This window comes from Sturnira hondurensis, unplaced genomic scaffold (genome assembly GCF_014824575.4).
Source record: "Sturnira hondurensis isolate 20B ecotype Veracruz unplaced genomic scaffold, ASM1482457v3 Scaffold0013994, whole genome shotgun sequence".
In the NCBI taxonomy this organism is placed as follows: Eukaryota; Metazoa; Chordata; class Mammalia; order Chiroptera; family Phyllostomidae; genus Sturnira; species Sturnira hondurensis.
The window spans coordinates 674,684-817,096 of NW_028086625.1; the positions used below are offsets into that span (position 1 = coordinate 674,684).

Consider the following 142,413-nt stretch of genomic DNA (forward strand, 5'->3'; position numbering starts at 1 on the left):
AAGAAAACTTCCTGGAATAATAAAAATTTTGAAACAATATACTGAGAGAGCACACCAGATTTCCTTCTGTTTCTGGCTAAGTTGGAGTAGCAGGACCAGATTTATCCTTCTACCTGAAACAACTAATATAATGATAAAATATATGAAACAATGGTTCAAAACATTGGACATCAAGCAATGAGTAACAGTGATCCTTGAGAACAGGGAAACAAATGAAGTAAGCCCTTCAAATGCTTCAGCCTGGATAGTTTCCAGTCACATTGCTGACAGAAGGAATCCAGGCAGAGCCCAGTGCTCTTCCTGGATTAAGGAGATGGACCTGAGAGTCCAAGGAGACCATGGCAGCTAGGGCACTAGAAAGGAGAGAGCTCCATAGAGGTGGAAAGACCTCCAGAGATCTACAGAAGGTACCTCTTGAATCTTTAGCTGAGTACTCCTCAGCTCATGCATGTGAGGAAACTATGCAAGGCTAAGGAAAGAACCACCAGAAAGGACTATAGGAAATAATCCCTGAAGTTCACAGAGGGCTGGGAATAGTTTCCAATCTTACTAGATGCAGTGGAAAACCTCATAATACACAGGGAATTGAGTAGAAGGCCAGTAGGGGGGTAAAATTATTCCTAGACTAAATGCTGCTCTGGTCCTGCCTAATAAAGCTTAAAAGCAGGACCTAAAAAAATCAAATTGTTCCCAGATAAATTAGCTGTGTCCCAGAATAAAGCTTTTGTATTCCTTGTCATAAAGATTTTTCTTCTGGCTGGTGAGTGGCGGGGGTGGGGGGGTTGCCTCCTGGATGCATGTTCCAAGGCAGTGAGGGAATAAGAAAGGCTGGTAAAAAAGTGCAACAAGTTTGTCAATACAAATCCCTGTCCTCTACAAACTGTGCCTCTGAGCAATCTGTGAATGAAGTCACCCTTATACTTGTCTAAAAGTAAAATATCCAGACCTAAGCAAAGTAAAATTCACAATGTCTGTCAACCAGTAAAAAATAACCAGGCATGCAATGAGCCAGGAAAATATAACATATAATTTGGAGAAATATAAATTAATTCAAATTGACCCAAAAATGACACAGATTATGAATAAATAGTGAAGAACATTAAACCAGTCATTATAACTCTATTCCAAATGTTCAAAAGCCTAAATTAAGCATATTAAATAGAGACATGGAAGATTCTTTAAAGCCCAAATAGAACTTTAAAGATGAAAACTATCTAAAATTTAAAAAATGCATGAGTGTAATTAATAGCAGATTAAACATTGAAGAAAAAAGGTTAGTGAATTTGCAGGCATAGTAGAAAATATCCAAACTAAAATGTAGACAAAAATACTTTAGGAATGAACAAGAGTACTAGCTCTGGGATAAATTCAAGAAGCCTAATATACATGTAGTCAGTGTCTCTAGGGGGCTGGGGTGGGGTGGGGTGGGAGAGATAAAGGAGATATTTGAAAGAGTGCATTGTGTACCTGATAATATCTGCCCAGAATGACCAGCACCGAATCATGTTCTCATAAAGTATTGGATGTTAAAGTTGAAGAAAAAATTTTGAGCATCTAGAAAATAATAGCAAGTGACCTATAAAGGTAAGAAAATCAGATCATCATCAGACTTTGATAGCAACCCTTTATGCCAGACTAAAGTAACATTTAAGATACACAGGAAAGAAAATGTTAGCCAAGAAATTAATACCAGGAAAAATTCTTTCAACTCTAAAGGACATAGACAAACAGTTATCACCATGCAAGAACTGAAAGAATATTGTCCTCATAAGTCCTTCCTCATGAATCTATTAAAGAGCAAGCTTCAGAAAACCAAAATGACTACAGAGTTTTTGACCTAAGGACTGGTAATAAGCAATAAACCAAGAATTAAGACTAATAACAGTTCAAAGAGAGAATTTAGTATGCAAGGACTCAGGTAATATAGATATAGTACAGTCATGAAAAAATTAGGAGAGAATAAGGGAAATATATTTCCGTTTAAAAACTATTCTTAATAAGTTTATCAGTAGTATTGGTATTAGCATTGCTATTCTCAGACTGAATAATATGGATTTCCAGAAAGGGGTTAACACAGCAGTTCTGAGACTGCTGTCCTTTGAAAGGCCTGCTCACAAGGTTTGCCATTGGCTGCAGTCTGAGAAGTTGATTTCAGGAGGGTTCCCACCATTCTCTATCTGATAGCAGGGCTCACTGTGTGAGCAGTGTGTTTTATGCTGAAAATCTCTTTCCTTCTGGGAATCTGAAGTATTAGTACATGCCCAGCAGAAGGTGCCTAGTGACTAAGTCCCAGTAAAAACTTTGGGCATTGAGTCTCTACTAAGCTATCTCACCTGGGTGTATAGTAAAAATTGATGTTAATTTTTATACGCGTCATTTCATCAGTCCTAGACAGAGATGATCCTGCTACAGAAAGCTGCAAAGGAAAAAGAAAAGTGTATGTGGATCGAAGCTCCCTTGTTTTTTGCTGCTGGTGGGTTGCCATTTCCACTCTGAGTCCTGAGACAAGAACAAGACCCCCATAACAAATGTTGGGTTTGTTTTTTGTTTTTGTTTTTTGTTTGGGGGTTGTTGGTTTTTTTTGCAAATTGGAGCCTCTGGAAAAAGGGGGACAACATATAAAGAGAGGCAATCTTCGGATAAAAATGGTACTTTTGTAGATCCAAAACCCAATGTGCTAATGTGCTATTGTTGAAACAAAGTGCTTGGCAGTAGAAGCTGCTGATTTTCCAGTCATATACTCATATTTTTGAGTGAGTCTGTTTGGATGCTAAAACTGATGAGATAAGGGCTTTTAGGAAAGCCTTGCCTTTCACTTGAGAACACGGTTGTCTGGCTCTTCCTTGTCTTAACTTTGCTGCTACTGGAAAAAAAAAAGCCACTGGCTTTAAAAAATTTTTGTTTTTCAATTACAGTGTACATTCAATATTATTTTGTATAGGTTTCAGGTGTACAGCATAGTGGTTAGACAATCACATACTTTACAAACTGGTGCCACCTGATATTTCAAGTACCCACCTGGCACTGAACATAGTTACTACAATATTACTGTCTTTTAAAAAGGATCTTGGATTCACACTAATTACCCCGGCCTGACTCTACGCTGAAACCTAAAACTGTGTTCTGCAGCTGTTTCAGCCTCACTGTGAGCTGTATTCCATTGAAAGCACATGTATCTCACAGAATAGGACTCAGATTCTGGAACAGTTGCCTACTTAAGAAATCTTCCTCAGGGCCATGAACTATGAAAATATAACAGATGATGAGTGCATAAGGTATTTGAACATCACACAAGTGCTAGCGAGAAAGGGCTTGTATACTTACTTGAGCTGCTGATCTGCTTCATATTTCTGATAGAGACTAATTGTGTGGCTAACTTGTGGTTCCTGTTGAGCTCTGCAAAGTGGGAAGGACATCACTGGGTGTATGACCCCTTCACCTACTCCCCACAGATCAGGCTCCTCACCCCTTATTATTGCAGAAGGCTCACTGTCGTTGACTTGATGTGTTTAACTTTCCAGATTACTTGTAGTTTCTACCAATGAACTGATAGCCTAACTCTACTTCCCTCAACACTATTACTAGACACGCTTTTGCAAGGCATCAGAATATTAAATGCAGCTGTCCCCTGCAAAGGATTGATTTTTGTTTAGGCTGATCACTGGGGAAATGATCAGGACCAAAAGAGTAGGAAGTTATATAAATCCATTTTGGGAAAAAAAAAGGCAAGTTCAGGATTCTTCCTGACGAGTTCCTGCACATGGCATGCCTGTCTCTCTGGTTACATTGTATGAAAATATTTTCCTGGACCCTGGCTGGTGTGAGTAAGTAGTTGAGTGCCAGCCTGCGCATCAAAGGGTCGCCAGTTTCATTCCAAGTCAGGGCACATGCCTGGGTTGTGGGCCAGGTCCCCAGTGAGGGGCACCCAACAGGCAACCACACATTGATGTTTTTCTCCATCTCTTTCTCCCTTCCTTCCCCTCTCTAAAAAAATAAGTAAAATCTTAAAAATATATTTTCCTGGGAAAATACTTCTTTTCTTCTTGCATACAACCCTTCCCAAAAAAGGTCTGGAGGTGAATAAAATGATTGGGAAATGTGAGGTTTGATGGAGTGAGACACACTGGTATTGTAATCATGGAGCAAATTTTTTTAAATATTTCATTTTATTTTTTATTGTTGTTCAAATACAGTTGTCTCCATTTCCCCCCACCACTTTCCCCTGCACCACTCATCCCCTTCTCCCACCCTATATCCTACCCCACTTTGGCTTTGTCCACAGGTCCTTTATACATGTTCTTTGACAACCCTTCCCCTTCTTTCCCCTGTTATCTCCCTCCTCCTCTCCCCTCTGGTTACTGTAGTTTGTTCTTTATTTCCATGTCTCTGGTTGTATTTTGCTTGATTGTTTGTTTGTTGATTACGTTCCTCTAATTGGTGAGGTCATATGGTATTTGTCTTTCACCGTCTGGCTTATTTCACTTAGTATAATGCTCTCTAGTTCCATCCATGATGTTGTGAAGAGTAGGAGCTCCCTCTTGTTTCTGCTACATAGTATTCCATGGTATAAATGTACCATAGTTTTTTAAATATGTTTTATTGATTATGCCATTACAGTTGTCCCATTTCCCCCTTCATTCCCCTCCACTCTGCACACCCTCTCCCACCCACATTCCCACCTTTAGTTCATGTTCATGTGTCTTAAGTTCTTTAGCTTTTACATTTCCCATACTATTCTTGCCCTCCCCGTCTATTTTCTACCTACCATCTATGCTACTTATTCTCTGTACCTTTTCCTCCTCTCTCCTCCCACTCTTCTGTTGATAACCCTCCATGAAATTTCCATTTCTGTGGTTCTGTTCCTGTTCTAGTTGTTTGTTTTTGTTTTTGTTTTTGTTTTAGATGTGGTTGTTAATAAGTGTCAGTTTGCTGTCCTTTCACTGTTCATATTTTTTATCTTCTTTTTCTTAGATAAGTCCCTTTAACATTTCATATAATAAGGGCTTGGTGATGATGAACTCCTTGAACTTGACCTTATCTGAGAAGCACTTTATCTGCCCTTCCATTCTAAATGAAAGCTTTGCTGGATAAAGCAATCTTGGATGTAGGTCCTTGCATTTCATGACTTGGAATACTTCTTTCCAGCCCCTTCTTGCCTGTAAGGTGTCTTTTGAGGAATCAGCTGATAGTCTGATGGGGGGTCCTTTGTAGGGGACTGTCCCCTTATCTCTTGCTGCTTCTAGGATTCTCTCCTTCATTTTAATCTTGGCTAATGTAATTATGATGTGCCTTGGTGTGTTCCTCCTTGAGTCTACCTTCTTTGGGACTCTCTGAGCTTCCTGGACTTCCTGGAAGTCTATTTCCTTTGCCAGATTGGGGAAGTTCTCCTTTATTATTTGTTCAAATAAGTTTTCCACTTGTTGCTCTTCCTCTTTCCCTTCTGGTACCCCTATAATTCAAATATTGGAATGTTTAAAGATGTCCTGAATGTTCCTAAGCCTTTCCTCATTCTTTTGAATTCTTGTTTCTTCATTCTTTCTGTTTGGTCATTTTTTTCTTCCTTCTGGTCCACTCCCTTGATTTGAGTCCCAGTTTCCTTTCTATCACTATTGGTTTCCTGTGCATTTCCCTTTATTTCAGCCTTCATTTGTACCTGTTAGTTTAGCCTTCATTTGTACCTCTAACTTGTGACCAAATTCAACCAATTCTGTGTTCATCCTGATTACCAGTGCTTTGAACTGTGCATCTGATAGGTTGGCTATCTATAGGGTCACTTAGTTGTATTATTTCTGGAGCTTTGATCTTTTCTTCTGTTTTGGCCATTTTTTTGTCTTGTTGCGCCTGTTACATAGTAAGGGGTAGAGTTTTAGGTGTTCACCAGGGCAGGGCAACCCACGTAGCTGGGTTGTGAAGCTGTATGTGGGGGTAGGGTCCGAGAGGGAAAAATGGTGCTTCCTCTGTTCTCTGTCGAACCTCAGTCCCTTCTGCCACTTCCCTCAGGCAAACTGGGCCTTTCTGGTGCTGATTGCCATGTGGGTGGGCTTGTATGCATTTTAGGACCCTGTGGGTCTTTCCCACAAACTCTCCTGTGAGGCTGGGAGTCTCTCCCTGCCCCTCAACCCCCACAGGTTTTCAATTGGTGTTTTGATGCTTTATTTCCTGATGCTGGGACCCTGGGTTTCTCACCTGGGTTTCTCGGTCTGTCTTGCTCCCCAGCTATCTGCGTGTGAATGTGGGACTGCTGCCAGGTCAGCCAGCCACCTAGCATGTGGTGCCCTGCTTCACAGTCGCCACCTCTCAGGGTCTGCCTGTTTCCACCCTGTGCCCGGGGTCTGCCAGCCACCGCCTGCCCACCCAGCTTTCTCCTGCTGCGTCTTGCCCACACGCCCTGTGTCACCATTTCCTGTGCTGTGACCCCTCTCTGCATGGCTGCCCAACTCTGCCCTGCCTACCAGTCTGGATGAATGTGTCTATTTCAGCTCCTTGGCTGTCCGAATTCCATACAGTTCAATTTTCTGTCAGTTCTGGTTGTTATTTTGCTTTTAAATTTTTGTTGTCATTTTGGTTGTGCGAGGAGACACAGTGTGTCTACCTATGCCTCCATCTTGGCCAGAAGTGTACCACAGTTTTTTGATCCATTAATTTACTGGTGGGCACTTAGGTTGCTTCCAGCACTTGGCTATTGCAAACTGTGCTGCTAAGAACATTGGGGTGCACAGGTTCTTTTGGATTGGTGTTTCAGGATTCTTAGGAATCCTGGCAGTGGAATTTCTGGGTCAAAAGGCAGCTCCATCTTCAGATATTTGAAGAAATTCTATATTGTTTTCCACAGTGGTTGCGCCAGTCTGTATTCCCACCAACAATCTACTAGGATTCCCTCTCTCCACAATCTTGCCAGAACTTAGTGTTTGTTTATTTGTTTTTGATGGGCATTCTGACTGTTATGAAGTGATGTCTCATTGTGACTTTAATTTGCATCTCTCTGATGGCTAGTGATGCTGAGCATCCTTTCATATGTCTGTGGGTTCTCCATATGTTCTGCTTGGAGAAGTGTCTGTTCAGGTCCTTTGCCCATTTTTTAATTGGATTGTTTGTCTTCCTGGAGTGTAGTTGTGTGAATTCTTCATATATTTTGAAGACCAAACCCTTGTCTGAAGTATCATTGGGAAATATATTTTTCTATATGGTTGGCTCCTTTTCATTTTGCTGTTTTCTTTAGCCATGCAGAAGCTTTTTTATTTTGATGATGTCTCATCTCTTTATTCTTTCCTTTATGTCCCTTGCTCTAGGGTACATTTCGGTGAAAATATTGCTACCTGAAATATCTGAGATTTTCCTGCCTATATTCTGCTCTAGGACTTTTATGGTGTTGCAACTTATGTTTAAGTCTTTTATCCATCTTGAGTTGATTTTGGTGTATGGTGTAAGTTGGCAGTCGAGTTTCATATTTTGCAAGTAGCTGTCCAGATCTCCCAACACCATTTATTGGTGGATAAATAAATGGCTTCTACCCACTTTGTTGAATGTTAATTGACCATAAAGACATAGGTTTATTTCTGGGTTCTCTATTCTGTGCTATTTATCTATGTCTCTGATCTTATGCTAGTACCAAACAGTTTGGATTACAGTGGCCTTATAATATAGTTTGATGTCAAGAGTTGTGATTCTTCTTACATTGTTTTTCTTTCTCAGAATTGCTTCAGCTATTTGGGATCATTTATGATTCCATATAAATTTTTCAAATGTTTGTTCTATGTCTGTGAAGTATGTCATTGGTATTTTAATAGGGATTGCATTGAATCCATAAATTGCTTTGGGTAGTATGGACATTTTGATGATGTCAATTCTTCCAATCCATGAACATAATATATGCTTCCATTTACTTGTGTCTTCCTCAATTTCTTTCTTCAGAGTTGTGTAGTTATCTGAGTACAGGTCTTTTACCTTCTTGGTTAGGTTTACTCCTAGGTACTTTATTTTTCTTGTTGCTATAGCAAATTGGATTTTTCTTCTGATTTCTGTTTTTGATATTTCATTGTTGGTATACAAAAATGCCTTCAATTTCTGAATATTGACTTTGTATCCTGCTGCTTTGACAAATTCACTTATTAGATTGAATAGCTTTTTGATGGAGTCTGTAGGATTTTCTATGTGCACTGTCATGTCATCTGCAAACAATGACAGTTTTACTTCCTCATTTTCAATTTGGACACCTTTTATTTCTTTTTCTCGTCTGATTGCTGTGGCTAGGACTTCCAATACTATGTTGAATAGAAGTGTTGAAAGCAGACATCTTTATCTTCTTCCTGATCTTAATTGGAAAGCTTTTAGTTTTTACTCATTAAATATGATATTGGCTGTAGGTTTTTCATATATAGCCTTTATTACAATGAAGTGTGCTCCCTCTACTCCCACTTTGCTGAGTGCTTTTATCATAAATGGGAACTGTAGCTTATCAAATGTTTTTCTACATCTGTTGATATTATCATGTGATTTTTGTCTTTTGTTTCATTTATGTGAGGTATTATGTTTATTGATTTGCAAACACGTACCATCCTTGGATCCCACCAGGTGAATCCCACTTGGTCATGGTGTATGATCTTTTTAATGTATTGCTGGGTGCAGTTTGCCAATATTTTGTTGAGGATTTTAGTGTCTATGTTCATCAGTGATATTGGCCTGAAGTTTTCTTTCTTTGTTGTGTCTTTATCTGAATTTGAGATTATGATGATGCTGGGCTCACAAATAGAGTTTGGGGGTCTTCCTTCTACTTGTATTTTTTGGAATAGTCTGAGAAGGATAAGGGTTAGCTCTTCCTTAAATGTTTGGCAAAATTCTCCTGTGAAACTGTCTAGTCCAGGGCTTTTGTGTACCAGGAGTTTTTTTATTGCTGCTTCAATTTCACCAGCTGTTATAGGTCTGTTCATAGAACAGAATCAGGAAGGTTTTCTGCTTCTTCTTGATTCAGTTTTGGAAGAATATATGTTTCTAGAAATTTGTCCATTTTACCCAGGTTTTCAAATTTATTGGCATATAGTTCTTCATAGTAATTTCTTACAATTCTTTGTATTTCTGTGGTATCAGTTGTAATTTCTTCTATTTCATTTCTGATTTTATTTATTTGGGTCCTCTCCCTTTTTTTCTTGATGAGTCTAGTTAAAGGCTTGTTGATTTTGTTTATCTTTTCAAAGAACCAACTCCTAGATGAGAAAAAAAAATTAAAAGCCTGTGGAGATGCCAGGGAGTACAGAGGGTATTAATGATCTTTGTTTTTCTGAACTGTTCCTAGACACTTTGCCCTCTTCCTGGAGAAAAATGACCCATGGTGTTTTATTTTGAAGTTGCTGTAAGCACATTGAATTCAAACTGACTGTAGATCACACCTGACAGAGCTTGACAATGAGGCAGCAGGGGTGGCACCAGCCCCACCTCTTTTCGCACAGAGCACTTCTGTATGTTGTCTACACTCATGAGGGTGATGATGGAAGCCATATTGAAGAAAACTGACTGCTTTCAGGTAGTCTCTCTGAAACCAAAGACTAAACAATTATTTGGTTGGATTGGGTGGGAGGGTGCATAGTGAGAGGTGTCACTGGGGGCTCTGTTAACCTGTGCAGCCTAATATTTGTCCTGCTCTGGTTATCCTCACAATTATTAATTGACCTCTGTTTCCAGGGTTGCCACCTGTGCCCTCTGGGACTTCACTTGCTGTGTGTGCATTCCCTGACTATGCCAACACTGCCTCAGCCTAGAAGGCTTTCTGATCAATTTCCACTTACTGACCAGAGTATACTGTGCCTCAATGGATGCTGTGAGCCAGGTAAAAGGGGTTAACATAGAAATTTGAGGATGAACCTATCTGGCTTTCTAAGATAGATCTTTGTAGTTAATGAAATTTGTTTCAACTGGTGAAATCTAAGGCCCCTGTAGGGTATAACTGAGGTCAATACTGTAGATGGGGCCCCTGAAAAGGTGGTCCAGTGGGTTGGATGTCATCCTGCAAAGTGAAATGTCACTGGTTTGATTTCCCATCAGGGCACGTGCCTAGATTATGAGTTCAGTCCCTGGTTGGGGTGCAAAGAAGAGGCAATCAGTCAATGTTTCTCTCTCACATTGGTGTTTCTCTCCCTCTCTTCCTCCTTTCCCCTCTACCTAAAAAATACTACAGATAAGTCTCACCTGATGCAGGAGGCCTACTGTGAATTTTGCTGTAGAGTTGCCTTAGTCAAGGCCCAAGGGGTCAACTATCAAGAAAGGGGTTAAACGAGCCAAACTGAGACTGCTGTCCTTTGAAAGTCTTGCCTGCAAGGTTGGCCCTTGGATGGGAACTTGAATATGAGGAGTGTTTCCACTATTCCTTAACTGATGACAATGGCTCATTGTGCCCAGACTTTGTGCGAACAGTGTATTTTATGCTGATTATCTGCTTTCATTCTAAGAGTCTGGAATTTTGGTATATGCTAGGCAGAGAGTGTCTAGTGACCATCCCCATCAAAAACCTTGGGCCCTGAGTCTCTAATGGCTTCATTGGGTAGCAATATCACATTATCTGTTGCTACATTTTTGTTGCTAGGAAACAGCCAGCTCTGCCTGACTTACTGTGGGAGGGAAACAACATAAAGAAGCCTGTGTGTGGCTTCCTTCAGACTCTGCATGTGTCTTTTTCCCTTGATGGTTTCATTGCATATCCATGTGCTGTTATAACCTTAACTGTGAGTACAAATATATGCTCAATCACTCCTTCTAGTGAGTCACTGAATGTGAGGTGGTCTTGGGCACCCCTAACATAGTGGTATTCTAATTCTATCATCTCCTATTGTCTTTAACAACCTGTATTTTTAATGTGGAATAAAGGAGATACAGATAGAAAAAACCTATACTCCTGAATTTGAATTGGAAGTAGTGCAATCTCATAAGGTAGCTTATTTTAAAAAAAGAATGTATGTGTGTACATGTGCACTTTCTAGCTCTGTCTGCTGAAGAAGCCTAGAAACAGTGACCAATTTAGTAGTAATGAGCAACACAGGGATCCAGATTGTAAAAAATAAAGACCTAGTATTTTTTTGTGAAAAATTGCTGATTCCAGGCCTGGGACTGGAAATGTAAAGATTATCCTGGAATCTTGTCATCATAACAGATGATAAGAAAGCTGTGAAGGCCTAGTAGGGTCATGGCTAAAGGATCTGGGAGCCAGCTTCAGCAGTGTCCCACTGGTCACAAGTGAGACAAGACAACCTGAGCTCTAAGAAGATAATTGCAATTTCATTGAAACCCATCTAAGATGTTTAAATCAATGAATTCACAATGATCTGGTGACTTTTTGAGGATTATAGGAAACCAAGTCAGTTTCCTGAAAACTGGTACTTAAAGGGAAACCAATAAAACATTTATCCTGCTTATATGAACTGAGGCATTGGTAACAAAATAACAGATGAGTGAAAGCATCTCTATAAAAGTATTTCAATTAATAAACAAAAAGAATTGTTAGAATTTGAATATCACTATTTTGCAACCACCAATGAATGGATCTAGGCATTGAACATCTAAGCTGCTAACATTACAAAAAGAATGACAAGACATTATGTGCCCCCTAATGAGAAGACATGCTACTACCTTCAGTTTGGCTAAAGAGATCAAACTGGAACCTGATATGGCCTCTGCATCCAGCTGTCAATTTGCAGGAAACAGTACAGAGAAATATGTTCAACTGCTTGTGAAAAAACATATATATCTGGTTCCTGGCAGAAAGCTCTTAAAATCCTTGTAATTTCCTAAGTAATAAGAGCACTAGCAGCGTCTTTTGTTCTAGTATTTGGTCCTTGACCCCAGTTCCTGACACAGAGTTCTTAAATCCTTTGGAATTTCCTGGGTAACAGAAGTGTCTTTTGTTCTAATAAGATGACTCTGGGTGGTCTCATGAATGGGGCTGGTAAGAAGAGAGACCAAGCCATGATTAGAAGCTTGGAATTTTTAGCTTCACGCCCCATTCTCCTGTGAAGGGTGGAAATGAAGTTAATGATCTATTACACCTACTTGACAAAGCCTCCATGAAATCCCAAAGCATGGGGTTTGGAGAGCTTCCAGGTTGGTGAACATGTGGGGGTGCTGGGAGAGAGGCAAGGTGTATTTAGAGAAGCACATACCTTGCCCTACATATCTCTTCCATCTGGCTCTTCACTTGTATCTTTTTTAAAAGATTTTATTTATTTATAGAGAGGGGAAGGGAGGGAGAAAGAGAGGGAGAGAAACATCAATGTGTGGTTGCCTCTCATGTGTCCTGTGCCCCCTACTAGGGACCTGGCGTGCAACCCAGGCATGTGCCCTAGACTAGGAATCGAACCGGTGACCCTTTGTTCAATCCACTCAATCCACTGAGCCACCCTAGCCCAGGCTGTATTTTATTTTTTAATAAAAATATTCAAGTTCTGGGCCATTTTTCCTTATTATAGAGAATGTTTCTCTTAAATGCCCAGTCATTATCTATTTAGATTTCATTTTATGCATATATTGCAAGAGTCATTGCTGATACTCTTCTCTTATTTTGAGATTTCTGTTCTAAGGTTAAAGAATTTTGTGGTATGTTTTTCTCAAGCCCAGATCATTGACAGTAAATTCTCTACAGTCGTTGTCTAAAAATATCTTTGCATTGACTTATAGGAATTTTCATATTCATCTTTAAGATAAAGTGAAAATGAAATAACTTGTTTCTATTCTCACACCTAAAAAGAGGAAGAACTAGAATTAAAACTTGTTAATTTTATACAGAATTTCATGGTATTTCCAACATTTCATCATTACTGAAATATAGGGTCAATTTTTACTGAACTTTGTATACTGTATCTAGCACTGTGGCCTATATCAAGTGTCCACATGATATATTTGCCAAGTAAATTTAAATTTTTTAAATGTAAAAATTGTTATAAAATACACTTAACATTAAATGTACCATCTTAACCATTTTTGAGTGTACACTTCAGTAGTGTTAAGTATTTTCATATTGTTGTGCAACTGATCTCCAGAACTTTTTTGTCTTGCAAATCTGAAACTCTGTCCCCTTTAATCACTAAACTTTCCATTTTCCTCCTCCTCCATTTCCTAGAAACCACCATTCTACTTTCTATTCATAGTAATTTGACTACTCTAGGTACCTCATATACCTGGAACCATTATAGTATTTGTCCTTTTGTGACTGGCTTATTCCACTTAGCACAGTGTACCCAATTTGCACAGTGTACCCAATTTGCCCACCCAGTAAAAATTTTTTTAAATCTTTGTAATTTGGAAAATTTCAAACATACATAAAATAAAAGAATGGCATAATGAGCTCCTAAGAACTGTTACCCTGCTCTAACAATTATCATCAATTTGCTGTTTTTATTTTATATATTTTGTGAGTTGTTTATATTAGAGTTTTCCCCAACATTTTATTATGCAAATTTTCAAACATTGAGGAAAGTAGAAAGAATTGTGCAATGAATACCCATGTATCTATCATCTAGATTACAAAATAGGATTTTGTATCCTGTCTGGTGTGACTCATTGGAGCATCATCCCATACACCAAAAGGTTGCAGGTTTCATTCCAGGTTGGGGCACGTGTGGAAGGCAACCAATTGATGCTTCTCTCCTATCATTGTCTCTCTCTCTCTCTCTCTCTCCCTCTCTCCTTCCACTGTCTCTAAAATCAATAAACACTAAAAAAAGAAACCAGAAGTATCTTTGAAAAAAGATTTCATTATATTTACTTTATAAATAGTTTGCTTTAGCTCAAACTATTTACTTTATAAATAGTTTGCTTTAGCTCTATAACATTTTGTTATATTTGCTATATCTCTATCTCTCATCCCTCTAGCCACCAATCCATCTTAATGGATGTGAACTTAATACTTGTAAATGTCAGTTGTAAATGACCCCATGTCATTGGGAATGGGAAGAGACTCAGATCAGATGTCTCAGTAGACATCAGCAGTGGCAAATGCATGCTAATGGCATGACTGGGAATGCCAGGTTCTATGGGAAGTGGTTCATACACATGCCTTCAGGGCAGGCCTAAGAGGTAGGTGTCTTATGTTGTCTTACACATAGGGAAATAGACCTAGAGAGGTCAGCACAGCGAGGAACTCACATAGTGGTCAAGAGCTAGGATTCAAATCCAGGCCCTGCTGTGTGTACTGATCCTCTGGGTCCAACTCTGTTCTGCTCACAGGGAGACCCACACTTGCTGCCCCGGTATGAGTACCAGAAGTACTGGGAGACCCTGGTAACAGTCTTTGCTCACTGTCCAGGATGGAGGTACCCAAGCAGAAACTCATTCATCCCTAGCACAAGGCAGGACAATGGGAAAGCAATAGAAAGAGCAGGAAGGAACTGAGAATGGAGCCTCTGAGTGACAAGCCCTGAGTTTTGTGTTCCCATGCCCAGGTGTGGCCTTCATCATCATCAGATATCCCCAGATAGTGGGTTTTGATAGTGGCATGGGAGAGTGCCTGTCCACACCCAGGCACAGCCTGACTAAGCCTGCCAATGGTGAGGTGAGGTTGCTCCTGGCAAGCCTTCCACTAGGTAACTGGGGGGAAAGGCTTGTCTTGAAGATACCAGCTCCCTGCTCCCTCTCCTCTAGCAGCCCTCCCATATCTCAGGGAAGGCTAGCACAGATGCTCTCATCACAGCACTGTCCTGTCACATCGACCGTCTTTCTCATTAATCCATGAGCTTTTCAAGAGGTGAGGACACACTTCATTCCCCCTTACAGTCCTAGGGCCCTCTATGGTTATGGCCCAAAATGGCTCCCTTAATCAAAGCAAAACCTGAAAGTCCTGTGCTCCAGCCCCAGAATCAGAGGAACCAGTAAGTGGCAAGTGCAGAGGGGTGGTGCTGGTGTCCAATGCATGCTCTGGTTGTCCTTGCTGGCACCACATCTACCTGCCACAAGTGGACCTGGACTCTGCCAATGGCCCTGCTCAGTCAGGGAAATAGCAGGGTGAGTGAGGTACCATCACTCACAAACTGGGACAAGGGAGGGATAAAGTGGATTTCATCAGCTCTAAAGCTACACCTGCAGAGTTATGCAGCAGCCCTCACAGAAGGGTTTCATCTGCTTTCCCTACTTCAATTTCAACTGAGGATACCAAGGAGACCAAGAAGAAATGACAGGCTGAAGGCCTCATCCAGGAAAGGGAAGAGTTACTTCCCTTGGTTACTGCTGAGTTACCTACCCCAGCTGCCTTCTTTTTGGAGCAGTAGGTGGACTCTGGATTCTACCAGTGGTTACACTGGCCTTCACCACTAGTTAGGGGGCCCAGATCTAACACTACCTTTTTTTTAGAAACATATTTTTAAAGATTTTATTTACTTATCTTTAGAGGGGAAGGGAAGGAGAGAGGGAGAGAAATATCAGTGTATGGTTGCCTCTCGTGTGTCCCCTGCTTGGAACTGGCCTGCAACCCAGGCATGTGCCCTGACTGGGAATCGAACCATGATCATGTGGTTCGCAGGCCCAAGCTCAGTCCACTAAGCTACACCAGCCAGAGCTCTAACATTACCTTTTTATACCCACAAGGAAAACTATGGGAGAGTGAGGATGGACCCCCTCCCACCCACCACCACTTCTACCACCTGAGAAGCCTGCTCTTGGCATTTGTGCATTTAGTTTCACAAATTTGATGAAGGCTAAGTAGGGCATACATTTGGGAAGATGCCCCAAACTTTACTCTCAAGGTTCCCCCTGAGGGGAGGTTAGTTCTCAGCTGCCTGCTCCTCTGGGTTCCACTCCCCAGGCCAGAGAGCAGTGCTGGCATCCCAACCTTGGTGCGTGCTGGGTTACGGGGACAGCCAAGCTAATACAGGGCAGGTCCTTGCAGCCCGTGGTGGGGCATGGCCTGGTTATGGGGCTCACTCCTCATTGTGATGGGCTTTGCCAGACAGTTGGAAGCACTGGGTCTCATTAGTCCTCAGGGTTTTCTTGATAGAGTCCTGGACTCATTGGGGATGTTTTTGCAACTATGCATGCTGTGAAGTTTCATTCTGGGAGACAAGAGATCCTCCACTCTCCCAGCACCTCCATGTGTTCAGCAACCTGAAAGCTCTCCAAACCCCATACTGTTAGGATTTCATGGAAGCTTCCTTACACAGGCAAGATCAATCATTAACTCCATTTTCAGCCTCTCTCCCCTCTATGAAGAATGAGGAACAGGGCTGAAAATTCCAATTTTCCAATTATGACATGGTTTTTTGGTGATAAGCCCCCATCTAAGAGCCATCCAGGAGCCCACCCAGAGTCACCTCATTAGAACAATAGACAGTCCTGTCACCCAGGAAATTACAAGGGTTTCAAGAGCTTTGTGTCAGGAACTGGTATCAAAGATCAAATGTTAGAACAAAAGATGCTTTTAATGCTCTTATCACTTAAGAAATTACAAGTTTTCAGAGCTTTGTTCCAGGAACCAGGGGCAGAGACCAAAATATATTTTCTATTACCTCACATCATTGCAAATCACATGTTAGCAAGTGCTAACACTGAGATTCAAATCCAGATACTCTGGCTAGAATCCATTCTTTCAAATAATAAAAATGTGTTTATTCACTCTTTTGTCTTGAAGAAATCTCTCCTGCAGCTTTCTGACAATTAGGACTGATGATCTTGCACTTCACCATCCACTTGGATCCTAGAGTACATGCCAGAGGTCACAGCTGTGTGTCAGTTTACTGGATATTCTTCCAGACCACTTTCTATGCATTTATATATATATAGTACATAGAAAAATATATAATTTATTTTTGGTTTTTCCTTTTATAGGGATATTCTTTATTAGGGTAACATTGGTTAATAACATAATATAAATTTCAGGCATATATCTCTGTACTTATAAGAATATTCTTGCCCTGCCTGGTGTAGCTCAGTGGATTGAGTGCCGGCCTGTGAACCATAGGGTTACCAGTTCACTTCCTAGTAAGGGCACATGCTTGGGTTGTAGGCCAGGTCCTCAGTTGGGGGGCATGTTTGGGGCAACCACACATTGATGTTTCTCTCCCTCTCTTTCTCCTTCCCTTCTCCCTCTATCTAAAACTAAATAAATGAAATATTTTTATTTTTCTAATGTTTCAAAAAATTAAATATTTTTAAAAGAATATTCTTATTTTTCTACAAATTGCATTTCTAATTAAAAATAAAGCTTGAAATAAATATGGGCTACAGGGATTTCCATACTGACACATGTAAACCTGCTTGTGTTACTCAGAATAATGATGCCCTCAAAGATATCTACATTCTAATTTCTGAAACCTAGGAATATGTGACCTTATGTGGCGAAAAGGACTTTGCAGATATGACTAAGTTAATTATCTTTTTTTAAAGATTTTATTTATTTATCTTTAGAGGGGAAGGAGAGAGGGAGAGAAATATCAGTGTATGGTTGCCTCTTGTGTGTCCCCTGCTGGGAACTGGCCTGAAACCCAGGCATGTGTCCTGACTGGGAATCAAACCATTATCCTTTGGTTTGCAGGACTGAGCTCAATCCACTGAGCTATACCAGCTAGGACCATAATTATCTTTTTTAAAGGTTTTATTTATTTATTTTTTAGAGAGGGGAAGAGAGGGAGAAAAAGAGGAAGAGAAACGTCAGTGTGTGGTTGCCTCTCAAGTAGCCCCCACTGGGGACCTGACCCACAACTCAGGCATGTGCCCTGACTGGGAATTGAACTGACAACCTTTTGGTTCACAGTCCAGCACTCAATCCACTGAGCCACACCAGCCAAGACTAAGTGAATTGTCTTAAAATAGGGAAATTATCCTGACTTACCTGGGTGGGTACAATGTAATCACAAGGGTACTTAGAAGAGGAAAGGAGAAGGGTCAGAGGAGAGAGAGAGACAGACAGACAGACAGAAAGAGATTGTAATGCTGCCATCTTTGAAGATGGAAGATGGGGGCCATAAGCTAAGTAATGCAGATGACCTCTAAAGGGTAAAAAAGGCAAGGAGAAGAATTCTTCCCAAGAGGCTCTAGAAGGAATGTAGCCCTGCATATACCTTGATTTTAGCCCAGTGGACCAAGTAGAATCTGTGACCTTCAAAACTGTAAGATAATAACTATGTACTGTTTTTTTATTAGTGGAAAGTTGTATTTCTTTCTTTTAAAAAATTTATACCCTCTTCTACCTCCCCCCACCTCCCTTCCCCTCAGGTAATCACCATGCTGTTGTCTATGTATACGAATTTTTTGTGTTTGGGTTTTTTTGGGGGGGGGCCAATCAGTAGATGACTGAATTTTTAAAAACTGTGGAACATTTACATAGTGGAATACTACTCAGTTGTGAAAAAGGAAATTTTACCCTTTACAACAACCTGAATGGATCTAGAGAACATTATGCTAAGTGAAATGATCCAGTCAGAGAAAGACAAGTATCATATGATTTCAGTCATATATGGAATCTTTTTTTTCCAATTTTTTATTTAATTATTTTTCAAGTACAGTTTTCTGTCTATTACTCCCCATATATAGAATCTAATGAACAATATATACTAACAAACATAATAGAAACAGACTCATAGAGAAAAGACTGAGAGCTGTCAGAGGAGACGAGGGTTACCGGACTGGGTGAAAAAGGTGAAAGAATTAAATTTTGTACTGTTTCAAGCCACAAACTTTGCAGTAATTTATTACAGTTTATTAATTGTAGTAAATTTATTACAGTTGTACAGTTGTTTATTACAGTTGTAATAAATTTATTACAATTTATTAATTTATTAGCAACAAGAATATCTTACCTTATCATTTTTAACTGCTACATTCTCAGGACTCCCTGGATCTGTTCTCTGTCCCTATATTTTGTTTAGTTTTGTTTTTTGTTTGTTTGTTTTTCACCAGAATGTCATATAAATGGAGTCATAAGGAAAATTTGCTCTGAATCTGGCTTCTTTCACTCAGCATAATACTTTGAGATTCATCTATGTCGATGCATGTATCAATGGTTCATTTCTCTGCATTGCTAAGTAGTATTCTGTTACATGAATATATCACAATTTGTTTATACATTTACTCTTTGAAGGACATTTGGGTTGTTTTCAGTTTGAGGCAGTTACGAATAGAACTACTATAAGCATTCAAGTACAGGTTTTGATGTGCATGTAAGTTTTCATTCCTCTGTGGCAGAGGCCAGGAAACTATAGCCCATGAGCCCAAACCAACCTCCTGCCTGTTTTAAGTTTTGTTGGAAGCAGCTACACTCATTTGTGCATGTATCGGTTGCTTTCCTGCTATATAACAGCAGAATTGGGTAGTTGTGACAGAGACTGTATGGTATACAAAGTCTAAAATATTTACTGCCTGGCCATTTACAGTAAAATTTTACCGACTGCTCAAGTTTATAAGCCATTTTATGGAGTGATTTTTACCAAGTTCTTCCCTCTGGGGAAAAAGGTAGGTCCTTCCTACTGGGACCACAGCTCCACCTACTGGAGAGGAAGATTATCCTTCCTCAGGGCTTTGGCTCCTTCAAGGTCTCCTTTGACCACTGCCATGCCACCCTGAGATTGTTTTAAGAGTCTGGGCACAGATTAGAGAAAATAAAAGTAAAATAGCGAGAGATTTCTGTCCCAGCTGGTGTGGTTAAGTGGATTGAGTGCTGGCCTATGAACCAAAGGGTCACTGGTTCAATTGCCAGTCAGGGCACATGCCTGGGCTGAAGGCTATTTCCCCAGTGGGGGACACACAAGAGGCACCCACACATCGATGTTTCTCTCCTCTTTCTCCTCCTCTTTCCCTCTCTCTAAAAATAAATAAAATCTTTTAAAAATAGTGAGAGATTTCCATATTCTCTGAGCATTAGGTGTTTTGTTTTCTCTCTTTCTTTTAAGCAGACATTCTAAGTATTACAGTTGTTAATTCAATGAAATTGTTTCCCAAGAGAATATTGACAGACCTATTAACTGGAGCTATTTACAAAGCCCCAATTAAACAACAAGATTAACAGGAGTCATTGTCACTTTTGAAGTTCTTTTTAAAGATTTTATTTATTGACTTCTGGCCAAGATGGAGGTGTAGGTAGATACACTGTGCCTCCTCACACATCCATAAGAAGGACAACAACAAATTTAAAAACAAAACAACAATAACTGACAGAAAATCGAACTGTATGGAAGTCCAACAACTAAGAGTTAAGGAAGAAACATTCATCCAGACTGGTAGGGGGGATGGAAACAGGCAGAGAGGACATGTGGCAAGGCAGAGGCTGGAGGACTGGGGTGGGCAAGATGGCAGGTGGCAGAGCTGTGGTCCCACATTCATGCATGGGTAAACTGGGAGGAACAACTTGGGAGCAAGACAGACTGTGCAGCCCAAGGTTCCAGTGCAGGGAAATAAAGCCTCAGAACCTCTGATTGAAAAAACCTTTGGGGGTTGCAGTGGTGGAAGAAACTCCCAGCCTCACAGGAGAGGTCATTAGAGAGGCCCACAGGGTCCTAGAACATACACAGACCCACCTACCCAGAATCAGTACCAGAAGGGCCCAATTTACTTGCGAGTAGTGGAGGAAGTGACTGAAAGCTGGCCAACAGCTGAGCAAGTGGCATTACTCCCTCTCAGACCCCTCCCCCACATACAGTGATGAAATGCAGCAACATGGGTTGCCCCACCCAGGCGAATATATAAGGCTCCACCCCTTACTAAGTAACAGGCATGTGGAAACAAAAAAAAATGGCCCAAATGAAAGAACAGATCAAAACTCCAGAAAAAATACAACTAAGCAATGAAGAGATAGCCAACCTATTAGATACACAGTTCACAATACTGGTAATCAGGATACTCACAGAAATGGTTGAGTATGGCCGCAAAATAGAGGAAAAGGTGAATGCTATGAAAAGTGAAATAAAGGAAAATGTACAGGGAACCAACAGTGAAGAAAAGGAAACTGGGACTCAAATCAACGGTTTGGAGCAGAAGGAAGGAAGAAACAACCAAACAGAAAAGAAGGAAGAAACAAGAATTCAAAAAAATGAGGAGAGACTTAGGAACCTCTGGGACAACTTTAAGCATTCCAATATCTGAATCATAGGGGTACCAGAAGGAGAAGAGGAAGAGCAAGAAATTGAAAACCTATTTGAAAACATAATAACAGAGAACTTCCCCAATCTGGCAAAGGAAATGGATTTCCAGGAAGTCCAGGGAGCCCAGAGTCCCAAAGAAGTTGGACCCAAGGAGGAACACACCAAGGCACATCATCATTAAGTTACCCAAGGTTAAAGATAAGGAGAGAATCTTAAATGCAGTAAGAGAAAAGGAGACAGTTACCTACAAAGGCGTTTCCATAAGACTAGCAGCTAATTTCTCAAAAGAAACTTTGCAGGGAAGAAGGAGCTGGAAAGAAGTATTCAAAGCCATGAAAGGCAAGGACTGGCATCCAAGATTACTCTACCCAGTAAAGCTATCATTTAGAATGGAAGGATAAGATACTTCCCAGATAAGATCAAATTAAAGGAGTTCATCACCACCACGCCCTTATTATATGAAATGTTAAAGGGACTTATCTACTCCTTTATGCACCTACTCCTAATGAGAATATGGGTGCTTTTTAGAATGCTTTAGGCTGTTTTGTTTGCTCTGACTATTTATAATTAACAAGATAAATTTATAAACAGAAAAAGTTATACATCTATTCACATTTTCTAAAAGGTATCCAAAAATCCTGCCAATAAAAATTATTTATAATTGTCCTATTTAATTGCTGGAGTCATTTTTCTCTTCAAAGGCTCTGCAATTACTTATCTTTGGTTTTCATATTAAAACCTTGTAGGAAGCTTTTATGTTGCATGGATCCCAAATCATATGTAGCCAATTTCTCTGCTTATGTCGGTCATGATGAGAACTGACAGTAAGGGGAAAGGGGTAACATGGGACTTAAAACCCTGGATTCTGGATCTGGGCAACAAATTTAAAAGCCAGTTTCATTTTGTAATAGCTTCTTTAACCTTAGAAAAGTTATGTAATCCCCATTTCATCACCTCTCAAACAGAAGTAATAATACCTACCTGACATGGCTGTCTTAAGGACTGAGTAAAACAGTGATAATAGCAGGTGAACTTTCACTGAGGGGCTCACATGAGCTAAGCAATTGGCTAAGGTCTTGATGAGAATAATCTCATTGAATTCTCAAGACGTGTGGTGGACATTATTATCTTCCCCATATGATAAGTGAGAAAACAGGATTAAAGCAGTCAATGCCTATATTCAAAGTTACACAACTAGTAAATGATTGAATCAAGATTAATCCACAGACAGTCTGTCTCCAGAGTTCCATGTTCTTAACAGTGTGCTTTCAGAAAGTCTATAAAACATACATGAGTTGGCAAGAGGTAAGTATTTAATAAATGGTCATGATTATTAAGATGAGTAATGAAACAGAGTAGACATAGTTCATAAACATCTGCTACTTTTTGTTTCAACACATGTTACCTATGAAATAAAGAATTGCAACTCTTCTGACTCAGTGACTAAAAATGCTTATTTTATAATTTATTTATTATCTAGAATTATTTATTTATTTATTTATTTACTTATTTATTTATATCCTCACCAGAATACATTTTTTCATTGCTTTTAGAGAGGGAGGAAGGGAAAGAAAGAGAGAGCGAGAGAGACATCAATGTGAGAGGGAAACATAGATTGGTTGCCTTCTTGTACATGCCCTGACTGGGGATCAGACCCACAATCTGGTCATGTGCCCTCACCAGGAATAGAACCTGTGGAATAGAAAGGAATAGAACCTTTCAGACCATGGGAGGATGCTCCAACCAACTCTATCCATTGTTCTTGTGCATGTAAGTTAACACACCTTTGAAATGCCAGAAGTAATATTCCTCAAAGAGGATATTAAACCTCAAGAGAGCACATAGTCTTAAGTATCTTGTAATTCAATCCCTGCACTGCTTTCTCTAAGCTTCCATGTACATTTTCTCCTTAATTTCAAATGCATAAAAGAAGCTGCAAAACTGTTATACTCTCTCCTTTCCTAGGCAGGCACCTACAGAGGTGGCTGCCATCTCCTACTTAGCACCATGGCTGACCTCAGACCCCTCATGAAACCCAAGATTGTCAAAAAGAAGATCAAGAAGTCCACCTGGCCCTGGACGGTGTAGCTCAGTGGATTGAGCATGGGCCTGTGAACCAAAGGATCGCGGTTCGATTCCCAGTCAGGGCACATGCCTGGGTTGCAGGCCAGTTCCCAGCAGGGGACACACAAGAGGCAACCATGCATTGATAGTTCTCTCCCTCTCTCTTTCCCTTCTTCTCTAAAGATAAATAAATAAAATGTTTTTAAAAAAGAAGAAGTCCATCTGGAACCAGTCAGACTGTTACGTTCAAATTAATGGGAACTGGCAGAAACCCACAGGCATTTACAATAGGGTACACAGAATATTCAAGGACCAGATCTTGATGCCCAACCTTGGTTATGGGAACAACAAGAAAACAGAGTACATGCTGCTCAATGGCTTTTGGAAGTTCCTGTTCCACAATGTCAAGGAGCTTGAAGTGCTGCTTATGTGTGACAAATCCCACTGTGCTGAGATTCCTCACAATGTCTCCTCAAAGAAGTGCAAGGCCATTGTGAAGAGTTGCCCAGCTGGCCATCAATATCACCAATCCCAATGTCAGCCTGCACAGCAAAAAAAATGAGTGGACAGTTTCTACATGTTGTATTTGTGTTAATAAAACCATAAAATTCTGCCCCCCAAAATCCCACTTTTACTCTCTAGAGTGTTTGGGAAATTTTGCTGTTACTGGACAGGGTCTGGGCCCATAGTGGGTCCGCCTCAGGTTCCCCAGTGGTAGGTGGGTTCTTGACTTTATGCAGGGAAGATTTCACAACACAGTTCCAGGAATTTTGAGAGTATGTTTATTAAAGCTGGGGACAGTGAAACAAAGGAAGGGCCTCAGGTAGAGGAAGCAACAGGGGAAAGAAAGATAAAACAGGGGCCTTGGACACAGGTTCAAGGGGTTAGCCCAGGACAAGCTTTGCTGCCTGCTGCTCTCCTGGTTGCAAGTCTCATAGGGACCCTTAGAATCTAGGAGGAAGAGGGCAGAGATGCAAGACGTGGGCAGACTGCTGTAGCAAGAACAAAGCATGGATCCTTTGACTTGAGGCATTTTATCTTTGTTTGGCTGGCTGGAATCCTAGGGGAGGGCCTTAACAGAAAATGTATTAGTTTTTCAAGTGTGTTCTTCAATATATTTATTCATTAAAATGTACATATAGAGGGGTCAGCAGTTATTTTCTGATTAGTTTTACTCATATTGACAAAGAATATCACTGAAGAGGGACCAGGACTAAGGCCATTCCTGGGATGGTCTGGCATGTGTAAACCATTTGTTCCTAAGTGTCCTTGGTTAAGAAAGAGAAAACCTTGTAATTCGTTAGCCAGCTGGAAATTGCTCAAATCTTTTGGCTTTCTTTAATTATTCTCCCTCAGTTTCCCTTACTCTACTTGTGAAGGAATTTCCCTAGCTTCTTACTATCCTGCCTCATTACTCCCTGGCATATGTTGTCAGTTTGGCTCAGATAAACTTATAAAGATTCTCTACAGATGTGGATGTTTCTTCCATCAACAGAAATATATGTATTTGCACGAATTGGCACCCCCCCGCCCCACAGCTTCTGGCCTCCACCATTCTACTTTCTGTTTTTATGAAATGAATATACTCCTAAAAATAATTTCATTCCCTGGCTAGTGTGGCTCAGTGGTTGAGTGCCCTGTGAACCAAAGGGTTGCCAGTTCGATTCCCAGTCAGGGCACATGCCTGGGTTGTGGGCCCAGTAGGGGGCACACAAGAGACAACCACACATTGAAGTTTCTCTCCCTCTCTTTCTCTCTTCCCCTCATCTAAAAATAAGTAAATAAAATATTTTTTAAAAGTAATAATTTGAGGACTTCCGGCCAAGATGGAGGCATAGGTGGAAACACTGTGTCCCCTCCCACAACTAAGCTTAAAGACAGCAAAGTTTTAGAAACAAAAACGCAGCCAAAACAGTGAATATTGAACTGTACGGAAGTCTGACAACAAGGAACCACTCAGCCAGACTGGTAAGAGGGGAGGAGTCAGTGGTGGAGCAGGGTCAGTCTGACCGACCCAGGAGCGGAGGCAGTTGGTGGATCCCAGGCGTGGGGTGGCAACGGGTGGGCTCAGTGAGGGTGCAGGGCAGCTGGCTGACTGCAGTCACACATTTGAGCGCAGATAAACCAAGTGAAGGAGCGAACAGTGAGACAGACCATTCAGGCTAGGGTCCCAGCGATGGGAATTAGAGCCTGAAAGCACCAACTGGAAAGACTTTTTCGGGATCGAGAGGCTGGGAGAGACTCCCAGGCTCACAGAGAGTTCGTTGGAGAGACCCACAGGGTCCTGGAGAGTACATGGGCCCACACACCTGGGAACCAGCACCAGAGGGGCCCAATTTGCTTGTGAGAAGCCGCAGGGGGGACAGAAATCTGAGAGGGAGCGGAGCGGAGCAAAGCACCATTTCTTTTCCCTCTCTGGCCCCGCCCCCACATATAGCGTCACAACCCAGCGACTGAGTGGCCCCACCCTGGTGAACACCTAAGGCTCTGCCCCTCAAACATAACAGGTGCGAACAGACCAAGCATTGTGACTCAAGAACAGCTCAAAGCCCCAGAGCCTATAATTCCAAGTGACCAAGAAATAGCCAGCCTTTCAGATGCACAGTTCAAAATACAGGTGATCAGGATGCTCACAGAATTGTTCGATTTTAGCCACAAATTAGAGGAACATATGGAGGCTAAACTGATTGAAATGAAGGGAAATGCACAGGAAATCAATAGTGATAGAAAGGAAACTGGGACTCAAATCAAGGGAGTGAACCAGAAGGAAGAACGAAACATCCAACCAGAAAAGAAGGAAGAAACACGAATTCAAAAAAAAATGAGGAGAGGCTTAGGAACCTCCAGGACATCTTTAAACATTCCAACATCTGAATTATAGGGGTACCAGAAGGGGAAGAGGAACAGCCACAAGTGGAAAACTTATTTGAAGAAAGAATAAAGGAGAACTTCCCCAGTCTGGCAAAGGAAATAAACTTCCAGGAAATCCAGGAAGCTCAGAGAGTCCCAAAGAAGTTGGACCCAAGAAGAAACACACCTAGGCACATCATAATTACATTAGCCAAGATTAAAATGAAGGAGAGAATTCTAGAAGCAGCAAGAGGTAAGGGGACAGTCACCTACAAAGGAGTTCCCATCAAACTGTCAGCAGATTTCTCAAAAGAGACCTTACAGGCAAGAAGGGGCTGGAAAGAAGTATTCCAAGTCATGAAATCCAAAGACCTACATCCAAGATTGTTCTACCCAGCAAAGCTTTCATTTAGAATGGAAGGGCAGATAAAGTGCTTCTCAGGTAAGGTCAAATTCAAGGAGTTCATCATCACCAAGCCCTTATTATATGAAATGCTAAAGGGACTTATCTAAGAAAAAGAAGATAAAAAATATGAACAGTGAAAGGACAGCAAACTCACAGTTATTAACAACCACACCTAAAACAAAATCAAACCAAGAGGACAGCTAGATCAGGAGCGGAACCATAGAAATGGAGATCACATGGAGGGTTAGCAACAGGGGAGTGGGAGGAGGAGAGAGAGGAGAAGGTACAGAGAATAAGTAGCATAGATGGTAGGTAGAAAATAGACAGGGGGTAGGGCAGGAATACTATGGGAAATACAGAATCTAAAGAACTTGTGACACATGGACATGAACAAAAGGGGGGAATGGTGGGGGAGGGGTGTGCAGGGGGAGGGGAGTGAAGGGGGAATGGGACAACTGTAATGGCATAATCAATAAAATATATTTTTTAAATTTTTTTTAAAAGTAGTAATTTCACTTGGTTCTTTTTACTTTTTATGAAGTGGCTACGAGAAAATTTAAAATTACTCATGCAGCTTGCATTATATTTTTATCAGATGGTGCTGTCTTGGTAGGACCTGACAGTGAGGCCTAAATCAGGTTAGACATAATCATGGCTTACAAAATTCTAAATCTAGTTATTAAATCAAATATCAAAATATCATCATATAAAATAGTATATTGATAACTGTATGAACCATAAGCCCTAAATTATGTTAAAAATAATAAACAGATGGGGAAGAGTATAATGATGAAATATATGTTAGATTCTTTCTAACAGGTGAGACTCAAACTTCAAGATACATGTGTTTCACATCCTAATAATATTCTGGATCAGAATTAAATGTACACTGGCTCAGGTGAAGACAGAGGTCCTGGAGGAGTCTGAAACAGTGGCACTAAGTGTTAGATCAGCTCAGGACACAGGGCAGAAATATCAGCCAAAGTGAGTTGGGGAGAGGAGGGAAAAGGACCAAAGTTAACTTGACACTGGGTCCCCTTCTCCCAGCCACCTGTCTAGCAGCTGAGGGCATGGGTTGAATTTGTAATAGGAAGTGTTAGAGCCAGAGGTCCACCCCTTCCCTCCAGCTCCTCCATCACTGCCAAGTCCTGACTCATCCCTCCATTTATTCCAGTCACAGTGACAAACTGGAAGTGACATGTTGAATGCTGAGAACACAAGAGGAAAGGGTCTGACTAAGGAGAAAGGAAGTGAGGGGAATGGAATAGGAGTGGCTTCTTTTTCTCACTTCCACTCCCTCAGTTTATTTTGCAGCTACCTCTGCCCCATCCCCCAGAGAGCACAGGCTTAGTAGACAGGTGCGCTCTGGGCAAAAAGGTGGCTCTTTCAACAGCTTGGTCAGATGTCTCAGTCCCTCTGTAGCCAGACCTATAAATCAGGTCCCATGCACAGCATGAGACCACTCATTGCCTGCTCCATTGAGTTGGAAGGATGAACACAGGGTGCCCCTTCCTACTTGGACAGAAGATGCCAAATTTGTCTTCCTGCACCTGACCTGGGAGTCAGGGCTGAATTTAAATTCTTCACCTGCCATCCTAGGCCCAATATACTCAAGTGAAATTTATTTTATGGGCCCATAGCCTGGGCAGTGCCTGCAGATAACTATAAAGTATAGTATACACTTCGAAATTTTAAAATATGTCTTTTAAAATAAAGATATGGAAAAACGTGGAAAACCGTGATTCATATTTGGGGTGAGTTTTTGCTATCACTCTTTTTCTGTGTGTAGTTAACATTTTTACATAGAGATCCATGTGTAGCTTGCATTTTTCACTTCAATATTATATGAAAATCATTTCCCATGAAGTTACACAATCTTGATAAACAGTATTTTAAATGGTTTCATATTTTTAGAGAGAAGATCTACTCTGGTTTCCTTAATTTATCATTCCCCAACCAATGTTTCCAGTGCTTCCTTTTCACAAATAAAGCTTGGATAAGTACCTTTATAACACACACACACACACACACACACACACACACACACACACACTCTATTTACCTATCATCTAGGAAAAGAAGGTAAATCTGGAAAAAAAGTTGGAGGATGATGGGGAAGAGGGCTACTCTTTCACGCAAAAGACCCAGGTCCGGTTGAGGTTGGGGGGCGGAGCCTAGAGTGAGTTGCAGAACCGGGAGGAACTGCCCAGAGTCTGAAGGCGGAGACAGACCTCCGTACTGCGGAAAACCGGCGGGGCGCTTTGCCGCATCGGCTCAGGGCCTTGGCCTCAGTTGGTCTCTGGCGCCCCCTGCTGTTCACACTGTAAACCTGCAAGGGGTGGCCGCTCTTAGTTCTCTTTCTCTTCTCCGCCTCCTCCTCCACCTTGCTTGTTCACTGATTTTCCCTCACCCCTCCCTCGCTAGCCCCTTTCTAGTCGTCTGCTTGTCAGTTTAGGGGTCTCAGCCAGAGAAGCCCATTATAGAACTAGCAGTAACATTGGACCCAGGGGAATGAGCAGGCCAAAAGGGGGCCTTCGGCGGGCGGAACTGCTGGTGACTTGGCCAGGCCCCAGACTCCTCTTGGTGCTGCGACGTTAGAGGGGCTAATCTTGAGCCAGGACCGCTTGCGCCATGAGCTGTGAGCCCCTTCTTTCTTGGTTCTCTGTGGTCCCAGAAGGAGGTGCCAGAAAGGACAGAACTTGAGGTGCGACGCAGACAGCAAATTTCTAGCAGCTTGTAGCTCCCTCTTGTGGGCAGAGAGCAGAGGAGGTGAGATAAGAGGGCCTGGGCCTGAGGTCTCTAGGACTGGGACCTGCCATTGTCAAACAAAACCAGAGCTCAGCAGTAAAGTGGTAAACCAGGTTTTATTCAGGACTATTGCAATAGGGGAAAACAGACCTCAGTATGGAATTGGGTTCAATTCTGAATACAACACGGGAAGGTAGCAACTTACAGCCAAGGTGGAGTCAGTGTCAGTGGATGGTCAATTCCTAAGAGGGAACATCAGGGTTAAAGGGGATCTCAGTTAAACCGACCTAAAATGATTCTTGCTGAAGACAGGCCAGGGTAATCAGACATCATCCGAGGATGTAGAGGAGGAACCCAATCAAATATGGAGGAGGGGAGCTGGAGCAGAGCTTGGTCAAGGAAAGAATTTTTGTCACTACTCCCTGGCCAAAGGCTCTAGAAATGCTTCATGGTGACACTTCAAGACAACAGGACAATTGTTCAGGAGTGGGTGGGGGAGGGAGCTTGTGGGGGACAGAAAGCAGTCACCTCTCTGTGCCCTTTGCAGATCTCCAGAGCTCAGGCTACCTGGGATCAACACTCCCCTTCCCCAATTCAGAATCACCTCAAATCTGAACCTGGCTCCCAGCCTGTAAGCCTTCTCTTGGTTTAGCCCCTAGGCTGCCATTGCAAAGGGGGCCATGAGGGACCTCAGTGACCTTACACAAACCCAGTATCAAATCGCTCCAAGTGGTGTTCATTTACCACCCTCTCTTTCTGAGAATCCCCCACTTACGTGTTCCTGTGCACCTTTTGTGGTTGGACCAAGCTATCCCTCCTGCTGTCCCAGACCAGGGACCAGATAGCCTGACCCAAGACACCTGGAAATGTTTTCCAGGCAAGGGGACAACTCCGAGCACCCAGATATGAAGGTTGATTCCCGAATCCAGCCAGCTGCTGCCCCAGAGACCCCACAGACTGCCCAACCGCAGACAGTTCACCAAGAGGGCTGCCTGGAAGAGGAGGAGGGCTGCAAACACTAGAGCCAAGTGACCTGGCCTGGACACCGATTCATTCACACAACATCGATCTTAGAGCTTAGATGTGACTGAGCCTCACAAAGCCTTAAGCTCTACACACATTCGTCTATTTATTTTTCTAGCCCCACATTCACCAAGTGTATGTAGAGCTCTCAGGCAGTTGGGGGATTAGAAGGAGATCAGAGGAGGAAGGAAGAAAGATGACATGATGGCCAAATGCAGTCGGGGAGAGCATGTGGAGGGGGAGCTGGGAAGAATTTATCAAGAAGGGACCAGAAAATGCTGCTGCCATGAAGTTACCTTAGAGCTAAGCTATGAGATGTAAGAAAGAATTTACTAAATTGACAGAGGGTGTGGGCTCCTGTGGCAAAGAAAACAGGTGCCCGGTGGCCCTAAGTTCTAGCTCTCGCATCCCAAGCCTGCCCCACAGCAAGGGAGGTGGGCGAGGCAAGCAGCAGCCAGAGTGTGGAGGACAATGTAGGAAGAGAAATTGTGTCAAACTAGTGTTGGGCAGGGGTCTGACCACTGGCAGTGTGGAGGAGGTATCTGCGGGGAGTAAGAATGGAAGTGGGGAGTTAGGACTGGTGTTGGGCCTTGAACTCAGTGGCCTGAAAAACAGGCCTTTTTGCCTTTAGAAGACTGCTTTTCACCATGTTTCCCCCTTCATTGTTTGCAACCAATGACAATTTTTAAATATTCCAGTGCTCCTAGAATCTGAGGATGAGTCATTTGTTAGGATTTCTGCACAAGTGTTTGACCTAAGCCTTGTGTGAATCGAGTTGATGTTCTTTCTTTAAAGACGTCTTTCTGCTCTGGCTGGTGTAGCTCAGTGGATGGGAAGGATCACCAGTTCAGTTCCCGGTCAGGGCACATGCCTGGGCTTCAGGCCAGGTCCCCAGTAGGTGGCACATGAGAGGCAACCACACGTTGACATTTTTCTCCCTCTCTTTCTCTCTCCCTCTCTCTCTAAAACAAACAAACAAACAAATAAAACCTTTAAAAAATAAAAAGATGTCCTTCCCCAGATCAGGCTGGTAACTCCTCAGAGTTCTGCCTTTCGGTTTGGGGCTCTTATCTGGTCAGTGACCCACAATCTCTCCAACTTCCCAATCCTGCCAAATGGAGAGTATCTTCCTCATTTTTTCCCTGCCTTCAGTCCGAGCCAGGTCCTGGGTAACTGGGACTGTGGATGGGGCAGGCCAAGTGCAGGGAGCAGGGTGGCATCACGTCTCTGCTTTTCCTCAGAACTGGAGGCACTTCTTTGTGATGAGGTGGAGCCCAATCTCCTTGAAAGTGACTTTCTTTTCTGCATGTGTTTAACGGATGCCAAAGGTCACAGCAAGCCCTCACTGGAGTGCTGCCCTGACTGATGTGGCTTAGCAGGTGGGCATCATCCTGCAAACTGAAGGGTCACAGGTTCAATTCCTGGTCAGGGCACATGCCTGGATTTCGGGGCAGGTCACCTGTTGAGGGCATGTGAGAGGTAGGCCCACAGATGTTTTTCTCACACATCGATGTTTCTCTCCCTCTCTTTCTCCCTCCTTTCCCTTCTCTCTAAAAATAAATAAATAAAATCTTTTTTAAAGGTCACAACAAGGTATAAGGGAGGAAAGAACAGTAATAGTGAAGGGGCAGGGACTGACAGGCATTCAAGAGCTCCCTCATGGCCTTTGATTCAGACATTAAGTATCATGCCTGTCACTTGTTGATGTTTTTTGCTATCGTTGCTGTGTTTGAACAAACTTTGGAATATTTTGACTTTGTCTGCAAAGACAAATAAACAAAATAAAAGTCTGAAGCATTGGAGAACAGTTTAGGAAATGAAAATCATACTCCAGGTGAGAAGGGATGAAGACTTGAATTAAGGCAGGAAGTCTGCAGAGGCAGATACACATACTCCCATTGCAAGCTTCTTGTAAATTTGAAATTAGATTAGCTAGATGAAAATAGACAACATGGATGGGAGCCTGGCATATAACAGGTGTCAAATAAATACTAGGCTGCTAGTCTTTCCCTCCCTGGGGCATATTCTGTCCGAAATGCAGGCCTGTGAGTGCCCTCTGTGGGTACAGCCCAGGAGGTAAGCCTTAGTTTGGTTCCTGACACTTCAGCAAGGTTTCGCAGGGGCGCCAGGCTCTTGTAACCCTTGGGAAAGGCTTCTGGAAGAGAAGGAGAACAGGCAGTGAACTAGTTAGCCCGGCTCATACACCCTTCCAAAGAAGCCTTCCTTTCCAGCTAGTCATGTCATTTGCCTTCTGCCATTCAAAGTCTCCTTCTGAGGGTGGGGATTGCTGTGGGGACCTCTGCCTGGACTCTGAGATGTTTTCAGACTTCCACCATCTTATATCTATGGCCCTTCACCCTACCTTGGCAGCTTCCCAACTACTTGTTCATCTTGAATTCAGCCAACCAACCATCTACTCTTGCCAGAAAAAGTCTTACTCTAGTCTCAGGTTTTACCACACAGGGAGTGACATGGATGTCAGAAAGGAGGCAGAGACTGTAATATCCCACTGCTCAAGCATTGTCCTGTCAACCTGGCCACGGTCTTTCCCACAGCAACTCAACCTCGAGCTATCTATAGGGAATAAGGAGAGATATATTTCTTCCTTCAGAAAGGACAGAAGGAGGGAAGGAAAGAGGATGCATGCATGGAAGGAATGAAGGAAAGAAGGTGTAGAGAAGGATAAAGAATGAGATCTAAAGTCAAGGTTTGTAAGGAATAAAAAAGAGGAAGGTAGGGAGGGAGAGAGGGAGAGGAGAGGAGGAGGAAGAGGAAAGAGGGGGAGGGGAGGAGAGAAAAGGGAGGGGGAAAGAAGGATAAAGAAAGTGAAAAAATGAGGTCTAGAGACAAAGGAGAAAAGGAATGAAGAAACAGAGGGGGAGAGAAAGGAAAGAGGGAGGGAGGGAAGGAGGGAAGAATGGAGGAAAAGACAAAGGGGGACAGCAGGAACCAGAAAAGGAGGAGGGAAAACAAAGGGAGGGAGATCATTCAGGGGGTCCCTAGAGGAGAGGGAGGCTGATGGTGGTTCTTAGGTCTCTGACCCAACTCTCCCTTTTGAATTTACCCAGGTGCCTCATTAACCTCAGCATTTCTTCAGTGAAGTATAGGTGCAGGAGTACCAGAGATTGTCTGAGTTATACTTTCCAGTACAGGGCATCTACCATTCCAAAATTACGGCTCACGATGTAAGAGGGAATGTTCAAGGGTGAAGGTGCATATCTTAGAGAAATTTTTTGAAATCGTCACCTGAGGATATTTTTATTGATTTTAGAGACAGAGGGAAGGAGGGAGGGAGGGTGGAGGAGAGAGAGAGAGAGAGAGAGAGGAACATTGATGTGAAAGAGAAACTTCAGTTGGGTGCCTCTTGTACAGGCCCTGACCAGGGATCAAACCTGTAACCTAGGTATGTGTCCTGACCAGGAATTGAACCCATAATATTTTGTGCACAGGATGCCACTCCAACCAACTGGGCCACCCAGCCTGGGCTAAATTACTCAGTTCTTATAAACTTAAGATAAAGGCAGTGAAAGCACTTTTCTGCCTTACCAACTTAGAGATTTTTATTCCAAAACAACATGTATCAGAATTTGCATGTGCTGTGGCTTTTCCCTATTCAAGTAATGTCCTGACACAATTTTATTTTTGGTAGTGATTAGTTTAATTGCCTGTTCTATGGCATTTTCTTCCTCTACATCTCACTATTTATAAAACTGCAGATATTTAAACAGTTCTGAAATTTTTCTTCCACTAACAGCTTTCACCGTTTTCCTGACAAAGCCACGTAATTTTCAAATAATTCCAGGGCATCTAGTAGGTATTTGGTGGGGGGAAACGTGCTCCTTACACTAAAAGAAAATTCATTTGGATAGAAGCTTTAAATGTTACAAAATAAATAAACTAAAGAAAAATGCTGGAAGTATGAAATTAAAACAAAGGTGAATATTTTTAAAATTATTTTATTTATTTATTTTTGGAGGGAGGGGGAGGGAGGAAGAGAAGGGAAAAAAAACCAGTCATGCGAGAGGGTAAAATTGATTGTTCATCCCTCACAGGCACGCCGACTGCGACCAAACCGGCAACTTAGGCACATGCCCTGATTGGGACGCAGGGAGAACTACACCCAACCAACTGAGCCACACTGGTCAAGGCAAGGGTGAATATTTTTATAATTGACAAATTAGATGTCATGAAAGAAAACACTGGTAAATTAGGCCTCCAAAAGTATAATTTTGTATGCTTCTGAACACTTTGGGATCCTTATAGCAACATAATTTTTTAACAAAAAGATCAGTGAATGCTTACTGCTCTGTAATTTATATTCATTCACTTGGCAATAAAATAATGGCATCTTTCCAAGTTAGTCCCTTCATTTTAATGGACATATAAATATCTCAATATATGTAATTCTTTTTTTATTCTTCTCTTTTGTTAATATCTTAACTAACTGGGAGAAGCAGAGAGTAAGCCTACACCAACACTTCAAATGCCTAGAGATTCTTATCAAAGGGTTTCCAAGCACCTAATCCAATGGTTTCTTATTTTATTTTATTTTATTTATTCGTCTTTAGAGGGGAAGGGAAGGAGAGAGGGAGAGAAACATCAATGTATGGTTGCCTCTCGTGAGTCCCCTGCAGGGAACTGGCCTGCAACCCAGGCGTGTGCCCTGACTGGGAATCAAACCGCAATCAAGTGGTTCGCAGGCCCGCGCTCAATCCACTGAGCCAATGGTTTCTTTGTCACTGCTCCACTGTGTGGCTGGAGACAAGTGATTCTAAAAAAAAAAATGCCCATTGATTTACAGGTGGATAGGAAGTTTGATATTTTTTAAAATATAGTAATTAAGATTCTGAAGACAATAAAGTTACAGATACTGAAAATTACATAGATTTACTTTCCAGAGTGATGATAAAAATGCATCGTTTTAGTAATTAACTTCATTGATTTATTATTTTTGTAATTAATTTAAAAAATTAAGCTTAACAGGTCAATACATTTCAGGTATTGCTAATAAGGGGAGAGGAAACATGAACTTTCTAACTTCATGATCTAAGTATTGTATCCTCCAAGCAGTTTCCTAATGAATACTTAATTGTTTTCTTTGTTTCTCAGATTTTCCCCACCCCCTACATTCTCCATGGCGTCTTTCCAGAAAATTCCCTGAATAGAATTCTGCACATAGCCCAGCAGAGGGCCCTGTGTTCTGAGCCACAATCAGGCCTATATAGAAGACACTGCAGCTACCAGTTAGGAAATCAGGAACAGAGGGCTCCTAACCTCCCACTCTCCACCCACAGGGCTATCAGGTTCCAGTTACAGCTGTTCAACTAACAACAGATGGCGTCTGCATTTCCTTTTAATCTAGGAGGCAGAATAAATGGTTTCTAAGAATAACTAGCAGCTTGGGAAAATATCCCATTATGTAATTACCATCAAGTATTTCATATTGCAGCTTTTATTCCTCTGAGATTCCTATTCTCATTTAAAAGTGCATTTCAAAGATGCATACGTGTAACATAAATGCTCAGGAAAAAGACATTAAACAGAAATACATCACAATGATAAACAATGGTTGTTACTGCGGAGATTACGTCTGATTTTGCTACATTTTTTTATTTCCCAGATTTTACAATTAGGATAGTTGTTTTGTTTTGAATATCTTTTTATTTGTTTGTTTTTTATGTCTTGAATATTTCATTTTCATAAAAGAAAATATAGAAGAATGAAAAGGCAAAAAACAGGAAGTAAATACATGCTTATCAAAAAGATTCAAGACATTTGGACCAACTTTTGAAATTTTTTCTTAAAAGAATTTTTAGAACAGTATAAAATAACATACACGAAAATGACTCATTCTAGCCTTTATATAATTGGTCATTTTTATCCTTTCAGCAAAAAAAGTGGAAAAATCCACTTATGTGCAGAAGGCATGGATCTCTTTTCCAGAAACAAATTTTAAAAACTGAACCATGAAATGTTGTTTTTATCTGGATTTCAAAGAGAGAGAAAAAAAAAACTACGAATTTCTGTCATTAAAGTATATTTTGAATTAAAGGATTATTTACTCATTTATTCCATAAACTTTTAGAGATTTCTTTTATGTACCAGGTACTTTTCACACCATTAAACTACTCTCTCCCTGCCCTACCCCCCAAAAGGTTTGCCTGCCTAATCTAGATCACAAAAGGCTTCTAGCCCTGTTACTAACTTCATTCCCTCTATGTGGATCCTCTGTCTCCCAATCCCAGCTGTCGCTTGGCTAAACCGCCCTTCATTCTTTAGTTCTCTAACAATTCTTCAGGGACGCCTTCTCATCTTCCCCTACCGCAACTGGCTTCTGCTCTCTGGGGGCATTTGCTTCCCCATTACCCTTGGATGGGCACCCTCATCACACCCTTTGCAGACACCAGGTCTTCTGCTGAACTGAGACACCAGGAAGGAAGGGCCAGGAAACTTTAGAGCAAAACTTGCTGACTTGGAAGTCCTATGTATGTATAAGTGGACTGTACTTATAGAATAATCACACTCCATATACATAACTTTTTTAGTAAAAGTTTTATCTTTGCCTTAAGCCACCCTTGTCCATTGTTTTTGTGCATCTAGGTTAACACACCTTTAAAATAAGTATAACCAACCTCAAAAAAGCACATAATCTTGTTCACTATCCTATAATCTAATTCCACCTTGCTTTCTTCCACCTTCATGTAATATTCCTTACACTCCCTTCTTAATTTCAAAGGCATACAAGAAACTGCAAAATTCTCATTCTTGGAAGCATTTAAAATCTTACTTCCAGGCAATTTTCATCAGTTTGGCTTAAATAAAATCTTATAGAGATTCTTTAGAGGCTTGGACATTTTAAAGAATGATTAGATAATAGGAGACCATAGGCAGAAATTTACCACCCCAAAGGTATGTGTTTACCTTTCAAAGTGAGATGGAACCCACAGCAAGTTATTTACATTCCAGAAGATTTTGAAGGACTAGGATCAAGTGCAATGGGCGCTCTCTCTCTCAGAAGGGAAGAGGGTAGGCAGCTGTCTTATTCCAGTATAAACTCCAAGAATCTTAATTTTGCTGCTCCTCTCTTGTAGTCCAACCCCTGTACTCACAGGCCAGTCCATCTGTCTCTTAGTGAATTGCCCCAAACGGAGAAAGAACTGGGGCAAAGGAAAACTGATGTAGTTATTCCTGTAAGTAATAATAACTTGATTTGAAATCTTATGTTTACTTTTAGTACATTATGAGTAAGTATAGATATTAACAGGTTGCCAGCTAGCCCTGACCAGTGTGGCTCAGTTGGTTGGGCATTATTACGCGAAGCAAAAGGTTGCCAGTTTGATTCCTGGTCAGGGTGAATGCGTGGGTTGTGGGTTCGGACCTAGTGGGTCAGGGCCCTAACAAGAGGAAACTGATGGATGTTTCTCTCACACATCGATGTCTTTCTCTCCTCTTCTTTCTCTCTCCCTTCCCCTTTCTTTAAAAATAATAATAAAATAAATAAAATCTTATTTAAAAAGTTTATCAACTACATCAGAGTGCATCTCCTAAAGAAACAAGAACATCTCTCACAAAAATTACAATTCAATGATCAAATTCAAGAAATCCAACATTGAGCCCCAGTTGGTGTAGCTCAGTGGATTGAGCACAGGTCTGTGAACCCAAGCATCGCTGGTTCTATTCCCAGTTGGGGCACGTGCCTGGGTTGCCAGACAGGTCCCCTGTTGGGGTGTGCAAGAGGCAGCCACACATTGATGTTTCTCTCCCTCTCTTCTTCCCTTCCTCTCTCTCTAAAAATAAAATAAATATTAAAAAAAGGAATTCAACATTGATAGAAATATTATCTAATCTATAGTCCTTATTTAAATTTTGCCAATTTTCCTAATGATATACTTAAAAGCATTTTCCCCCATTCAGGATACAATCTAGAATCACACACTATATTTAACTGTCACATTCTTTTTAGGCACTTTTAATCTGGAGCAGTAGATTAGTCCCAACATTAACTTTGATCATGTTGTTAAGGTGATGACTGCCAAGTTTTTCTATTGTAAAGTTTTTCTCTTTCTAATAAGCAAGTATTTTGTAGGGAGATCCTTTGATGATGAGTAGGATATTTTGTAGACTCAAACTCCTGCTCTCCCGTTTAGTATTTCAGTAATTATTCTCGTGTAAATCAAGAATGATTGGAAAATGGTGATTTTTAACTCTTATTTTTTTCTACATTTAATAATTGTATTCTATTGTAAGGCACCTGGTATAGATTGAATGTTTTCCTCATCCCCAAATTTGTACGTTGAAACTAATGCCCAAGGTGATGGTATTTTGAAGTAGGGCCTTTGGGAGGTGATTAGGTCATGAAGGTGGAGCCCTTGAGAATGGGATAAGATACCAGAGAGCTCCCTCTTCCCTTCCACCAAGTGAGGACACAGAAAGATACGATCAAAGTTACTATATTTAGTAGTTACCAGCTTTAGGAGCCTTAAAACTGTAAAATATAAAATCATTGCCATGAAGAAAATGAGAGAGAGAGAGAATAAAGCATTAGGTGATGGGTTACAGAAAGAATCTCAAATATCTTAGGGCCTAACAGTGCCAATATTACTCTTCAAAATTAGGAAGTACCATTTTTCATGGGAGCTCAAACTTTTAATGAAAAAAATTTAAAGATGTATTTACTTATTTTTAGAGATAGGGGAGGGAGGGAGGGAGAGAGAGAGGAAGAGAAACATTAATGTGGGCTGGTTGCTTCTAGCACATTCCCAACTGGGGACCTGGCCTGCAACTGGAATCCAACCCGTGAACTTTTGATTCACAGGCTGGTGCTCAATCCACTGGGCCACACCTGCCAGGTCTAGAGAAAGGAATTTAAGAGAAACACACTTCTGTGACATTAGTATAATAGTTTTGGCACTGTGTTTTTTATCATCAATTAAAATTCTTCTGAATTCACAGTACAAATTACATTATTTTAGCAGCAAGGCTGGGAATAAAGAAATGAACACAGGGTTACAGAGCTAGACAAGGCCCTAGTGGGAAAGACAGGACTAGGTTCCCTCATTCTATCCCTGGCAAGTTTTGCCTCCTCATCCTTGGGACCAAGGAAGGAAGGAAGGAGGTCTGATTCTCCTCTTGCTCCAACCTCATCTATGCCAGCCTCTTCCTGAATTGAACCCAATTTATGTCACCTCATTCTACATTAATGCTGTAAGATATCTTTTTTTTCCTTCTGTTTTGGAAAAGGGTTCCCACAAGAGAGAATGCCATTTAGACTGCAAATTTTGTATCATCCATAACATTGTAAAGGTTTTCAGGTGAGTTCGTATTTGTAAATACTAAGAACTTGTTAGTTTTTAGTGATTTCCCAAGGAAACACTCATAAAAAGACAGTGTGAAGATTTTCTTTCCATGACATTTGCTAACAACATCTTTGCTCACGTGGTTATTAAGAATGTGAATCTGAGACACACATGTGTAATCTAGAGGAAAGAAATGGCCCTTGATCCCCATTCTTGAATGAGAAATATAGTGTATTACATCACATAAACAAATGCAAAGACAAAAATCACATGATCATATCCATAGATGCAGAAAAAGCTTTTGATAAGGTACAGCACCCATTTATGATTAAAAAAACACTCAGCAAAGTGGAAATAGAGGGAGCATTCCTCAATATAATAAAGGCCATATATGAGAGACCTACAGCCAACATCATACTCTATGGGCAAAAATTAAAATCTTTTCCACTAAGATCAGAAACAAGACAGGGTTGTCCACTTTCACCACTTCTATTCAATATAGTATTGGAAGTTTTAGCCACAGTGATCAGACAAGAAAAGGAAATAACAGGCATCCAAATCAGAAAGGAGGAAACAAAACTGTTACTGTTTGCAGATGACATGATAGTGTACATGGAAAATCCTACAGACTCTACCCCAAAAGTGCTCAACCTAATATATGAATTTGGCAAAACAGGGGGATACAAAGTCAATATCCAGAAATCAAAGGCATTTTTGCATACCAACAATGAAATAGCAGAAGCAGAAATCAAGAAAAAAATCCCATTTGATATAGCAAAAACAAAAATAAAATATCTGGGAATAAATCTAACCAAGGAGGTAAAAGACCTGTATGCAGAAAACAACACAACACTGAAGAAAGAAATCAAGGAAGACACAAACAAATGGAAACACATACCATGTTCATGGATTGGAAGAATTAACATCATCAAAATGTCCATACTACCCAAAGCAATTTACAGATTCAATGCAATACCTATTAAAGTACCAATGGCATATTTCACAGACATAGAACAAACACTTCAAAAATTTATATGGAACCATAAATGACCCCAAATAGCAGCTGCAAATTTGAGAAAGAAGAACAAAGTAGGAGGGATCACAATACCTGATATCAAACTGTATTACAAGGCCACTGTAATCAAAACAGCCTGGCACTGGCATAAAAACAGGCACATAGACCAATGGAACAGAACAGAGAGCCCAGAAATAAACCCAAGTCTCTATGGTCAATTAATATTCAACAAAGGGGGCAGCAACATAAAATGGAGTAAAGATAGCCTCTTCAAGAAATGGTGTTGGGAGAACTGGACAGCTACGTGCAAAAAAATGAAACTCGAGCACCAACTTACACCATACACCAAAAGAAATTCAAGGTGGATAAAAGACTTAAGTATAAGCCATGACACCATTAAAGCCCTAGAGGAGAACATTGGTAAGAAAATCTCAGATATTTCATGCAGCAACATTTTTACTGATATGTCCCCTAGAGCAAGGGACATAAAGGAAAGAATAAACAAATGGGATCTCATCAAAATTAAAAGCTTCTGCACAGCTAAAGAAAACAGTATCAAGATAAAAAGAGAAGCAACAGTTTGGAAAAACATATTTGCCAATGATACCTCAGACAAGGGTTTCATCTCCAAAATATACAAAGACCTTACACGACTTCACTCTAAGAAGACAAGCAACCCAACTAAAAAGTGGGCAAAGGACTTGAAAAGTCACTTCCCCAAGGAGGACATACAGAGGATCCAGAGACACATGAAAAGACGCTCAATATTGCTAGCTATCAGAGAGATGCAAAGTAAAACCACAATGAGATACCACTTTACACCGGTCAGGATGGCCAACATAAACAAAGCAACAAACAACAAGTGTTGGAGAGGTTGTGGAGAAAAGGGGACCCTAGTTCACTATTGGTGGGATTGCAGACTGGTGCAACCACTATGGAAAACAGTATGGAATTTTCTCAGAAAACTAAAAATGGACCTACCTTTTGACCCAGCAATTTCACTGCTAGGTTTGTATCCTAAGAACCCTGAAACACCAATCCAAAAGAACCTATGCGCCCCAATGTTCATAGCAGCACAATTTACAATAGCCAAGTGCTGGAAGCAACCTAAGTGCCCATCAGTAAATGAGTGGATCCAAAAGCTATGGTACATTTACACAATGGAATTCTATGCAACAGAAAGAAAGAAGGAGCTCCTACCCTTTGCAACAGCATGAATACAACTGGAAAGCATTATGCTGAATGAAATAAGCCAGGCAGTGAAAGACAAATATCATATGATCTCACCTTTAACAGGAACCTAAACAACAAAACAAACAAGCAAGCAAGATATAACCAAAGACACTGAAATAGAAAACAGGCTGACAGTGTCCAGAGGGGAGAGCGGAGGGAATTTCAGGGGAAAAGGGGAAGGGTTTATAGGAACTAGTATAAAGGACACATGGACAACAACTGAGAAGGGTGGAAATGGGAGGGAGGTGGGGAGCACTGGGGGGGGTGGGCTGGGATGGGAGTAAAAGACAGAAAACTGTACTTGAACAAAAATTAAATAAATTAATTTTTTAAAAGAAAAAAAGAAATACAGTGTATTAGTCTCTGGAACTTCTATAACAAAAGAACACAGACTAAGTGGCCTAAATGACAGAAATTTATTTATCACATTCTGTACTCTGGAAGTCCACAATTAAGGTGCTGGCAAGGTAGTCTTCATTAACACCTCTTTTCTTGGTTCATAGTTGGCCACCATCTCAATGTGAACATATGACCTCTTCTTTGTGAAGGAAGAAGAAAGGGGAAAAGGGAAGGGAAAAGGAGAGTGAGGGTAGAAGAGGGGAAGGGAGAAAGTGTGTGAGTGCTTTCTAGTAATCTCTTCTAATAAGGGCACTAATCCATCAAATCAAGGACCCATCCTATGACCTCACTTAATCTTAATTACTTTCTTTGAGGCCCCATTTTCAAATACAGCCACAATGGGAGTTAGGGTTTCAACATCCAAATTCTGGAAGGACACAAACATTCAGTCCATGACATGCGGTAAAGATGCCTTCATTCTTTACCATAAACAACAAGCTTAATATTCTAGATGCATTTGTTCTCTATAAATATATTGGTAAATTTTTAAAATATTAAAGCTGAGGATGGAATTCTACAGATAGTAAAATTTTTTCAGAAGGCCCAGAAAATATTCTCTCTCTGCCTCAAGGTATTTATGTCTCATATAAAATGGCTGATTGACAGAAATATCATGCTAGAGCATGTTGTATACATAGATTATTTCTATATCAAGCATTTAACTGCTAACCTAGACTCAAACCCAGATATGACAGATAGGCCTTCTCAAGAGGAAGAATGCTCAGTGTTAAGAAACTTCTTCCAGTGTGAAAAATCACAAAAGTTTTGGGGCAACAGCAGCTTCTAAAAATACTTTAGCCAGCCTTGGCCGGGTGGCACAGTTGGTTGGAATGTCATCCCATACACAAAAAGGTTGCGGGTTCAGTTCCTGGTCAGGGCACATACCTAGGTTTCATGTTTAATCCTCAGGCCTGTATGAGAGGAAACTGACCAGATGTTTCTCTTCTCTCTCTCTTTTCCTCTTTCTCTCGGTCTCTCTCTCTCCGCTCTCTCAGCCTCTCCCTCTCCCTCTCCCTCCCCCTTCCTTTTTCTCTAAAATCAATAAACATATCCTTGGGTGAGGATTAAGAAAACATTTAAAAATACTTTGGCCAACCCTGCTGGTGTGGGTCAGTGGATTGAGCATGGGCCTGCGAATACAAAGGCTGCCAGTTGGATTCCTGGTCAGGACACATGCCTGGGGTTCAGACCAGGTCCCCAGTTGGGGGCATGTGAGAGGCAACTGATCAATGTTTCTCTCACACACCAATGTTTCTCTTCCTGTCTTTCTCCCTCCCTCTCCCTCTCTCTGAAAAGAAGTAGAAATACTTTGGCCACTTTTGGCTTTCAGCTCAGAGAGGATAGATGCAACTTTCTTCCGTCGCCCCAAATCTGGGTTCATCTGACACCAGCGGCCTCCAACATGCTACCAAAGTTCAATCCCAATGAGATCAAAGTCCTATACCTCAGGTGCACTGGTGGGGAAGTTGGTGCCACATCTGCCCTGGCCCTCAAGATTGGCCCCCTGGGCCTGTCTCCAAAAAAGGTTGGTGATGATGTCACCAAAGCAACCAGTGATTGGAAGGGTCTGAGGATTACAGTGAACCTGACCATCAGAACAGACAGGCCCAGACTGAGGTAATGCCTTCTGCCTCTGCCCTGATCATAAAAGCCATCAAAGAACCACCAGGAGACAGAAGAAAAAAACCCCAGAACATTAAGCACAGTGGAAATATCACTTTTGATGAGATTGTCAACATTGCCCAACAGATGCAGCACTGATCTTTAGCCAGAGAACTCTCCGGGACCATTAAAGAGATCCTGGGGAGTGCCCAGTCTGTGGGCTGCAATGTCAAAGGCTGCCACCCTCATGACATCATGAATGACATGAACGGTGGTACAGCAGAATGCCTGGCTAGTTAAGAACTACAAAGGGAAATATTTCAATTAAAAATTATTTTACAACAACAACAAAAAACACTTTGGCCAGAGTTGTATCATTATTTTGGAAAAAGAACCCAGGGGCTTGGTTTTGGGAATTGTGTAAAGTTATTAAGAACAAGAGTAGGTACTTCTGTTTCCAGCCAAGATGGAGTAACAAGGACCAGATAAAACACCCAACTGAAAGAACTGAAAAATCCTTGACAATACAAATGGAACAGTGGTTTTTAAGACACTGGACATCAGGACATCTCATTACCCTTGAGAAATGGTAAATAAAGAAGGTAAGCCCTGTGATTACCCCAACTTAATGCCTTGAGAGAGTTTCTAGGTCCAGCAAAGGGCCAGGAAACTGAGATGAATCCCAATGGACTCCTTGAGTAGAGGACCTCTCCTTCTTGAGAAACAGTTTTGCAAGAAGTTATCACTGGGGGAAATTTGGAAAAGGGTATATGGATCTCCCTGTAAGACTTTTTAAATTTGGATTTCTTTTTAAAATTGATTTTTAGAGAGAGATAGGGAGAGAGAGACAGAGAGAAAGGCAAACATCGGTTTGTTGTTCCACTTATTGATGCATTCATTGGTTGATTCTTGTATGTGCCCTGGTCTGGGATGAAACCTACAACCTTGGTGTATCAGGACAACGCTCTAACCAATTGAGCTACCCGGCAACGGCTCTCTGTATTATTTCATACAATTGCATGTGAATCTACAATTATCTCAAAATGAAAGGTTTAATTTTTTAAAAGCTTAACTTTAAAAACAAGAGAAATAAGGGAGCTTTCAGATATGCAAAAGCTGAAAGAATTCATCACCAGCAGACCTGCAAGGCAAGAAATGTTAAGAGGAGTCCTTCAGAGAGAAGGCAAATAATAGCAGATGGAAATCAATATCTGCACAAAGGACTGAAGACCACTGGAAGTGATAACTACATAGATAAATGTACAAGATTTTGTGTATTTAAAATTCTTTAAAAGATAATCGTCCATTTGAGCAAAAATGTATTATGGGGTTTATAACATGTAAAAGTATAATTCATGACAACAATAGCATAAATCTCAGGGGGGAGAGAAATGAAAATACACTTGTAAGTTTCTTTTTTTATTGTTGTTCAAGTACAGTTATCTCCATTTTCCTCCCAACACTCCCTCCCACCTCACCAACCCCCACCTCCCACCCTATATCCTACCTCACTTTGGCTTTGTCCATGGATCCTTTATATATGTTTCTTGCCTTGACTGTTCCCCTTCTTTCCCCTTTTATCCTCCACCCCCTTCCCCTCTGGTTACTGTCAGTTTGTTCCTTATTTCAATGTCTCCGGCTCTATTTTGCTTGCTTGCTTGTTTGTTTTGTTGATTAGGTTCCACTTAAAGGTGATATCATGTGGTGTTTTTCTTTAACCCTTTCACCACCTGGCTTATTTCACTTAGCATAAGCCTCCCCAGTTCCATTCATGCTGTTTCGAAGGGTAGGAGCTCCTTCTTTCTTTCTGCTGTGAAACATTCCATGGTGTAAATGTACTATAGTTTTTTGATCCAGTCATTTACTGATGGGCACTTAGGTTGCTTCCAGCACTTGGCTATTGTAAATTGTGCTGCTATGAACATTGGTAAAGACTATTAAAAGTAATGTTTAGCTCTGGCTGGTGTGGTTCAGTGGGATGGCCATCAGACTGCAAAGCAAAAAGTTGCCAGTTCCCTTCCCAGTGAGGGCACATGCCTGGGTTGTGGGCCAGGTCCCTGTCTCCCTCTTTCTTCCTCCCTCTCTTTCCCTCTCTTTAAAGATAAATAAATAAATAAAATTTAATAAGCAATGTTTAGGTTTACTTGTAAACTTCCCACATTCTGCCCCCAGAGTTGTGAATTAAAAATCTCTCTAAGGAATATTAAGGACTGGAAACTTCCATACTTTGCTATAGATGGAAAAATTACAGTTGCATTGCCACTCATTTAAAAGTACCTTTATTTAGCCCTAGCCAGGTATCTCAGTTGGTTATAGCGTCATCCCCAGAGGGTCGTATGCCCATCCCAGGTCAAGGCACATACAGTAATCAACAAATGAATGCATAAATAAGTAGGACAATAAATCGGTGTCTCTCCCTCCCTTCCTCTCTCTCTCTCCAAAATAAAAAAATAAAAATTTAAAAAAATAAATAAAGGTGCTTGTATTTATTTTTTAATTACAATTTACTTTCAGTGTTATTTTGTTAAAAATAACTTTCCCTTGCTGGTTTGTGGCCAGTCTCTGCCTCGCACAGACTCTCATTGGCTAGGACGGCCCAAAGCCCACCTCCTGGGCGTAGCTATTGATCCGTCCCTAGCGCCTCCGAGTCTGAAGTCGGCTCTCTTCTAACTGTGAGCGCAGGGGTGAAGTAAAGCCCATCATTGCCCAGTGGTGGTCCAAAGCTCTCCCTCTACTGCATTTCCATCGGCTGATCCCACTGCCTGTCAGGAGCCTGGAGGCTAAAGTGGGTCCCTGCAGACCGCATCCGGTGGCGCAGTGGAGCGGGGTATTTGAGACCGATGAGTCAGGCCAGAGGGGCCTGCGTCTTTTTCTCCGTCTGTGCGTGGTCATCTCTCCCAAAATGGGTAGCTAAGGGAGGCTATGCGATCAGTTCTCAGAAGGGCGTTCTTCGGGCGGTGGCTTTGGAGAAATGAAAGTGGCAGGTTTTAGAGGAGAGCCTCAGGCAAGCAGAACTGCTGGAGTGGATCCAAGATTCCTTAAGGAGGTGCCCCTGGCTTTCACGGTTTGGACATTTTTTACCGAACTTGCATTGCCGGAACTCTCCCTCTGTCCCTCCGGTAGGGGCAGCCTGAAGCTCAGTTTGCTCAGCTATAAAATGGGTGGGATTACCAACACAGTCGGAGAACACTTGAGATTTTGTATGTTTTCCAGACATGTTTCTAAGAATTTAAAATCAACAACAATAAAAGCCAACAACCACTTTAAAATATTTTGAAATTTCTAGATGGATAATTTCCAGGGGCATATCAGAAAACCATAATCAACTAGTTTTGGTTTTAATTTTTGTTTTAATACACGTTGTGCCTGATGGTTTTACTGTGATGATGATGATAAACCAAAATACTTTAACGACTTCCATGGCTTGTCAGGTACCTGTGAAGAAATACCTGGCTGGCCCTGGCTGGTGTAGCTCAGTGGATTGAGCACGGGCCTGTGAAGCAAAGGACCACCGGTTTGATTCCCAGTCAGGGCATATGCCTGGGTTGCAGGCCAGGTCCCCAGTGGAGGACACATGAGAGGCAACCACACATTGATGTTTCTCTCCCACTCTTTCTCCTGTCCCCTCTAATAAATAAATTTTTAAAAAAAGAAATACCTGGCTGAAGTTGTGCCAGTCGGATGGGTTTGAAATGAGTCCTTGAGAAAGCATTGCCCTTCAGTGATCTCTGTCCCCCCTTCCATTCAGGATGTCAATTTTTGCTCATTAAAAAAATTAATTTAGTTTTTAGAGAGAAGGGAAGGGGGAGAGAAAGAGAGGGACAGAAACATCGATGTGGGAGAGTGACATTCATCAGTTGCTTCTCCCATGCCCCCAAGAGAGCACCTGGCTCCCAACCCAGGCATGTGCCCTGAGCAGGAATCAACTGGAAATGGAACCAGCAACCTTTTGGTTCACAGGTGGGCTCAACTCACTGAGCTACACCAACCAGGGCAGCTCATCTTTTTGTAAATCTTGTGCAACAGAGCCAGGTATTTGTTTTCAAACATTGTCTAAAAATTAACATTTTTAAACAAAATTAAATAATATTCAAATGAATTGAAATTTAAAATGCACTACACAGGCCCCTAAATTAGTCTTCCTTTTGGTGAGCATTATGGAGCTCCTCACTGAGATTCAACTGGAGTTTTTCCTGACCCCAGGTGGTGCCATGGCTCTTGCACTGGGAGATTGGGGGGGGGGGGGACCAGGGATCCAATTTTAGAAAAGAGAATTTAAAAAATTCTCCACACAATAAGAATTTGTAAACAATCAAAATGTTTAGAATTACGTTTGAAGCAATTTTTGTCATGCACTTTTAAATTGAGGTATATTTTACATATAATAAAATGTACCCATTTCCACAGTAGAGTTCGATGAATTTTGACAAATGCATACTGGACTGTCCAGTCACCTCCCAAAGTTCCTTCATGCCCTTCTCAGTCATTCTCCTGCAGTACAACAACTAGTCTGATTTCCTTCACTATAGATTAGTTTTGCCTGGCTTAAATGGAATAATACAATATTTCTCTTTTGTATCTGGCTTCTTTCACTAGACCTTATGTCTAAAAGATTCATAGACACATGAAGTAGTTTGTTCCTTTTTGTTGCTCAGTAGTGTGGGAAAAAAATGGAGCCACTTTAAAATGGAGTCAGAGCTGCCACCCTGGAGGAACTGTCTTGCATGTCTTATTCCTCAAACCTTTGGAATGTGTAAACTGGGCAAAATAACCTTTGGACAGGACCTAAAGCAGCACTGTACTCCAAACAACCATTTGCAAAGATAACAAGAAAGCAAATATTATGACTAATGGGCTGGAAATTAAAAACTTTCTTTAGAATTAACATCACTATGTTAGCTTATCTGCACTTACAAAAATGTCTTTCTATTAATCTGATTGTTCCCCTTCCCTTTCTAATAAATACTCATTGCCTCCTAACCTGAACATTATTTGGGTTTCTGCCTGGATCAGTGATTTCTAAATAGCTATTTAGAACAAATGCTGTTGCCTCTCACTTTGGCCTGTTAATTTTAGGTTAACAGTAGTATTCCATGATCCCACTCACAGAAGCAATCCATGAAAGTTCCAGTTTCTCCACATTCTCATCGATAAGTGCTATTTATTGTGTGTCTTTTTAATTTTAGCCATTGAATGGTGAAGATCCTAAGAAAAAGGGGCAATGGGAAATTGAGGTCATATGGCAGCCCAGTAAGCAGAACTTTTGTTTCTCTCCTTACAGGCAGAGAAAACACTTTATAAATATAAATTGAAGTATGTTGAGGTTCCCTCACCTAGTGACTTTTCTCTGATCCTTCCCACTTCATCACAGAGGGATCCTGAGACTCCAAACAGGAGACTGTAGTCACTTCAAGCACAAAAGGCCATTCATACTGTTAGGGAACAAATTAAAATCTAGTGCCAACACAGTGTATCCTCTCCACAGAGGTAGAAAGAATGAAATAGTTTTATTATTGAAAAGTGTCAAACCAGACTGCGATGCACATCACAAGCAATTCACTAAAGAGATTGCAAAGACAGAAAAACCTTGACCTTTTTATACAGCCAGGGAGATATAACCCGTTACCTGTATTTTTCAAGAAAGACAGTAACTTGTCCTAAGTAAGAGAACTTTGTATTACCATTTGCTACATATAGTTCATCTCAAATTCACCTGGTAATTGGGGTAGCTGTATACCTTTATCCAAAGGAAAAATAAAATACTTGTCTTCGACAAGCAGCCAACTTGCAGCCAGCCACCTAGATCAAATTCCTACTGAGACTTAGGTAGGGGTGCTATCTTCTTGATGTTTACATTTCAAAGAGATGACTTCTAGGTCTTTAAGGACAATACCCTCGGGTTGTAAAACTGTCTGGAGGCTTACTTAGACTTTTAAAAGATTTACATACACCTGAAAGGGGCAGGAAAAACTGACAATTTCAAGTGTGTGTGTGTGTGTGTGTGTGTGTGTGTGTGTGTTTTAAAGGAAATGCTCTAAGAAAAGAGAGGGTGACAAGTCTCTTTCATTTTTAACACCAGGTAAAAGTCATCTTTGAAAAAACTGTATTTACCGCTCAACTCCTCCACACATTCCCCTGTGCTCGTGCCCCATTCCAGGTCCACACTTTCCTCCCCTCGTCACCTAGCCATATATGACTAGACTTTCAAAATCTTTATTAACTCCATTTCTAACGGAAGTCTCTCAGAACAGCAGGCTGCCCCTTCTAGGGCCAGATCCTCAGCCTGGCCACACTAAAGAACACTATTATAAAAGGCTATTACTCTCAGAATTGGAAAACGTTGCAGATATTTGATTTGTTTCCCACCCGTTTCAAATACGGTAAAACTGAAATCCAGGAAAATCCTAAATGGCTACTCAGGGTTCCGAGTCACTGGAACAAAAAGAGCGCTTAGGGATTCCCTGCCCAGATTCAGGAACTCCTAAAGTTAGCCCCAAGTGAAGGAAAAATAGGCCTGTTGTATTCTGCCACGGCACGATTGGGGTTAAAGCCCATTGCACACAGGATTGCTTCTTGACTACGCCTGCGCAAATCAGGACTTGTGAATTTACCGTGGACCCAGACGTTTCGGGCAGCCCCTCCTAATCCGGAACGCGACCCACATCCCGTTGGTCCTGCCTTGACAGGCGTGACCCTGCTCCAATTAAGATCGAGGGCTGAGTCCTGTGGCACCAATGGCAAAAGCCTGAGGGACGGTGGAGGCGGACTTTACGAGGAAACAAGGAGACAAGCTCAAGATGGAGGCGACGGCGGCTGTTGCGGCCTGACAGGTGAGGGCGGGCCCGGTAGTGTTGGGTTTCTGGAGCGACCGCTGGGCTGGGGGAGAGAACCGGGACCAAAAGTTTAGCAACAGGGTGGCTGCGCCTGTGCCCCAGAGCCCCCGGACCGGAACCGGAGGAGTGGTTTGACCGGGGCGAGACCATCGTAGACCGCAGGGGGTAGTGGTGGGTAGACAGCAATACCGGTGTAAGGCTTCCGGGGATGGTTTCATCCACCGCGTGTGGTAGTACGCCTGCGCAGAGTTGGAAGGCCCTCGGTAGGCGGGGCCGAGACGAACAGGTTTGGGGCAGTGAGGTGTTGTGCCAGGATCCCCTTAAAATCTCTTTAAGGTATCTGATGACCTTTCCTTACCAACAACGGGAAGTGCGTGGAGACGTGGCTCACTACTTACTCTCTTATTCTGGATCAGAATAAGATCAGACCCTTCTGGGTCTATCTGACCCAGTAAGGAACTTTTGAGGATTCCCCCATTTCTCCTGTTTAACCTTCTCCAGCTTCCTTCCATTATCAGCAGAAATATCTCTGTGACCCCTTCATTAGTCGACGGGGATAATTTTGGAGCCTCCCTGCTTCACCTCCATTCATTTCACCTGAAAAATGACTGGTGATGCACCATTACCCTCCTTTTCCACCTGACAATGTCTAGCGACCACCGTTATCCAGTTTTTCCCCCATTACGGTCTCCAGTTACATCTTCCTTTGTTATATCTCCCTTCAGCATAGAGTCTGCTGAGCCTCTGTGAACCCCCATCACAGTCTAGTGACTCCCGTTAGTCAGCTAACAGTGTCTGTGAGCCTACCATCATTAGCCTACCATCACAGCCCAGGGCTTATGGTTGCCCACAGTGCCCTTAAGAACACTCTGGTGCAATTCCCATTTCCCCCAAATTAAGGGCAATAGCTGATCCATTCATTCCCCTTCATCCTGTCCATGACTCTTTCCTCCACACAGAATCTGGTAACCGCCTTGTCCATTAAAAAGGCAGAACAGCCTGTTCATGTCCATTATGTACCTGACACATCCCAGTGCAGTGTGTGCTGACCTCCCCATTAGCCTCCAGCAGAGACTTGTGGACTCCTGTGCCCTCCAGAACAGTGTGTGCTGTCTCTCATTGTTGGCCACCCCCATGTAGCCTGGTATAGAGATCCTGGCAGAGCTGAGCAGAGGAGGAACTGGATCTACTTCAAGATGTTAACAAGTTTCCTTGGACTGCTGTGTGGAAAATTAGGCTACTGGGGCTGATATGGAGCCTGGAGATTGAACTATTTTTTGTCCCCTGCCACTGTCATTCCAGATTATCATTATTGGATCTCTGAATTCCTCTTCTGTCTTTTAGGAGCCCCATGGCACCTGCCCAGCCGTGCTTCAGCCTGCCTTGACAAAGTCGTAGGCTCCATGGAGCCACCACGGGCCCCCCCTGCCAATGGGGCTGAGCCGTCCCGGGGAGTGGGCACTGTTAAAGTATACCTGCCCAACAAGCAACGCACAGTGGTGAGTCTGATGGGAGCAAAACTGTCAGGGGTATGGATGGACCCAGTTCTAAATCTTGGATCAGAAGGGTATACAGGTCTGGGAGGAGGTGTTTGCCAAGGGATGGGAGAATTGGTTGGGGCTCCTCTTAGGCTCTGACACCCCCACATCTGCACAGGTGACTGTTCGGGATGGCATGAGTGTCTATGATTCTCTAGACAAGGCTCTCAAAGTGCGGGGTCTCAATCAGGATTGCTGCGTGGTCTACCGGCTCATCAAGGGGTAAGTGTGTCATATACCTTGCTTACGCCTTCCTTCCCCTACTGTCTGGTTGCCTAGTCTCCTATTCCCTCCCTCAGAGTCTTCTGACTCCTTCATGCTGTTGTGGAGTCTCCATTAGTATTCCCTTAGTTCAGGGAATCTGTGGGTGCATCCAGCTTTTGTTTCATCATTTCATTAGTTCATTGTCCTGTAAGGTCAGCAACACTCTCTCCTTGGTCCCCAAGTCTTCACTGCTCTCTATTTTGTTCATTTGTTTTGTTCTTTCACTATTTCATTAATTTCTCATCTCTCTCGTACCTCTGCTTTGCCATTCTCTGTCTGCTGAGTTGGGACTCGCTGATCTTCCACTTATTCCTTTGTTCTAGGGCTCCTTAATTTTCTATTTAATTTACACATTGCTTTTCATTTGTTGTTTCAGTGCCTCATCGGCTTTTTTTTTTCAGAGGCTTGCTTAGCAATTCTGAGATTTAGTTAGTTTCTCACCACCTTATTTGCTCTTCACCTTGTGGTTGAAAGCATGTACTCTTCACACTGTCCTGCCACTCACAATCCCTTGTGGCCTTGGGCAAGTGAGTCACTATCCCTCTGAGCCTCAGCTTTCCCATCTGTAAAGTGGGGCAATGATGGGTCCTAGTTCCTAGGTTTGCCATGATGAGAATGAAATGTGCCAGATGTTACTCCATGGATGACAGACTTGGAGGGATTTTCAGGGGTTCTCTGCCTTCCCAGGGCCGCTGTCTACCTTTCCACTCACTCCCCTCCATGCTTCCTGCAGGCGAAAGACAGTCACTGCCTGGGACACAGCCATTGCCCCACTGGATGGTGAGGAGCTCATTGTGGAGGTGCTTGAAGATGTCCCACTGACCATGCACAATTTTGTGAGTGTAGGGTTGATAGTGGGGGCAGACCCTGGGTGTGGGAGGAGGATCCTTGACCAGGCCTCAATCTTTCCTGCTCTGTGGCAGCAGGTACGGAAGACGTTCTTCAGCTTGGTGTTCTGTGACTTCTGCCTTAAGTTTCTGTTCCATGGCTTCCGCTGCCAAACCTGTGGCTACAAGTTCCACCAGCATTGTTCCTCTAAGGTCCCCACAGTCTGTGTTGACATGAGTACCAACTGCCGACAGTGAGCCTGGGCTGGGGTAGGTGGGGGGATGGGGAGGACAGATGCCCAGCCACAAGACTCTTATAGACAGCTGACCCTTGTCCCCTTGCTGTATACTCTTAATGCCCTCAAGGTTCTACCACAGTGTCCAGGATTTGTCCGGAGGCTCCAGACAGCATGAGGCTCCCTCACACCGCCCTCCAAATGAGCCGCTAACTCTTCAGGGTTCCAGGTAGGGATGCCTAGGCTAAAGGGCTGCTATCCAGAGAAAAAGATCTGGAGACCCTTGTAGACCACAAGCCATTCTTTTTTTTCTTCCAAGTACAAGTGAAAGTTTATTCAGAAAGTCACAGAGGTAGAAAAAGTGAGCCAGCTGGGCTGCATGGTCTCAGGAAACAAACACTCCAGAGACTGAGATCCCTGGGGAAAGATGGGGCTGGGGAAAGGTGTGGGTGTGTGTGCATGAGGGAGAGAGAAAGAGAGAACACCATCACCTACTACATTCATTTGTCGTTCATTTACTTGACAAACATTTGTTGAGCACCTACAAGTGTAAGTAAGGGCATAGAGCTGTGGCACCTTGAACAAGTCGTGTAATCTTTCTGGGACTCAGTTTTCTCATCTATAAAGAGGGGATAGTGATACTTTTTAGCACATAGGGTTCTGGTGACGATTAAATGAATTAAGGTATGTCCAGTGCTTAGAAGATCTGGTATGAGTATAAGTTCTTATTAATTATAAGTATGTTTATATATGTATGTATGTATATCTCTATATATGCATCTAACTTCTAACTACTTTATTCTTCCAGTATGATCATGTCAAGCCTTTCCATTTTGAAATACATATTATTTTATTATACATTCCCTTCTATTTCTCCTTTATGTTAAGTATTTTAATACATTATTGCTCTCATATATCAAAAGTTTATAACATACACATTTTATATGTCTGTTATATATTTTATAATATCTATATGGTATATGATAATGTACCATGTGTTAGATTTATAACTTTAAAAAAAGATTTTATTTATTTTTACAGAGGGGAAAGAGAGGGAGAGAAACATCAGTGTGTGGTTGCCTCTTGCACACCCCGTAGTGGGGACCTGGCCCACAACCCAGACACATGCCCTGACTCCAAATTGAACCAGTGACCCTTTAGTTCACAGGCCAGCACTCAATCCACCAATCCACACCAACTAGGGTAGATTTATGATTTTTTAAAAAAATATTTTATTTATTTATCTTTAGAGGGGAAGGGAAGGAGAGAGGGAGAGAAACATCAATGTATGGTTGCTTCTCGAGCATCCCCAGCTGGGAACTGGCCCCTGCCGGGAACTGGCCTGCAACCCAGGCATGTGCCCTGACTGGGAATCGAACCGCGATCGTGTGGTTCGCAGGCCCAAGCTCAACCCACTGAGCTACACCAGCCAGGGCTTATGATATTTTTATATAATGTAGAATATCATATTTTAATATTAAAGTTAGAGCATTATATTATTTTTAATTATGGGTGTATGTGGATAAATTATGATGAATTTCATTTCAGGATAGTGGAAGGGAACATGAAGAAATATTTTTGTGCCCTGGCTTGGTTGCTCAGTTGGTTAGAGCAGTGTCTCGTACACCAAAAAATGTTGTGGATTTGATCCTCAGTCAGGGTGCATACAGGAGGTAGCTGATTGATGTTTCTCTCCCTCATTGATATTTCTCTTCTCCTCTCCCTCCCTTCTTCTCTTTCTAAAATCAATAAACATATCCTTGGGTGAGGATTTAAAAATGTATAAATATTTTTGTAATATAATTTATATAACATATAATGTACATATAACATATATAACATTATAATATGTATATTTTGAAACATCATTCTAATGTAGATTATATATATTATATAATACATGGTATATTTGAATAGTACATATAGTTATGAAGTATTATATATTATTCTTTCCCCCACTATCTGTGTGGCTCACTGTCCCTTCTTTAGGTCTTTCTTCAATGTCACCACCTTAGAGAAGCCCTTCCTGACATCACCAGTGATACTTCCTGTCTCCTTATTTTGTTTCAATTTTTCCTGTATTGCACCTATCACCATCAGACAGATTAAGTGTTCTTTGTTTTTTATTTTCTCTCTCCCTACTGGAACATCAGCCTCATGAGGGCAAACACTTTTACTTGTTTTGCCTAGTTTTATTTTCACCGCCTAGCATGGTAAGCATGGTAAGCATGGTATCTGGCACGTGGCAGGCACTCAATAAATGTTTCTTGAACAAATGAACAAAGCACTAACAGCGGACATTTACTCTGTGTAAGCTTAAGCACACGTTTACGATGGGGTAGGGTGGGGGTGCGCTTGAATGGTTTGCCCACTCATTGGACAGTGATTTCACAGCCTTTCCCCTGGCAGCTCCTGCACCCAGCACCGAGACCCTGAACGCTTCCCTTTTCCTGCCCCGACCAATGCCCCTCTCCAGCGCATCCGCTCTACATCTACCCCCAACGTCCATATGGTCAGCACCACAGCCCCCATGGACTCCAGCCTCATCCAGGTTGGTGTCAAGGGAGGCAGTCACAGGGGACCACCAGGCAGAGGGGAGAGCCATTCCTGTGGGCCTCCACATCCTCTCTCTGACCCCTGTCCCTCTTCTTCTAGCTCAGTGCCCAGAGTTTCAGCACCGATGGTGAGTCCCTCCTGCCTACGCCCTGAGCCTCACCTCCACCCCACTTGCCTCCACTCACTTCCTTTTCCCAACCACAGCTGCTGGTAGTAGAGGTTGTGGTGATGGAGCCCCCCGGGGGAGCCCCAGCCCAGCCAGTGTGTCCTCGGGGAGGAAGTCCCCACATTCCAAGTCCCCGTCAGAACAGCGGGAAAAGAAGTCCTTGGCCGATGACAAGAAGAAAGTGGTAAGCTCCAGGGGGAACCTGTGGGGGGCACCACAGGCTGAGTGATAAGGGATGTGAGCAGGCCCCTGAGATGCCGCCCATGTGGCCCACAGAAGAATCTGGGGTACCGGGACTCGGGCTATTACTGGGAGGTGCCACCCAGTGAGGTGCAGCTGCTGAAGAGGATCGGGACGGGCTCGTTTGGCACCGTGTTTCGCGGGCGGTGGCATGGCGATGTGGCTGTGAAGGTGCTCAAGGTGGCCCAACCCACAGCTGAGCAGGCCCAGGCCTTCAAGAACGAGATGCAGGTGCTCAGGTGAGATTGCACGTGTGTGTGGAAGCGGGCAGAGGGCAGTGGGCATGGCCTTGGTGCCTCTGGGGAAAGGCCATGTTCAGGCGCTTCTGCCCATCACCTGTGTTTATGTCGTTACAACCATAAACATTAAGTTGTATCAAGAGTGTCCTTTTCCCCTCTGGGAAACAGGTATGTTTAGAAGACCTCTGATGTCATTGTTTGTGTTTGGGTTAGTATTGACATTAATTAACCACTCTGGCCCCAAAACGTGGGGCTTGTTTGCCTGCTGTGAAATGGGTATGGCCGTAGGACGTCAGTGAGTGCACTTACATTAATAGCCTGCTGCTAGTTAACTGCATTGCCAGGAAGGCTTGCGTCCTTCCTTCTCCTCTGCTGGTACTGTGTCATTAGTATTATGTTTATTGTGTTGCATTCTTGTCCTTAATTAATTATAATAATGCCATTGTTTAACAAACTGTATTACAGTTGACCCTTGAACAACAGTGTCCACTTCTACATGGATTTTTTTTCAATAATACTGTGAATGTATTTTCTCTTCCTCATGATTTTCTTTTCTTTTTTTTTCCATTTTTAAAAATTTAATTATTTTCAAGTACAGTTTTCTGTCTTTTACTCCCATCCCAGCCCATCCCCCCAGTGCTCCCCACCTCCCTCCCATTTTCACCCCCCTTAGTTGTTATCCATGTGTCCTTTATACTAGTTCCTGTAAATCCTTCCCCTTTTTCCCCCAAAATTCCCTCCCCTCTCCCCTCTGGTCACTGTCCCCCTGTTCTCTGTTTCAGTGTCTTTGTTTTTATTTTGCTTGCTTGCTTGTTTGTGTGTTTGTTTAGGTTCCTGTTAATGGTATTTGTCTTTCAACACCTGGCTTATTTCACTCAGCATAGTGCTTTCCAGTTCCATCCATGCTGTTGCAAAGGGTAGGAGCTCCTTCTTTCTTTCTGTGGCATAGATTTCCATTTTGTAAATGTACCATAGTTTTCGATCCACTCATTTACTGACAGGCACCTAGGTTGCTTCCAGCTCTTGGCTGTTGTATATTGTGCTGCTACGAACATTGGGGTGCATAGGTTCTTTTGGATTGGTGTTTTAGGGTCTTAGGATATAATCCCAGCAGTGGAATTGCTGGGTCAAAAGGCAGGTCCATTTTTAGTTTTCTTAGAAAATTCCATACTGTTTCCACAGTGGCTGTACCAGTCTGCAATCTCACCAACAGTGAACTAGGGTCCCCTACTCAAGATTTTCTTAATAACATTTTCTCTAGCTTACTTTATTGTAAGAATATAGTATCTGATACATGACATATAAAATATGTATTAATCAACTATTTATGTTATCAGTAAGGCTTCTGCTCAACAGCAGGCTATTAGTAGTTAAGTTTTGGGGGAGTTGAAAATCGTATGTGGATTTCAACTGTATGGAGGATCATCACCCCTAACCCATGTGTTGCTCAAGGGTCAACTATATTAATTATAATCATAACCATAATTTAACCATTGCTTAATTAATGATTGTGGTTGTTTTACTTAATATATCATTAATACTATATAGTAATTCATTTGTGCTGGGAAACCCTGGTGTTCCCTTTTTGCCACTCTTGATGACTACCACTCCTAGGGTTTTCTCTCTTGACAGATGGGCACAATTATGTTACAGAGTTGATGTTATCATAACTCCTTGTGCTGTTCTAATGTTTATGTGCTGTGTTACCCGCTCTGACATGGCAAAATTGCAGGGCATCATTGATGTTACAGTTGGCCCTTGAACAATGTGGGATAAGGGGTACCAGCTTTCCTGCACAGTCAAAAATGTGTGTGTAACTTCTGACTACCCCAAAACCTAGTTGTCCCTCAATATCCATGGGGGTTGGTTCCAGGACCCACCTGTAGACACCCAAATTTGCAGGTGTTCAGCTCTCATATAAAATGACATAAATCAGTGCATTGAGTCAGACCTCAGTCTGCAGACTCCTAATTGCAGATAGAAAACCATACAGGTATTTCTTGAAAAACATCCATGTACAAATAGACCCATTCAACTCAAACCCATGCTGTTCAGGGATCAACTGTGTTTACATTGGTGTTACCATAGCCGTAGTAATTAATACTTCTATAAGAAATGAAGAAGGTTTTTTATCTAAATTAGACCTCATCTGTTCATATGTGACAGAGTTTCCATGAGGCAGAGCCAGGTGCCTGGGAGCAATAATAACAGAGACAATGGAATTCAGAGGGCTTGCTTGTATTCAGTGCTGTTCTGTGTACCTTACGGATTTTTAATAACTCCTCTCAATATCTCCATAAGATAGCTAATATAATTATCACAGTTGAGGAAAATGAGACACAGGTTAAGTGTCCTCTCGAGATTGCACAGTGAGTGTCTGGGGAGGCCTGGGTTGAAACATAGCATCTAACTTGAGTCCAAACCAAGTTCTTTACCTCTAAGCCTTTTATGGTGACTAACAGGATATAATCACATCACCAATATTTTTACCTGGCATTTATCAATACTACACTAGATCAGTGTAATATTGATAAGTTGCCATTCTACTTTCTCATCTGTAAAATGGTCACAGGACCAGGTAATGGTCAGGGTCAGAGGTATGGCAGGTGTTTATGATTAAGACACTACTGGGTGACACAGGTGGGGGCGGTACTCTGTCCCTCCTGCTTTTGGGAGACTGGGATGAAGAAGCTCAAAACATAAGCCCCAGCTCTGAATCAGCCCAGTAAAGATATTTCACAGATGTATTGAGTCTGAGCTTCCTGAAAGGCAAAGTAGAAATGATGACAGGAGGTGTCAGTGAACAGAGCCATTCCTGATGTTCAGAAAGTGAGTGACAGTTGCTGTTTTCTCTCTCTGCCCTAATACTGCCCTCCCTGCCTGCAGGAAGACACGTCACGTCAACATCTTGCTGTTCATGGGCTTCATGACCCGTCCAGGCTTTGCCATCATCACACAGTGGTGCGAGGGCTCCAGCCTCTACCACCATCTGCATGTGGCTGAAACACGCTTCGACATGGTCCAGCTCATTGATGTGGCCCGGCAGACTGCCCAGGGCATGGAGTGAGCCTCTTGGCCTGGGGACTAGAAAGGGGGCTGGGGGACCTGGGGGAGGGAGATGAGGTAGCCTCCAGCCAATTTTCCACCTGCTTCCACCCCTACAGCTACCTCCATGCCAAGAACATCATCCACCGAGATCTCAAATCTAACAGTATCTACCTGTCACTGTCAAAGGGCTGGGGTGGGGTGAGGGACTTAGAGGGATATCTCTTGGTGGGGGACTTCTGGGGATGAAGTGGGAGGGGCATGTGTCACCTGGCCCTTGCCAGGTGGCAGAGCTGTGGCTGACGTGGAGCCTGTAATGGGGTCTCTTGGTCAGGAGTCAGAGTTGTGGCTTGTTCAGGTGCTCTTCTTGGGGACTCTGGTCACAGGCTAAGGTGTGGCAGTTGTGGAAGGCCTTAAAGAGAGTTCCTGATTAAGGTCATGGGCATGGTGGGTATGGATGCCTTCAGAGGCCCTTCCTGATCAGGACTCACAAGGAGGGTGAGTGTAGGAGGCATTAATTGGAGCTCCCCACCCAAGTCAAGGTTGTGGTGGGTTTGTGTGACACTGGGGGACTTCTGGTCAGGGTTAGAGGCATGACTGATACGGAGGTGTTATTGAGAGCTTCCTAGTGAAGGTGAGAGGCATGCCTATTGGGAGTCCTTGTAGTGGTCCTTAACCCCAGCGGACATCTTCCTACACGAGGGACTCACAGTGAAGATCGGTGACTTTGGCCTGGCCACAGTGAAGACACGGTGGAGCGGGGCTCAGCCCTTAGAGCAGCCCTCAGGCTCTGTGCTATGGATGGTGAGCAGGGCCACGGTCTGGACCAGGGGCATATAGGGACATGGGCTGCAGGGCTGGGACATCGGGTGTGGAGTGGGGATGCCTGTTTACCTGGACTGTTCATGTTTCACCTCATGTGGGTGGCTCTGAATTGTTTGGCTGGTGGGATCTGGGACTATGGGCCAGCCATTTGCTGACCTCCCTGGTTTTGCTGCCTGGTCTGGCCTACGAAGGCTGCTGAGGTGATCCGTATGCAGGACCCGAACCCCTACAGCTTCCAGTCGGATGTCTACGCCTATGGGGTTGTGCTCTACGAGCTCATGACCGGCTCCTTGCCTTATAGCCACATTGGCAGTCGTGACCAGGTGAGCCATTCACCTTACCTGCAATCTCCCAGGCTAAGGGATCCCCTCAACCTCTAAACCTCTGATCTCCTTTGTGCAGACCAAGAATGCCACACTTCTCCCAGAAACCCCACATTTTCTGGGTTTAGAGCTCCCAGAATTCTCTGGGTCTCCTATATCTAGAATCTTTTCCCCCCACAGCTACAACCATCTGGGTCCTCAAAGTCCAGAATCTCCCTAAGCTCCCAAATACCCAGAAGCCCTCTGGATCCCTTGACAACTACCAGTCAGTCCTCTGGCCTGGGAACTCAAAACCTTGCAGATGCCTGAAGCCCAGAATCTGATTTCTTCCAGAAACAAAATCCCTTTGTGCTTCTGGAATACTCACAGATACCCACGATTATTCAGGCCTTGGGAATTTGGCAGGCTTTGGGACCCTGGCACCCACAATAATCTAGGCCCCAGACTCTCACAGTTCTCCTGGTTTCAAGGCCTGGAATCTCCCAGGCCTTCAGAAACCAAGGATCCTCTAGACTCTGATACCAGTAGTCTCTACAGCACACATGGACCCACCCTCCCCAGGCCCCAGACCCCCACAAAATACAAACTCCAGAGGGCTAGAATCCTTTGGCTCCCTTCTGACCCAGAAGTTTAGATTTCCCACAGACCACAAGTTCCCTAGAAACATATGAACCTGTAATCCTCTGGGCCCCAGATCTCTACAGTCCTTGACGTTCTCAAAGTTTAAATCCTGGTGTTCTGCAAGCAGAGAATCCCTCCAAGGTCTCAGATCCTCCAAATTCTTGGATTCACGAGATACCACAATCCTTAGAGCCCCGTTACCCAGAATACCCCAGTTCCTCAAAAGGAACCTCCCAAGTATCTTGAGACCCCAAATTCCCTGGGCCTCCCAGCCCAGATCATCCATCTCTGTCCCCCCTACCCCAGATTATCTTTATGGTGGGCCGTGGCTATCTGTCCCCGGACCTCAGCAAAGTCTCCAGCAACTGCCCCAAGGCCATGCGGCGCCTGCTGTCCGACTGCCTCAAGTTCCAGCGGGAGGAGCGGCCTCTCTTCCCCCAGGTGGGTGCAGTAGCAGGGGTGGATACCCTGGGGAGGAGACTCTGAGAGGGAAGACTCCGAGGTGTGAATGTGAACCTTGCCTGTTCCAACCAAGACTCAAAGAGTTTTACAATGTGTATATGCTTCCCCGTAAGGCTGGAGTCTGGTGGTGGTTGGGTTCCCATGTGGCCCTGGATACCCCTCCTCATGTGACCCTGCCCCCAGATCCTGGCCACGATTGAGCTGCTGCAGCGGTCACTCCCCAAGATTGAGCGGAGTGCCTCTGAACCCTCCTTGCACCGCACCCAGGCTGATGAGTTACCTGCCTGTCTACTCAGCGCAGCCCGCCTTGTGCCTTAGGCCCCACCCCCAGCCACCAGGGAGCCAATCTCAGCCTTCTACACCAAGGAGCCCTCCCACCAACCAATCGATGTTCCATCTCTACCCTGATACAGCCTCAGGATACCCCATTCCTGCCCTGGGAGGTGAGGGTGTCCCCTTGTGCTTTTCCAGTTTCTCTGGAATTGAGGGGCCCTCAAAGACAGATCACAGCCTCCTCCATAGTTTGGCTTCCGCTTGCCTTTGGGGATACTTCTAAATTTGGGAGCTCTTCCATCTCCAATGGCTGGGATTTGTAGCAGGGATTCCACTCAGAACCTCTCTGGAATTTGTGCCTGATGTGCCTTCCACTGGATTTTGGGGTCCCCAGCACTCCATATGGATTTGGGGGTCCCTTCTGTGTCTCCCCCCGCCATTCAAGAACTCCCCTCTTTCTTCACCAAGAAGTACAGAATTCTGCTGGGCCTTTGCTTGTTTATTTTGCTTCCCGACTCTTCTCATGGGGTTCAGAGCTGCTGAGGGGTGGGGGTGAGTCCAGGCAAGGAATGAAGGTTGTGGGGAGGTGCGGACCACATAAACAGCGCCACTGCACGCATCACCACAGGCGGCACAATGAACGAGTACCACATATGCCAAGCACGGCACAAGAGGAGGCCACATCAGTCACAGACACAGACATCACGCAAAGGTGGGGATGTGGAGGACCACTGGCCTTCCATGTGCAAAGGATTCTGGGAGAATGGGTAGAGTTTGCATATTTAAAGACAGCTGTCAAAGGCAGGAAAGTGGGGTAGTAGTCCCTGGGGAAATGAGGGGTCCTAGCAGTGGGAGGAGCTCCCAATGTATTGAATGGAGTTGGGGGGAAGGGGGAAGGGAAATCCTTGTGGGGCTGGGTGGTGGCATTTGAAGAAGTGGATTTCCAGAAATGGGAGATCTATGTAAGGGGACTAAGGTAGAAGTTTCTTAAGGATCTGGGAAACTTTGATGAGGAATAACGTGTGCTTGAGAGAGCTGGGACCAGGCGTAGGTTTCCCATGAATTTCAGGTTTCTAGGAGGGGACTCCATGGTGTTACGGCCAGAGTGGGTTGCCTGGTGTTTGGGAGCTTCCAGGAAGGAGAACGCACTCTGGGGGACTGGGAGGGGAGATCTTTGGGAATTTGGAGGTTCTAAAACTAAGAAGTAGATCCTGAGGTGACCAGGAGTGAGCTTCCCAGGGACTTGGGAATTCCAAACATGAGAAACAAGTTTAGGACCAGGAGTGAGGTTTCTCTAGGGACTTGGGCATTTGGAGGAGTGAGAAGAGGGATATTGGTGAACCAGGAGAGGGCTTCTCAGGGGAGCTGGAGATCTCAGAAGTGAGAAGTGGATTCAGGGCCCAGAGAGGGGTTGCCCAAGGATTTGTGGGGTTCTCAGGGTGGGGTGTCAGTCGGAGAAGAGGCTGGCGAAAGACTTCCTCAGGCTGCGGATGGTCTCAGCTTTCACCTCGTCCTGGCTAAGGCTGGGCCTGGGCGGGGCTGGCTCTGGAAGGTTGAAGGCATTGGTCAGAGACTGGGATTTGCTAGAGAGAGACAAGGTGGAGGCATGGGAGGAAGGGGGGAAGAGGAAGGGAGGAGGGGGAGAGAAACATATCGTTACCCCAGGCCCGGCCCCAGCCCTGCCCCTCTGGTCCTGGGGCATGCCTGTGACCCTCCCACCCATCAGCATAGGCCTGGACCCTGATGGATTCTCAGGTGGGATTTGGGGAGCCCTGGTCCAGGATGGGAGCCCTGGGATCCAAGGTGAAGAAGTCTGGGATTAGTGGGAAGAGTCCCAGGCTGAATCTTCAATCTGAGCTAGGCTGGGAGGAGTGTGACAGAAAGGTGAAGTTGGGCAGGGAGGCTTCCAGTCTAAAGGTAAGGCATCCAGGAGGGAGGTGGGGACATCTTGGGACAAGGACAGGCTGGGAGGAGCAAATCTAAGGGGAGGGGGGACAGTTGGATGGGGCAGCTTTTGAGTTAAGGTGGGGCAGGTCTGGAATGGATCAGAAGAGGCAGACAGGATGGTGTGATGATTTGGGAGGAGACTGAGATGGACCAGAAGGATTTGGGGATAGACCAGAAAGGAGCCTACACCAGTGATTTTCAACTGTGTGCTGCAAAAGGCACACTGGTGTGCCACAAGAACTTTTAAAATATATGATACCTGACTATTTAGTCAGGGACACTGACCTCTTTCCCCTTAGATTGTCAAGTTAAAAAATGACAACAGCCACAACACAACAGTAGGTGTCCCATGTCAATGAATCAAAGTTATACCTATTTTTTGGTTAGATCAGCAAAAAAAAAAATACAATGTTTGGTGTGCCTCAGAATTTTAGTCAGTAATTTATGCATGCCGTGAGATGAGAAGTATTGAAATTCACTGGCCTAGGCTGTAGGAAAAGTATGAGGATGACTGGAAGGAGTGTGAAGTGACATAGGAGGACTGAATTTGAGGGGGGAGCAATTTGGAGTATTAGGTGGGAGGAGTCAGGTTGGGCTGGGAGGAGTCAGGGAGGATGAGTTTGGCAGGGAAGGCTCGGAGATGAGAGGAGGACTTGGTGGGTGGGGAGGTATGAAGGAGGGTCAGCAAGGTACCTGGGCTGGAGGAGGGGACTTTCCAGGGCCTACTGGGAAGACTCTGAAGTGAAATTGGGTTTTCTCTGGAATCGGACACCAAGTCTGGTACAGAGGGGAAAGGACCTGGGACGGAGGGCAAGAGCCTCTGTGGACTGAGAAGAGTGATAGTTTGGGGGAGGGGTCTGGCCCAGGCTGGAGAAAGCTCTAGACCCCTGAACAGGATCTGGGTCTGAGGAACTTGGGAGCTGGGGCTGCCCTCCTGGTACAGGAGCGTGTTTTGTGAGCAGCAAGGCAAGGGCTGCTGTGGGGTCCCCTTACTTGAGCTGGGGATGTGGGGGTCCCCCGACAGCAGTGGTGGCAGGTGGCGGCACATCCTGGCTAGGTTTCTGGGCCAGCTGTGGCTTGGTAGGACGTCCAGCAGGGCCAGGGCCACTGGGCCGTGGTTGCTGTGTGGTGGGTGGCCCAGTGCGGGGCATGGGACCCGCCTGGCTGGCCTGGCGGGTGGGGCCAGCAGGGCCTGGTGGTTTCTGGGGTGGACCCTGGCGCTGCTGACCACCTGGCGGAGCCCCTGAGGCCTTCGGTGGAGCCTGACCAGAGACAGATGTCTGACGGGTAGCCTGTGGGGGGCCTGCCTGGCGCTGGGGAGATGGGGAGGCAGGCGGGCGAGCTGCTGGAGGTGCCCCAGGTCCTCCTGCCACTGGCCGAGATTGGCGGCCTTGACCCTGGGTCAGTGGTGGGGCCTGGGACACAGGCTGCTGGGGTGTTGACGTGGGACTTGGTAGGCGCTGGGGCAGGGGGCTGCCAGTTGGAGGTCCAAGGCCTGAAAGGTGCTGCTGGCCCTGTGGGGGCGGGCGCTGCTGCAACGGAGGTCCCTGGCGTTGTGGGCCTGGACCCGGCTGTGGAGGGCCACCTGAGGGACAGAGAGAAAGAGTTCACATGTGAGAGGCAGCAAGTGCAGGGTAGGGGGGCTGCTAGATGGCAAGTGCCCAGGAAGCTGGCCCCTGACTTACCCTGTGGTGGGGGTCGTTGCTGAGCAGGGGGCCCAGAGGGCTGCTGTGAGGTCTGGCGGCCCAAGGGCAGGGCTCCTGGGGATGGGGCCTGCGGCAGAGGAGTGGAACAGGAAAGGTTAAAAATAGTTCCCAGCCAGTGGAGAATCAACCCATCAGAATAGCACAGGTTCCCTGCGTGCTGGGTGTTGTCTGTGTTTGTGGCTGAACTGAGGGGATGTCAGGTGGCTGGGTGGGGACCCCCAGGGGAGGGGTCAGCAGGCACTCAGGAAAGTCAGGGTAGCAGCTCTTTTATCAACTTTTGAAACAATTGCTTGATTGCCACCGCATGGGTAATGGCGACACCCTCAGCCTGCTGCTGATTGGCTCTGTGACACACACACAGCAGGACCAAGGGCTGGCCTGCCCACCACCAGCTGACCTGGCTGTGGGAGCCCCTGCCAGGAGAGGCATCCCGCTGCCGTGGCAAGGCCTGAGCCATCTTGCTGACCACGAGCTCTACGATGAGCTGCTTGTCCTCGTCTTGGTGGTCACCGATGAGCGGCATGGAGGAGCCCACCACCTGGGGGAGGACAATGGACCCGGTGAGGAGAGAGGCAGGAAGTGCACATGAGGGTGAATGACAAAGTGCTTTAAACTGGCAGAAGGCATGGCAGCTGCCAAGGAAACAAGCTTCAGTGTGAGAGGCACTTATTTGCAGTGTGAGGAAGGCTTATCTCCTACAAGGTGCTGAACAGCTTATGAGGTACTAGCAAATAAGGGCCTGCGGGCCAAATCCAGTCCGGCACCTGTTTTTGTACAGCCCCCGAACTAAGGGTAGCTTTTACATTTTTTAATGGTTAAAAAAGTCAAAAGAAGATTTCATGGCATGTGAAAATTATGTAAATAAACAAAGTTTTATTGGAACACGGCCACATTTTTAACAGTTGTCTATGGCTACTTTTGCAGAGTTCAGTACCTTCAATGATACTGTATAGCCCACAAAGCCTAAAATGTGCACTGTCTGGCTCTTGACAAAAAACACTTGCCAATCCCTGCTTTATAGTTTGTTAGGAGCTCTGTCCTTTATAAAGAACTTTGTGGTTCACGTGGTACTTCACAGTTTACAAAGCTCCTTGCTCTTTACAAGGGACTATGGGGTATATGGTGTGTTTAGACTTTAGAAAGTGCTTTGGAAATGGCACCAGTGTATATAAAATGCTTTAACATGTAAGAAGTGCTGCTGTTAACAAAGCACTCTAAATTATCAAGGCATTTTACAGTTCGCAAATTGCTGTACTGTTTACCAGGGGCACCATTGGTTACCAAAAGCTTTAGAATTTTGCAGGTGTTTTGTTTCAATAATAAGGACTGCCCCAGTTTACAGAGCTCCTTTTTATAGTGTTATAAAGCACTTGGCTATTCACCAAGAACATCCTACTTTATGAGGTACTTCATAGTACAGACTGCTTTAGTATCAACTCATACTCTACAAAGTTCTTTGTAGTTTACAAAGTGTGTTTCTGTTTGCCAAGGATCTGTCAGTTCACAGAACACTTTAAAAGTTAGTTCACAGAGCACTTTACATTTAACCAGTGTTTTGCTATTCACTAAGGATGTTCGAGATCACAAAGTAGTTGAGAGTTTACTTAGAATTTTGCCATTTGCCAGGGTGTCCCTGTTCGCAAGCACCTGACAGGTTACTAAGCATTTTGCCACTCGCTGAAGACGATCTGTGCCATGGAGTGCTTCCTGTCGTGCACCTGCTCCTCCCTCCGTGCCCCCACCAATCCCCGGGTGCTCCCACCTCAATGATGTGATCCCTTCCGTCCTTGCCATGCAGCGCTTCCACTGCGCAGATGTCCAGTCCCCCAAAAATCTCTGAGCATGTATCCACCCACAGCTTGTACCTGGCCATACATGGGGCAAGAAAACCTGTCAGTGCCTTGCCTGGTCAACCACACTCCCACCCTCACTTCAAATCCCCCGTGTGTTCAGGCCACCCACCTGTCAGACATGGCAATCTGCTCAAGCATTGCAGAGCCAGTGTTGGTCTTCCAGTTTCCTGATACTGATGTTCTCCTGGGAGATGAGAGAGAAGAGATTCTTGGGGACCTGAACTGCATAGGGCAGAGCAGAAGACCCCTACCTAGACTTCAGTTTTTCCACTCACATGTAGGCCTTGTAGTTCTGCCCAATCTTCTGGACGCGCACATCATATTTGGCGTCAATGAAGGGCTCGGCAGTGGCATACGTCTTGGTCAGTGCCACGACACTTGCAATGTCCTGGAAGTCATGCTGGTTGTCCACCTTGACCTGTGGGTAGGGTGAGGATTGGGGCCTTGGTGGACAGGGCAGCAAATGAGGGTGCCTCGGGATGGGGGCATGCATCCAAATAACACTGGTGAGCTGAGTACACAAAAATTCGGTGCACATACCAAAGGACTCATGCATGCACAATTCTGAGCCTACTGGCTTTACATGTACACACAGACATAAAGTTGGGTGTATATGACCCTGAACATGCTAAAAACTGTTGAATAGTCCATCTTAACTAGGTAAGTTGTATGGTATGTGAATTATATCTCAATAAAGCTGTGGGAAAACTGTGTGTATATATAGTATATGCACACAGACATAAAATCAATTGTATACATAATATACAAACAGAAGCACAGACACACTCCAACATAGAAATTACAAGTCTGCTTTTTACATATGCAGAGACAAAATTGGATGGAAAACATACAGGACCCCAAGACCCCCTGGATGTAAAAGATTATGTAGTGTGTGTTCAACACAGATGCACACATATACAGAAATACAATACTGTATACACTAACAAAATAACAGGACACATAAAACTAGCTGACTGCATGACAGAAAATTGGGCCAACAAAATATAAGAATATGAGGGGAAAAGATACAAATAGATAAAAACACCACAGGACACACAATCATACAGAATTACTGGTGTGTGCTGAATGCACAATATACATCTACATACATAAGCAAATGCCAGGAGCATACACCATTTACAAACACACAGGGACACACTCAACCCGGGGACTCACCTTGCCCATACCAGAGTGCGCATGCCCCATCTTCACAACCACGGGGTACGTTGTGCTGCTGAGCTGGTAGGGTGGAAAGCAGAGCATGGTCAGGGCAGGAGGGCTGATTGCCAGGGGTGGGGTGGTGCTGAGGGGATCCCATTCAGCAGGAGCCACATGAGGAGCCCTTTCCCAGAAGAGGCAGGTCAGAGGCAGGCAGGCAGCAGCTGGGGGTCACACAGCACCTCTGAGCTCATAATCGAACCCAGAGCCCTGTCTGCCTGTCCCTCCCTCCCCCACCTCCAGACTTCCTGCCCTTGCTTTCCCAGGCAGAGGCAAGGGTGGGGGCCTTTTCCGGAAAAGGGAAAGTTTGTTTATACAGTGACTGGATAATAGAGAAGTGATGTGTGGATGTGTGTGCATGGGGGTGTGGTGGTGAACATGTAGCAACTGGACCCCTCAGCCAGGCCTTGTATGTAAGCCTTGTCCACACGCATTCACAACCTAGACACACACAAACCCTCAAAACTCACCGTTACACAACCAAGCCCAGACATGCCCACGCATGTTGAGACCCATGAGATGGAGAGACCTGCAACCAACACAGGCTCCGGGGCACATCACACTCTCCAACTGCATAGATACCCACAGTCAGTCATGTGGCTAGCCTGGTGTTCACAGTGTGGGGTGGGAACCAACAGCATTTCTGGCCAGCCTCCTTGCCCAGCAGCACACACTCAACACTTTTGAGTGAAGGAACACATACAGCCCCCTCCCATCATCCAAATCCACACAACAGTTAGAGGGACACACACAACACAATATTACTCATGTAATTAATACAAAGACAACCCTCAGGGCACAACAATAGAAAGCAGAGGCATACACAACCCTGAAAGGCACACACAACAGAACTGGGCACATAGTCAACAGACACACATGCAACACCCTTAGACATACCCACAATAAACACAGAGACACACACTTTTGGGTACTCACAGAAACCACTGAGACCCACACCACTCCTGGGCACACAAAAAGTGTATCTAGGGACAGAACACACCTTGCCATATATACAAAAAGAGAGGCATGCACACAACCAGAGACACCACAACCCTCCTAAGCATACAGAGAACAGTCCTGGGTGTGTACACACACACATACTCTCATATGCTCGCATATTCAGGTGCAGGGATGCGTCAAGTTTCCCAACCCTGGGCAGGATCCAGGGGACCAGGTTGGGCGACTCCGGCTCCCTCATAGTGTGGAGGCACACAGGGGCACACCCTCCATCTGCTGTGCAGACAGCTGCCCCACGGGGTAGAGAGATGGCATTCCCGGAGGGGTGGCTGAGGCAGCAGTGGTTCCCAGTTCCCGACAGGCACAGGAAGCCCGCAAGCTCAGGGTGACCGATTGCCCTTAAGACATCACCCTCCCTCTGCACTCCCACCTTCCTCATTTCCCAAATGACTGGCGTCACTATGGGGCACTGAGAGAGGCACCGTGTTGGATGGGGGTTTACAAGGATCCTGCAGACAGAACTGTAGGGGAACACTGCAGAGGCGGTGGATGACGTAACACTCAGGCACACTCACAGCTCACAGAGAGGAGAAACATCTACAATTACATGTGCAACCTACCTGCTTTACAGAGGCAGACACTCAACTGCCAGAAACAATACTCAGGCTCAAACATACACCATGCACACACAACCTGAAAGGCACACAGGCAACCCTCAGGGGCAGAGACACAGCAGAAAGCCTAGAGAGCTGTGCAAGCACACACAGACACACACAGACACAACAGATTTTCTAGGCTCCTCTTTTTATAAACCCTCCTTTTTTCCTCTGGTCCTGGGCCCAAATACCACCCTGTGGACATGTGTATGTGTGCCTGCACATGTGTGCATGAGTGGAGCTCTGCACTCTGGGATCCTCTGGACAGACCTAGCCTTGAGTCTTGGCCTCTCCTCTTCCTGAAACCACGTGGGACCCCAGGAAATTTACTTAATACTCTCTGTACCTCAGTTTCCTGATCTGTACAAAGGGCACAATCAGGTCCAAACACTTGGTGTGCTGCGGAGATTACTAGGTGTCTGTTCTGCACACCAAGTCGGGCCCCATGGCCGCCCACCCTCACCCGGCTCCTCAGATGGTCACACACCCAGATGCTCTTCCATGAAACCCCACCAGTTTTTCAAAACCTGCACAATAACCTGGATCCACACAACCCCTCACATGTAGACAGTCAGCAAAACTCTGTCTGTGCTGACTCAGGTTTCAGCTGGCGTCAAAATCAGGGTCAGTGGGGGGCTGCATCAGGACTTTCCCTTCCCTCACTTCTCCCTTTGGCCCCCACCACTGACTTACTCAACCCCCTGTCTCATTCACTCTCACTCCCCCACTTTCACAATCAGCTTCTCCAAACTCCTGGTTTACGTCTTTCGCCCCCTCCTTTGTCTCCCCAACAGTCATTTCTTCACTCCCATTCCTGGGCAGTTCAGTCAATCCTTTTTCTCAGTTTCCTCATCTGCATAATCAGAATATGAACAGTCTCTAACTCACAGGGATATTGTGAGGAACAGATTAGTTATGTCGGGAAAAATGCTTAGCACAATATCTGGAGCACAGGAAGTCTGCATCCTCCAAAAGTGTTAGGTACTATTATAATTATTGCTTTAACATTTCTTGGTTAGCCAACATTAACAAGGAAGCAATCTGGATTGACTGAGAGATGAACTAACAAAGAGTTTAGAACAGTGCTTCATGTCCATTAAGCATTTCATAAGTGCTGGTAGTTTTTGTTGTGATGGTGTTGTTGTTTGGGTTAACCTCCCTGAATGAATCCAGCTTAATTAGAAAGAGGGCAATGGAGAGTGAAGAGAATTTACACAGACTTCAGGGCACAATACACAGTAAGTGCTCAGTAAGTGACTACTATCATCACTATCATCATTATTATTATTGGTCTGTCCTCCCTGAACAACTGAAGGACGTCAGTCAGCCTTCAGAGCCCTCTCCCAGGACCCTAGGGAAGAGTCAGGTAGCCTCTGGAAGCTGGCAGACAGGGACTGCCTCACCCCACCCCCTACCAGGGGCATGGTAGGGGAGGAGTTGGTGGGGAAGGGGCAGGACAGGATGAGAGGGTATCAGTTTTCTCCTGACTCACTGGTCTCTTTCGTCATCGTTCAACTCCCCCCTCCCCCCAATGCTCATTAATCCACCAGCACCTTCCCTAGCGTGCCAAGCCTGGGTTAAGATCCCGCCAGGGCCAGCTGGCATAAATTAAAATCCCAGCCATGCCCTGTGATCCTGGGAAAGTTCTTCAATTCCTCTATGCCTCATGTTTCCTCATCTGTAAAATGGGGGGAAAATGGCGCTTATCTCAGAGGCTTATTATGAGTTTTTTAAAAGTTGAATTATAGTTGACAAATATTATATTAGTTTCAGGTGTACATAATAGTGGTTCATTATTTTTACTCATTATGAAATGATCACCTTGACAATTCTAGTTAACTTTTGTCACCATACAAACTTATTACAGTATTATCGACTATACTCCCTGTGCTATACATTGCATCCCCATGACTTATTTATTTTATATCTGGAAGTCTGTAGTTCTCAATCCCCTTCACCTATTTTACCCACCCCGTTCACTCTCTAGCAACCACCAGTTTGTTCTCTGTATCTATGAGTATGTATCTGGTTTGGTTTGGTTGGTGTTTTAGATTCCATATATAAGTGAAATCATATGGTATTTGTCTTTCTCTAGCTTATTTCACTTAGCATAATAGTCCCTAGATCCACCCAAGTTGTTGCAAAAATTGTGACCTTTGTGAGATAAATTATGCTGAATGCCTGGTACACAGTTGGTGCTATATAAATGCTATTTGCCTGTGTTTTCTGAGCAGGGTTAAGATCCAGGCTCTGGCTCCAGGACACTGAGTTCAAATCCCAGTTGTGTCACCCATTGTGATCTTGAAAAAGTCAACTTAATCTCTCAGTGCCTCTGTTGCCCTGCATTGTATTCGTCCTCCGCTCGCCTGCTTGATCTCCCCTCCACTGCTTCTACTCGGTCTCCTCTCTGCCTCCCCACCCTTCATCCGAATGTCAGGATCTACCAGACAGGAATTTCAGTGTGTGCTTGGTATACAGTAGGTGCACAAGAAATGTTTTTTTCAAGAAATGAATTAATTTGGGCTTCATCCATGGGGATTGTGGGCGTGAGTGACTGGATAGACTATGGAGAGTTTGGAGACGTGAGGTGATTGCACTGGGGGAATCCTGACTCTAAAGCTCTCCATTGAGGCGCCTGCAAGGACTGGGACCAGACTTGGAGATGGGGGAGGGAGATGAGCAGGGCGAGGCCCAGGGGGAGGGGAGGGGGAGGCTCAAGCTTCTTTTCGGCAGCCGTCGGCCCGCCCCTTGGCCAATACTGACGGTGGGTGGATGAGTAATGCATCCAGGAAGCCCGGAGGCCTGTGGTTTCCGAACCGCTGCCACCCCCGCCCCTCGCGTGGACATTTATCCTCCGCCGCTCAGGCACTGCCGCCATCGCTGCAGACCCAGCGTCTAGAGAGGATACACCAGAGGTAGGCAGGGGCCTGGGCGGCCTCAGGGCTGGGCTGGAACTTTGCTGTTTCGGGACGTCTGGCCGCTCAGCCTGAAAGGCTGCCACCAGGACCCTGAGCTAGTCGAGGGGGAGAGGACGGGTTGGGGGTGGGGTGAGGCTGGAACTGCTCCAAACTCCTTCCAACCCCTGATATCCATCCCAACTCCTCCAAGCTCATGAGCCCTTACTACCACAGAGGCTTCCCAAATGGCTACCTCCCCTAAATTTCCTCATTGCCCCCCAGACCCCCTATACCCAAACCCCTGAAACTCCCCCAACTCCCCAGCTCCACCAGTAACTCAGATTCCTAAATCCTCAACTCTCTAGAAACCTCAAAACTCCGTCTGCTCCAAAATGCCTCTGGGATCCCCTCTTAAGCCCCCAGTTCTTCAACTCCTAAACCCCCAACCTCCTCCAAATTCCTCAGCCTCCTTCAACTTCCCAGCCTCCTCTCTCTCTCTCAATATGCACAGCCCTGAAACTCCCAACCTCCCCCCAGATTCCTACAGTTCCCCAAACCAAAATTCCTTATCCCCAACTCCTCTACTTTCTGACTTCCCAAACCCCACTGTCTTCAAACTCCCCCAGCCCCCTTTTCCCCAAATGCCACAACCCCATAATCTACCCACTTACCCAGTCCTGTAAACAGACTCCACAACTCTGAAACTCTCCCAGTCCCCTAGCCCCCTAAAATCCTCTGGGCTCTCAAATATCCACCCCCTTAAAAGTCCCCAAACTCCCCAACCCCTCTAGCCCAAGTGTGGCAGCCTAATCTTGTCTCTGGTGAGGGTGGAGCAGGATGGGGTGGAAGGCCTTGCCCAGGTCCTTGGATCAGCTGGGGTGGAGGCTACCTGACTCCTCCTCCCCACTCTTGCAGAACCCACCATGGCCCCCTTTGTGCCCCTGGCCTCCGGCATCCTGCTGTTGCTGTGTTTGACAGTTCCCAGCCTGGCCTGTACCTGTGCCCCACCCCACCCACAGATGGCCTTCTGCGGCTCTGATCTTGGTAAGTAAGTAGCCCACTCTGCTACACACTGTGCTTTACTTTCCCTCTCAGTCCAGTGGGGGTTCAGGATGCAGCGCACCTCTAGAACAATTCAGTTCAGCCCTGCCCTGACTCTGCTTTTGCCACACTGGTATTTTCGTTGGCTTCCTTTGATTGCTCCAGGCCCAGTCCCTCCTCTGGGCCTTTGTACTGGCTGCGCCCTCTGCCTGGTACACCCTTCTCCTCAGGTATCCTTATGGATGGCTGCCTCAAATGTGACCTTCCTAAAAAAAAGTTTTAAAAGATTTTTATTTATTTATCTTTAGAGGGGAAGGGAAGGAGAGAGAGAGAGAGAGAGAAATATCAATGTATGGTTGCCTCTCATGTATCCCCTGCTGGGAACTGGCCTGCAACCCAGGCACGTGCCCTGACTGGGAATCGAACTGTGGTTCGCAAGCCTGAGCTCAGTCCACTGAGCTACACCAGCCAGGGCAACCTTCCTAAAATTTTAACCCCTGTCCCCTAGTACTCCTGATTCCCCTTATCCAGTTCTGAAGTTCTGCATCACAGTTAATACCGTCTAACATGCCATAGACTTATCTATTTTGCTTGTGTTTAGCCTTTATCCTCCTGGCTAGAATGTGAGTTCCGCAAGGGAAGGAATTTCTGTGTCTTGTTCACTGTTGTGACCCTAACAACCAGAACAGTGCCTGGCATACAGCAGGCATTCCAAAATATTTGTTGAGTGAATGAACACATGATGACTATATGAAAAAGGCTTAAAGCAGTGCCTGGCAAAGAGTGAGCACTCAATGTATAGGTGAATCATTTAACAAATGTACAAATCTCTCAGTGTGTTGTCTGGCATCCTATTTAAGTATGTGCTTTGCTAGTATGACTGTTATGATTGTTTTTACTGGTTCACACAGTCCCTTTGACTTATTTCTTCCTCTCCTCTCCTGCAGTCATCAGGGCCAAGTTCATGGGGACAGCAGAAGTCAACCAGACCACCTTATACCAGCGTTATGAGATAAAGATGACCAAGGTATTCCGCCTGCCCCTTCCTCAGCAGTTCCTAACATCTCCCTGTGAAGAAAAAGCCAAAACCCTCTGTCCATCAGTTGGGAGGAAGTTATTAGTTGTGATCTCAGGGTACTATATGAAGAAAGTGGAGTGGAAGGATCATGTCAGTAAAAGATACTCTTCTTACCCATCAACAGATGTTCAAAGGGTTCAACACCTTGGAGGATGCTGCTGACATCCGGTTTGTCTACACCCCGGCCATGGAGAGTGTCTGTGGATACTTCCACCAGTCCCAGAACCGCAGTGAGGAGTTTCTCATCGCTGGTGAGGCTCCGCCCCCTAGTCCTGGGCCATGCTACCTGTCCCTCAGATGCTGCAGGGCAACCCTGACTGGGCAAGGCTCTGAGGGAAGGGTCCCCATGGAAATGGGGACCACCCCAATTTCAGCCTACCAGAAGGCCCCCAGCAGAGTCTGTACTCCAGGGATGCCAAGCAAGGCCACCCTGCCAGTCCCCCACCCCCTGCCCTAGCCAGTCAGAAGCTGCCTGTTGTTCCTTCCCCAGGACAACTGTGGAACGGGCACCTGCACATCACCACCTGCAGTTTCATTGCTCCCTGGAACAGTTTGAGCCCCGCTCAGCGCCGGGGCTTCACCAAGCTCTACACTGCTGGTTGTGAGGAATGCACAGTGAGTGTTTGGGCCCTGCCTGCCACTTGGGGAGGGTTCCTTGGGCTCTTCCCTAAACCATGGTTTGTTTCTCGCTCCTTCTGATATTCCTTATCCCAATGACTGCTCCCCAAACCTTTGGGTTACCCCTGATCTTCCTTGCTGTTCCCTTAAACCTAAGACTGTTCTGGACATTCTGGTTGTTCCTTTGCCCTGTGCCTCACACCTGGGGATTCACTGTTCTAGCTGCTTTCTGTCCCTCTAACTCTCCCTTGTGACTATTCTGTAGTGCTGATGTTTGTTCCTGACCTCCCTGGGTTTGTTTCTTGATTCTCTAGAATGTTCTCCAAGAAGCCAAAACGCTGTTCCCCACTGACTATCTGAGCCCCACAGCTCCTTCCTACATTTAAGTTCTCCATCTACCAGCTATTCCCTGTTACTGCCAGTTGTTCCCTATCCTATGGGATAGTTCTCAGGAGACTCACCTGACTGATCCCCACAAGTGTCCCCAACCACCAAGAAACTGATCCTTTCACTGGATTACTGTCACCTCGTCGAGTCCAGTGACTATTCCCTAAGTGGGAGGAACTGTTCTTGAGTCTGTATCCAGGCAGATATGGCTCAATGATGAGTGCTGGGGTGGGGGAAAGTTCTCCATAGGGGACGCAGGGGGAGGAGAAGCCCTCAGAGATGTGTCTCCCTCCCCTCCTCCAGGTGTTTCCCTGCTCATCCATTCCCTGCAAACTGCAGAGTGACACTCACTGCTTGTGGACGGACCAACTGCTCACAGGCTCTGACAAGGGCTTCCAGAGCCGCCACCTTGCCTGCCTCCCACGGAAGCCAGGGATGTGCACCTGGCAGTCCCTGCGCCTCCGGACTGCCTGAATCCTGCCCCCAGCAGAAGCCAATACCCACACAGTATTCATCCCCTTTCCCACTCCTGTCTTTGTTTCTTCAAGACAATGAAATAAAGAGCTACCACTCAGCAGGCAGTGTCCCTGTGTCGTGTCTGGGAACAAACCCATATCACGGATGACCTGGTGGGAGCATCCTGGGACAGATGCTGAGGGGATAAGGGGTGCAAGGTATTGTGGCTTTTCATATTAAAAACAAAAAGTCTCTGCCCATCGGTTAGGAGGAAGTTAGGTGTGATCTCAAGATGCTATATGAAGAAGGTGGAGGAGGAGGGTCATGTCAATAAAAGAGACTCTTCTCCTTATCCATGAACAGGTGTTTAAAGGGTTTAATGCCTTGGGGATGCCCCTGACATCTGGTTTGCCTACATCCCAGCCATGGAGAGTGCTGTGGATACTTCCACCCGTCCCAGAACCACATAATTCTCTCCGTTGACATTGGTGATCTGCAATGTCAGTAATTTAACCCGTGTTATCAAATACAGCTTATTGGATAATCTCTCTACTCAAAACTTTAAAACATTTCATTAGACTAATTCATAAATCCTATTTGCATGGGGCTCTGTAGTTCCTAAATTACCCACTGCTTGACAAATCACTACCTCATCGGCAAATTCCCCTATTCACAAATCCCTCACTGAGAAATGCCTGATCAATTGGCTAACAGCTTTCCTCTCCTCGGGCATTGTCCTGACGTCATCCAGGGAGGATGTCCCTGCCCCATCCAAGCCTGTGGGTGTTATTGTCCCCATCCTTAGGTTTTGTACTGTGAGTCTGACTTGAGCAAAAGGGGAAAGCCCCAGGGTTCCCAACCCCCCAGGCCCCACATAAGCAGCCAGGGAGTCTGGGAGGGGGAGGAGCCTTGGCCTCCCCTCCTTCACTATGGCCCCGGGGGGAGGTTCCTTGGAAGTGGTTGTTTGGGGAAAAGGAAAGATGGGCAGAAGGTATGACCTGGAAATCCCTTTCTCCCCCTTCTCCTACCTCTCTTCTCATCACTCTTCTGACCAAGTTTGACAGAAGTGAAGTGCAGGTAAGGTTTCAAAATCAAAAGCAATCAAGTACATCAGCCTACACATCTCTCCATATCTCCTTCTACACGGCGGCCTCCTCGCCAACACTGGGGCCTCTAGACCAGAGGCTCACATTTCTGGTTCATCTTCGTCCATAAGACCTGAGCAAGGGATCCTCCCAACACTCCTTTCTTTAGGCTTTCCTGCTCCCACAGCTGAGTCCAGGCCCCTCTGGGCCCTTTCCAGTTCCTGGCTCTTGCCTCTTAAACCCCAAAGGTCTTGATTTAAGTGAGGCCCAGAGGAACCAGAAATTCTGATCGGTACAAACATTCAGTGGAATACTCAAGTGACCTGTTGATCTGAGTCTGCTTGAAAAAAGTCTCCACTATGTCTTTTTTGCTAAAAGAAAGGACCCCCAAATTCCTTCCCACTGGACTATCCACTGCTCCTGCCAATAAGAACCCAGGTCTCCCCCAGGGTATTCTGGATCTCCCAGCATGGGCCCCTGGTTCCTCTGTGGTCCTGTCCTCTTGCACTATCTGAGGGCTCAAGATATGTCCCAGATGAGGATGGATGGATTTTAAGAACTCAGTGTTTATCTGCTTGAGCAGGGGACACCCATTACAGTAACAATTTCTATGTCAACATCTATACCTTGGTAATACTTTGGGGGGGGGTCTGAACCCTAGCTACCAAAAGGAGTAAGTGGCAGCCTCAGTGGTGGGTATAACTGTAAGGGAAGGGCCTGGGCCCTGGTTTGGCCCTTGTGGCTACATCACTCTTGCCTCAACTGCCTGAAAGAGCTTGGCAGTTCCTGATAGTTCACCAAACCCTAGTACCAAAAGCTGCCTGCACTCTTGTGCTGTTTGTTCCCTGAGCACAGTACCAGTTCCCCGAGCCCCCAGCCATTTTAACCCCTGGGAGGAAGATGACATAGAAAGTGGTGGTGAAAGGATGGAGCCCATTGGGAAGGCTATTGTCCTGCCAACCTGCCCACTTTCGGGTGGTGCCCTGGATCAAAACACTAATGCTTCAAGGCAAGGCGGACCACCAGGATGTACTCTACTGCAGCCCTTTCACAGAGTCCAGGGCAACATACAAGGCCATCTCTCCCACACCCCGGCAGGAGCTCCTGGCAGGGTATCTGTAGTCCTGAGGTCACTATATCTCCCCATCACACTTCTAGAAACCCCACTACAGTGAGTAAAGTAAGTTACCCTCACTCCTACTCCAGCATTCCGTGTGTCTGAGAATCTCTGCTTGGGAGAGACCCTGATGGCTGAGGGGAAGCACATGGGGGTGACGGCCCTGTGTGTGAGGTGTTCAGCATGGGGTCCAGCTCAATGGGTAGCTGGGGGCTGGCCTTTCCCTCAGGCAAGCCTCAGTACTTCTCCATAAAAAATGGGCTTCATAGTCCCTACCCAGAATCCTTCCAAGGTCTGTGCCAGGGTTGGAGGAGGATCCATGGGTGTATTTACCCCTCAGTAATTTTTTCAAGTCAAAACATGAATGTCTCCTAACAATAACTTCATGTGTAATATTACTAACAGTGATTCGATTTCTAGATGGGTAATGTAGTATAATGATCATAAGAGCATGAATGTTGGAGGCAGGTTGCTTGTATTCAAATCCTGCCTCTTCCATGTATTAGCACTGTGTCCTTGGGGAAATCACACTACCTCTTTGTGCCTCAGTTTCCACATCTTCAAAATAGGGATAAAAATGCCTAACTCATAGGGACAATGTGAGCATTAAATGAGGTCATACATGTAAACTGCCTGGAACAGTGGTGGCCACATAGCATTAGGAGTATTAATTATTACTAGTATGATAAATATAATGTAATGTATAACTTTGCAAATAGTGTTTACAATTAGGAATGATACCTTATAATATTGGAAATAACATATAATATCAGTAGGAATAACTTAGTGCACCCTGGAAACCTTAGCGTAATTCATAATCCTGATAATCTCTCCCACAGATGTTACAAATATTTATTATATTCATTTGTTGGTTTTTTTTAGTTTTATTTTTAGATTTTATTTATTTATCTTTAGAGGGGAAGGGAAGGAGAGAGAGAGAGAGAGAAATATCAATGTATGGTTGCCTCGCCTGCATCCCCCGCTGGGAACTGGCCTGCAACCCAGGCACATGCCCTGACTGAGAATCGAACTGTGATTCTTTGCTTCGCAGGCCTGCGCTCAATCTACTGAGCTACACCAGCCAGGGGCTCTTTGCTGTTTTTGTTATAGTGATTCTTGTACACTGTTTCCCAGTGTGCAAATCCTGCCACTGAAAAATACCAACATTTTCAAGACTTCTAAGGACCACCCCTCCCCTCAGTGATAATGTTCCCACTACGCAGTGTTTGCTATGGATGAAAAACTACATTTATAAATCTCTACTCTCACCAAGACTACAGGTGACAAACCTATAATGCCTTAGGAAATCTTTCCTTTAATTAAAAAGTCCCCTCTCCTGACTGTACAAACCCCTCCTTTCACAAATACTCCACTAACAAATACCTCTGTTGAGCTACCTCTGTATCCATAAATACCTCTTTGACATATCCATATTGATAACCCCTGTTGACAAATCTCCCTATTCACAAATATCCAGCAGCAATCTGTCACCCCTGGTAGACTCCAGTGACAACTATCTCTCTTCATAATTATCCATCCATTGGCATATCCCCTAGTAACTACCTGGTTGACCAATTTCTCTATTCAGAAATGTCTTTCTAAGATATAATTTCCATTGACAACCTCCACTGACGAATCTCCCTATACATATATCTTGATCCACTGGCATATCTCCCCATTCAGATATGCCCATTAAAGTAATCCTATTGATGACTTAATTTGTCATATCTTCCCATTCAGAAATACCCACCATTGCTGTCTATCTCATTGATAAGACTGTTTAAAGTTCTTTCCATTCATAAAACCCCATCCACCCATCCATATAGCCCCTATTGACTGACACATCACCCTATCTTTAGATACCTAATTAGAAAATCTCCCTGCTAGAACAGGTCCCTAATATATTACCCCCTATGTGGAAACATCTCTCCCTCGCCCCTAATTACTGATGAAGAGGTAGATTTCTATAAGACCAGCTTTTTATTATTTTTTTAATTGATTTGAGAGAGGGAGGAAGGGGGAGAGAGAGAGAAAGAGAGAGAGAGAGGGAGAGAGGGAGAGATTCTGCTTTGTTGTTTCACTGATTTATACATTCATTAGTTGCTTCTTATATGTGCCCTGATTGGAGATCAAACCCACAACCTTGGAGTATTGGGATGACATTCTAATCAACTGAGCTACCTGGCCAGGTCTGACCAGCCCCTTCTTTTTATGAGCAGCGACTGACACCTACATCTCACTATCCAGTCCCAAACACCTCCTATACCATATCAGTAAAATCTGAGGACCAAATCCAATTATACTGTAGAGCCCCAACCACAAGTTCTGTCTGGATATGGGAGTGAAGGTGGAACTTAAAAAAAGATTAGTCAAAAGTCTGCATAAGAAGCTGTTAGAACTCCAGACTTACTCCCCAACTACCAATCCTTACTTTGATAGAAGGCTAAAGGTTTGATCCCTTGAAAGAGTACAATAGCAGGTTCATGTGGGCAGAAATGTCCAGGCTGCACCTCCCTGTTGTTGACTATCCATCACTGAATTTGGGCCTCCTGCTGAACCTTTGTGGAGAGCAACAGCTCCAATGGATAGAGGTGGAGCCGTTGATAACAAAGGCCCGGATTCAATGTCTTTTGCCCCCACCACACACTAAAGGGGCCTTCCCCTGACCCTAGGCCTCTTGAAAGAAGTAGTATTAGATGGATGCTTTCTTAACTCTTTTCTGGTTGGGGGTGAGCTACGCCCCGCCCCCACCATACCCCTTAGGCCTCTGCCATGAATCCTGCCTTACTGCTGGTCCCTGCTTTGCTCCTAGCTCTGTCTATGACCACCCTTAGGGCAGGCCTTTGGGTGCTAGCTACCACATCCCATTGCTGTTTATTGTAACTCAGACATGGATAAGTCTGGGCAGACCTCAGAGAGGCCGCCAACACAGGGGCTCACAGTGAGGTTCCAGAAGGGCAGATAAAACCCACTGAAGTAGTAGAGTCTGGCAGGGAGGTGCTCTGAAAAATTATTTTTTTTCAGGACTCTTAGGGATGGAGAAAAATCTTATATACCTGAACTCCAAAGAACCTCCGGACATGTTTCTCCCACCCCTAGTCCTTGTGGTTTAATTCCTGGGGCACATCCTCCTCACTGAGACCATGAAGCATTATGAGTTCAAATCACCAGGATACCCTGAACATCCCTTCCCCGCACCTGTCTCCTCATCAAAGTATAAGCTCCTGACCCAGTTCTTGCTGAGGGAATAGGGTGGGTCTCTGAAAATCAAATGCTACTAATGTGATATGATACTCAGACCCCAGACCCTCACCACATAAATGTTCCTTAGATTCAGTGTCCCTCTCCCTTTCCTCCCTTCATAGACAATCAAGGTTTCTAAAGGGGTTCGCAACTTCTGGTTCATGGAAGTACCCAAATATAAAGAACAATGTAGACCCAGCCAGGTAGCTTATTTGCTTGGAACATCATCCCATATACCAAAAGGTTGTGGGTTCAATCCCCAGTTGGTGCATGGATGCAAGGCAACCAACAGATCAATGTTTCTCTCTCGTGTTGTTGTCTCTCTCTCTTTCTCTTCCTCTCTTTCTAAAATCAATTAAAAAAACATATACTCTGGTGAGGATTTAAAAAAAACTGTTTAAAAAAACAGTGTGGTTATGTCTACACACCCACCAAAACAGCTGTGGTGACATTTACCAGGAGAGGTTCCCCTTTAGGAATTCCTCATCACAGGTCAGCCAGCCTGTCCTTACCTTACATGAACTCTTCATCCTCAGCCCTCCTGTTCCAGCCCTGGAATAAAGTGTCCCCTTCCTGGGGCATTGTCCTTCAAAGTGCCCCCTGCCCCAGGACACTGCGTTTCCCAATTTCAGTCAACTCAGCTTATTCTGTCCCTGATTCATAGTGTCCTGAATCTTTCATACTGTCCACTTGGCAAGAATCAGTCTAACTTAGCCAATGGACATCTAGTCACACTTTACTGACCATCAGGACATAGCATCTGTCCCCTCTAGGCTCTTTGAAGGATGGGAAGCTGCACTTCAGGGAACGAGTGGTGTATCTTTAGAAGTGGCTCAGGGAGGAGCACATTGGAGAGCTTTTAAATATCGAAAGGAACGGATACCACTGGGTCTTGAATGTGCCCCTCAGGTAATCCTGCAGGCATGGTGTTAGCCCTTCTCTGTCCTTTCTGCTCCTTGCTTCTGTTTGCCAGTTTCCACTTCTACTCCTTGTGCCCTGCTCCCTATTGCCTGCCTCCTGTTTCTTCTCCTGGTTCCATATTGCTCTCTGTCCTCCTGCTCACCCATCCTTACTGTCTTCTTTCCTCCCTGCTCCCCAATCCTCCCTGTTTCACCATTTGCTACTCCTTCTACTGTTCCCTGGCTCCTCTGTTCTTCCTTAGTCCCTGCTGCCCTTCTTTTCTAAGAGCAGAAACTATGAGGAGAAGCATTTGGAGGGCAGTGCTCTGCCCAATCACCTCCAGATGCTTCCCTGCCACCCTCTCAAAGCCACATACCTGGATTCAACCTTGCAGTATCCATGGAGGGACATCCGCTTGGCTGAATGCTGGTGAGAACATGAAGCCATGAACTTGGCTACCTTTGCTGGTAACCCAATATCTGCTATTGAATTTCCAGGTACAACAGGCTCCTACCTTAGACACACACTTTTACTTAGTCACAGTGAGCTGGAAACTGTCTACCTTCCTCAAACTCCTAAACCTCCCTAAGCCCACTAACTTCCCCCAATTGTCCCCTCAAGCATCCCAAAGACCATCAACTTCCAACTGTGCTGAGGAATCTATCTGGTCATATTCTGTTTCTTGATCTGGGTACAGGTGACAGGAGTATGTTCACTTTCTGAAAATTCAGTAAGCTGTACACTTATGATGTTTCCTTTTCTGGACTTCTTATATCTCATTGAAATTGGCCCCTCAAAAGTAAGCTTCTCACCCTATGACATATCTCTCCTGCCCCTTCCCTCATTTCCTTACTCACTCCTGCCCTCTCTGTTTCACACAATAATGGCATCCCTGACCCCAATTCTGACCCCAAAGCACCCTCTCTTTCCTCATTGCACAGGGACCATGAACCTTGGGCATAGAGAAGGAACTGGATTCAGAAAGACCTTGGCATTGGACTACACCTGTCACATCATGAACCCTCTTTAAATATTTGCTGAGAAAATCATCAGGCATGCAGGCATCAAGGGAGGTGAAGTCCCTATTGCCACAGCACCCACTACCCCTAGGTCTACACAACCAGGTTGATGTAAGCAGATCACCAGGCTATGGAAGCTGAGTCACAGAGAAGTCAAAGTGTGCTTAATAAGTGTCCTCCCATGCACCCCCACTCCTAACTGGTGACAATTTAGACACACTGAGCTAAACAGCCCTGAGGACTTCTTGGTGGTCTGCAACCTGGGTGGGAGTAGATGTGGTAGTGGGGCCAGAGTCCTGATAGTGTCTCCCACCACATAATGGAGGCTAAGCAACCTTCCCATCAGAGCTTCAACGTACAGTGTAGGGAGAACTGCTTCTCCAAATCCAGGCCTAGCTTTTGCCCCTCCATGCTGACATTGAGTTGGGGGTCAAAGAGGAAGTAGGGGTGGCAGGCTGGCTTGCAGGAACTCTGATGCCTTTGCCACCACCTGCCCCTACTATCCACCATTAACTGTCTTCTTCCTGGCCTCTGAAGTTCTGTTCTTTGTGTCCTGGACAAAAATAGCTTCTATACAGCTACAGAAGAGTGAGGAGGTGCAACTGCTCTACTAGATATCAGGTATTGATGAGAAAAATATAGTTATTAAGAGAGTACTGCATTGGTACAGGTATAGAGAGAGTAACCAGTAGAGTAGAACAGAGTCTAGAACTTGCCCCATACATATATGAGATTTCAGTATATGACAGAGGTGGCACAGCAAATCAGTGGGGGAAAAAAGTTGCCTGTAAGGAAACAGATGAAGCTGGATCCATACCTACCTCATACTATATATGAAAGTCAATTCCAATGAATACATGTAATAAAGATATTTGTTAAGAGTGCTACTTGCTTGCCATGTTGAGACTAGTATTATGTAAGTGAATGGACATGATGGCCCTTCTGCAATACACATAGAAAAGTGTTAAAGAACATATGTAATAAAGATGTTTGTAAGAGTGCTATAAAAAAAAAAAGAAAACCAATTTCAGACAGATGAAGAATTTAAATGTCAAAACCAAAGCTTGCCACTTTTATTGACTACTAAATTTATTTGTGCAAATAGATCTATTTCTGGACTTTTAATTTTTCTTCCTTTAGTCTGTCAGTTCGTCTACTCACGTGTCAGCATCATACTGTTGAAATTAGAGAAGCTTCACACAATACATATTTCCTGGCAGAGGCATTTAACCCCCTGTAGGCTGGTATGACTAACCCCCCTGCTCTCGAATTCAAGGTTTCCCTGACTGTTGTTGCAGGGTTTTGTTTCCATATGAACTTTAATATTAATTTGTCCAGGTGCAGATAAAAGTTTATAGGTATATTTTGGAGGGTTGCATTACATTTTTGACTTATAAATTAAGAAGGGGAACTGACATCTTTGTGATGCTAATTCATCCTGTCCGAGAACAAGGAACAACTTTCTGTACTAGTCTACCTTTGTATCTTCCGGGAGTGTTTTAAGCTTCTCCTCATATAAGTTTGCATAGCCCTTATTGACTTTAGCCCCAAGTATTTTATCTTTTTTTCTTTTGTTATCATACGTGGGGGCTTTCTCCTCAATTATACATTATATCTGATTATCTGTGCATGTGAAAACTACTGATTTCTGCATTTTGATTTCACATTCTGTTACTGAATTCTCTTATTGTTTGAATTAGCTTTATTATTGGTTGTTTGGGAGATTTACAGGTGTACTATCATATCATTTATAAACATACTTTTATGTCCTCTTATCCATTCTTGCAACTATACTTGGTTTTCCTAATCTAACCATATTGGTCTAATATCCCTAATTACAATATTGAAAAGGATTGGAAACAGTGGGCATTGTGTCTTGTTCCTGATCTTGATGGAAATGCCTTCAATGTTATGCCATTAGGTTGATAACTTTAGGGTTGACGAATACACATTTTATCATGTTAAGAAGGAATCAGTTGATTTGTATTTTTGATTGATTTTTATGAGAATAGGTGTTGGATTTTGTCAAAGGTGTTTAAAATATTTACAGAAATGATCATATGATTTTCTTCTTAGATCTATTCCCAAAAGTAAATCTACTTGGTCATGCTATATTATTTTTTAATGTAATTTTGAATTCATTTACTAATATTTTACTTAGAATTTTAATATTGGTATTCATTAATAAGAATGGTCTATGCTTTCTATGCTATAAATGTTATAATTGCTTTAGTAAATAATGTGGAAGTTTCTCTTCATTTTTTGTTCTCTAGAACAATTTATGTGGCATTGGGATTAACTGTTCTCTAACAATTTGGTAGAATCTCTCTGTGAAAACATCTGGGCCTGATGCTAGTTTTATAGGGTAGTCCCATAATAACTCTATTTTTTTAATGGAAATTGGACCACTAAGCTCCAATGGAGTCAAGTTTTGTTAACTGTATTCCATAGAAAATTTTATCTGATATTTTATCCGATTATTTATGCCTTTTAGTATTTTGACTTTTGGAATCATGCTAATGTCTTACATCTAAAAATATAAAATTAGCCCTGGCTGGTGTAGCTCAGTGGACTGAGCATGGGCTGTGAACCAAGAGGTCACAGGTTCAATTCCCAGTTGGGGCACAGGCCTGGGTTGCAGGCCAAGTCCCCATCGTGGGCCATGTGAGAGACAACCACACATTCATGTTTCTCTTCCTCTCTGCCTTCTCTCTAAAAATAAATAAATAAAATCTTTTAAAAATATAAAATTAAATCAGTATAGTTAAGGAAGAAATTAAAATTTAATACAAGGAGAAACAATCTACATTTGAACTAAAATAACATAACCATGCTGAATGAGAAATAACATGAACAAAAACCAAGTAACTCTTGAATGCAGTACTTTGGCTGTATATCCTCCTCTGAAGACATAAAAAGGGCAAACAAGTCTCAAGCTGTACCTTACTAGGTTTGTTTTTCACAGAGGTATGGGCATTGAAAGTCTAAAAATGCTTTCTGCACACTGTAGGATTGATTGAGCAAATAAGTAAATATATGGATAATGTTGAAGGCTAGGGTTCTCACTGTTAGAGAAAAGAAATAGAAATATAGAATGGGAAAAGGCTAGAAGGAACCCTGACATGTGTTAAATTAGAATTGGAGGTATCAATATGAATATACTTCATATGCATATATTTGAAATTTCCTGGCTCTGTACAATGAAGGAGCCTAGATGCAAGGACACTCCAGTAGCAATGAGTACACCTAGTTGCCATATCTTGGCTTTGAAATACCATCATCCTAGGGCTGAAGCTGGGAAAGAACAAGATATGCCTGGAGGTGATATCAGTGAAAATGAGAGAGTAAGGGCCTATAAAAATCCTCTCCTTCATAAAATTAATGAGAATACCAGCAAAAATAGTCAAAATCATTTTTTTACAACTTTGAAAATTGACCTCAGGTTTTTTAAAGGCTTTATTTATGTATTTTTAGAGAGAGGGGAAGGAAGGGAGAAGAGAGGCAAAGAACTACCGATGTGTGGTGCCTGTTGCATGTTCCCCAATGAGAACCTGGCCCACAACCCAGGCATATGCCCTGACTGGGAATCGAACTGATGATCCTTTGGTTTGCCAGATGGTACTCAGTCCACTGAGCCACACCAGCCAGGGCTTGAGCATAGGTTTCTAACAATTAAAAATATGCCTGAATCTCAGTAAGAACAATAAGTTTTGTGGCATTTGAACTTACCCTCTTCCCATTCCTTCTCCCTACCTCCACAACAGCCTTGAAAATCAAGAGCCTTGCAATCCTAAAGTAAACCATCAGCTTAGCAACCATAGAAGAAGACAGAATAGGTTGAAGTCCCTTCAAAGTTCCATTCTCAGAGACCTATTCTTCATTTGGACCATCTGGTACTTTCCTAGAAAATTCCACTCACAGGATTTGTCTATTTGACCTGACTCAGAGTTCACCTAGTTTGAACTGACCTCACTCAGAGTTCACCTAGTTTGAACAGCTTTGCCTGAGGGTGATTTTTAGAAACAATTAGCAGCAATTGTTTAACATAGCAGGTGCTTGAGGCAGTGATTACAGCTATGACAAACAAGGAGCTGACCAAAAAAAAACCTAACAGAAAAGTTGAGTAATACAATCTCCATATGAGGTTTTAAAAAGCTCTGACATATTCCTGGGAATATAGAAAGCCATAAATATGCCTAAGACTGTGTGCATGCCCAGGCACTCTGCCTGACCTCCAGGCTCAGCACAAGTACTAAAGGCTAAGGCAAAGTTGTAAGCTATTTACAACATGCACAAAGGGCCCATCAGCAAAAGCTTGGAGACTTATTGATTCTATGTGTTTAAAGAAATACCTGTCCTCCCTGGCTGGTGTAGCTCAGTGGATTCAGCACGGGCCTTCAAACCAGACGATTGCGGTTCGATTCCCAGTCAGGGCACATGCCTGGGTTGCAGGCCAGTTCCCAGCAGGGGATGCATGAGAGACAACCATACATTGATATTTCTCTCCCTCTCTCCTTCCCTTCCCCTCTAAAGATAAATAAATAAAATCTTTTAAAAAAAGAAAAAGAAATACCTGTCCAATTATTAGCCGACCACTAAACTAATGGAGCAGAGACTTCAGTGGTTACATATGACAAAGAATACACCTTACATAATTAGTTCAGGAACATCACTAATAAAACAAAGAGCAACAAAAACCAAACCCCTCAGATAGAGAAGAGTCTCATTTCCAGAGTTGCCACATTATATTATTTAAAATGTTAAGTTTTCAACAAAATTTATGAGACATGCATAAGCAATAAAATATGCCCCAAACACAGAAAAACAAGGCAATCCATAGATACTAGGCTTCCCTGAGGAAGCCCAGATGTTAGAATAAATACACAGACTATAAATCAGCTATTTAGAATATTTTCAAATAACTAAAAAAAACCTGTCTAAAAACTAAACTTTTAAAAGTATAAAAATGGTGTTTTAACAAATAGAGACTAATCAATAAAGAGGTATAAATTATAAATAATAGGATTCTGGAATTGAAAAATACAATAACTAAAATGAAAAATGAGGCTCTCAACAGTAGGTTTGAGCTGGCAGAGGAAAGAATCAGTGAACTGAAGATAGGGTATCTGAGATTATCCAATCTGAGGAACAGAAAAAAAATAAACAAAATTAAGAGAGCCTGAGAAACCTGTGAAATACAATAAAACATACCAGTGCACACATATTGGGAGTCCCAAAAGGTGAGAGGAGAGAAAAAGTGCAATAAAGAATCCTGGATGGAACAAATAGCTGAAAACCTCCCAAATTTTATAAAACTATTAATCTATAAATCCAAGAAGCTCACTGAACTTAATTCAAGTAGGATAAACTCATAGAGATCTACATCTAGATGCAGCATAAAAAAACTTATAAAGGCCAAGGACAAAGAGAGAAGTGACTCATCACAGTCAAGGGACTCTCAGTAAGAACAAAAGCCTTGGAGGCCAGAAGGCAGTGAACATACCCAAAGCACTGAAAGAATTCTATAACCTTCAATACAATACTTCAAAAATGAAGGAGAGAGATTGAGAAGTACAGATTGGTAGTTACAAAATAGTCATGGGAATGTACAGTACAGTATTGGGAATATAGTCAGTAGTATTTTAACAACTGTGTATGGTGCCAGTTCAGTGCTGAAAATATCAGAGGGAACACTTTATAAAGTATATGATTGTCTGATCACTATGCTGTACACCTGAAACTAATACAAAATAATATTAAATGTAAACTGTAACTGAAAAAAATTTAATGTAAAAATATGAAGGCGAAATCAAAACATTCACAAATAAACAAAAACAGAGATAATTCATCACCAGCACATGTCTACAAGAAATACTAAGAGAGTCCTTCCAGCTGAAATGAAATGACACTAGACAGTAACTTAAATTCACATGAAGAAATAAAAAGTACCTGTAATATAGAGGTAAATATTTAAAAACCAGTATGAATGCATTTTTGTGTGTAACACATTTTTCCTCTAATTTAAAAGCCTACTATATAAAGCAATAATTAAAAGTCTATATTCATGGGTATATGTTGTATAAAGATATAATTTGTATGACATCAATAGCACAAAAGAGTAATGAGGAAATAAAGCTACAAACAGGAAATTTTAAAATACAGTTGAAATTAAATTAGTATTAATTCAAGTGAAAATGGTATAAATTAAGATTGTAACTGTAATCCCCAGGGAAACTTCTAAGAAAATAATTTTTTAAAATATTTTATTTATTTTTCCTGGCTGGTGTGGCTCAGTGGATTGAGTGCCAGCCTGTGAACCAAAGGGTTGCCAGTTCTATTTCCGCTCTGGGGCACATGCCTGGCTGCAGGCCAGGTCCCTATTGGGGAGTGTGTGAGAGGCAACCACACATTGATGTTTCTCTTCCTCTCTTTCTCCCTCCTTTTCCCACTCTCTAAAAAATAAATAAATAAAATAAAATTAAAAACATTTTACTTATTTATTTATTTTTAGAGCGAGGGGAAGGAAGGGAGAGAGGGAGAGAAACACCAATGTGCAAGAGATACATCAGTCAACTGCCTCTCACCTGTCCTCTATTGGAGACTTAGCCTGACCAGGCATTTGCCCTGACCAAGAATCAAAATGGCAACCTTTTAATTCACGGGCCAGTGCTCAATCCACTGAGCTACACCAGCCAGGGCAGGGAATTGTTTTTTTAAATGTGGAAAATATCTACTCAACACAAAACTATATATTCATGAAGGAATACCAAAAAAAGACATAAGAAATATAGAGAATAGTAAAATTGCAAACATAAATTCTACATTATCACTAATTACATTAAATGTAAATCAATTAAACACTCAAATGAAAAGGCAGAGATAGGCAGAATAGATTAAAATATGACACAATTATATGCTGCCTACAAAAGACATACTTTAGATTCAAAAATACAAATAAGATGAAGATAAATGGATGGAAAATATTTACCATGCAAATAGTAACCAAAAGAGAGCTGGAATCATTATACTAACATCAGATATAATAGACTTTAAAACAACTTGTTACTAAAGATAAAAAAGGCCATTTTATACTGAGAAAAGAGTAATCTATCAAAAAAGATATAACAATAATAAACACATATGCTCCTAACGACAAAGCCTCAAAATACACAAAACAAAAACAGGCAGGGCCCTGTCTGGGTAGCTCAGTTGGTTTGAGTGTTGTCCCTTTACCAAGGTTGCAGATTCAATTCCCAGTCATGGCATATACAAGAATCAACCACTGAATGCATAAATAAGTGTATCCAGAGATTGATGTTTCTCTTCTCTCTAAAATCAATCAGTCAGTAAAAATTAAGTAACAGGCAGAACCAAAGGGAGAAATAAACAATTCAACAATAGTGGTTGGAGATTTCAATACCTCACTTTAGATAAAGTATAAAATAAGGAGGCAGAGATCAATAGGAAAGAGAAAACTTGAACAACACTATAAAGCAACTAGATATAACAGACATCTATGGCACACCCCACCCTACAACAGCAAAATACACAGTCTTCTCAAGGGCACATAGAACAATCTCCAGGACCAACCATATGTTAAGCCACAAAACAAATCTTAATAAATGTAAAAGGACTAAAATCACACAAATTTTATCTGACCACAATTGAATGAAATTAGAAACCGATAACAGAAGGAAATTTGGAAAATTCACAAATATGTGGGAAGTAAACAACATGCTCCTAAATAATCAATGAATCAAAGAAGAAATCACTAGGAAAATTGGAAGATACTTTGAAATGAATGAAAAAGGAAACCTAACATACCAAAACTTAAGGGATGCTGCTAAAGTGGTGCCAATACAGAAATTCATAGTTGTAAATGTGAACATTTAAAAAGAAGAGAGATACCAACAGATGTTCGAAGGAAGGGAGTTTATGGAGCTGGGCAAAAAAAAAAAAACAACCTTTGGTCTGACAACCAAGGATTTAAAGGAGCCACATTCATCCAAACAGGTAGGAAGAGCCGGAACACAAAATGGTACTGGGAGGCAGCAGAACAGGTGGTCCTAAAGTCATGTGTGGTGGATAAAAATTGGAAGAGATACCTCGGGAGCAAGCAATCCCAGCCCCAGACCAGACCACCCAGCCCAGGATTCCAGCACCAGGAAGATAAGTCCCCATAACTTCTGGCTGTAAAAACCAGTTGGGGTTGGGGCAGCGGAAGAAACTGCAGGATTCTCAAGAGACTCCTCTTAAAGGGCCCACAACAGATTTAGGACTCACGCAGACCCACCCCCTCTAGGATTCAGCACCAGGGCAACAGCTAGAAGGGCACAAGTGGCATATGGAGAGAAGGGGAGAAAGTGAAGTGACTGGCAGCAGGGTGAGTGCCAAGAGATAGCTTCCTCCCAGGGGCTCTCTCAGGCAATCTCTGGGGGTCAGGCCCTAGCACTGTCCCCTCTCCAAGCCCTCCCCCACACATAGCCACAAAGTGGGGAAACAGGTTGCCCTACTTGGGTGATTACCTAAGGTTCCACCCCACACAATTTACAGGTGCCTTTTCTACAATAGGCCACGCTACTAAGACAGGGAGTCAAAACAGCTCTACCTAATACACAGAAACAAACACAGCGGGGCTGCCAAATTGAGGAGACAACCAAATATGACTCAAATGAAAGAACAGAACAAAACTCCAGGAAAAGACCTAAATGAAATGGAGATATCAGATGCAGAGTTCAAAACACTGATTATCAGGACCCTCAAAGAACTCACTGGGTTCTGTAAGAGCATAAAAAAGACCCACGCAGAAATGAAGGTAGTATTAAGTGTAATAAAGAAAAATCTACAGGGAATGAAAAGTGGAGTGGATGAAGCTGATGATCAAATCAATGATTTAGAACAGAAGGAAGAAATAAACATTCAGTCAGAACAGCAGAGGAAAAAAGAATTTAAAAAAATAAGGATAGAATAGGAAGCCCCTGGGACATCTCCAAAGATGCCAAAATCTGAATCATAGGGACACCAGAAGGAGAAGAGGAAGAGCAAGAAATTGAAAAATTATATGAAAAAATAATGAAAGAAAAATTCCATAATTTGGTGAAGGAAATAGACATACAAGTCCTGGGAACACAGAGTCCCAATCCAGTTGGACCCAAAGACTATTACACCAAGACACATCATAATTAAAATGCCAGAGGTTAAAGATAAAGAGAGAATCTTAAAAAGCAGCATAAAAAAAGCAGAGAGAGTTACCTACAACAGAGTTCCCATAAGACTGTCAGCTGATTTCTCAAAAGATAATTTGCATGCTGGAAGGGACTAGCAGGAAGTATTCAAAGTGATGAAAGGCAAGGACCTAAACCTAGATTACCCTACCCAGCAAAGCTATCATTTAGAATTGAAGGGCAGCCCTGGCTGGCGTGGCTCAATGGATTGAGTGTCGGCCTATGAACCCTAAGGGTCTCCAGTTTGACTCCTAGTCAGGGTACATGCCTGGGTTGCAGGCCAGGTCCCCAGTAGACAGCACATGAGAAGTAACCACACATTGATGTTTCTGTCCCTCTCTTTCTCCCTCCCTTTGCCTCCCTCTAAAAATAAAATAAAATTTTTAATCTTAAAAAAATATTTGAAGGGCAGATAAAGTGCTTCTCAGACAAGGTACAATTAAAGGAGTTCATCATCCTCAAGCCATTATTATATGAAATGTTAAAGAGAATTATGTAAGGAAAAGGCCAGGTCCCCAGTAGGGGGACCTGTGAAACCCAACCACACACTGATGTTTCTCTCCCTCTCTTTCTCCCTCCCTTCCCCTCCCTAAAAAAATAAATATAAAATCTTAAAGAAAGAAAAAGATCAAAACTATGAACATTAAAATGACAACAAATTCACAACTATCAACAACTGAATCTAAAAAACAAACTAAGCAAACAAGCAGAACAGGAACAGAAAACAAACTAAGCAAACAAGCAGAACAGGAACAGAATCATAGATATGGAAAACACTTGGAGGGTTATCAGCTGGGAGGGGGGAGGAGGAGAATGTGGGAAGAGGTACACGTCCATGGGGGACTTCGAGAATAAGTACAAATTGGTAGTTACAGGATAGAGAGGAGGAGGTTAAGAACAGTATAGGAAATGAAGAAGCCAAAGAAGTTATATACATGACCCATGGACATGAACTAAGGGGGTGTTGCTGGAGGGAATTGAGGTACCCGGTAGAGGGGGGCCAAGGGGAAAAATTGTGAAAACTGCAATAGCATAATCAATAAAAATATTTTTTTCAGTTTAAATTATTTTATTGTTGTTCAACTATAGTTGTCCATATTTTAAAAAAAGATAATGTATCAGATCAAGTGATTTGGCCCAGGAATGCAAGTGTGACTCAACTCGAATGAAAACCAATTAATGTAAACACCATATTCATAGAATAAAGGACAAAACCCACATAACCATATCCATAAACATAGAAAAAGCATTTAACAAAGTTCGATTTGTCCTTTTATAATAAAAACATCCAACAAACTAGAAATGAAAGGGAACTTTGTCAACACTGAGGTAACAGTTAATATATGACAGATGTACTGTCCTAATCACGTTCATTAATTAAATAATTTAATTCTCACATCAACTCTATGATGCAGGAGTATTATTACCCACATTTTGCAGATGAGTAAACTGAGGCACAATCCACTTAAATGATGTTTTCTATGTTAGGAAGCTAATAAGTTGCAGAGCTAGGTTTCCCATACAGAAATTCTAGCTATAGAATCAATGTTCTTTTATTTTCTTTTTTGTCCCCAAGGGGGTGCACCGTTCCTAGAGGTACTGCAATACTGGGTTGATGAGCTGCATGGATGGAGTGAGCTCCTAGTCTACATCCCTGCTCCAAAAATGCATTTAATATGTTGTCCTTGGATACACGACATATGTTAAACTGATAAGAATATATCTCTATATTTGATCATAGCCAAAAGGCAAAAAAATGGTCAGAGTCCATGTTCTTAATCATAGTCAGCTATACTGTCTTTTAAATAATATGGAATTATCATTATAATGATAAACAAATTGGGTTTCCTTAGAACTAATTATTTGATCTTGATCTGTAAGTAAACTTAATTTATAACACTGTGAATTTATATCAGTAACCATAATTTGTAATATTGGTATGAATTTTTAATAATAGTGCCAATGTTATTTAACCACGTTGGAAATGTTGGGTCAATACTGATATTTAATTGTAATTTAATTCATAAAACTAGTGATGATTATTTATATAAGCAAACATAATTTGTAATATTGCTAATTTTTTTAAAAAAATAGTTTTAGCCCTGGCTGGTGTGGCTCAGTGGATTGAGTGCTGCCTGTGAACCAAGCATCGCTGGTTCAACTCCCAGTCTAGGGCACATGCCTGGGTTGCAGGCCAGGTCCCAGTAGGGGGTGCGTGACAGGCAACCACACATTGATCTTTCTCTACCCCTCTTTCTGTCTCCCTTCCCCTCTCTAAAAATAAAAGAAATAAAATCTTTTTAAAAATTAGTTTTAAAGTTTGACAGCATTAGTAATGGTGAACAATTTTTATTTGTAACTAAATTTTGATTCGTAACTGTGGTACTTATAATTTATATTAGTAATCATCACTTTATTCTTAGTAATTATTTATAACAACAATTGGAATGTGAACCATATTCATTATTTCTATAATTTAATTCAAAACATGGTTACTCGGAATTTATATTAGTAATCTTAATTTGTAACATTAACAATAATCTGTAAAATATTTTATAATTTTTTACTAATAGTTTAATTCATTTTAAAGATTTTATTTATTTTATTTTTAGGGAGAGGGGAAGGGAGAGAGAAAGAGAAGGAGAGAAACATCAATGTGTGGTCGCCTCTCATGAGCCCCCCACTGGGAACTGGCTGCCAACCCAGGCATGTGCCCTGATTGGGAATCGAACCAGCGACCCTTCAGTTCACAGGCCAGTGCTCAGTTCACTGAGCCACACCAGCCAGGGCAGTTTAATTTATTTTAGTAATTATAACTTTTTAATAAGGATTTTATTTATTTATTTTTAGAGAGAGGGGAAGGGATGGAGAAAGAAAAGGAAGAGAAACATCAATGTGTGGTTGCTTCTCATGTACCTTCTACTGAGGACCTAGCCCTCAACCCAGGCATGTGCCCTGACTGGGCTTTGAACTGGTGACCCTTTGCTTCACAGTCCAGTGCTTAACCCACTGAGCCACACCAGCCAGGGCTATTTTAGTAATTATAACCTGATTCAAAACATAGGTACTAATTGCTTATTTTGATAATCTTAGTTTATAACACTGGTAATAAATTATAATGTTAATTATAATATTTGATGATATTAGTAATGATAATATAATCTGTATAATTAAGTATAATATAATTCAAAACAGGGACTTATAATTTATATTAGAGCATGATTTGGAATATTCATAATTGTAATAGTTATAATCTTTGATAATATTAGTTGTAATTATTCAATTTGTATTAGGAACTATAATTTAATATATAACATTATTATCCATAATTTACATCAGTAATAATAATTTGCAGTATTGGTGATACATTGTAATATTAGTGATTATATTTTATGATAATAGTAACTAACAGTTCAGTTGGTATTTGTAAGCAATTTAATTTATAACATTGCTACTAATAATTTTTATTGCCAGTCCTAATTTGAAACACTGGTAACATTTCCATCAAGAGGAATATTTGATAATGTTAGCAACAATGACTTAACTTCTATATGTCATATAATCATTATATTAGTTGAGTTCATTTGTATTAGAAATCAATTTTTAGTACTCATGAGAGCAGATACCATATGTAACAGGATCAATGATTTAAATCACACGTTTAATCATGTAAGTAAATTCATGGTATGAATACACACATGGAATAAACACATCGCAAAGCAACTGCCCTCTTCACATGCACATGCCACTTGCACTCTTTGACAGTATACCATTGGTGACACATCCACTGGTAATACTATTGCAGTAGGCACAGTGCTTTCCCCTCCTGCCCACTCTATTTCCCCCAGACTCACCATCTCTTTGTGATTGGGGTAGAAGGTCTGATTGATTAGAGGGAATTCCTCTGTCCCCAGTTTCTTGTGCAGTCGAACCATCTGGGCAAACTATGAGAGCCAGGAGAGACAGGTCAGCAAGTCCTTCACCTGAGGGAGTCTCCAATCTGGGGATTCAAGCTTCCAAACTTCTTCAGTTCCCAAAAATCACAGTGATTTTGAGCTCCTACTTGCATGCATGAGATATTCCCCCTGCCAAAAACACCTCTCTTGTCACTTACCACCCAGGGCTTGTCACAGAAGTTGTAGACAGAATGCAAAGAATTAACACTGGGGATTCCAGCATACTGCAGCCCAATGACCAAACTGCGGTAGTCTCCATTCCGGGCCATGCTGAAGGCATGCTGACGAATCAGCACAAAGTCTGGCTTCAAAGACCTGGGGCACAGGGGTAGGAGTGTTGAGGATCCCCCTAGAAGCTTCCCACCACCCTTAGAACAAAGAGCAAGATTCCACATCTCCACAGCACCTAGAAATTGTAAAGTGGTTTCTCACCTCAGTACATGTGCACAAGTTGTTTCCTCCCACACAAGCACCCTTTCTAACCTTTCCCCATCTAGTGACGCCCTTAAGCCTTTCCTACATGCTCCTCTCCTCACCAAGGTCAGCTTCCAGCTTACCTACAATTCTGAGAGTTCTTACCCTGACAGTTCTCTAGTCACAACCTCCCAGACGACTAGCTGTCCTCAAAGGAAGCTGCCCAGAATAAATTCCAACTTCAGGGTCTCTACATGGGCTGTTTCCTCTGCCTGAAACATTTCCCCCCTAGATCCCTGCATGTAGCTCTCCTTCGCCTCCTTCACGTCTTTCCTCAAATGTCTCTTACACTAATTATCTACCATATCTAAACTGCAGATCCCTCCACCAGCCAACAATCCCTTTGCTGCTATATATTTTTTCTTAGCACTTTTACATTTTGTAATTTATTTGTTTATTGTGTGTATCCCACACAATAGAAAATAAGCTGCATGAGGGCAGAGAGATTCTGGGGGGTTTTGGAGGGGTCTGTTTTGATTGCTGCCAGATTCTCAGCACATAGAACAGGACTTGGCACACAATAGGTGCTCAATAAATGTTTGTTGAAGGCAAAATGTGGAGTAGCACCTGGTGTGCAGTAGATGCTCAGGAAATATTGTTGAATAAATAACTGAAATGTTTGGTTTGTGGTCTGCTGGAATCCTTGACTCTTCTTCAGAAGAGAAGCTATGTTCCACATTCTGTGCCTAAGTTATTAAAAAACCAAAATATATTTAACAGATAACATTGTATAAATTTAAGGTATATGACCGACATGTTGATTTGATTCATTTATATATTGTAATATTATTGCCATTGTAGCAACAGTTAGCATGTCTTTTATATCATATGGTAATTTCATTTTTGTGGCAGAATAATTGTGGCAATAATAATTTTTGTGGCAATAATAATTGCTAGTCTCTTAGCATGTTTGATGATTATGAGACATTTTTGTCTACATTCACTATACTATACATTAAATCTCCGGGGTGTATTTATCTACCAGTTGCAAGTTCATACCCTTAAATAACATCTTTCATATTCTTCCAGCCTCAAACCACTGGTAATCACAATTTTAACTCTCTGTTTTTTACGAGTTGGCTTTTTAGAAGTCCACATATAAGTGATGTCATATAGTACTTGTCTTTTTCTGTCTGATTTATCTCACTTAGGATAATGTCCTCAAGGTTCATCCATGTTGTCACAAATGGTAGAATTTCCTTCCCTCTCGTGACTGAATAATATTCCATTGTGAGTGTGTGTGTGTGTGTGTGTGTGTGTGTGTATGAAGTTTGTCTGGAAAAAGTCCAACCATTGTTAGCATAACAAGAACAGTTTGCATGATATCAATGTAACCTGGCAGCCAAGAGAGTGGACTGAAATGCGCATGTGTGAATAATGATGACTTCACTGTAGTAGTCTGTGGGGGTGCTAGATGCTGTTCAGTGAGCATGTGCACTGTGTGGCCATCAAATTCAAAATGAGTGAGTAGAGCAACAAATCTGCATCAGATTTTGCACTAACCCTGAACGCTCCTCCACAGAAACGACTTGGATGATTCAGAAGGCCACAGCTATGAGCAACTGATGATGGGCAGCTTCATCACGACAATGTTCCTGCTCATGCATCACATCTCATGCAGAGTTTTTTTGTGAAGCATCAAATCACCCAGGTGACTCATCCCCTCTACAGCCCAGATTTGGTGCCCTGTGACTTCTGGCTTTTCCCAAAACTAAAATCACCTTTCAAAGGGAAGAGATTTCAGACTGTCAGTGAGATTCAGGAAGATACAACGGTGTAGCTGATGGTGATTGGGAGAATTGTGTGAGGTCCCAAGGTGCCTACTTTGAAGGGGGCTGAGGTGTCATTGTCATATGTACAATGTTTCTTGTATCTTGTATCTTCTTCAATAAATGTCTCTATTTTTCACAGTACACAGCTAGAAGCTTCTGGACAGACTATACACACACACATGTGTTTATGTATATACGGACATGCACACACATATATAGACACACATGTACGTGCATTTGTGTGTATATGTACACACGTGTGTATGTGTGTGCATACATATATATCACATATTCTTTATCCATTTGTCCATTGATGAACACTTAGGTTGCTTCCATACCTTGGCTATTGTTATGAGCCTAAGTTCTTGCTCACAGGACAGGTGCAGAGGTGGAGACTCTCCCTCAGATCTAAGGGAGTCTTTATGCCTCTCCTATAACACCAAGTTGCCCTTTTAATACTCACCGCACAACCTTCACCCCATTCCGAAGAACTTCCATGTCCACAGAGAATCCGCCATTGGCATGAGCCACAAGGTTGAGATCCGAGAATTCAGCCTAGAAAGGAAAAAACTCAGCAATTCACTCATATCACACAAAAATGACCACTTAGTCTGCTATCTGGACAGTTGATCCCCAGGCCCACCTGCTCCAACTAACCTGTTCTACTTTAATGTCAATTTCTCCATGGATCTTCTTTCCTTTGAAGTATTTCGCCCTGTACAGAAAAAGCAGAGTACATCCATTAATGCTCAAATCTCAGGAAGACAAAACCCAAGCCCATAAAGTGATTTATGATTGTTGAAATACTTTGAAAACTCAAAAAGTGCTTTGTGAACATTAAAGAAACAATAAAGTAATCCTCATGGAGGTGTATAAATGTGAAAGAATATTGCAAACTTCAAATTAAGTCCTTAAACCCCAGAGAGCAGGTATTTCTTAGAGTACGGTCTGCTTGTCACACTGCTACTGTAAATATTTTTGGAAAGCTTCAGAAAATGAGGAGTGCTTTGTAAACTGTAACATATTTTGAAATTACACGCAGGTTTGTAAATGGAAAAGAACATTAGATACAAATATATGAAGCGTGCCTGGGTATGTCTCAGTGCCTCTGTCTGCTTGTATGGCCTGAAGCATATCCGGGCTCTCTGGCCTTTTCCCAAGGAAGAGCTCATTCATCACATATGGTTGTGTGCTGTGAGGAACAGAACAGCCATGGATGGGACAGATATCAGAAAAGGAGAGACAGATTGAGGAGTGCAGGCTGGTGGTGGTTCTACAGAAGCTGGAGACTGCAATGATGGGGGTGGGAAAGAATGCATCTACAGATGAGCAGAAATGATAAGAGGGAAGAGGAGTAAGAGCAGCAGTAGGCACATCATAAACTGCCATGTCACTGTCCCTAAGTCCACCCCCAGCTGGGCTAGGTTTACAGTGGCCTCTTCCCCGAGACCCAGGATTTCCTACCTGACAAACTTCTCCACGGACAGAAGCTTATCCCCAATTTTCTCATAGAACAGGGTGAGGGGACAAGCCATTCTTGAGGTCACCTACATGCACACAATCAGGGTCTATGACACATACATGTAGCACAAATGGGCCCTTGTGAGTTGACTAATACACCCCAAAGACCTCGAACACAGTTATTTACTTCTCTCTCTCTCTCTCTACACACACACACACACACACATGCACACACACACACACACACACACTCCATTACTAACACTGAACCCTTACTAGGGTTGGAAGAAAATCTTTTAAAGACCTGTGTATTTTTTATTTATAAAATAACTGCAAACTATATCACTATTTTTCAAACTTTTTTGATCATAAGTGTAGTGGATACTCTGGTCAGATCTTCTCTTCAAGGCCAACACACCTTGAATATTAGCTGTTGATGGCTCACAGCTGTGTCCCACTGGGAATTGTCTTACGTCACAGGGAACTGCCTTAGCCAAGGTTACAAATACTTCAGGCAGCTCATGACTTATACCTGATCTGAATGAGTACAAAAGCCAGCTTCTTTGCCTCAATACAGGCTGACTCTGAAGGATCATCCCAGTCCCAGAGCTCCCCCTAGGGTTAGCTAAGGCCTCTGATGCAACCGCTGGACCAGTTTCTCCCTCTGTCCAACCCTGCCTTCCTTACTGGTGTTGATCCCATAGGTACTCCCCAATAAGTCTCTTTTTAAAAAATTATTTTATTATTGTTTAATTACAGTTGCCTGCATTTCCCCTTACCACTCCACTCCCACCTCAGCCAAACCCACCTCCCTCCCTTGCTTCTACCCTCCCCCTTGGTTTATTTTTAATTTTTTTAAATTTATTTAATTATTTTTCAAGTACAGTTTTCTATTACTCCCATCCCATCCCACCCCCGTGCTCCCCTCCCTCATACCCAATAAGTCTCATACATGCAAATTTCTGCTTCCAAACCTGCTTCCAGAGAACCTAACCTAAAACAGTGGGCCAGAGAAGTCAAGCCACAGAGAAGACTCTAATACCATTCCGGAACTGAGTCACCCAGCAGCTAGCAGGCAATGAGGAACCATCATTTGTAGGGGGTGAAGCACAGAGAGCCCCTGACACACTGTGTTGACTCAAAGTGTTCTGCAGCAGGTCTGGGCCATGACGCAAGCAGTCCTGCCACTCAGGCCATATGATCCAGCAGCTCCTCTGATACTGGAGGTGTCAATAGTGGGGAAAGATGCAGTATAGAGCTTAAGGGAAGCTTGAGTGGGAGGCCCCTGAGGTTCTAGAGCAAGGCCACGCCATGTGCATCAGAGAATTCCACACCTTTTGAGAAACAAATCTTGGTGTAGTACTGGGCCCCAATAGAGACAGAATGCTTAACCATGGGGTTAAGTAACTATGCATCCAGAAATGTCCATTACAAGCTAGGTCCTGCCAATTAATAAAGTCAGATAGGTCCAGCAGCCAGGATTGACCCCAAATAGGAAAACCAAGCTTCCTGAGCAGGTAACCCAGATGCCCATGTCTGTCATCCACACTATTGTGCTAGTGCCTCCCTCAGCTCACTTGAAGGGACTCCTTACAACCAGTGGATGAAGGGAGAAAAAGCCTAAGCTTGCTTCATAAATGGATTGCCTTGGTGGGTGAGTGGAAGCCAAAAATGGACAGTGGCTACACTGTAGCCCCACTCAGAGAGGTCTTGAAAACAGTGGCAGAGCTTCCAATGGGCAAAGCTTTGAGCTGTACACCTGGCCATCTACTTTGTGGGGAAAGAGAAGTGGCCCGTAATTAGAATATATATTCACTGAATGGCCTGGCGATTTGTCAGAGGCTTCGAAAGAAACATATTGGAAAATTAGAACAAGGAGGTCTGGGACACAAAAATGTGGGTGGACATAAAGGAGTGGAGGTGAAGTACAATGAGGAGCAAAGATCTTTCTATTCTATGTTAACACCCACCAGACATCATCCACTGTGAAGTGGCACTAAGCAACCAGGTAGACAGAATGAGTCAGCCAGATGATGCCAGCCAGGCTTTTGATTCAGTCACCCCAGTGCTGGCAGATAGGCACATGTATGAAGCGGCAAGAGTAACAGAGATAGAAGCTATATGCGGAAGCTTACAGAATCATTGCAGAATGTTCAACCTGCTGGCAACAGAGACCAATAGTGAGTCTCTGACATGGACCATTTCTCAAAAAAAAACCCAACCAGCTACGTTGTGGCCTCCTCCACTCTGTAAAGAGTAATGATTAATTTTGACTGGAATATTTTATGTATGGGTTGGCCTTTCCTGACTGCAGGACCTTAGCCAGCATCACTGACCAAGGGCTTACATAGTATGTGTTCCACAAGTATGGGATCCCACATAACCTTACATCAAACAGCAAAGGAGGTGCAAAAGTGGGTCCATTACCATAGAATCAACAGATGACCTTATATACCACACCACACCAGAAGCTGCTGGCCTGAAAGAGTTAGGAAACTTCTTGTAACCACAGCTTAGATGTAATACCATGCAAGAACAGAGCATCATCCTCAAAACCCGGCATATACCCTAAATCAATGACCATCGTTTGTGCTTTGTTTGTAATATGTAAAATACATGGGTCTGGGGACTCAGAGGTGAAAGTAGGAGTGGCCCAGCTTACCATCAATCCCAGTGATCCACTTTTGGAATGTGTGCTTCCTGTTTCCTCAGAGCTCTGCAAGGTTAGAGGTCCTGGTTCTCCAAGGGGGGACACTGCTACCAGGGGACACAGCAAGAATCCCATTACATTCTAAGCTTTGAGTGCTATCTGGACACTTCAGGTTTCACATGCCAGTGGACCAGAAGAAGAGTCACTGTCTGGGCAGGGGTACATGATCCTGATCATCAGGAGGAGTCAGGGCTGCGGTTACACAGTGGGGGCAGGGAGGCACCCAAGTGATGTACCTGGGTATTTGTTGGTACTCCTTGCTCAACTTTGATGGCAAGTGGACAAGAACACCAGCCACAGGCTGAGAACAGCATGGGGACCAAGGGCTCAGGGATCTCTCAAGGATGAGGGAATGGATCATGAAGCAGGTAAGCTCCCGAAACTAAGAGAGGTGCTAGCTGAGGGTAAGGGGAATCTAGAATGTATAGAAGACAATGCATATCATTTATTTATGCCACATTTATTAACTGACAGTGGAGGCTGTGGTTCATCCCACTAACCATGCCCTTTCAAGTTACCACCAGAAAATAAGGCCAATTACAGTCCTGGAAGTGGTGTTCCCAGGTGGGATGGACTCACTCTAAGGAGTAAGTGAACCTGAGCAGCACAAGAGGTGGACATTTGCCTTCACATCTATCCCCCAACGTCTGGGAACAGCTACTGCTGAAGCTTCACAATGCTGTCCCACCCTGAGAATTGCCCTCTGTACCACAAATTTGCCTTCCCCAAGATTGTTTTTCCTCCAAGGAAGAAGCCTACAGTCAACAACTGACTGATGCAGGAATTCAGAATCATGGCTCCCCCAACTCCATTGGGATAACTCTGGAGGGTCCTCACAGCTCCAGAGCTCTCCAGAGGATTGGCTGAGGCTTCTGTTGTGGCTGCATCATAGCTCAACCATTCCTTCTGCCAACTCTTGCTTCCCCCACTCCTCCCCCACAACAGGTGCTGTTCCCCAGAGCTCTCCCCAAGAAATCTGCACACAAATCTCAGAGTCTCAAGGTCTGCTTCCAGGGAAGTCCCAGAAAAGAAGCCACAATAAAAAATATAGTTTATATAACCCACTACATACATGTTTACATAACAACCCACCCTATACATATAATATTTATTATATAAGACACACACAATATGTTATAAAGCAAATATAATACAGGCTGTCTTATATAATATATAACATATAATATATGGTATATTACGTATTATGTGTAGATGTATCTAGAATGTATAGTAGAATGTGTTTAAATATACATATATACTTAGAATGAAAGTTCAGTAACTAGTTATCTTTACTATGTGCAGTAGAGTCTGAAATTTCCTATTCTATTTTATTCCACTTCATGAAGAAAACACACACATATATATTATATACAGTTAACCCTTTATATAGTAAATGTATTATTATAGTATATGTCATATATAACATATGTCATATATTATTGATTATATTTCTTATTGGAGTAACACTTTTGTTGAATAATAATTCTACTTATATGCAATATACCTTGTTATTTTCTATTTTCATTTATTCTACTTCATGAAGCAAATGAAATGATGGTAACAGGTAGTCCACAGTTTGGAAAATATTTGACTAAATTATCTCCAAAAAGGAAAGATGAATCTCAACTCAGAGTCCGCAACTTTACATCATGGAGGACTCAAGACATGAAAAGGAATGAGAGTGGTGAGGTTTGGTGGGAAAGGTGTCAGATTGTATTTAGGTGTACAATCCATCAGAGTTTGTACAACTCCTCCTTTATTCCAGGCTGAGATCACTAAAACTTGTGTAGTTCTGAATGTCTGCAAGTTGGTGATGTAAAGGTCTCTGTTCCCAACATTAAGCCTGGTGTACAAGGCTTTCTCCCTTTATCCATCCTACTTCATCTATAGTAGGTACTAAATAAATATTTGCTAGATTGACTAGAAGAAGACTGGAGCAGCTGCTGGGATAAGGGGGGGGGCGTTTCTGGGATGCAGAAGGGGAAGAGAAGAATATTTCATTGAATTCAGCAGGTTCTCAATAAATGCTTGCTGGACAAATTAGAAGAAAAATGGAAAACACTGGAGTTATGATTATGGAAAGGGGAATAGTCTTGTCAATATTCAGTAGGTAATCAAGATGGTTTGCCAGAATGAAGGAAAAAGCAGCATAGCATCTGCCTGGAGGGTCGGAGTGGAGAAGAAATATCTAAAAGGGGGTGGTTACCAATATTTAGAAGGGGCCTCTTGAAGGTTTGTTGACGTCAGTGGAGCAAATTTAGCCAGGAAGATGGCATCTGTGTGAGTGGGTGTTGGTGAAGGAATTGTAGCATGTGTTCAACAGATGCTTTATGGATTGTTGCAGAAAAGACTAGAAGAGCCTGCTGCAGGGATGGGAATGTGGTTGTTTGAACCGAATACAGTGAGAGACTAATACATGTTTTTTGGATTATTTGGGGAAAGTGGCAGTTGGGAAGATGGCTGCTAAGTGGAGGGAGGGAACCTGGCCAGAATATAGTAGGTGCACATTAAGAGTTTTCAGGATTGTGTAACGTGGAAAGCAGGGTGAAGATTGTTGAAGGGGTATTAGGGCTACAAGAGGCGGAGGAAAATAAATAATGAATAAGGAGTTATTAGTAGTATATAATAAGTGTTCATTAAAGAATCGTGGTGTTAAGTAGAGAAAAAGCTATAGAGAATCCAGCTTGTGGTTAGGATTAGAAGGAAGAACTGAAGGAAGGGTTGTCCTAGTATATAGTAGTGCTTAATAAATGTCTCCCACAGTCTGACACATGAAAAGTGTGCAATTAATATCTGTAGAATGAATAAATGGTTCTGAATATAAAGACCGCTAGGGTAGGGCATCGTTGTCTAACCAGTAAAGAAGTGGTACTCAATATATTTAGACTAAAGTAGACCCCCGGGGAGGGAGCACTTGAGACAGTGCCAGAACCTCCATACTTGGAATGACTTTTACATAGTAGGTGCTCAAAACATGTTTAGTGGCTTAAATAGAAGTCCCTTTGAGGTATAGACTTAAGAGTGGGAGAGGGAATCCTAGAGACACTGAAGGGAGTAGAAAGGGGGTAACCCTTATAAATTGGGCTCTAGATTTATCAAAGGAAGGACCCTGGAGAGAGGTTTTATGATTGATGCAGGTTCGGGTAATGGAGGAATGCTCACCAGAACCACTAAAAGAAAAAGAACTTTGGGGAGGAGGTGTGAACATATAGCATACAGAAGTCACTCCATACATACTTGCAGGAGCCATTGGAGGAAAGGGCTTTTGGGAGAAGATAATTAGAATTGGCTGCCTGGCAGACAGGAAATAAATGCACACTGAATCCATTCAAAGAAAAGATATTTGGGGAGGGCGGGCTAGGGATGGGCATATAATCAATTGGAGAAAACCTCTGGGGGAAGGGGATTGAAGATGCAGTAACTTGATCTATGTAAGCTTGATCCTAAAAGTCTTTCCTCCAAGGAGAGGAAAGACTTTTGTGGAAAAGGCACCAAAGTAGGTGCACAGCAGATGCTCCACAAATGCTCCAAGGAGTGATTAAAAAGATAAGGTCTTTGGAAAGAGGGATTGAAATGGTGCACACAGTGCTGGATATCTGATTATTGTATTAATTGGAGGCAAAGGCCTTTAGGGAGAGGGTTGAAATTTGGATCATGCAGAAGGTGCTCAATACATGCAGACTGAAGTCACTGGAGGAAAGGCATTGGGGAAAGGGTTTGAGGACGGGGTAAACAGTAGGCCCTCAATAAATGCTTCCTGAATACACTGGAGGAAAGAGTCTTTAGAGAAAGCTCACACAGTAGGCAGTGGATAAGTGCTAGGTGGGTCTACCAAAGAAAAGATCTTTGAAAGAATAGCTTGAGAATGAGGGATAAAGGAGGCACTCAATAAATGCATTCTAGATCCATTGTAGGAAAAAGATTTGGGGAAGAAAGTCTGAAGATGAGTCACACAGAGAAGGTTCAAAAATGTTCTTGGGACTCATTTGAGGAAAATGGTATGTTTGAGAAAGGGGTTTAGGGATGGGGCATATAACAAGCATTAAATAAATGCTTTCTAGGTTTTTTAAGAAATAGGTCCTCGAGAAGGGGCCTGGGGTTGGGACAAACAGAGGGCATTCAATGAAGGCTCACAGGATCCATTCATGGCAACACCTTCGGTGAGAAGCTGGGGTGAGATACACAGCAGGCACTCAGACTATTCGATGTCACTGAATAGTTTAAATGGTCTTGGAGGGGAGGACTGGGGTGGGGCACATAGCTCACTCTGGATACATACTCACAAGATCTATTAGAGTGAAGGCCTTAGGGGAAGGGTTGAGGGGGACAAAACACATATCAAGCTCTCAATGAATGTTCACAAAATTCATGGAAGCCAAAGGCCTTAGGGAAGGGCTCCCACTGAGGTACACTGCACATACTTGATAAATGCTCACGAGATCCATTAGAGGACAAGGCCTTTGGTGAGAGGGTTAGGCAGGTGGACAGGGCACATTCGGCTCTCAAATGTTCACAGGATATATGGAAGCCCAGGCTTTTGGGAAGGAGGTACATAGCAGGCGCCAGATAATTGCTTCCAGTATGGATCGAGGACTTGGTGGTGGGGAGGTGAGGGTAAGGACGGGGCATACAGAGAGCGCCCAGCATAATTTAAAGGAAAAGGGTTTAGGTGAGGGCGTCAGATGCGGGACACACAAGTGGTTCTCGGTAATTGCTCGTCACGGAACCATCTGGGGACCCAGGCCCGCAGGGAGACGTCCACGGCAGTGGCTTACCAGTCGGTGTGGGGCTCGTCGATGACCAGCAACACCCTGGCGGCGGCACCCCCACGGCCTGCGCCCCCAGAGCCGCCGCCCACTTGTTCGCTGAAGGTAGCGGCTGCGGCCGCAGTGGTCTGCTTGACCGCGTTGGACAGCGACGAGAAGAAGCCACCTCCCCCTGAAGACCCAGGGCTAGGGGCGGCCGGAGAGGCCACCGGGGCGGCCGAGGAGACTCTTTCGTTAGTGGCGGTCCCGGGACCGGGTGTGGCCCCAGGGCTGGGGGCAGCAGGTGGCGGCGGGGGCGGCTGCGGGCGCTGCAGGTCTGTCATGTACCCATTTGGCAGATTGGCCATGAAGTTGCTGTCCGACAGGCGGCGCCGCAGGTAATTCATGGCTGCGGAGCGGGGCAGGGGGTCCTAGGAGCAGTTTGGTGAGGAGTCGCGGGGGCAGACTGCGCGGGGCCCAGGAGCACAGCTGCGCTCTCAGGCACGACGCGACTCTTCCGCTGCCCGCTGCAGACTGAGGCAGCGCTGAGTCGCCACCGCCGCAGCGCGGATGGTCGCGCCCGTGCCCCCCTATCTGATGCCCCTTGTGGTGCAGTCCGGCCGGGCCAGCGGCAGCGCGGACGCGACCATGACTACAGAGAAGGGGAGTTTGAGGAGGAATGGCGAGTGACGTCAGCGCGCCTTTAGTGCCGGGGCGGCGGTGGCGCGCTCCAGCGGCGGGGGCGAAGGCGCTGTCCGTGGTGCTGAAGGGGGCCGTGCGCAAGCGCCACTCCGCATCCTGTTCCCTTCCCCCCCCACTGGTCGGGGTTGCGCAATTTGGGGAGTGGGGGCGGGGTGGGTGCTTGAAGCAAAGGTCGGAGTGGGTGGTCACGCAAGCCCCCTACCCCGTCTCATTCTGGTCTGCGCACCCAGTTGCACCCACACACAGGACCCTCCGCAAATACTCGGTTTCCAGTGTTGATATGCACCACGGAAGGCGTGTGGGGGTGGAAATGGAGGCACATCCGGAGACACAAAAGTAGAGAACGCGCTCAAAGCGAGGGGTGGGGGTCACACGCAGTACCCCGCGGATAGATAAGTTGCCCAAGTACACACAGACTCAGCTAGGCGGAGAGGTGCAAGGGAAGTATAGACAGCATTAGACAGGTGGAGGCTGGGACTTGGGCAGGGTACACATACTTGCCCTGGCAGGGGTGCTGGAAGCACACGGGGAGTAACATACACGTGGAAATACATTTAGACACACACAAAAGTAAGGAAACACACGAAGGCATGTACAGACAAAAAAATATTGGTACGCACCAATTGAAGTATCTAAACACACAAACCCAGGGTAACACACAAGGGCATGCATGCATACATGCACACAGGCACCACACCAACACACACAGAACCAGCGAAACTCACATGAGTATGCACATCCAGACAAAACACATACCCACAGACAATGATGGACAAATCTAGATCGACCACACAGCTGCATTCCCTGAACTCTAGCCCCGATGTAACTACACCTATCCTTCTCTACACACACACTAGGTCGCACACACTGGGTCCAGTTGTTTGCCCTGGACACAGTCAAAACCCACAATAACTAAGTATCAGTGCCCACAACTGTCTCCCTCTGCACCACAAAACTTCCCACAGGGGAAGACACACCTTAGGGTATGCACACAGTAGGTGTCAAATGTTTGTGATGTGAGCAAATGGCCTTATAGTCTTGACAGAGGTGGGCTGTGAAAGCCATTTTGTCAGCTCCTATTAAGATCCTGATTACAATGAGAGCCCAAGTCCATTTTAAATGCTTAGCTGTTTACATGTATTTTCTTATCCAATCCTCACAACAATCTTATGGGATGGTAAATATCACTTCTATTTTACAGATGAAGAGACCCAAGAATTCCAATTCATTCCTAAAGGGTCATGTTCATTATGTGATCCCCACATTTTTAAAAGAATGTTCCAGAAACAGGTGTGAGTATGGCTGGAAAAACTTATTCAAGGGCCATTATCGCAGGAGATGAGGTCAGAGAGGTTATCAGGGACCAGATGGGCAGGGCCTTGTGGGCCATAGTGAGTGATGAGGGTGAACCAAATGAGGTAGAAGATATGGCAAGAAGTAGGCAGATTTGGAGCCTCTTCTGCCTGCAGGATTTTCAGATGAATCATCCACTTACTTATTCATGTGTCCACTCTTCATTCATTAAGTTATTGGCCTGTTCAAACAACATAGTAATGGTGTGCGATCTGGAGTCCAAGTGCTTGCCTTCAAACTAAAAATGATCCTTTGACTCATCTCTAAGGGTGCGGGATGGGAGAGAGAAAACTCCATTTTGTATGTGCCATGACTTCTGTCAGGAATGTTCTCTCCTCATCCTCCCAAGGATCATCTTTGACCAAGGTCTTCAGAAAGTCTCCTCTTCCAGGTCTTGTATTTCATCTCCTTTCCCCCTAGGTTCCCACAGTGCTCAAGTCAAATACCTCCAAAATGTCCTCTACTTCCTCCCCCCCCTCAGCCAGCTCATCTCACCTCCAGTCCTTTGCTTTGGACATTCTTTCCCCCTCCCTCCTGGATGCCTTCTCTAGCACTTAATACCCCAGTTTTCCCCACATTCTGTAACTCCCCCCAAATCGGGTATTTCCCAACATTTCAAAGTATGCGTGCCCCAGTTTTTTGCTCAGTAAGTGAAGTAAACAAGTTATGCTGGACCTATGGTGCCCTCTCTGGGGGACAGGAGTAATTGCAGGGCTACAGATCTTTCTGGCTCCTTAACAATCTGTTGCTAGGCTGCTTCTTCTCAGAAGTCCTATTTCTAGTTTCCTAGTACTTATGGACCCCGTCACCATTCCCTTTCTGCAGGTGGTTCAATTTCTATAAATTAATATTTGTAGATTGTTTTACAGAAGAATGAGGATCCCCCCCCCAGGAGTGTGTCAACTCCTTGAGGCAGAGGTAAGGCTCTGGACTCTTTCCATCTTCTCCAGCAGGAATTTAAAAGAAGGCCCCAAGAATGCATTTGTTTGTTGTGTGTACCTATGTTTATAACACACATATCCATGTTGCCTTCATGTGTATGTGTGCACATACACACCCCTATAACATTGTTACAGTACACACATGGTTGTAACTTCACACTCACTGCACAAACTCAATACATCCTTAATTTTTGTACAGACCCATACGCAATTTACACTGCATACACACAAACTTCTCCTTTCTTGTAAACACATACCTCTCTCATACTCTGTATTAGCAACCAGAACCCCTCACTTTGGCTTATTTCTGCCAAGATGACCAAATATTTATCAACTTTGTCTTCATCTCAACCCATCAACTAGCCCATTTTACACAAGGGAAAATCAACCCAGACAACTGGTGTCACAAATCTCCCATGTGAACCCTCCCACACACATGTGCTCCTCCACTCACAGGACTAAGTCCTAAATTTTGCCCCTGACATGGGGCTTCAGAAATGTCCAGTCCGCTACCATCAGTGTTTGTTTCCTTCTTCGTAAGTGGGGATAATAATAACCCTCATAGGTTCATTGTAAATTAAGTGAATTCATGCTATGGAGGCTTAAAACACTACCAGGCACACAAGTACTCTCTAAGTACTAGCTATCACCATAATTATGATTCTTATACTTTGTCCCATTACAAGGGCCCAGCATTCATAATTGCTAAGTGAATGAGCAAGTGCTAAGGGCATTTGTGTCTAGGTTTGTTCCGTTCACTGTGGAGACACAAACCACTCTGACTCCTCCTCTTCCCTATCCCCCACCATGTCCAGGACTATTGTTAGTAAGTGTTGACAAGATGTTCCAAGGACAGGATCACCTATTCTGAGTCTGTTCCCTTGTTCAGATGTCCTCTCCTTCTACTCGCCCTTCTCCACCCCAGATGCCCAGACTTAGTTCTAGTATACAGTAGATGGTAATGAGTGTTGAATGAATGAACAAATGCTAACAGGAATCTGTATCTGGGTTTGCGCTTCTTCTGGCAGATGCTGACTCCAGCTTCTCTTTGCCCCCACCTCAGTTTAGAGCTCTTCATAGGCACTTCCTCGCCATCCCCCACCCTCCAGAGCTATTTGTCGCCACTAATTGCAGCACTGGAGCTGGGCTGTTGGATGTGCGTAGGTGCACATGCTGGTGCAGCAGGGTGCCCACCCCAGCCACGCCTCTGCTGCCTGCTGCTGTTCACCCAGGACTGACGTGGAATCTGCCAGCCCAGAGGCTCTGGTGGGTGGGAACCTAGGGAGCTTTAGGAGGCGGGGAGATGGATAAAGCACGCCAGCCAATCAGAAAGTGCCTGGAAGGGCAGGTAGCCAAACAGGAAACCCATAATGGAGCTCTGCAGAGGGACGTGCTGGGTGGCCCCAGGCACTAGGGGGTAGGGGTAGGGGTAGGGGCAGACAATGGGGTTCTGGCAGCAGTGAAAGGGTGGAAGGGGTGGATATTTGCCTTCATTCCTGCCAAACTGTGGCCATAGTAGAAAATAGTTTTCTACAATAGCCCACTGTGCCTTTATCTGTGCTGTGCCTATTGGCTTAGAAGATGCTATTGCTCCACTCTTGGGGAAGAGGCTGCTTTATTGAGGTCTGGGAGGTTAGGGTCTCAGAATGGAACGGAGGTGTTAGAGCTCCTCATCCTCAGGGTCTTTGCAGACAGGTACATGTAGACACGGCCGTTTTTCTTCCACCACCACCTTCTGCCCCTGTAGAATCTCACACACTGACGATGGTTTCCCCCAGAAGGTCACATTCTTCTTTCCTTGACCTTCAACGATGGTAACAGTGGGCCTGAGGCATTAGAAGGGGAGGAATGGAAGGGAGAAGCTCAGGGAAGGCAAGAATGCTTTCAACAAGCTCTTACTGAGTGCATATTATGTACCTAACACTATTTTTAAACTGTGAGGTATTGGGCAATTTCTTTATCTTCCTTGGGTCTCACTTTTCCTCATCTGAAAAATGGGAATAATGGAAGTAATAATAACAATACCCACCTCACTGGGCTGAGTGAGGATAAGCGAGTTAAGTTAGGTAAACTGCTCAGGGTTGTACCTAGTACACAATAAGTACTCAATAAATGCCAATGATTGTTACTAGTTGACACAAGCTACCTTCTCTTACGTCCAGAACTCTACATCTCTTTCTCCATTGCCCACTGGAAAACAATTAGCCCTGACATTCAGGGTCTTATTGTTGTACCCAAATCTCCGACCCAAGACAATCTCTGCCTCTTCCACTTTATCCAGACTCAGTCCCATGTCCAGAATGGGCTTTGCCTGGGTTATTTCTCCCACTAGGCAAGCCCTCCATTCACTCACATCCTGATTTTCTCAATCAGCCCTTTCCCCATTCATTCCCTTACTCTGCCAAGTCCTTCACGGCTCCATTCAACACCCTTAACTCATCTTCAGGACTCCTCCAAACCCCACAGCTGGAGAACACTTTCCAAATTGTAGGCTTTTCATGAGATGGGAACAAGCCACTTAATCTACTAGCTTGGTGTACATTATGTGGAAATAAGAAGGGATGAGTGGGTGTTTTAACCCTCTCCCACATCTGGGCTACCCTGGCCATGGAAACACTTTGAGTGGCTGATCACCTGTGTCCAGGACTCTGCTCACACAGTCTTGACACCTTCCTGTCAGGGGATGCCCAATCAGTTTCCCAAGCCCAGGTTCAGGGGGCAGTCCCTTTTCCACATACCAACCATTCCTCATATGCCTTCTGTCAGGGCCCTGCCTACCTGGATCTCTTGGGAGATCCATGGGGTCTGGATTGTGTTCATTTGCAACTGTTGCCAAAGAGGCCTGGGCACAGTGGGACACTGAGTGAGACACCGAATCAGCCATGGAGGCATGGGTGACTGAAGCAATGAGAAAGTGAATAGAAGAAGCATGAGTGACTGAGTGACTGTACAAGCCAATCAAAGCATGGGTAACTGAGAGAGTGAGCAGATGGACACACCTGGGGCTGAGTAAACGGGAGAATGGCTGAGTAACTGAATTAGTGACTTGAGGGCAAAGAGGCTACTAACTCTCCCTTCAATATCTTACTTCTCAGCTTCTTATTTAGCTTCCCCCACTTCCTGCAGCTGGGAAATGACACTTGGTGGAGCAGGCACCTTAGGCCCCACTGATGGAAGCACTGGTTGGGGGTAGCTGACTCTCCTGCCCTAAACGCTGACATGGCAATATCGTCACCCCTTCTTAGGTACACTCTGCCTCGTCACTCACGAGTAGTTGGGGAGATGGGCCTTGCAGAGGCGCTGGCGGCTGCGGGTGGGGTTGGGTCCACACGGGGGCGTGCACAGCCCCCAGGTACTCCACTCTGACCATGAGCCTTCCCCTGAAATAAGAGAAGGGAGTCACTGAGTCAGAATTAGTGGTCTCAGCGGGTTACTGAGACAGAGGCTACAGGGACATGGGATCCATGGCAGACGGTCAGAAATCTCCATCACTTCGTGGGCTGCCCACCCTCACAGGAGAGTCTGGGGAGCACTCACAGAGGCAGCGCTGGATGTTGTAGCAGTGCCGGATATCCTGTTGCTCCCCAGGACACCGATGTCCATTAAATTTGCGGCCCTTGCAGCTCCTTGAGCGTGTCTGCTGGCCTGGGATCTCCTGACAGCTGATGTGTTGCATCTTTGGGCGGACACAGGTGCTCCATTCCTCCCATGCTCCCCATTCTCCATTCACTGCAGAGACAGGAGTAGCAGGGGCTTGCACCAAAGAAGGGAGGCAGCGAGGGGGTTGGTCCCCCACCAGGAAAGGAAGGAATGAGTGCTAGGGGAGGGAGTGGGGGTGATCAGATGTGGGAATGGGGGGATCAGAGGTGGAACCAAGGCATCAGGGCCAGGAATGAAGGAATTTGAGGCAGGAACAAGGCATTAGAAGCAGGAACTGGGCAGCAGAGAAGGGTGGAGATTTAGGCATGGAAATGGTGCATCTTGAGGTGCTGACCAGGGCAGGGCACAGCCGTGTTGCAGATGTGGGTCCGGGTAGCTTCACCAGCACAGAAGGGGCCCCCATGCTGGGGTGCAGGGTGATCACATGTCCGCTGTTCTGTGATCTTGCCTAGGCCACAGGTCACCGGGCAGGGGCTCACAGGGCCCCATGGCCCCCAGCCTCCAGCCACTGTTGGGGGAATAGGAGTGAGGGAAAGGCCACCTTGATCTCCCCCCTCAGCCCCTAGACCGTTGAGGCAGACCATCCCCAAATGAAGAGCTCCATGGTCACATCGACTAAGATCTATCCCATGAAATGGCACAGCCTCTGTGCCCAAATCAAGAGCAGAGCATCGGAGGCCTTTATCTCTATGTACCTGGGCAGGGTGGCAGGCCGCTGCAGGCCCGCTGCTCATAGGCTGACCCTGGGCATGGCTTCCCAGGGGGCTTCGTGGAGGGCTCCGGTGCAGAACACGTGCGGCTTCGTCTTTCCACAGGCATGTTGGGTCCACCATGGCAGGATCCTGAGCAAGGGCCCCAGGGGCCCCAAGCAGCCCAGGCCCCATGTGCTGTGGTGGGGTAGGGTGGGAGGAGGCCAACTGTGGTCATGCATGCTGAAGTCCTTTCACCCTGGAAGTTCTCTGCTATAACACTCAGACCCACCCTGGGTGCCTGCATCAGTGCCCTGTGGCTTCCCTCACTCACTGGGGCAGATCTGCTTCATGTCACAGGCCTCTGACTCCTGTGCCTCTCCTGGGCAGTGGCCCCCACACTTGGGGGTGGGCTGATTACATGTTCGACGGCGAGTCCGGGTCCCTTTGGCACAGGTGACAGAGCAAGGTGCCCAGGCTTCCCAGTCGGACCAGCCACCCATCTCTGTGGGAGAGAAGAGAAAGGGACAGGATGGAGTTTAGGGGTGTTGTTTGGGGTCCTTGTTTCCTCATGTACCCCACATCAGCTAATCTTGTCCCCGAATCTTCTGCCACACTTGGTCCACCATCATCGTTCATCTGGACTACTGCAGTAACCTACACACGGATCCCTCTGCTTCACCCCTCATCACACAGACTGTCTTCCTCCTGACATCAAGGAGGTCACAACCCAAATCAGATTACATTTCTCCCATACCTCGTATCACTCAAAATAAAAGCCACACTTGCCTCCTCCTTAGAGCCTCACAAATATCAGGCACTGCCCAATTATTTGTGCACCCTCAGGGCCTCTGCCCCAATTATTCCCAGCACCCAATAACAGGCAGTGCATGCCTGTCTTGCTGATCCTCCTCACCAGGACAACATGGCTTGTCCTCACAGGTCTGCAGCTGCCACTCGAGGGTCCCAGGCTGCACCTTCTCGGGGCATTGTCCGCCCCAGCCTATGCAGCGCCGGTGCCGCAGCTGGGAGCCTTCAGTGCAGGTCACTGAGCAGGCAGTCCAACTGGACCACACTGACCATTGTGGGGGCCTGCAGAGAGAAGAGAAGTGTGTGTGTGTGTTTATATATTTCTATTATCTCCCTCCCATCCTGGCGCAAGCTGGCAAGGATAGCCTATAGGACTGTAGAGTGTGGGCAGGCATAGGTGGGGGTGTGGGACAAATATGTGTGAAATAATGAGAGTACCTACCTCTTAGGATGTTAGGGGACTGAATGGAAAGAGATAGTCACACAGTAAGTACTTAATAAATATCATTTACCTTCATAATCAGGGACCTTGGGCTGCTATCCTTTCAAGTCCCCCAAGGACAGTGCCAGGCATGCAGTAAGCAAATGTAAGGACTAGGGATCCAGAACTCAAGTCAGAAACCCACCAGGCCACCATTGTACAAACAGGAAGTGCTTAATAGATAGGATCAATTATCCCGATGAGCTCAGAGAACCCGTCAGAAATATGCCAGATCTATCCTCAAACACCTGCACAGCATAATGTTAAATAGATGTGAACTGTTGACATGACTAGAGGTCCAGAACTACCTTAAAAAAACTCATAAGCTTCTTATCCCCAAAGTGTATCTGGGATCTACAGTAAGCAGCTAGAAAATAAGTCTGGCATACAGTAAATGCTCAATACATGTAAGTGGCCATCATGACTACCCTCAGAAATCCCCCCACTGCCTCTGCAGTGCACTTGGTAGACTGGAAGTACTCAGTGAATGTAAAGTGTCATCATAATTAGGAGCCTGGAGCTGCCCTCGGAATTCCCCAAACTTGCCTCCACAATGCCTCTGTATACAGTAAGTACTCAACATGAGCTGTCATCACAATTAGGGGACTCGAGCCACCTTCAGAAATACCCGAGTTAGCCCTGACTGCTGTGGCTCAGTTGGTTGGGTGTCATCCTGCAAAGTGAAAGGTCACCGGTTCAATTCCCAGTCAGGGCACACACCTGGGTTGTCGGCTAGCACCGGTTGGGGGTGTGTGAGAAGCAACCAATCGGTATTTCTCTCACACATGGATGTTTCTCTCCCTTTATCCTTTCCTTTCCCTCTCTCTAAAATTAAATAAATAAAATCTTTAAAAAGAAGAAATACCTGTATTGCTCCCAATCACAATGCTTCCAGTATGCAGAAAGTGCTCAAGATATGTAAGCTATAGCAGTACATTCACTGATGTCTAGAGACCTTTTGGATATCACAACTGGTGTGGGGAGTTGCTACTGGTATCTAACAATTAAGAGGCCAGAGATGTTACAAAACACCCTGCAATGCATAGGTCAGCCCCCACCCCAATAATAATTTTCTGGCCCTAAATGTCAATAGAACAAAGGCTGAAAAATCCAGAGCTACGGTCATGATCAGGACCTTGGAATCATCCTTAGGAATCCCAGAAAAGGAAAAGAGTTCAGTTCTGGGTCGCCCTGCTGCCAGTCCTTCCTGCCTTCCCCCAACCCCCGGCTCCCCCTAACCTGCATGCCTGACAGAGCTTGCTGCCAGGCTCCTGGAAGGCATAGTTAGGGTTGAGACAGCAGTCTTCCTCACGGACACCTTTCCCCAGTAAGTCCTTACACTTGCCTGAGGATTCCTCATACTGGGTGAAGCAGAGTACAGGGTCTGAGCCTGTAACAGGGTGGGGAGAGGGGGTATGGTCAGGGATGTGGTGGCCCCAGGCCCCTCTGGGGGCACGCTGGTCTCACTCACTTACCTGTGGCTGGCAGGGTGAGTAGCAGCAGCAGTGGTGGCCACAGCAGCAGTGACCAAGAAGCCCGTGCTGGAGTAGGCATGTTGAGCACTGCACTCCTGCAGCCCTGCCTGGGTTTATGTGAGCTGACCTGCTCTGGGAGTCAGCGGGAAAGAGGAACCAGGGGCAGGAGGAACTGGGAGGGCAAAGAGCAGCAGTGGTGGGGAGGGCAGGTCTTTACAGCTCCCACCTCTCCCTTGTCACTTCTGCCCCTGTGCCACCTTCTCCACTCAGCCCTCCCTACTTCCTGTCTCCCTCTCAGTCCAGTTTTGTTACTGTATCCCTAGCACCCCGCGCTCCACCCACCAACCCTTCAGCACTCAGTCAACGGTCTTTGACCAAATTCTTACTGAAGGCAAATGAAGCACAGGAGTTTGGAGCAAGACGAATTTCCTAGCTGTGTAACCTTGGGCAAGTCACTTGAATCTGAGACTCTGTTTCTTCATCTGTAAAATGCACACTCCCTATGATGACGGGATCAACTTCATGGGAATGTTTAGCAAGGCTGAAAGGAGTGTGTCCCTCCTCATGGGGTGAAGTTAGCATTGAGGTAATTGCTTCATTTTCCATCCTGACTTAACCCACCCTTCTCTTTCCTGAAAGGGAGGTCCCTTGTGGTCAACATGGGGAAGGGAGGTCAGCACATGGGAAGTGAGAAGGGGAAGTGGCAAGAGTGTGGGGACAATTCAGGAGTGAATTGGGGATGGCCGCTGTCCCAGGGGCCCAGCTGAGGACAACCTTAGGGCCTGTGGAGGGGGTATTTGGGAGGGAACTGGCTTGGTCATATTCCATCAGAATAACTTGGGTAGGTGACACCCCGCTCCCTGAGCCTACATCATAGGGTTTGTTGCCAAACTTGGGAGCTAAGTTGTTTTTTTTTTAAGTCCTTAGCACAGTGTTTGGCATATAGTAGATGCTCTGTGTCTGTTATATACTTTTATCCAACATCTATTGGTCACCTATTGGAGCCAGATGCTATTCTCAGCATTGGATGGAGCAGAGAATAAGACAGCCCCAAATCCTGGTCGCCAGGGGGCTTACACTCTAAAAGAATACACAAATGATAAATGTCACCTCCCTCACAGAGGCCTTCCCCAGATACCCCTTTTGTACGGCACCCTTGTCACTCTGTAGCCCAGTGACTCTCAAACCTTGGTGTGCGTCAGAATCATCTGGAAGGTTGGTCAAATCATAGACTGCTGGGATGCACCTGTTTCTGATCATGCAGGTCTGGGGTCAACAACATGCATTTTTAAGAAACTCCCAGGTAACAATGCTGCTACTGGTCTGGGGACCATACTTAAAGAACCATCATTCCAGTCCCTGACCACTCTTTTCCTTTGTAGATCTCATCTAGAAAAACTATTCTACATGCTTATTATACTGTTAATAATTCACTCCTCTTCTACCCATTTTCCATGCAGGTAAAACTCAGTCCCATGGACTTGCTATCTTTTTATAACCCTTAATGAGCCATTTTAAAAGCAAGAATATTTAAAATAACAATAAGGCATTTAAGAAATGTAGGAAGGCAATCCCCCCCTGCATTCAGAGGGAGAAATGTCATTCTGCATGAGTAAAAGAATTTGATTTGGTCAGGTTTACTGTTAAAACAGAATTTTCTCAAGAATATTAATCTTGTTTTATGGGCGATAAGGTATGTTGACACTGAGATGTACTTGTTTCCTGAAAATAGAAGCCTGTTTCAAAAAGTTTGCTTTGAACAAAGAGGTCTTGTTAGCATTCTAAGACTTCAGGCGTTAGCAGTATGTTATCTTGTGAAAACAAATTCAAGAAACCTGTACTTCTGGTTGGCTGCTTTATCTAATTATCCGTTGCCCTGGTAATAATGTTATAACTGGTATTTCCTTTGATCCCAAACTGTATAAATAAATACTTGTAAGATTCACTGTGGAAGAGGACTGTCGGTGCTTTCCTCTTCTCCCACATATTTGGGCAATAAAATGACTCTGCAGGTTTCTTATTTAAACAAAGAGTGAGAGTCTTGTCTCATGTAATTACTGTACTGCCACCTTGTATAATGTATTTAGGTTTCTTGTCTGCTGCCCTCTCTCAAATACCAGCTCCACAAGAGTAAGTTGTTTTGTCTGGTGTGTTAACTGCTGTGTCTGCAGGGTTCAACAAAAATTTGCTGAATGCAGAAATAAATAAAACTGGAGAGATTCTGTGAACTGCTAAGAGGGAGAGTCTAGATTAGAAGGAAAAATGTGGGTGTCACCAGGGTGGGGGTGGGGGGATAGTGTCTCAAATGCCCAGACTGGACCAGAGTTCTGAGAAGGAGGAAGGGAACCAAGGCAAAGCCCAGGGGAAGTCCGGCATTTCAAGTTTTGGAGAACTGAGGGGAAATGGAGCACAGGGGCTGAGGAGGAGGGGTCTGAGAAGGACAAGGACAAACAAGGGGATTTTCTCATAGGCCTGGCATATTTACTGCACAGTCTCTCATGCACTCTCATTCTGTGTCGATCATTTTCTCTATTTTTAAACATAGTTACACACGCAGTTCTGGATTTATGGCCTCTACTGAAGTCTCATGTGAATGGGCTCACTCAGCTTCTCAGATATTCTCTCACTCACTCAAGGAGGCATTTTCTCTGTCACGGATTCCCAGTCTAACAATCATCTCCTACTAACAATCGTATCTTACAGCCTGTCTCACTCAGCCAACATGACCAATATTTACTCACACCAGTCAGTTTTCCACCTGCACACAGACTCACACCTTTTGATGTTTCAACCACTTAGGGCAAAGGTGGCAAACACAAGGCCCACGGGCTGAATCCGGCCCTCCACCTTGTTTCTACCCAGCAGCAGTGCTGAGCTCCTTGCCTCTAGTTAAGGAGTTAGTTACATTTATACAGTCCTAAAGTTACATTCGGCCTTTTGAAGGCAACTGTGAGGCTGATGTGGCCCCCAGTGAGAATGAGTTTGACACCATTGATTTAGGCTGTCATTTTCTCACATACACCAAGTTACTGATTTACAGCCACCACTAGTTTCTTATGAAGTTTTTCGCACACACACAAACACACAATCACCATCTCCCCTACTTCTTCATACTCAAGGCCCCATTTCACATATCCAGTTTCTGACTGTAACTAAGTTTCACACATATACATAATTACATAGTATCTCAGACATTGTCTTAACCTAGTCTCACATTTCTTCTCAAGCAGCTTCCAACATACCAGTCTGATTTATAGGATTTAATAAAGTCTCTTGCAAAGTTTCACACACAGACACACAGCCGGTTTCCCAGACACTGCCTCAGCCGCCCAGTGTCATGATCTTTCTCCCTGTCAGTTTCTGACATCTGTGGCCACTAATTCGCAATTGGTACTAGGCTCTCAGTAAGCCTTATACACAGTCTCTCATGTCCATCTTGGTCATTTACCATCATTGTAATCGGTTAGTTTATCATGTAGCCTCAAGCTCAACTACAGCTTTGCTGGTTTCCTGGCTACACCAATCACACAGTCTCTCAGTGTCCTGCAGTCTGTTTTTCACAGAAATATAGTCTGATTTATACTCTTATGAAATGTTTCACAGACCCATACTCTCACACAACTGCTCAGCACTGACTTTCACACAGCACTGACTTTATTTCTTATCATCTCTTACATGTATGGGGCCTCTTGCACCATTTCAGACACACTCAGTCTCATCATCATTTTCGCTTTCACTTTCAGTCCCTGAACCTATGGGCTAGACTGGAGTAGTAAATGTCGAGTAATTTCCTATTAGTTCTAGGTATAGATACACACACACACGCACGTATACACACAATTGCAGCCTCTAATACTCTCCCAGCCCCAGCCCCTTTTTCTCAGATTCTCAGTCTTTGCTACTCTCACACAAACAATATTCATACACATAATCATGCATTTCTCATTATTTTGTGTCTCAGGTACCCATTTGGCCCCACAGCCATTTTCTCTCATACAATCAACTTCACACATGTGCTCCCATGACTTTAACTGATACAACAGCCTTACACAAACAATTTCACACACAATCCATCTCCCAACACTGAGATACCTGTTTACATACCGTGAATTTTTTTGCCTACACACAGTCCCTGACAAGCTGACAGGCTTTCACACCTTGTTTTGATCACTCTGTTTGTCTTGTTCACCATCACCTGGTCAAACAGTGGCTGGTATGCAGTCCCTACTACCTTCTCATAAATATTACTTCGCACACATCACCAGTTTCTTGTACAGTATCTTAATCACTCATTCATTTGTACAGTGAATTTCTCACACAAACACAATGTCAAGTTTGTGGTTATAACTTCTACTCTCTCACACATGATTTCACACAGAGATACACGCAGCCGCAGCTTTCTACAGTTTCTTTTTCACACCCAGTTACCAAACTACAGTCTCTACTACTGTTTCTGATGCAGAATATCATACTCTCTCTCTCTCAGTCAATCTCACACCCTCATAACCTTTTATACACAGCAATGCCAGTCACATTGAGCCCTCACAGCATCAGGAAAAAAAATGCTAGCAGCATCCAGCATCACCTTTAAAAATATATATTTACAGGAACAATTCCCCATTCTCTGGGACTCTTAGAAAAAAAACGATCCATTTTGGGGGAAGCAAATTGAACAGTGGAGACAGGTGTAGCACCGTCCCCCAAATCACCAACCCCCAGGTAGCCAGGCCTGGGCTGGGCTGGTGCTGACAGGTGGTGAGCCAGGAGGCCTTCGAACCCATCCTCTCCAGCCTGGAAATCATATAGGACAGGCTTTATGCCCTTCTATTCCTCCCTCCCAACTCCAGGGACACTTAAAGGGTCCTTTGTACCCGCCCGCAGGAAATTGGGGGGCTGGGAGGGAGGGAGCTGAAAATACACATTTGGTATCAAAAATAAACACTTGGGGGTGGCAGGAAGATACATCCCCATCCCTTCCTTCCCACCCACCCCATCTCAGATATAGGAAGAGATGACCCCTCTCCCCTATCGAAAAGCCCTGTTTAAAAATAGATTATACTATCAAAATGGCAGAGGGTGGGGGACAGGGAGACCTGGAGTACTGGCTGGAGGGGGTCCCCCAGACGGGGACTACTCCCCCAAATAACCCTCCATTGGGAGGTAAGAGGCAGGACCCCAGGAGTTTGGCAGACACGGGAATGGCTTCTCAGGGGCAGAAGAACAAAAGGGGCATTCGTCCCCGGCCACAAAGGTGGCTGATAAAGGACAGGCTGTCTGAGAAAAAGCCTGGGGGGCGGTGGCGAGAATACCTATCCCAAGGGTGAGTCTGACTTGGTCAAGGCTCCAAAACCATTTAATGGCACAAATTCTTCCCGGACCCTTGGGGACAGCCAGGAATAAGAAACCACAACATGCTAGCTCTTCTACCCACACCCCAAAATGGAGACAGGGCTCCCTCAGCTTCCCAAGGGCAGGCTGAGAAATAAATAAAGAAAGGTCCTTCTCAAGCCAGACCCCAACTGTCTCATCTTGGGGGATAAAATGTGAAGCTGGAGATGTCCTCACCACTGCCCCGAAAAGGGTTGGGCCAGGCTCCTCCCAGTGGCCTTCAAAAAATAAATAAATAAACCGTCCCCACTACTGTGGTAGGAGACGTATAAGTGCAGCCACTGAGAGACTGACCGAGAATAGAGAGTAGATAATTTTCCTATGGAAAAATTACTGAGAAATCTTTCTTCCTAAGAAACCCCACCCCACCATGACTATAGCACGAGTCTGTCAGCTGAACTATGTTTCTTCTTGAGATAGCTGGCTGGAGAGAAGTTCAGGGTGTGAGCAACCCCAGAAAAGGTGGTGGTGGTGGTGGTAGTCATGGCTTCTGGGGCCCTGGGGAGAGCACCACGGGGGTGGAGAGGCCGTCCACGCTGATGGAAGGGATGTGCACCTGGGCGCTGCCACTAGATGGAAACTGGGGACAGAAATAGAGAGAGGTCATGGATGGGGGCCACGCTAGGTTCTCTCATCCACTCCTAGATGAGGGAAGAGGAGCCTACCTGGAAGGAGAGCTTGGCCGGGCTACGGGGAGCAATGGGACTCAGGGTGCTCCAGAAATGAATGCTGGGGGGCAGCGAGCTGGGCGTCAGCAGCACCGGGGTCTGTGGGGAAGCGGTAGTCAGAGCTCAGGTGAGCAGCAGGCAGGTGTGTGACAACGGAAGGAACTTGATACATGCCCCACCAGATATTCTACTAAGACTTCCGAGGTCAGTCCCTGGAAGTACACAGACCTACACCCTAACTACTAAGGATGTGTCTGTGATCTCTCTCAAACTTTACATTGACAACCCCTCCCAACTCTTGAAAGTCCACCCCAGCCTCACTGGGTAACACCACCTACAAGACACTGTCTACATGAGGATTTCAAACCTCATGAGTCATTATCCCAATAGCTCAGACTCAACCCCCAACTCTTATGTTCCACCTTTTACCTCACAGAACCCGGTAAGCAAATCCCAGGCCAAAAAGCCCCTCTCAGGTTCTGCATTCCATGCCCCAACTGAGAAACAGTTCCTACACATGGCCTCTCATTCCTTCCTTCTCCGCCCACAAAACTTGCCAGACTTGCCCTTCATTTGACCGAGATCCCTCAGCCTTGGAGCCTCACTCTTGTCCTTTTATCAACCTGTCTCTGCACTCTCCAGCTCACTCAGATAAGATAACCACGTTGGCTCTTGGGGTCAACCTAACACCTCTTAGTCCCCTGCCCCGTGCCAATTCCATTTATCCAGGGAGCCAGCCCCGCCCCTCCGCAGACACTCACCAACGTGTGCGTAGGTAGCAGGGATGGCGTTAGTGCCGGCCCAGGCGCCTGCAGACTGGAGCCAGTTCCCGATCCTGGAGTCCGTTCGGGTCCTGGCCCACCTAGCAGGCTAGGGCTGAGTGGAAGCTCCAGATCCCGGGGCTTTCGGCCCTTCTGAGGTTGGGGGATCTCTGTGCTGGAAGATGTGGAAGCCCCGAGGCCGCCTACCGGCGCTGCGGTCTCCATAACAACTGCAGGAGGGACTTCCCTCCCGGCCCTAGGGGCTTCCGGCACAAACCCCGCCTCCCCACTGGCTGCGGTGTTGAACTCCTCCTTGGGCTCTTCTACTTTGACTTCTGGGGGCAGTGGCCGGCCCAACCCGGGCTCCACGTTCAGCTCTTCTGATTTAAGGTTCGGGGCCTCGGGCGGGGTCAGAATGACCTGGGAGAGGAGGGAGTATGTATGGATTGCTGGGGTGGCGAAGCAATGACTTCCCTTGAAAAACAGCACTTGGTACTAGGGGCATAACTGCATATCGAGGCAGGTCCTCCAACAGGATTGGGACTTTGTCAAGGAACTAGGGCTACTTCTGGGGCAGCTTCTTCTGAGGGCAGGGTTGCCCCTAGGGATGGGGCGGAGCGGGGCTGGACTCCTGGGGATATTACCCCAAGTCTTGAAAAACTGTAGTTCTAAAAACCTTTCTTTAAGGACCAGCAACATCTGCCACACTTAAAAGCTAGTAAAAAAAAAAAAGGCAAATTCTTGGGCCCATCCCCAACAACCTGTGAGTTAAAAGGCCCTGCAGTTGATTACGGGAGTGGGAAGAAACAGTGCATTAAGCAAACACATACATTCAGGGCACCTAATACAAGTTGGGTGTACTACTAATAGTAGCGCACTTAATCTAGCTACCTTCTCGGTATGAGCATAGCCCATCTCCCCAACCCTTTCCCCAAAGGCACCTGCATCCCTCTTTCCACTACATCTCCTTTAATAGAACGTTTATGTCCCTTCTCTTACCCTCATTTGCAAATTATACATCCCTCCTCTTACTGAATTTCCATATTCCAGCCCTTACCTGCAGAGGCAGGCCAGCCTCTTCCGCCTCTAGGCAGGCCTCCAAGGGGCTTGGACTGGTGCTCCTGCTCCCTGAAGGGGGCACTGCTGCTCCTGCTGCAGCTGTATTGGAAAGCACTGAGATGGACCTCGGATGCAGGGGCAGCTGTAGCTGTGGCTGCAGGGACTGGATGGTGAAGGTGGAATAGAGGCCTGAGCGCATGTACTCGTTCCGGCTGCTTCGCGCCAAACCACCTGGGCCTGCCATTCCTGCACCCTTGGGTGTTCCTGGCTTCCCGGAGGCAGATTCCCCAGGGACAGCATGTACAGCAGCGGGGGCCACATTTGCCACAGTGGAGGTAATAGACACCTCAGGCTGGGGTGAACAGTCCTCAGTGGAGCACCCTGCAACCTCGGGATAGGACACAAACTTGTAGACGAACTTCTGGCCACTCACTTTGCGGATGATATTCTGGGAAAGGAGGAGACAGGACAGGGGGCCTTAGAAGAAAAGGCCAGGGTGCGGCTTTGGGGGACAGTGGAGGGGTATGTCTCCTAGTGTCTTCTCTCAGATCCCTCTCCTGTCTTTTTACATATACCATCCCGCCTCTGTGTAGCCTCCCCATATGTTCCCCCTCCCAGCCTATTTGACATCTCACACACCTCTCTCAATTTTGGGCTCCTTCCTTCTCCTCCTTCAGTTTCTCCCTCTCTTTCTTCCCCATCCCAATTCCCCCTCTGTATTTTCCCCAGTTTTTCCCCTTTCTAAATTCTCCCCTCCACAGTTCTTCCTGTGGCCTACTGCCCTTCTCCTCTTTCCCTGTCTCCCCCCATCCATCCCCCCTGCAAGTCTCCCTCTGTCTCTTCACCTTCATCTGTCTGATTCCCCTACCCCCATCTCAGATAACCCCCATCTCAGATAACCCCCCCACACACACACTTAGTGGCTCCTCTCCACGATGGGGCCCACCTAGGGAAGTAGGTGCAAGAACAAGCTTTCCTCCTGGCTCCAAGAACCAGGGGTGTCTGGTTAACAGGGTCAGGCCTTGCGGGTCGCTGCCAGGACACAGGTTTGGAGTCTAGCTAATGCAGTAAAATGGGAACATGAAGTAACTGACATAAGTGTTGGAAGAGACTAAAGTAATATAGAAGAATGTGCTGATGTATTACTAATATAGAGGACTATTTAAAGCTACTGACGCAGATGTTGAACAGGACAAGGTCAGGATGAGGAGCCACATTCTTAATACTTTTGTGGAGGTTTAAGCTAAGGCAAATAGAAAATGAAGTAACTGATAGTAACTAGATAAGAACATTAAAATACTAATAATAAATTTGGGGGAGAATCTCAAGGCTGGCTTGGGTGGGACAGAACATGTTTGGGATATTTCAGGATGGGTCTGGAGGGTCTCGGATGTTCTGGCAGTCTCAGAGCACAGTGAGGTTGCCTCATTATTAATATTGTTTTGGAGGCTTGAGCTAAAAGAATAAAATATGAAAAATGGAATAAATGCTATAAATGATTAACGGTGTACACATAGGTCCAGGGCTGTTCTGGAGGAAAAGAGGCTTCCAGATGGGGGTGGTGCTGGGGTACCCTGGAGATATCTTCAGGCTGGTCAGGTATGTCACAGGGTGGGTTTGTTTCTCAGAAAAATAATGAAAAGCGATATTCATTAATGTTGTTTGGAAGTATCAGGTAAAGAAATAAAATAAATAACTTGTATAAATATTGGGGGAGAAAGCCAACTCAGCACTGGTGTGGGAGTCTGAGAGGATAAGATGAGGAACATTTCAAATTGTAGCTATAGGAAGAAGATGATAAAATAAAAGAACTGATATGAGTATTGAGGTGGACCACTGTTGCTCTGGGAACACAGAGGATGGGGTGTGCAGATGGCATTATATATTTTGTTTGGGAGACTTTAGCTAAAGGATAACAAAAGAAAAAATAATTGATGAAAAGTTTAAGGGTCTCAGATGATGAGATAAGAATCTTCGGGATTTCTTGTTCTGGAATAACAGCAGATTATGAAAAAAAAACTGGGGAGTGTAGGAGTGATCCAGGGGTCCCAAAGCACAGGATGAGAAAAGTCATTATTAGTAGTGTTTTTAAAAGTTCTGGTTATAAGAATAAGGTAAGAAAATGAAATGTGTGGGACATGGTGGGACAGCATGACTTTTAAGGTTTTAGCCAAAGCAGTAAGACAAGAAAATAACTGAGATAAGAATGTTTGGGGGAGCCCAACCTTGGTCTGAGAGTACCACAGGATAGGGTAAGAAGTGGCCAAGTTTAATATTGGTTTCAAAGTCACAGCTATAGTGATTAAGAAAATGAAATAACTGATATAAATTTGGGAGTCCTCAGCCCTAATTTCTGAGGCCTTACCTTATCATAGTAGTACCGCAAGGCCCGGCTGAGCTTGTCGTAATTCATGTTGGTCTTGTTCTTGCGCAGTCCCCACAGCCGGGCCACCTCCTCAGCATCCACCAGCTTGAACTCACCACCATCCCGTGAGGTCCAGGAGATGATGTGGCCATTGCCCTGTTCTCTCAGTAGCTGCAGCAGAAACTGCCACAGCGTCACAGAGGGGTCCATCGTGAGGGTGGTGTTCACGCCATCCCAGGGGTACCTGGACGGTAGATGGCTCAGAGCCAAGAGTCTGTGGGCAGGATGGAGCAGAGGTCAGCAGGAGGAAGATTCTTTTCTTGCCATCTTACTTCCACCTCTGTCCCCAAAGCCCATTATCATTCTCTAAAGACCCTCATACTCAATTCTAAGCTCCTCAGCCTGGCTTTGGATGACCCCTGTAATGGGATGAGACTTTTGGCTACATTAGGAGAGTATGAATAAATTTTGCATGTAGGACAAATAGGAATCTTTGGAGGCCAGAGGGCAAACTGTAGTAGACAGACTGTAGTCCCTCCAAAGATGTCCGTATCCGAATCTCTGGAAACTGTGAGTATATATATTATCTTATGTCAAAAGGAACTTTGTAGATTAATTTAAGGTTATAGACCTTAAAACAGAAAGGTTATTCTGGATTATTTGGGTGAGCTCAATCTAATCAGAGAAACTATTAATAAAAGCAGAGGGAGAAAGGCAGCTCAGAGAAATGTGATGACAGAAGAGGCAGAAGAGAGTAAAATCACAAGAAGGTCTCAACCTGCCATCGCTGGTTTTGAAGATGGAAGGGTGCTGAGCCCAGGAATGCGGTGGTGGCCTCTTAAACCTGGGAATAGCCCTCGACTGACAGCCAGTGAGGAAACAGGGACCTCAATCCTACAACATCAGGGAACTGAATTCTGAGAACAACCTGAATGACCAGGAAACAGATCTTCCCCTGGAGCCTCCAGAAAGTAACGCAGCCCTGCCGATGCCTGGACTTAGCCTGGTGAGACGTGTGCTGCACTTCTGACTTACACAATACATTTATTATTTTAAGCAGCGAGGTTTATGATAATTTGTTATAACAGGAATAGAAAACTAATATAATGCCCTTCACCTGAATATTTTCATTTGCATTTCTGACCAAATCACATATCAACTTTGCCAGGAGGTTCCTTCTGCCAGCTCCTCTTGAAGGCTGTTCGCTCCATGTAGGGCTCCCTTCCTCTGTACAGAAGTCTTCCTCATCGTTCGAGTCTCAGCTCCAGGGGTCCGGCCTTTACGAGGCCTTTCTAGAACTGAATGCCTGCTTTCTTCTGTCCCTCTATCCACACTCCTCAGACCTGTTTCTGTCTCTGTATGTTCTCCTTCTTGGTAACAGCCATAACTACCATACATGCCAGGCATTGTTCTAGTCAGGCAACATGGCCTAGTGGACAATTACCCAGGCTCCACAACCAGACTGCCAGGGTTGGAATCCTGCCTGGTTCTGCAGCTTGGTAGCAGTGTGATCCCTGGGCATATTCTTTAACCTCTTTGTGCCTCAGTTTCCCCATCTGTAAAATAGGGATAATAACAATATCACCTAGCTCATAGGGTTATTGTATAGAATGAATATAATATGCCTGGGGCATGATAAACTCTAAACAAGTATTAGTTTCTGATTTGTTCATAATCCCTTAGCCCCTATTCCAAAAACCTCTAAGAACAGAAGGCTTCTTTGTAACCCTTTTGGCAGCAAAACCTGATAGGAAACAAAACAAGGCCCTTTGTGGCCTTTACTGATCTTTACTTAGTGTAACTGTTCATACATTTTGCTGCAGAAATCTGAATGTGGCTATTTTGGAGCCCACTAAGGGTGTTATGTAACATCTTGTATGTGCACCTCGTTACCTTTCTAAAATCCAAATATTTTGAAATTATGAAACATCTGGCCCCAAGGGTTTCAGATAAGGGCATATAAACCTGTACTGTTATTTTTATAGGTATTGATGCATTTCTCCCTTGTCATGACTCTGGGAAGTAGGTACCTCTGACTGCAAATTTATAGAGGAGGCAGCCAAGGCACAAAATGTCTAAATGATGTCTATAGGCCACACAGCTTTATGTGGCAGAGCCAGGATTTGGACCCAGGCAGCCAGGTTCCAGCTCTAAGCTTTCAAACCCTTAGGCTAAATTGCTCCTCACACTAACTGCTGCATAATGACTGCTCCCTTGGCCCATACTGCAGAGGACTGGACCTTCCGGGCCACCCCCATAACTGCTCTCTTTGCTGAACTTCCTGGTGCTTATGGAATGAGCTTTCGTCAATCAACTGTTCACTGGCTGGGATTGCTGGGTTAAGAATAAGTAAGACCTAGGCCCTGGCTGGCATAGCTCAGTGGATTGAGCACAGGCCTGCGAACCAGACGATCGCGGTTCGATTCCCAGTCAGGGCACATGCCTGGGTTGCAGGTCAGTTCCTTGCAGGCTAACTACCAGCAAGGGACACACAAAAGGCAACCATACATTGATGTTTCTCTCCCTCTCTCCTTCCCCTCTAAAGATAAATAAACAAATAAAATCTTTGGAAAAAAAGAATAAGTAAGACCTTCCAAATCAGGTTTCAAAGAACCTCTCTCTATTATTTATAGCCTGATTCTTCAATCCGTAATTAAATATATGGTATGATTCTCTTATGTCTGAGCTGTTTCAACGTTCATTTCAGAGACACAATTTTAGGCAATTACACAAGCCATAGAGCCATGAAGTGTCCAGATTAGAGTCCTGGCTTTGTAGCCCTCACTGAGTTTATTTCAAAGGCCTGCTTATTTCAGAGGCACAAAGAGTTCAGGGGGACTCCTGGTGGCAAAGACAGGCAATTTTAGCAGTTCCTCCTCCAGTGGCAACAGGACTTACAATTCAGGTAAAATCTGACAGTTTGCTTCAAGCCTCAATAGCATACAGGGTTTCATATTTTGTTTATTACTGTATTTCTCATTTGACCCCTTATAAGAGTTCTAGTAATCTGTGTTATTTGAATGTGTTTACCGTTCTTCATCTCATTTATTTAGCAAGCATTTACGGAGTGCCTACTGTGGGCCAGGTGCTCTAATGCAAGTGACATTTTAGTAGGGAAAACAGACACAAAACAAGATAAATGAGTAAAGAATGTGAGATGATGATAGAGCTATGGGAAAAAAATGAAACGGGAAGAGACTTTTTAAAAGATTGGCAGGGGTGGGTCATCACTGAAGAGAGGTGACATTTGAGCAAAGACCTAAAAGAGGTGAAGGATTCAGGTTTGTGATGACCTAGGGAGCAGCGATCCAGGCAGAAGGAACAGTCCGGGTGAAAGGGCCTGAGGCTGGAGGGCATCGGGCAAGCTGGAGGAAGAGCAGGGAGTCTGGCATGGCTGGCCAGGAGGGAGCAAGGGAACAGTGGCAGGAGATGAGATCAGAGGGGCAATGGGGGCCAGACTGAGTGAGCCTTTTCCAGGCCCTGTAAGGACTCTGACAGGAGCCACGAGAGAGTTGTGAACAAAGGGGTGACAGGCTGTGACTTGGATTTAACAGGATCCCTCTGGTTCCTGTGAGGAGAACCGACTAGTGGCTGAAGAGGCTACTGCAGTAGTCCAAGTGAGAAATGGTGGTAGCAGCAGCGGCAGCAGCGAGATTTGCTGACATAAAATGGGGGTGAGAGAGGAACCAAGGACGATTCTAGGTTCGTGGCCTGGAAGGATGGAGCTTGGATCAGCTAAGATGGGAGCACTGCACGAGAGAGGTTTTAAGGGGAGATAAGGAGGTCAATTTTGGAGATGGTCAGTCTCAGAGGCCTGTTAGACACTAACGTGCATGCTGTGAAGAATAACATTAATTTTAAAATTAGGAACCAGTGATACAGCCCTTACTATGTGCTGTAACCATATTACTCATTTAATCCTCAAAACAACACTATGGGGTGGGCATTATTATTATCCTCCCATTTTCCGGAGGAGGAAATGGAAGCACAGAGAAGTTAAGCAACTTAACCAAGGTCACACAGCTGGATGTTGGCAGAACCAGGGTTCAAACTCAGTCAATGATCCCAGTCACCTTACAACACCAGCTCTCTATGGAGGGCTTTCCTGAGGAAGTGACATTTGAGCAGACACCTGAAGGAGGAGAGGTAGCAAGCCATGCTGACATCTGTGGGAAGGGTGCTTTGGGCAGAGGGAACAGCACGTATGAAGGCTCCAATGTGGGCACAAGCACCCTGTGAGTTCATCCAGCTCCCATCTCTGAGGATATGTCCTATTCTTCCTGCCAGGAGTTCCCTTCCCCCTTCCAATACTCAATGAACCCTCTATCTTACAATCATCAAGTTCTGGTATCTCCCAGGGAGAATTAATTCATCCTCTTGTGGTCCAATGCACCGAATAACCGAATAAAGCCCTTGCAAAGCTATTCTTCTCTCTGGGTCTTCAGCCTCACACTCCTCTGCCCTGTTCTAGCTGTGTGACCTTGAGCAACTTACTCAACCTCTCTGAGTCTGTTTCTGCATCTGTAAAATGGGGATGTTTCATTTTCAAAGCAAATTAGCCTCTAAATACACCTACTCTCAAAGGCTTTTGTAAGGATTAAATGTCAGTGTAAGTAAGGGACTTGGAAAAGTATCTCTAGCACATGGTAGACACTCAAGAAATGTTAGCTATGCCCCAGTGTGTCATCCTTCTCCCTCCCCACAACCTTATGTATCACCATGACCACTGGGCTTCCATTATGTCTCAGATCTCGTCTGCTACCCCTCCCTTTATTCTGCTACAGCTACCATGGCCTCTTTTGTGTGCCTTGAGAACATGCCAGGCACAATCCCACCTCAGGGTCTTTGCATCAACTCTTTCTCCTGCCCAGTGTACTCCTTCACTAGACATTATGGCTCCTTCCCTGACCTCCTTCAGGCCTTAAGTCAAGAGTCACCTTCTAAGTGAGGCCTGCCCTGTGCCTAAGATTTCAACCATCCTAATACTCTATTCCTACCTTTCCTACTTCATTTTTCTTCCTTAGCACTTGTCTAACACACTATCTAATTTTATTTGTTTCATTTATATGGTCTGTCTCCTGATCTTTTAACAAATGTATGCTCTACAAGGGCAGGAATTTCTGTGTTTTGTTTCCTCCCACATCCTCAGTGCCTAGAAGAGTACCTGGTACTTAGTAGATGCTCAGTAACTGAATCAACAGGCTCAACTAACTAGCCTCTTTTTTAAAAAAAATATTTTATTTATTTATTTTTAGAGGGGAAGGGAGGGAAACATTAATGTGTGGTTCTCTCTTACATGCCTCCCTACTGGGGACCTAGCCCACAACCTAGGCGCATGCCCTGACTGGGAATCAAACCAGTGACCCCTTGGTTCCCAGGCCAGCACTCAATCCACTGAGCTACACCAGCCAGGGCCCAACTAACTAGCCTCTTAATTAGCTCTCATATGCCCTCCTCATCCCCACGTGCCCCCCCCCAATTTGTCTGAAATTATTTTTTCCAATTCATTCACACAATAAATTTGAATTAAGCACCTACTATATACTAGGTATTTTTAGGTGCTGGAGACCCAGCAGTGACTAAGCAGACAAAAATCTAAGCCCTCACGGGACTCCTAATGGGGAAAAACAACGCAATAAATTGGCACACTATTCTGTCTGATTGACAGTAATAAAGGGCACAGGGAGAAATAAAGCAGAGAAGGGGTCTGAGTCCTGCTAGGTGTGCAAGTTCAGATGGTCAGGGACTAGGTGACATTTGAACAGAGCCCCCAAAGGAACCACGCGGAGATCAAGGGTACAGTGTTGTGGGCAGAAGAAATGGCCAATGTAAAGGCCCTGAGGCTAGACCACTGGTGTGTTTGAGGGCAAGTGAGGAGGTCAGTGTGGCTGGAACAGAGTTGGGAGTGTAGGAGATAAGGCCAGAGAGGTTACTTGTTCCATTATTAAGTCACAGGTATTCTTTATTTACACTGGAGAAGATTCTAATTCTGATCCCCCCACTTTCCAAACGAGGAAACAGGTGCTGAGACAAAGTGGTCAAATCACTAAGGTCACACACCTTCTGGGATTGGGGGTAGATAGATGCTGTGACAAGGTGTGCAATGCAGATGGCTCTGCAGAAGGAAGAGCAAAAAGCTTGGAGATGGAACTGACTTAGTCTTTAAGGAGTGGGGCCTCGCATGGGATGGGATGAGGTAAGAAAGGGGAGCCTCAAAAATTATCTTGTGTTCTGAAGGGTACCCAAACCTGGCACTTACTGGGTCACCTTTGAGTAAGGTATTTAGCCTGCCTATGCCGAAGTTTCCTCAGTACCTATCTAGTAGGGTTATGGTTAGGATTAAATGAGCTCACGAATACAAAGCACTTTGCCTGGAACTCAATAAATGTTAGTAAGTGCTCAATAAATGTGGGCTACTATTAGCATTATCACTAACATATTCATTTGTCGTTGTGAAGAAGAATGTCTTAATGGTTAACAGTGTGCACGAGGAGGTGTGTTTTAGAGTAAAAAAGACCTGAGTTCAACAAGCACATGAGCTTATCCACTATTAAGGTGGGAGGTGGTCAGGGAAGGCCACGACTGAACCACCACAAGGAAAGGAGGGGAGCGGAATAAAAGCAAAAGGCTGACCCTCCTGGAGGAGGGATTGCAAAGCACTGGACTCATGAGAGGGGTAGGGGTGTGAATGCAAGCAAACGGATATCAGAAAGGCCAATGAGCAGATCCCCCGCAAAGGTGGGGTTGTGGTGGTGTAAAGGCTTATTTTGTTTACTGGACAAGGGGTGCAAAACAGTACACTGAGTGCTGCATAATAGTGGAGGGAGAGAAAGTCAACACACAGGGACTGATTAAAAAGAGAGGGGGACAAGACCATGGACTGGGCTACTGATTGTGGGGAGATATGAAGCACTAAAGCACTAAATGAATCCACTATTAAAAGGGAGAAGCCCAAGGACTGGAGGACTGACACTACCAAAGAGGGAGGTTAGGGCAATGGGCTGATAACTAGGAGAATGTGTACAGAAGCACATAATACAGACCGATTCACTGGAAAATGGTGTGTGTGCACACGTGTGTGATAAAGCCATGGACAGATGCACTGGGGGATTGGAGGAGGCTAGGAATACAAATTCACAGATTAATTTACCGTTAAAGAGTGCAGGGGGGTAGCATGCCACGGATTGATTCACTACAAGAAACAGGAGAGTTGGAACAAACAAGGCCACAGATGGGGCCCATGAAAGTTGAGGAGAAGAGAAACACCCTCAGACGGACCTACTGTCAAAGACTTGGAGAGTGTCGAAGATTGGTCCCCTGTAAGTGGGGGTGGAGGGGCAAGACCATGGACGAGTCCACTGTAACGTGAGGCGGGGAGAAATATAAGCACGCAGACCGATCCACTATTAAACAGGAATGGGGATTAGGCCACAGTTAGAGCCATTACAAGGGGTGAAAAGAGGGGACAATGCCACAGGGAGGTCCACTAGCAGTGGTGGCGGCAGTGGGGAGCCGAACACCAGCGGGCCACGGGCCAAGCCACATCCCTCACGCGGGGGCGGGAAGAATACCTAGGGTCACGGACCAAGCCCTCCACCCTCCAGGCCCTAACTCACCTGTGCGTAGGGCAGCGGCGGCGTTGGCAGCTCCGGGGGGCGGGGGCTCCATGCGCGGCCCCACCGCCCCCCAGGCCCGGGTTCTGAGGCGGCGGTGGCGGCGGTGACGGTGGTGGTGGCTGTGGCAGCAGCGGCAGCGGCAACACCTAGAAGCCACCCCTGCGTTTCCCCACAGCTCACGTGGGCCCGTGGAGGAGGTGCCAAGTGTTTCGCAGTTCGCTGATTGGCCAAGAGCCATAGATTGACCGTGACGTCCAGGGTTGGGGAGGCGGGTCCTTGCCTCTCAGAGCTATGCCTAGACTGGCCCGAGGGGAGCTGTTGGAACGCAGATGGCGGGTTCCAAGGGGGCGTTTCTCGGCCCGCCGGTGCTACACGCTGATTGGCTCAAGAAAGACTGATAGACCATGGGCAATTGACAAGGTTCTGGGGGTCACCTGCCTCACAGCAGATTAGCCTCTAGGGGATTGACAGAAGACAGCTTTGGAGGATTGGGGTGGGTGGGCCCTGCCTTTGGCAGACTGGAGCATGAGGGACTCCTAAACAGCTGCCAAAACACAAACAGGGCGGTGCTGCCCTCCATGCTGCTCAGCGGAAGCAGGACTTATATAGAAGTGGGCGTAGCAGCCAGCAGGAAAAGGGTCGGCCAGGGCTCCGCGTAGGCGGGCAGAGTAACTCTATAACGATTGGCTAGAGGACGAATTTAGAACGGAGCAGAGGTAGGAGGGCAGGACAGCTGCCAAACAAGAGAAGCAGAGTGGCGGAAACTAAATGCTGAGGGCGGGGTCGAGCTGCAGTTAGAGTTATAAAGGGGTTGAACTTGGCTTTGCATTTATTGGATGCTGAACTCAACCTAGAAATAGGGGCCAGACCAGGGAGGGCGGGACCTGGCTCTGTGCCCACTGGTGGAAACTGGAACTATTTAGAAGCAGTAGCGAGGCCAGTTTGAGCCGGGCTGGGCTGGGCATGGGTGTAATTTAAGGTACCTGAGGAATGATTAGGGTGTGGGAGACGGATTAATTTTAGGGCCAGGAGTGAAAGGTTGAGTGCCTTGGGAACAACCCTCCACCCTGAATTGGCCCATTCTGTATAGTAATTAAAAGAGCAGTGTCCAAGAAAAGAAATGAAAGGGTTAGGTCAGGGCCCAGGTTGTCAAGGCAACAGAAGAGAGGGCAGAGCAGTTAAGTCTAGCAGCAAGTGCTATCAAATAACAGTCCGGAGGCAGGACTTCAGGTGCACTTTAAAGGTTCCACACAGAGACTGGATGAATCTCTGGGCCTTCTAGTAACTTTGTGCTTTAGAAACAGGGCACCTTGGTGAACAGTAAGGGTTAAGGGGAAAAAGAAGGGCCATATGACTCAAACAGGCTTTCAGGTTCTTTAATGTCTGGAGGTGGGGGAAGAAGTCAATGGCGAGGCTCGTCTGGGATATTCTGCAGGCCTTGTAGTTCTCTAAGCCCCTGAAAAAGAGGACAGAAGAGAATGAACACACTAGGTCCAGGCTCTGTCCCAGGCTTGCTCTGACCTCCCCTCCCTCAAAGCTACCCTAGCTCCAATTTAGAGGGACAGATGGACCTTCCAGTCTCTGGCTCTCTCCCTTCCTCAGGTCACCACCTGAGGAAGGTAAATGCATTTGGAGACAGAGTCCAGGAGTAGGGTGAACTGCTCTCACCTCTAGCAACATGTGGATATGGGCCTTGATATTCATTGAGTCCTTGGTGAGGCTGTCGCTGAGCCTGGAGAAAACAGACAAGAAAGGGCAAAGTGGACCCCGTGATCATGAGGATGAGGCTTCCTCATCACTTCCAGAACTATCTATGTCCAGGATGACTCCCACATGGCAGGTGGTAGGACTTAACCACTATCAGATCTGCTCCTATGCAGAAATGCCTGGCTATCATCCAGGTTGCACTATTCTTATTTTCTTTAAGATTTTATTTATTTATCTTTAGAGGGGAGGGAAGGAGAGAGGGAGAGAAATATCAATGTATGGTTGCCTCTCGTGCATCCCCTGCTGGGAATTGGCCTGTAACCCAGGCATGTGCCCTGACTGGGAATCGAACCATGGTTGTTTGGTTTGCAGGCCCGCGCTCAATCCACTGAGCTACACCAGCCAGGGCTCAAAGACATTTATTGAATCCCCACTCTATGCTTGGTAGGTTTAGGTACTAGGGAGACAGCAGAAAACACAGCAAACAAAAATCTTGGCTTCATGAAGCTCAAATCAAATAATGGTATAAAATATAGAGTATGTCAGGTGGTTCAAAGTATGATAAAAAAACTTAAGACAATAAGAGAAGATAAGGAGTACAAGAGTGGAGGTATAAGTCTAATTAGAGTGCTTAGAGATGGCTTCACTGAGAAGTGTTTGAGTAAAGACTTAAAATGAAGAAGTGAATCTGGATATGTGTGGAGAATGAGTGCTCCAGACCCAAGGGGCAACAAATGCAAAGGCGCTGAGGTCGGGGTATACCTGGCCTATTTGAGGCACAGCAGAGAGACTGGTGTGGCTGAAGAAAACTAAATGAAAGCAGATTGTAGGAGGTGAGGTCAGAAAAGGAAGTGGGGGAGGCAGATCCTGTAAAACCCACAAGGTCATGGTAAGGACTTTGGCTTTTACTGTAAGTGGGATGGGAGTTAGGCTGCGATCAAAGCAGGGATGTGAACTAACTAGGGTTTTAGAGGCTCCATCTGCCTGCTGTTTGGAGAACTGACTGTGGATAAGGAGATGTGGTATGGAAGCAGAAGTCCAGTGAGGGAGCCACTGCAATAGTCCGGTGAGAGTTGGAGACTCAGGACACAGTAGCAGCAGTTGAGGTGATGAAAAATCACTGGATTTGGGGTATATTTTGAAGGTAAAGTCCACAAGATGTACCAAAGAATTAAATGTAGGGTGTAAGAAAGGGTGCTCAAGAAAGGCTTAAGCAAATGGGAAGCTGGAGTTGCCTGAAACCACTCTGGACCTGGAATGTTGAGTTACGTAAACCAGTCTCACCCAAAAGAATCCTCAGTGACACGAAGGGTAAAGGGAGGCTTTTCTGAAGAATAAAGAATGAGTAAGAACTAAACAGTAAGGAAGGTCTTTTCCACAAAGAAGGCCAAGGCAGGAAAGAACTTTTTGAGGAGCAGTCAGGCCAGAGTATTAGAAAACTAAGTGAATGATGGAAGAAAATTGTTATAAGGTCCAAGAAATAGGGAGGGGCTAGATCATGTAGGATCTTGATATCATCATAAGAAATGTGGATTGTGCTATAAATGTAAGTCAGTTTAAGGGAAACCAAATACTGTAAGAAAGTAGAAGGCAACAACACAGGATGATAAACTAGAAAAAAATGGTATGAACCTATTTATGTACCAAGATCTCCCAAATTTATCTTTTCAGTCCAGACTTCTCTCCTAACTCCAGACTTGGGAGTTTCAACTTCAATGCTTAATAAGCACTTCACACGTAACATATCCTAGACTGAACTCCTGATCTTCCCCTCCAAATCTGCTCCCCCCTATCTCTTCCATCTCAGATAACAACTCCATCCTTCCAGTTGTTCAGCCCAAACCCTGGACTCCTCTTTCTCTCACACACCCACATCCAATCGAGCACTCTATTTAAAATTACAAGTGCAATTTGTTCTACTCTGCATTCCTCTGTAGCATTGTCTAGGTTTTTTTAAAGATTTTATTTATTTATTTTTAGAGAGAGGGGAAGGGAGGAAGACAGGGAAACATCAATGTGTGGGTGCTCTTCCTGCTCCCCCCACTGGGGGCCTGCAACCCAGGCATGTGCCCTGACTGAGGATCAAACTGGCAACCCTTTGGTTCGCAGACCAGGGCTCAGTCCACTGAGCCACACCAGCCAGGGTCCTCTGTAGCATTGTCAACCTGTGACACACTACATCACTGACTTTGTTGTTGTTTTTTTTCATCTGTCTCCCCTGGCCAGAATGTAAACTGTGTAAGATGTGGCAAAGATTTGGTCTGCTTTGTTCCCTGCTGTATCACCAGGAACAAAATGGTGTGTGGCACATATAGTAAGCACCCAATGTATGTTAAGGAATAAGTGAATGACTACTCTACTGAAAGGAATCTGAAGTCTTCAAAAGATGGTAGTCTACGTTTAAGGACAATAAATAAATAGAGGATGGTGTTGTTGCCAGGAAGCAAAAATGCTTTCAGGAATATCTAGGGTAGTGATAAAAAAAAAACAGGAATGACATGGGTAAGCTTGATCCCTTGATTAGGGACAATCTGAATATCAAAGAAGAGAATAAAATTATTTAATGGTACAAGCTTAGTCTATGAAAGGCTGTGAGGTCAACACTCAAAGAAGAGAAAAGTATAGTCAGTAAATGCTAGTTGTAACACAAAAGGGATATATTTAATTTACTGCTACTGATTTAATATGTAAGGCAATGTTAATAGTCAAATGGTTATTCTCCTTCTATAATGACATGTCTGTTTATGGGTATAAATGTGTACTCCTTTCTGTGTAATCAGGAAAGAATATACAAAGAGACCTGCTCCTCCCACTCTCCAAACAAAGAAATATACTAAGAACAGGAAGAACTGACAGGCCATTTTGACCACATAAAATAACCTGAAAGAAAGTTCAAAGTTTGCCCTTAGTAACCAAGCATTTTAAAGTGTGGGTGAGCTATACAGGCTCAAATTCTCATTTCCTAGAAAGATTAAACTTCTAGGGAGTCCTACTAATTATAATTAAGTAATAAGAGATTCAACATTTCTCATCACACTGATAAACCACGCCAGTATTCCAAAAAGACCAGACAAGGGAGCAGGCACTGACAACCTAAATACCTCATTTTAGGGAAAGACATCAAGTCTCATAAAATTAAAATCTATTTGAAAGGTTCATGAATCCCGTGATATAACAAGGAAAGCTTTGTTATAAGAAATGGTCTTGGTCTAAATGACCACCAGCTTAGAATTGTGTTGGCTCGTGAGAGTACGACCCTCAACCAAAATGTTCACCAACAGGTCTGACCGCCAAAATTTAGAAATCTCAGCAGGTCTGAGGCTCTTTTTGAGCTACTAACACTGAAACCCTGCAAAGGTTTGAAACAAGAAGTACTGGAACCCTAAGGAAGGCAGGTCTGGAAGAAATGCATGCAGCAATAAAGATAAATATAACCCAGACGGAATTTTAGATCAGTAATATTCACTTTAGTGAGGTGTGGTTAATCTAAGCATATTGCTCAGCATCCCTTTACTCACTGCACGTGAGCCATACTTGCCTCTCCTGGCTGTTCCTCTAACACCATAGGCACACAGGTCCCTTGCCAGGAATGTTCTTCCCCAGACAGCATGCTGTCTTGTTCACTCAACCAAATGACTCAAATGTCACTTCCTCTGGGAGGCCTTCCCTAGTTACATTCCAAACTTCTCATCCACACTCCCGATTCCCCTTCCCTGCATGAAACCTTAAAAGCAAGCACAGCCCATGCTTTCTTATCACATTACCTCCCCATCACCACCAAGAGAGATCTGCTTCAATCCCCACTTCAACCTGTTTCCATCACACGCTTTGAAATTCATTCAACAAACACAGATACCTATTATATGCTATGTACTATGCTGGTCACTTGGGGTACAGACAAAATACCTCCCTTTGTAAGCCTTATATCCCAATGGGAGGAAGCAATGAACATTAGAAATAAGTAAACATTAGGAGGTCATAAGTGCTAAGGAAAAAAAGAAAAAGTAGAACAAGGGAAGGGAATCAGGAGTGCCAGGGGTTGTCATTTTAAAGTGACATTACAGAAGACGTTATTGAGAAAGTGACATTTAAG

At 44.5% G+C, this 142,413-nt stretch overlaps 6 protein-coding genes, 1 non-coding gene and 2 pseudogenes across 9 annotated transcripts in view; 4 read left to right on the forward strand and 5 right to left on the reverse strand.

Moving 5' to 3' along the window:
* Nucleotides 1-23,021: 23,021 nt before the first annotated feature.
* Nucleotides 23,022-30,131, forward strand: LOC118998354 (60S ribosomal protein L32-like; annotated as a pseudogene).
* A 13,346-nt stretch (nucleotides 30,132-43,477) lies between these two features.
* Nucleotides 43,478-43,977, forward strand: LOC118998281 (60S ribosomal protein L12-like; annotated as a pseudogene).
* A 6,426-nt stretch (nucleotides 43,978-50,403) lies between these two features.
* Nucleotides 50,404-62,614, forward strand: ARAF (A-Raf proto-oncogene, serine/threonine kinase). 2 transcript variants are annotated; one of them, XM_037062380.1, is made up of 16 exons: nucleotides 50,404-50,507; nucleotides 51,855-52,009; nucleotides 52,167-52,270; nucleotides 53,046-53,148; nucleotides 53,239-53,393; nucleotides 53,506-53,604; nucleotides 55,770-55,926; nucleotides 56,031-56,058; nucleotides 56,136-56,281; nucleotides 56,374-56,576; nucleotides 59,463-59,639; nucleotides 59,741-59,787; nucleotides 60,307-60,425; nucleotides 60,638-60,769; nucleotides 61,697-61,831; nucleotides 62,036-62,614. In XM_037062380.1, the coding sequence occupies exons 2-16, from the start codon at nucleotides 51,914-51,916 to the stop codon at nucleotides 62,168-62,170; spliced, it is 1,836 nt and encodes a 611-aa protein (XP_036918275.1). In that variant the 5' UTR covers nucleotides 50,404-50,507; nucleotides 51,855-51,913; the 3' UTR covers nucleotides 62,171-62,614. The 2 variants fall into 2 exon arrangements, with proteins under 2 accessions (XP_036918275.1, XP_036918276.1); XM_037062381.1 differs by having other exon boundaries at nucleotides 55,785-55,926.
* A 2-nt stretch (nucleotides 62,615-62,616) lies between these two features.
* On the reverse strand, nucleotides 62,617-109,164 carry SYN1 (synapsin I). Of its 2 annotated transcripts, none has more exons than XM_037062378.1 (13): nucleotides 108,676-109,164; nucleotides 100,387-100,444; nucleotides 100,193-100,284; nucleotides 97,642-97,798; nucleotides 97,382-97,471; nucleotides 68,808-68,870; nucleotides 67,907-68,049; nucleotides 67,741-67,815; nucleotides 67,541-67,643; nucleotides 66,176-66,316; nucleotides 65,758-65,845; nucleotides 65,066-65,657; nucleotides 62,617-63,670 (listed from the first exon to the last, which is right to left on the reverse strand). In XM_037062378.1, the coding sequence occupies exons 1-13, from the start codon at nucleotides 109,050-109,052 to the stop codon at nucleotides 63,643-63,645; spliced, it is 2,007 nt and encodes a 668-aa protein (XP_036918273.1). In that variant the 5' UTR covers nucleotides 109,053-109,164; the 3' UTR covers nucleotides 62,617-63,642. The 2 variants fall into 2 exon arrangements, with proteins under 2 accessions (XP_036918273.1, XP_036918272.1); XM_037062377.1 differs by having other exon boundaries at nucleotides 62,617-63,708.
* On the forward strand, nucleotides 73,228-77,060 carry TIMP1 (TIMP metallopeptidase inhibitor 1). Its single transcript, XM_037062382.1, has 6 exons — nucleotides 73,228-73,377; nucleotides 74,275-74,403; nucleotides 75,348-75,427; nucleotides 75,603-75,729; nucleotides 75,969-76,093; nucleotides 76,787-77,060. The coding sequence occupies exons 2-6, from the start codon at nucleotides 74,283-74,285 to the stop codon at nucleotides 76,955-76,957; spliced, it is 624 nt and encodes a 207-aa protein (XP_036918277.1). The 5' UTR covers nucleotides 73,228-73,377; nucleotides 74,275-74,282; the 3' UTR covers nucleotides 76,958-77,060.
* On the reverse strand, nucleotides 95,102-95,288 carry LOC118998361 (U2 spliceosomal RNA). The gene has a single exon (XR_005068852.1). It is a non-coding gene; the product is annotated as a U2 spliceosomal RNA (small nuclear RNA).
* Nucleotides 109,165-113,237: 4,073 nt separating the features above from the next.
* Nucleotides 113,238-119,619, reverse strand: CFP (complement factor properdin). The gene is made up of 9 exons (XM_037062383.1): nucleotides 118,757-119,619; nucleotides 118,521-118,671; nucleotides 116,907-117,082; nucleotides 116,325-116,495; nucleotides 115,997-116,188; nucleotides 115,636-115,809; nucleotides 115,179-115,370; nucleotides 114,910-115,021; nucleotides 113,238-113,467 (listed from the first exon to the last, which is right to left on the reverse strand). Exons 1-9 carry the CDS (start codon nucleotides 118,833-118,835, stop codon nucleotides 113,302-113,304), a joined length of 1,413 nt encoding a protein of 470 aa, XP_036918278.1. The 5' UTR covers nucleotides 118,836-119,619; the 3' UTR covers nucleotides 113,238-113,301.
* A 3,718-nt stretch (nucleotides 119,620-123,337) lies between these two features.
* Nucleotides 123,338-129,234, reverse strand: ELK1 (ETS transcription factor ELK1). Its single transcript, XM_037062384.1, has 5 exons — nucleotides 128,998-129,234; nucleotides 126,631-127,080; nucleotides 125,574-125,993; nucleotides 124,810-124,911; nucleotides 123,338-124,724 (listed from the first exon to the last, which is right to left on the reverse strand). Exons 1-5 carry the CDS (start codon nucleotides 129,205-129,207, stop codon nucleotides 124,626-124,628), a joined length of 1,281 nt encoding a protein of 426 aa, XP_036918279.1. The 5' UTR covers nucleotides 129,208-129,234; the 3' UTR covers nucleotides 123,338-124,625.
* An 8,740-nt stretch (nucleotides 129,235-137,974) lies between these two features.
* The window catches only part of UXT (ubiquitously expressed prefoldin like chaperone), a 7,955-nt gene continuing 3,516 nt past the window's right edge, over nucleotides 137,975-142,413 (reverse strand). The window contains exons 6-7 of the mRNA XM_037062385.1: nucleotides 138,282-138,345; nucleotides 137,975-138,069 (exon numbers count right to left, since the gene is read on the reverse strand). Of these exons, the coding sequence (XP_036918280.1) occupies nucleotides 138,016-138,069; nucleotides 138,282-138,345 (118 nt within the window). The 3' untranslated portion in view covers nucleotides 137,975-138,015. The remainder of the gene's footprint in view (nucleotides 138,070-138,281; nucleotides 138,346-142,413) is intronic.

Bases quoted from the DNA above. Each gene is read 5' to 3' on its own strand.
- ELK1 (XM_037062384.1), bottom strand. From the start codon at position 129,207: ATGGACCCCTCTGTGACGCTGTGGCAGTTTCTGCTGCAGCTACTGAGA. The intron at 127,081-128,997 runs GTAAGGCCTCAG...CTCCTTTCCCAG, and splicing joins TGCGGTACTACTATGATAAG to AATATCATCCGCAAAGTGAG. The intron at 124,912-125,573 runs GTGAGTGTCTGC...GCTTCCCCACAG, and splicing joins TGCTACCTACGCACACGTTG to ACCCCGGTGCTGCTGACGCC.
- SYN1 (XM_037062377.1), bottom strand. From the start codon at position 109,052: ATGAATTACCTGCGGCGCCGCCTGTCGGACAGCAACTTCATGGCCAAT. The intron at 100,445-108,675 runs GTAAGCCACTGC...TTTTCTGTACAG, and splicing joins GACGAGCCCCACACCGACTG to GGCGAAATACTTCAAAGGAA. The intron at 65,658-65,757 runs GTAAGTCAGGGG...TCTGTCCCTCAG, and splicing joins GCAACGACCCCCACCACAGG to GTGGCCCTCCACAGCCGGGT.
- TIMP1 (XM_037062382.1), top strand. From the start codon at position 74,283: ATGGCCCCCTTTGTGCCCCTGGCCTCCGGCATCCTGCTGTTGCTGTGT. The intron at 75,428-75,602 runs GTATTCCGCCTG...ACCCATCAACAG, and splicing joins ATGAGATAAAGATGACCAAG to ATGTTCAAAGGGTTCAACAC. The intron at 75,730-75,968 runs GTGAGGCTCCGC...TTCCTTCCCCAG, and splicing joins TGAGGAGTTTCTCATCGCTG to GACAACTGTGGAACGGGCAC.
- ARAF (XM_037062380.1), top strand. From the start codon at position 51,914: ATGGAGCCACCACGGGCCCCCCCTGCCAATGGGGCTGAGCCGTCCCGG. The intron at 52,010-52,166 runs GTGAGTCTGATG...ACATCTGCACAG, and splicing joins CCAACAAGCAACGCACAGTG to GTGACTGTTCGGGATGGCAT. The intron at 59,640-59,740 runs GTGAGCCTCTTG...CCACCCCTACAG, and splicing joins CAGACTGCCCAGGGCATGGA to CTACCTCCATGCCAAGAACA.
- CFP (XM_037062383.1), bottom strand. From the start codon at position 118,835: ATGCCTACTCCAGCACGGGCTTCTTGGTCACTGCTGCTGTGGCCACCA. The intron at 117,083-118,520 runs GTTAGGGGGAGC...TTCTCTCTGCAG, and splicing joins AAGCTCTGTCAGGCATGCAG to GCCCCCACAATGGTCAGTGT. The intron at 113,468-114,909 runs GTGAGTGACGAG...CTAATGCCTCAG, and splicing joins GCCCATCTCCCCAACTACTC to GCCCACTGTTACCATCGTTG.